Source organism: Pseudorca crassidens, chromosome 10 (genome assembly GCF_039906515.1).
Source record: "Pseudorca crassidens isolate mPseCra1 chromosome 10, mPseCra1.hap1, whole genome shotgun sequence".
Taxonomy (NCBI): domain Eukaryota; kingdom Metazoa; phylum Chordata; class Mammalia; order Artiodactyla; family Delphinidae; genus Pseudorca; species Pseudorca crassidens.
The window spans coordinates 27790849-27935027 of NC_090305.1; positions in this window are offsets into that span (position 1 = coordinate 27790849).

The following is a 144179-nucleotide window of genomic DNA, read 5'->3' on the forward strand; positions in this document are numbered from 1 at the left end:
CATGAGACTAGATATCAATTACAGGAAAAGATCTGTAAAAAATACAAACACATGGAGGCTAAACAATACACTACTTAATAACGAAGTGATCACTGAAGAAATCAAAGAGGAAATCAAAAAATACCTAGAAACAAATGACAATGGAGACACGACGACTCAAAATCTATGGGATGCAGCAAAAGCAGTTCTAAGGGGGAAGTTTATAGCAACACAATCCTACCTTAAGAAACAGGAAACATCTCGAATAAACAACCTAACCTTGCACCTCAAGCAATTGGAGAAAGAAGAACAAAAAACCCCCAAAGTTAGCAGAAGGAAAGAAATCATAAAAATCAGATCAGAAATAAATGAAAAAGAAATGAAGGAAACGATAGCAAAGATCAATAAAACTAAAAGCTGGTTCTTTGAGAAAATAAACAAAATTGATAAACCATTAGCCAGACTCATCAAGAAAAAAAGGGAGAAGACTCAAATCAATAGAATTAGAAATGAAAAAGGAGAGGTAACAACTGACACTGCAGAAATAAAAAAGATCATGAGAGATTACTACAAGCAACTCTATGCCAATAAAATGGACAACCTGGAAGAAATGGACAAATTCTTAGAAAGGCACAACCTGCCAAGACTGAATCAGGAAGAAATAGAAAATATGAACAGACCAATCACAAGCACTGAAATTGAAACTGTGATTAAAAATCTTCCAACAAGCGAAAGCCCAGGACCTGATGGCTTCACAGGTGAATTCTTTCAAACATTTAGAGAAGAGCTAACACCTATCCTTCTCAAACTCTTCCAAAATATAGCAGAGGGAGGAACACTCCCCAACTCATTCTACGAGGCCACCATCACCCTGATACCAAAACCAGACAAGGATGTCACAAAGAAAGAAAACTACAGGCCAATATCACTGATGAACATAGATGCAAAAATCCTCAACAAAATACTAGCAAACAGAATCCAACAGCACATTAAATGGATCATACACCATGATCAAGTGGGGTTTATTCCAGGAATGCAAGGATTCTTCAATATACACAAATCAATCAACGTGATATACCATATTAACAAATTGAAGGAGAAAAACCATATGATCATCTCAACAGATGCAGAGAAAGCTTTTGACAAAATTCAACACCCATTTATGATAAAAACCCTGCAGAAAGTAGGCATAGAGGGAACTTTCCTCAACATAATAAAGGCCATATGTGACAAGCCCACAGCAAACATCATCCTCAATGGTGAAAAACTGAAAGCATTTCCACTAAGATCAGGATATAGTTTATGTTCCTATTCCCATTTTCTTAATTGTTTTGGGTTCGTTATTGTAGGTCTTTTCCTTCTCTTGTGTTTCTTGCCTAGAGAAGTTCCTTTAGCAGTTGTTGTAGAGCTGGTTTGGTGGTGCTGAAGTCTCTCAGCTTTTGCTTGTCTGTAAAGGTTTTAATTTCTCCATCAAATCTGAATGAGAGAGATCCTTGCTGGGTAGAGTAATCTTGTTTGCAGGTTTTTCTCCTTCATCACTTAAAATATTTCCTGCCAGCCCCTTCTGGCTTGCAGAGTTTCTGCTGAAAGATCAGCTGTTAACCTTATGGGGATTCCCTTGTGTGTTATTTGTTGTTTTTCCCTTGCTGCTTTTAATATGCTTTCTTTGTATTTAATTTTTGACAGTTTGATTAATATGTGTCTTGGTGTATTTCTCCTTGGATTTATCCTGTATGGGACTCTCTGTGCTTCCTGGACTTGATTAACTATTTCCTTTCCCATATTAGGGAAGTTTTCAACTATAATCTCTTCAAATATTTTCTCAGTCCCTTTCTTTTTCTCTTCTTCTTCTGGAACCCCTACAATTCGAATGTTGGTGCATTTAATGTTATCCCAGAGGTCTCTGAGACTGTCCTCAGTTCTTTTCATTCTTTTTTCTTTATTCTGCTCTGCAGTAGTTATTTCCACTATTTTATCTTCCAGGTCACTTATCCGTTCTTCTGCCTCAGTTATTCTGCTATTGATCCCATCTAGGGTATTTTTAATTTCATCTATTGTGTTGTTCATCATTGTTTGTTTCATCTTTAGTTCTTCTAGGTCCTTGTTAAATGTTTCTGGCATTTTGTCTATTCTATTTCCAAGATTTTGGATCATCTTTACTATCATTATTCTGAATTCTTTTTCAGGTAGACTGCCTATTTCCTCTTCATTTGTTAGGTCTGGTGGGTTTTTATCTTGCTCCTTCATCTGCTGTGTGTTTTTCTGTCTTCTCATTTTGCTTATCTTACTGTGTTTGGGGTCTCCTTTTTGCAGGCTGCAGGTTCATAATTCCCGTTGTTTTTGATGTCTGTCCCCAGTGGCTGAGGTTGGTTCATTGGGTTGTGTAGGCTTCCTGGTGGAGGGGACTAGTGCCTGTGTTCTGGTGGATGAGGCTGGATCTTGTCTTTCTGGTGGGAAGGTCCACGTGTGGTGGTGTGTTTTGGGGTGTCTGTGGACTTATTATGATTTTAGGCAGCCTCTCTGGTAATGGGTGGGGTTGTGTTCCTGTCTTGCTAGTTGTTTGGCATAGGATGTCCAGCACTGTAGCTTGCTGGTCGTTGAGTGAAGCTGGGTGCTGGTGTTGAGATGGAGATCTCTGGGAGATTTTCGCCGTTTGATATTATGTGGAGCTGGGAGGTCTCTTGTGGACCAGTGTCCTGAAGTTGGCTCTCCCACCTCAGAGGCACAGCACTGACTCCTGGCTGTAGCACCAAGAGCCTTTCATCCACATGGCTCAGAATAAAAGGGAGAAAAAGCAGAAAGAGAGAATTAGTAGAAGAAGAAAGAAAGAAAGGAAGGAGGGAGGGAGGGAGGATGGAATGAAGGAGGGTAGGAAGGAAAAAAGAAAGAAGATAAAGTAAAATAAAATAAGATAAAATATAATAAAGTTATTAAAATAAAAAATAATTATTAAGAGGAAAAGAAAAAAAATTAAAAAAAAAACGGACGGATAGAACCCTAGGACAAATGGTGGAAGCAAAGCTATACAGACAAAATCTCACACAGAAGCATACACATACACACTAACAAAAAGAGGAAAAGGGGAAAAAATCATAAATCTTGCTCTCAAAGTCCACCTCCTTAATTTGGGATGGTTCATTGTCTGTTCAGGTATTCCACAGATGCAGGGTATATCAAGTTGATTGTGGTGCTTTAATCTGCTCCTTCTGCGGCAGCTGGGAGAGATTTCCCTTTCTCTTCTTTGTTCTCACAGCTCCCGGGGCTCAGCTTTGGATTTGGCCCCGCCTCTGCGTGTAGGTCGCTGGCTCAGGCCCGGGGGGGAGGGAGGGGCACTGCGTGCGGGGCGGGCCTGCGGCGGCAGACGCTGGCGTGACGTTGCACGAGCCTGAGGCGCGCCGTGCGTCCTCCCGGGGAAGTTGTCCCTGAATCCCGGGACCCTGGCAGTGGCGGGCTGCACAGGCTCCCCGGAAGGGGGTGTGGATAGTGACCTGTGCTCGCACACAGGCTTCTTGGTGGCGGCAGCAGCAGCCTTAGCGTCTCATGCCCCCGCGCTTTTAGCCGCGGCTCGCGCCCGTCTCTGGAGCTCCTTTAAGCAGTGCTCTTAATCCCCTCTCCTCGCGCACCAGGAAACAAGGAGGTAAGAAAAAGTCTCTTGCCTCTTTGGCAGGTCCAGACTTTTCCCTGACTCCCTCCCGGCTAGCTGTGGCGCACTAACGCCCTGCAGGCTGTGTTCACGCCGCCAACCCCAGTCCTCTCCCTGCGCTCCGACCGAAGCCCAAGCCTCAGCTCCCAGCCCCGCCCGCCCCGGTGGGGGAGCAGACAAGCCTCTCGGGCTGGTGAGTGCTGGTCGGCACCGATCCTCTGTGCGGGAATCTCTCTGCTTTTCTCTCCGCACCCCTGTTGCTGTGCTCTCCTCCGCGGCTCCGAAGCTTTCCCCCTCCGCCACCCGCAGTCTCCGCCCGCAAAGGGGCTTCCTAGTGTGTGGAAACTTTTTCTCCTTCACAGCTCCCTCCCACTGGTGCAGGTACCGTCCCTATCGTTTTGTCTCTGTTTATTCTTTTTTCTTTTGCCCTACCCAGGTACGTGGGGGGTTTCTTGCCTTTGGGAGGTCTGAGGTCTTCTGCCAGCGTTCAGCAGGTGTTCTGTAGGAGCTGTGCCACGTGTAGATGTATTTCTGGTGTATGTGTGGGGAGGAAGGTGATCTCCGCATCTTACTCTTCTACCATCTTCCCAACTAGCTCTCAGTCTTATTAACGTAAAACTAAGATAAATACAACAACTCAGTGACTGAATTTCAGGATTACTATATATGTGTGGGTATGCACGTGTATTGTCTTTAGGATAGACAAACTGTCTTTTAAAATCGATTGAAATAATTTTTATGTGTAGATTTACCTCCAACTTGAAATATAATTAGGTTCAGTTGTTTCAGCGTGTTTTTAATTCTTGGACTTTTTTTTCAGCTTGACTCTGTATTTAAAAGTATGTAAAATATTTGCATAATTTGAAAATGAAAACTATAAATCAAGATTCATTCGAAAAAACTCTTCAATTTTTGTTAGCCTTTGGTTACTTCTGTCATTACCTTTTGAAAATATAAGCAAATACGTATATGGATACCCTCCTTACAAAATGATAGCATACTACACATTCTCTTGCACCTTGCTTTTTTGATTTCATAATATATCTTGGACAGTGTGCTGTAGCCATATATAGCGATCTTCTTCGATATTTTTTTTTAACTTCATTATGTGGATACACCGTAGTTCATTTAACCAGTCTAGGACTTTTCTTTCTAATCCTTGAACCTCACAGTGAATATGATGCCTGCTCTGTGAATGTATGTTTCTTCTTTCAGTCAATGTCCCCACTCCCAGGGCCTAACATCTGCTAAAAAATCAGCACAATCATGCTAGAAGAAAAGAGCCCGATGTGGATAAGACAATGCCAAGCATTCCTGGCTTAGAAAACCATCAGATTATTGAATTTTAGGAGGCTGGTTTTAGAAGGTCCTTGGAGGTCAAATTCCACAGAATTTTTAATTTTTTTTTTTCATAGATGAGGACACAGAAGTCCCAAGCAAGAAAAATGTTACTCCCAGGGACATATTTTCTTACTAATAGAACCAGTAATAAAACTCAGGATGGCCAACTTCTAGCCCAAGGCTTCTCTACTATGCCCAGGTTTTATGTTTTGTTGTTTTGTTGTGTCGTTTTCCTCCTACCACCTACCTCATTGCCCCCAGCTGAGTTCCTTAAGTATTCAGAAGACTTTGTTTATCTTCTGCTTATAAAAAGCAAGAGCAGTACCTTTCCAGGTCAGGCCTTCTTTTCCTATCCTCATCTACTGTTTCCCAAGCCCTACTTGCCCAGGGTCCAGTTTACCCAGATGTGTCCACACCTTTCCTCTGCGTTCCGTGGCTGAACGTTCTAGCAAAACAGAGCATTCAGAAGGAGTAATGGGGCTCTTTCTAGTGAGGATTCCCAGTCTCATGTTTTTAAAGGAGGAAACCTTCTACTGAAAATAGGCCATAGGAAGCCTAAATTTTACAGTTCTAATTTTCAGTTCCTAAGGTGATACTTCTCTGGAACTTGGGAATGCTATCTGAGCTAGAAGTCAATTACTAATTTAGGACTCACCTCTGCGTTTAGATAACACTATGGACAAAATTATATTGATGGGAAAACTGCCAAGAGAGATGACTTTCAAGGCTTGAGAACGTCTTCTTCAGAAAATAGAAGGGGAGGGAGCAGAGAAAGAGGAAGAGGGAAAGGAGAAGAGACATCAATTAGGGTATCACAGTTCTGGTTCATGGCCATAACTAGGAGGAAAAACGGGAGAGACGCTGCCAGCAGAGGGAATATTGCTTGAACTAGTCCTATGAACCTGATTTTATCTGTCTGTGCAATCATCAAACCATGGTCTACACCTGGTTCTTTTCTACAGTGAAATAGTTGTATAAAGTCCATGCTTATCTGTGTGAGACTTGACTATGATTTCCTCTTAATATTACTTACCAAATACTTAATGGAAATAATATTTCTCTTCTGAATAGCTGATGAGCGTTTCCAACACTCAGTGGAAAACATTATTAAAAAGCTAAAAGTAAAAATTCCCATTTGTAGATACAACAACTTAAAATGCCATTATATATTTTGATGATTTTATAGCTCTGGGTAATATCATTATCACTTACAATGTATAAGATTTAATAAGGCAATTATAAGTATAACATATGTTGTAAAACACTACAACAGCAGCAAGTAAATGGAGTCTTTTTAATCTTAGCCTCAGAAAGGAGTTAATGTACCATTTCTCTAATTTATAATCAAAATACTAAATAAAATTCAGTTTAACAGTTATTGCATATCTAAGGTGTTGCATATCATAAATTTCATAAAGCTGAAGGCAACCTTGTCTTTTTAATTAAAAGAGATTAGAGACAAAATGCATTTTAATATGTATATACACTGCTACAAGATGTTAGTAAACTAGGGCTTTACATAATGCTAAACCTTGGTTGATATCAGGTCCTTTTCTTCTAGGTCTCCACACAAAATTACAAATAAAACTACTAAGAAATCTAAAGGAAAAGAAAGAAAGGTAGAACCAGATGAAAAATCATATGCAATTTTTAAAGAAATCAAAGAAGACACATTTTGTGTGTGTGTGTTTCTGAAAGGACAAGATCACTCACCATCTTACCTTTAATAACTAAAAGCTGTATGGCCTGAATCACAGATAGGGTGATCAACTTCTTTAGAAAATGTAAAGTGAGTACCTAAAAGTCATCAAGTTAAACCCACTGATACTTGCCCTAATCCCTCTATTTCCCAATTTTCATTGCACTGTCTCTTGGGGTTGGGGGTAGGAAATCACACAGTCTCACATATAAGCAGAGAACCAGTAGCTCCTTTAAACAGTGACAGAGGGAGGGAATACTAGAGACAGCTGAAGTTCATTTCCATCCCGAGCACTTTTGCTAAGTGCTGCCTGAAAGTAGCTCCCGGTGGGTTCAAGAAGAATGGGGCGGGGCATGCTGCTTCTCATCCCACCACCAGCCTTAATTTCCCAAGAGCACGAACAATAGTAACTGCCAGAGATGCCAGAAGCACACAGCAAGCCATGCCCATTGCAAAACATTAGTTAAGACTCCCATTACTCAGTCCCAAATAAAATTCGCTATTGTTTCATAGTACTATAAATGTAAAGTGCATAAAACCAATGAGTGCTAGCTTCTGAGGAGTTCATCTGCGTACCCAAGTAGTGTGTTTTATCCCAGGTCATTTTTATCTATGCTGTGCTTATGGAGTTAGAAATAGAAGACAAACCACTTAGAAGACCCTACAGCCCCGTTGTCTTGTGGGTAGGAAAAGGTCGTGTTGTCACAAGGAGGGCAGTCAGCACGCATCTGAGGAAACACACGACTACTAGGATCTGATTCAGACTTCCCAAAGGTGCAGGAACATTTCCTTTACTAGAAATAGTGAAGTCAACAATTCTGTAATCCCACCAAAAACAAACAAACAAGAAGCCCTCATTTATACTCATGTAATACACATGAAAGCTGGGTATTTCCTTAGGCAACATAAATTGGTCATTTCGATATAACTAATTTGACCTTCTTAGTGAGAAACAGAGCTACTTGGTCTTTTCACTTTTCCAAGAAAGAATGAACATCATTGTCACTTTACCTAAGAGGAAAAAATAAACTCTTATGTAAAATTTACCTCAGATTCCATCTATGGCCAAAGTAGGGAAACAATATGGAACAAAATATCATAACATACATCTTTTTAGGGACAGGCATGGGACCAAAATGAAATGTTCTTCTCCTGTTGGAGACTCTGCAGCTAGTCTTTAACTCTACGTAGTTGAACCATAGACAGGTAAGGGGAGAGTCTGAGAGTTTTGATGGGGAGTGGGGGGAAGCAGGGAAGAAAGACTCACTTAGACCAACTCTATTTCTATCCATTCTATTACTTAGGCTTCCATGTAAGACTTAATATTTTTTAATGGAAAATCATTTTTGCATTTTCACACACAGCTGCTCCAGCCCTTTGTTGGCGTCTTTGTTGGTAGAACTGTGGTCTAGTTTTACCCTCTTCCTTTTCTTTTTTTCCTTACTATCAACTTCAAAGTCAAGTTAATACTACTTGACTATTGATGATTAAGTATCACAAGTACTGGAGTTCAAAAAACAAAAATTATATATATGTATATATATATATATTCACATGATAACTGAATAATTCCTGCTGCATATCTCCCCAAATGCCAGAGTGTACTTTCTCCTGGATTTCCACAGGTATTCAGTCAATAAATTTTCCCTGAGCTTTTAAAACACTGAAATGACCAGGATGGGGAATTCCACTGGTGGCCCAGTGGTTAGGACTCTGCGCTTCCACTGCAGGGGCCTGGGTTGCATCCCTGGTTGGGGAACTAAGATCCCACAAGCCATGTGGCAAAAAAAAAAAGAGAAGAGAAGGGATGAAATGACCAGGATGTATAAGTCCCACTCCCTGCCTTCAGGATTTAGTGTAAATGCAAAACATAAATCAAAATTTTAACTATGATATAAAGTAGAATATGACCAAAAAAAATTAGCAAGTAGGTATGAATAAGATTTCATGGGAGTGCAATTAGCATACATACATTGCTTGAATGTAGAAGGAAAGAAATGAAGTGGCCAAGCCTTGAGAAGGCTTGGTAGTTACACAACTGTAGATCATTTCAAGAAAATAAAAAATATCAGAAATGGTTTTAAAGGAAGGTAAACTAGATGCAAATTCAGGATAATAGTATGATATAAATACAGAAATAAGGAAATTGTGCAATATAAAGGTGGTTGGTATCATATCATCTTGCTGTTTAAAAACCTTAAATGATTTTCCATTATTTTATACTCTGAAATCTAAACTTCTTGTGATGACGCAGAATTTCCTCTGTGTTTGGCCCCAATTTTTGTTTCTAATTTCACCTTTCACCCATTTGGCCTTCCATTCTAGTCACCTGGTGGCTTGTTCCCCATCATACCTGAGGATATGTCTGCATGTCAGTCTTGTTGGCCCCAAACCTTGCTTTTCCCTTGTCAAAATCTTACATTTTCATTAAGACCCCACCAGGGCAAGCTTCTCCGGGTCCCCATTCCTCCTTCACAGCTCTGTCCTCTATAACATAGTCATTTAGTTCACTAAACTGATACTCTCTCTAGATGTTACCTTTCATAATCCTGTGTTTACTTTGTTAGTGTGCTTCCACCTAGAATGTTTTAGCTCTTTGAGAGGAAAAGAAAAATCTATATTACTTTGTATCACCTAAGTATAGGATAGGGTTTCCCAACAGAGGAACTATTGACATTTTGAACTGGATTATTCTTTGCTCTGGTGGGGAGCTGCCTGTGCATTGTAGGATGTTTATTTAGCAGCATCTCTGGCCTCCGCCCAATAGAAGTCAGTAGCACCCCCTGCCCCGTGATGGGCAAAATGTCTCTAGTCATTGCCTGCATCTCCAGGGTTGAGAAACACCGTTATAGAACAGGGCTTTGCACATGTGAGTTGACAGTATATGTGATGGTGATGGTTTGATGGATTTAGTGGATTAACATATATAGACAAAAAGTTGGGTCTAAACTCCATATATCACTAGCATTTAGTAATATGTTTTACAACTGCCATATTATAATTTTTAATATGACTTTTTATAAGTAAGTTCATATTATAAATTGCACCATTACCTGAGATATGAGGTTGTATTCTCTCTCTCTTTTTACTACAGCTGGTATGAAAGATATATAGAGGTAGTACATTTGCAGTTGGATTCGTCCTTGCATAGCAACCATGATCAGTGACAGGGACATGGGGAAAGAAAAAAAATGGTAAAATAATAGTCCTACCATAGGACTATTCCAGCAGTGCCCACATCGATACAGATTTAAGCTGTTAAAGCTAATGATAATATTGCTTAACTTTATTAACTTATCTGCAGTCATAAAGTTATGTATGAGGAGCAAGATGCATCTATGGATATTTTAAATTTCATATGAACCTCTGTGTAGGCGAATTTGTTCTCCTTTTCTTGAAATAGCTTAAAATACATTCACTGTAGAATTGAACTGCTAATTTTCAGAGGGCCCAATTATTCCTAGACCCACACTCTCTGAGTGTCAGGGGCTGAGGAAGGATCTTAACTCTTTCAGTTAACTGAAGAACATTTTAATGAGTTACTACTATAAGAAGTTTTTATCTCAAAGCCTAAGGCAGAACTGTTACAGGGCATTCTGCGGTACCTTCGTGGCCAACAGATGACTATGTCTACATGAACAATTATCTCCTAACCAAGGAATGACAGGCACTCAGGGGATTCTAACTTGTTTACTTACAGTCTTATTCCACATAAAAAGAAATATACTGGAGCTTATGTGCCTAAATTGAATCATGTGCTTTCCTTTTTCATCTTTTTTTTCTTCATCACATGGGTTTATCGAACTTTCTCCCTGCCTCAGAAAAACGCTGCCCATTGTGCCAGCTTCCGTTACTGTACCCCAATTTCACATCTAAAATTACCTTGACGGTGTTTGGAGGGGAACACATAGTTACTCCGTGATATAACAGACTGCAATTTAAAAATTCTCAAAATTGGAGCACAAAATTAACAATTCTATCAGAATCTACATTACTTCTTCTTTTTTTTTTTTCCGTACGCGGGCTTCTCACTGTTGTGGCCTCTCGCTTTGCGGAGCACAGGCTCCGGACGCACAGGCTCAGCGGCCATGGCTCACGGTCCCAGCCGCTCCGCGGCATGTGGGATCTTCCCGGACCGGGGCACGAACCCGTGTCCCCTGCATTGGCAGGTGGACTCTCAACCACTGCGCCACCAGGGAAGCCCTACATTACTTCTTATTTGTAAGTTACTAGAAGTGTTTGTGAATGATACAATTCTGTCTGTCTTCAAGTCTCAGCCCAGTAATGTTTTTTTTAAAATATAACACATAAATTATTTAAAAATCAAGAAGTTATTCTATTGTAGGTTTGTCCTTATTTAAACACTTGCTACCTTTTCTTTGACAAGCAATTAGGGAGATGAGAGAAAGTGGCAAGAAAGTAAATAAGTAAAGCAAATAGTGAGACACCATCATTGCTGTCTTATGACTATAGAGTTTTTCTATGAATATGGTAGTAAATTGGTGCAGATTTTGACTTGCACTGGGATAGGCTGACTGCCCTCCCTCTACTCACTCAAACTTTCTCAGAGAAAAGTTGACTCATAGGCATTATTTTTCTTGGTGGTACATGGTTTAACTAAGGTTCCCAAACTATTCCTGGAAATATATGAATATGAGGTAGCTATTCTAGAGGGTGGCCTTAACTCTAAAGATAGAAGCTATCCTTATTGAATTCTCCTTCAAGTCCAAGGATGTCCACATCCCAAAGGATGATGGAGAAAGATAAAGGTGGACTAGAATTAGTGCGTAGGGTGAGATAGTCTTTCTTTGACTCTATGAGTACTTCTCTGACTAACACTAGACTTTCAGGATTACAAGACTAGAGGTTATAACAGAATCAAGAAACTCTACCTCACAAATGATATGACTCCCAGAATCCTTAAAAAAATTATTTAGGCTCTGAGTCACCTGACCCTGAACTTGGTGGCAACTCATCACTGCAGAGGAAACTGAAATCACCAAGGAAATACTCCCACTAAAGACATGGAAAACACAATGTTCTCTGCAGTTACTCCTAATGATTCTTTTCTGAAAGAAGTAAATCCAGGAAAACTTCCCATTTCACAAAGAAATGGGAAATACTGGAAACTATGATGCAATAACATAGGCAGTTCTGACTTCTACAAATAAAACAATTCAAGTTTACATTCACTCCAAATAGTTTTCCTATGTGTATTAACGACCTGAATGCATGCACACCAACAGATACGTACAAAAGCACCCACACATGTCTATAGGCTCTTGGGGAGCTGGTTTTGAATCTTTATCATTTTAGCCCCGAACTAGTATAATCCTGACTTTAGCATAATAAATTCTTGTTACAATGAAAGAATGGATAAAATGCCCATAGCCACTGCTATCATGCCAATCATTTATGAGGGTCAGCATTATTTCCTCTCCTCTTTTATCCCTGTGCCAGGACTCAGGCGTCTCTTGCTGCACAGACTCCCGGTGTATCCAGAGTGGACCACCCACAGAGGGTATGGTTCCTTCCTACCTCTTCTGAGCTCATACGTAGCAGGGTGCTGTGGGGCTACCTGGAGGAAAGCCAACCTATAAGTGGAGGAATTAATGCCCCACTGGTTTAATTCCAACCAGTGGGTCTGGAGGAGATGGGAAAGGTCAACAAGATAAATCCCTCTCTTTTCCTTTCTCTGATGGATTATTCTGAGACATAATGTTTCCACAGAGCTTGTCTGAAAGATCTCCCATATGACCAAACAACTGCCTGTTATATATACATATATTTTTTCTTTTTCTGAAGATGTGGGCAGATCGACACTGTACCATCTAGTCCTTGCTTTTGTTCTTTCACTGAATCACTTTTCTTTTCTTTTCTTTTCTTTTTATGCTCACTTCCCTTGGATTGCACCACCTAGTAAAGCTTTAGCAAGTCAGCTTTGCGCTGATCTCTGTTTTCTGGACAACCCAAGTTACGGCTGTTGAAAACTAAGGGTAAGAGAGTTTAAATAAGTGATCAGGGTCACAAAGTCTTTAATTCATAAAATTTAAGTTTCAAACCAAGAGTATCTGACTCCAGAACATGTATTTTTTCTTTACAAACAGTTGGTTTCTATCCACCATGAAGGAGAAAATTGTCCTACAACTGAATATTATTTAATTTTACTTTAATAGAAAATACACTATAGCATCATTTATGGTCTTTCTAATGACAGTATTTATCATCATACTGTACATGAAGAAAATGTCAAATGAGAATAAAAATTGTTGCCTAAATATCAGATAACTGAGAGTGTATTTTAATTCTGGCATGCCCAATAAAATTAGCAACATTGTTGTTGTTTTAATAATATTTATCATTATTATTATCATGAAGTCATGAAGAAGTATGGTGGCCATGAATCAAAAAGATATCTAATCTCTAAATTTCTGAATACAGCCAAATTTAGCATGGATATAGTTATCGAGTTTTCTACGTTGTTATTTTAAGTAGTGTAGAAAGAGCTTGATGAGAAAGAAGAAAAGAATAGTAAGCCCTCAGGAGAGCACAGCGATGGTCATCAAGGTTGAGAATAAAAGTTTATAGATTCTGGTTAGAATTATTGTGTCTCTGAATCTCCAAGAATAATTATATTTTTAAAATTGTTTTCTTTTGTCTGAGACATACGTAACATTATGTCAAATTTTCACCTAGAAACTCCAAACCTCTTGCTGCAATTCCCTTACAAACAAAACCTTGATGTCTAAATTCAAATTACAGCATCATGAATAGAATTGCACAAGTTGCCTTTGTATCTGAGATCCATAGGCTTTAACTCTTTGTTAACCAAAGAATGACTTATAGCAAAACAGTGTTTCCTTATAGGCTTTAACTCTAGACTAGTCATTAACCCAGGAAACCTTTACCTGGACCATAACATAGTGCTTAGCAAATACTTGGCACACAGTATTTGTTGAAACATATTTCTTCTTATCAGAAATGTGATAAGTACTGTGCTATAATCAGAAAATACCATATTGAACATGCAGGCATTATTTGTGTCTTCATCGAGATTAGAATCTACTGACAAGATCGATGTAAAATAAGTAAACACACGAAATTCCAAGCACAATTGTGAAAATTGCTATGAAAGAAAAGAATAGGATGTCTTTCTGTATGAGAGAATAAGAAGAAGAATTAATTTAAATTGCGGAAGGATAGGACAAAGCTTAGGACTTGGCCTTCAGACTTAGACCCAAACAATGAATAAGAGTTCATTAAGTATAGAGCGAACTAAATATTTCTAGGCAAGGAAACTACATGTGCCACACCTGCATCAGGAAGCCTCCCATCACTTTGAATGTCTTATATGAGTTTAATGTTGCTATAGTCTAGGGAGAGAGAGACTGGGTAAATGAGACAATATGAAGTTTGATTGATATACAGAGTCAGTATCGTGGCAAACTTTGCAGGCAAGATTAAGGAGTTTGGTTTTTATTGTAAGGTCAGTGGAAACTTTCTGAAGGTATCATTCATTCTTTCACTCATTTTTTTTTTTTTTTGGAGGGGAGTGACATGACCTGACTTACGATTAAATATGTTAACTGTGGCTGCCCCATGAGGAATAGATTGGAATGGAACCAGGAAAGGCAATTAAAGTAGAGTCAGAAGATGATTATGATTTGGACTTGGGTATTGGCAACAGAGGAGAAGGAGAGTCACCACATTTTAGATCCATAAGGCTGAATTGATAAGAGATTGGTTATGGGTCAGAAGAGGGCAATTCAAGGAGGGAAAAGTGTAAAAAATGTGTGAAATTCCTCAGGCTCAAAATTTCTGTGCTCAAAAATTTTGTTGTCTAAACAGGGACACTTTTGAGAGAGACAGAGGTAATATTAATATCTGTGTTAGGATAACAGGCATAAGTTGGGCCAATTCTGAGCAAACTGACAGGGTGGTCACTGTTCCCAGGCTAGACCTTTGGGTCCACTCCAGTTTGCCGTCTAAGGCTCCCACCGATCCAGCCATGATCACAAAACAGTGGGCTCTGTGCTGCCTGAGTCCATGGATGTTTGTTAACCTAACACTTTGTCTTTGTCAAAGATGTCTTTGCACTTGACATCTCTACGAAACTGCTGAGCACTTTGTCTGTTTGAAAAGCTTTCTTTCTTGACATTGCTCATTCCTGAGGGTTTCTCTTCCTCTCTGGCTACTCCTCAGTTTCCTTTTTGGTTCAGTTTCTTTTAGCCACCTAACAAATGCTGGTATTCCTAGCTCTTCCTCTATTCCTTGACATCAATGTTACCAATTTTGCTTGGCATCCACTACACCAATGCACAGAAATCCACACATATCTCCAGGCTAGATCCCTTCTCCCTGGACTGTGTCAACAGTTACTCAACACCTCCATACTTGATACCTGGCAAGTTAACATTTCAATGGCATCTCATAAAGCATGTCCAGAACCAAATTCAAGAACTGCTTCTTCCAGAATTGGCTTTCTTCCACTTCTCTGTCTTAGTCAATGGGGCCACCGTTCATTCATTTTGCAAGTCTGAAACCTAGAAATACCTTTGACATTGCAGTCTCCCTCTCTCACTATTGGTAACATCTGCCAGCTTATCTATCACACATCCTCAGCATTATCCATGTCTCTCCATCCAAATTCCTCGTCATCACCCAAGTTCAGCCTACCATTGTCTCTCCCTGGACTTCTGCAAAAGTCCCTTGGATAGCTTTGTGTCTTTCCTCTTGCACCCTTTCAATTTAGTCTCCCTACTGAGAAAGTGGCCCGTTACTAATGAAAATTGGGTGATACCACACCACCCTCCCTCCCCAAAGCCCACAGTTTTAAAGTTTTCAATGGCATAACACTTTTCAGTGCTTTGGGGATAAAGACCTCCTAGGCTCTTTGAGCTCTGAACCTGACCTCTGCAGGAGCACTTTGAAATACCTGCCTACTTGATATTTGTGCTTTTGTCACACATTGTTTCCTTAAAAGCATGACTGAGCTCCTGCCAGAGGGCCTCCATGTATATTCTAACATCCCCACCCCATCCATACACACATGGCTTCACCTAGTTAACTTCTACTAATCCTTTAGATCTCAGATCTGCCACCACTTCCTCAGGGAAGCCCAGTTTAGTTCTCCCAAATGCCTCATATCCTCCTGATATAGGGTCTCATTAAATTGTACCACTTCCTTTCAGCAGATAGAGTTTTGATTGCTTCACCAGTGCCTGTCTCCTCCGCTGAACTGGGAGTTCCATGAGAACGGATATAATGGCAATTTTTGCTTTCCATTTTTTACCTTGAGCCCAACACATGGGATAGTACATAGAAGGTGCAAAATAGGGGACTCAACAAATATTTCTTGAGTGAGTGAACGACTTCTAAGTGAAGCATTCCTGCTACACCAGGTTATTGGGCAAGTCAGTCAAAGGAAATGGAATGCAATGGTTTCCTCAGTATCTGATACTAAACTGTTATGTTATCTTGAGTTAATTGCCCTTCTTATTATGCTGTTAGGTTTCCCACCCACAAAATGGGGGCATGGCAAGTTTTCCCTGTCTTATCCCTCATAAATTATTCCTTACATATCCTGAGCACTTAGTAGGTCTGTTCTACAGAAACATTAATTTTTCACTACTAATTAGATGTCACCATTGACACCACAGCCTCCTACTACTACTGCTGAGCTGCATTTAATTTATCCTTGCTGTGAAAATAGCAGGTAATTAAGAATGGGCTGTTTTGTTATAAACACTCTCCCCATCCTGCAAATATACCTAAAACATGCACACTTCCCTACATGCACACGTGCACATACACAGAGATGCATAAACCCGCCATCTTTATCACCACCGCGGTTACCTTGTTAATTTCCGTTCTGTGGTCAACTCTCCCTCTTCAGAATGTAGAAAAAATATATATATATATACAATTCAGAGCATTCGTTAAAATATATAAGTAAGTGCTGATTTTCTCTTGTTACAAATATGTAGTTAATCGAATAGCATAATTTCCAAACTGTCTTGCAATGTGTATACAGTGAACATTGTATATTGTAGGTGATTATACAAAGCTTTGTATACAGACTTTCCCGAATGAAGCTCTCACGTAAATGAGTAATGTAAATGCATTTCCAGAATGGGTATGCTGATACTGAATGTGACTCTTCCTAACAGAATGGAAGCATGCCCCAGTGGCATTGGCTTAGTCCTCCTTTTTTGCCTCCCCCGCTCCCTTTAAACCCCCAGTTAAGTAGCACAGTGGCTTTTCACCTCTCTGCCTGCTTCATCTGGCCCAGTATGACTCCTTCTCCCAATTTGCCCACACTGAGCCATGAGCACTAAATGAAACGAATAATTTGGTGCATTGTTGGTGGGGGTGGTGGTGGCAGTGGGGCTGGGAAGGGGAGGGGACAGCTGACAGTGAATGGTGTCAGCTGCAGAGGCAGCAGAAAAAGCCCACATCTTAATAAAACAGCCTCAGGCAAAATCCCATTAAAGCCTTCAGAAGCTTGTTTCCCTGCAGTTGAGCAGGTAGGCGTTGAGCAGGGCGAGGCAGCCCTGAGTGCTCTCAGGGAGCCCAGTTCAAAAAAAAAAAAAAAATTGAGTGTTTTTTTTTCTTAATATAAATCATCCACCTGCCTAGCTCGTCAGAGTCATTTGCAAGGCAGAGAAAGAAAGAGGTAGCACGGGAGAGAGGAAAGGAGGGAGGAAGGAGAGAGTTGGGGAAAGAGAGAGATGTAAAGGGACCGAGTTCTTCCCCACAGCAGGAGCAGTGAGCAGGCTGCGTGCACCCATTAGCGGTGGAGTGCAGACCTCCGGCTGACCTTTGGAGAGAGGCAAGGGAACAGGCAGAGCTCCGGCAGAATCACAATGAGGATGGGGCATCTAAGAGGTGCATTGTCTGGCTGGCTCCTAGGCCAAAGTGGTAATGGCGCATCCCTTGCAAGTAGTACTGTTTTGTGACTAGGATGCCCTACTCACAACAGAACATTGATGAATAGCATCATGATTGTGTGTTGAAAAGCATGGCGAGGCATGCCACTGACCCTGCAGTGAAAGGGAAAACCGTACGTGTGCACGTACGTGTCCTGTCTGCTCACACATATGGTGCGTGCAAAAAAGCTGTCAGAATGAGCCACACTTAGAGCGTATTTGTGGATGGGAGTCTATTCAACTTTTTAAAGCTTCCGGGAAAGAGAGTGCAGTGTCCCAGAGACCACTCCTGGGTTTCAAGACCCCTTTTGTCAGGAAGTTCATTGTCACATCTAGCAAATATTCCTCTCACTACAGATCATTTCCAGTAAGAGTGAGTGCATTTTGTTGATGAGCACTAAAAATGAACAGTGAACAGAAGACTTTAATGTCATGCAATTGGACACCGTTTAGTTGATAAAAGCAATGTTCCTCCTAAGTAATGACCATTTGTGCAATATGCACAGACATGAAAGCATCAACTTCACAACATTTCTAGTTCTTCTGCTTTTTAATTAAGGGTAGGTTTTTTTCACCAAGTGCAAGTGACGTGAGGATGAAAAGTTGTGTGAATTTAAAGTTGCTATAAATTGAATCACATTTGAAGCATGTCGAGTCTTGACATTTAAATAGCACATACAGTGAGATGAATCCTTCGCACAGGCAATAATCTGTGGTGCTTTTTTGGTTATTTTCATGCAGATTTTGCTTACCAGGTTTTCTGATGCTTTGCTAAGTTAAACATTTTCATACTTCAGTGTCACAAATCTGGCCTTTCACATTGGGGAGCCACACACAAGTCTCAAATCACTTGCTAGGAAAAGTGGTCATAGCGGTAGAAGTTTTAAGAGAGAAGGCAAAATTTAAGTTAAATTTAAGTATTTTCTTATTAGTCAAGCTCTGTATTCCATCTTTGGGCAAACCATAAACAGACATAAAATAAAGGTTCAGATGTTTAGTTGAGATTGTTGGTTTCTAGGTGAGACTGTTGGTTTCTAGGTGAAATTGCAGGCTGCTTTCCAGCCCAGCCCTGCTTGAGGCCTCTCTTCCATCCCGCCCTTCCAACATGCCTTCAACTCGGAAAGGATGGATCAAGTCCAAGAGGATTTAAAGGGCAAGGAGTTAATGTTAACTCTGCATGGGAGCTACTTATTTGGCTTCTCTAACTCAGGAATTCTTTCTCTCTCTCTCTCTTTTTTAACACACCTTGGCATTTCTTTAGGCTTGATGCATGTCTCTCTTTCTAGTGCCCAACGAAGACCCCTGTCAAATAGGCTTGTGGTAGATGGATTAGGCCTGATGCTCTAGTCTGGCCTTAAGTAAAAATTTCCTTGGGTTTGTCTTCCACCCTGTCAGAATATAAAGCCTACAAGGCAGTGATCTGGGTGGGCCCAGTGAATGCACATCTCTGTGGGCTGCTCACGGCATTCCTCAAGGGGGTGCTATAATACCTAAGACATAAGGCATTAAGGTGTTCACTCAGTGTGCTGTTGTTACTCTAGATATATGGACCCGAGGTAAAAGTGGCTTTTGTTACCCACTGGATCCAGCCAGGCTCACTAGCTCTTTTTCAGTTGGGGGTGGTGTTAGGAGAGAGAAGCACTATATCAATTCAGTTTTTTGTTTTTGGGTTTTTTTTTGTCAGTTGTACTTTTTGCATCTCTATCATGGAATGTGGCATGGCTCTAGGAAGCAGATCAAGGATTTGAGGTTTCAAGATTCTATATCTTGGACATTTTCTAATCTTAGCACAATTAACATTTGGTATAGATACTGCAGACTAGGGTAAAAAGCACAGCAGGCTGGGTGTGAGGCCAAGCCCTGTCTGCAGGGACAAAGGCTCATGAGTAGGGAGAGACCTCTAGTGTTAATACCTTGAACTGCAAGTGTACCTGCAAACCAGCCGAGCAGGACCCCTGGTTTGGGCGGCGGGGGGCAGGTACAGGAAGATAGTACTGGGGGCTTTATGGATTCATATCTTGACTCTAGGAAGGCTTACGTCTCAGGTGATTTTCCAGTGTGGTTTTTGGTCCTGTGAGAAATATCTTTTGTGGAAGATATTGACCCTGGTCTTCATAAAGAATAAATCAAGTCAGATTCAGCTCAAAACCCCCAGAGCTTCCCGGGCTCTTGAATGGTAGTGGCTGGAATCGGTAGGTCTTCACCATCCTGAGCTACATTCTCCTCTTAAACAATTTCTCAGCCAGATTGAATGGTTATAGTTATGTCTTTCAAGGACCCAGAGTATGAGTTTAACTACTGTGAGATTACAGAGTTCATAATATCAGCTTTTTAACTGCTAGAGAGAAAGGAATCTTCCCTATATTTCCACAGCGGAAATTCCATGGCAACCTTGAATGGTTCAGCTGGTAGCACATGCCCACTCCAGACCAGGCTTGGTGGTTAAAGGCAGTTCCATTACTGGCCTCAGGGAAGTCACTTATAATGGTTCACAGCCCCTCTGGAAACCACACTGTTGGAATCAGAGAGTATCAGTTCCTAAAAAGAAGTGGCATGCTACTGAAGGTTGTCACAATAATAAATTTTCCCTGTAACCGCTTTCTTCCTACCAAATTTTTTCTAGCCTCATTTTTTCCTTTCATATGAACATTACATTTAATATGAGGTTGCCTATTTGTTCAATTATAATAGCCAACACTTTACATCGTCCTAAATGCCAAGAATCTTTATAATCTCTCTCTCTCTTTCAACTAACCCACAACAATCTTATGAGATAGCATGGTAGATGCTCTAATGTGCCACCCAGATCCCCTTTCAAGTAAGGACTTGTTGCCCAGGCTTAAGGCGTGCAGTAGGCAGAGTCTTCAGCTATCAGCTTCTAACAGGAATTGCCTCAGTTGCAGACAGCTGCCTCATCCATGGTCATGCCCCTTCCAAGGTCACTCACATCTAATGACTGATTCATGCCTGCATAAAAAGTACTGGTCATCTTAGCCCAACTCTGGACACTTCTAAAAGACCATACTGGCTCCAGAGCTCCTCATGAGGTTGTCCAAATCTGCCTTTGGGTCTGCATCACCTGACTTCTTTCTCTGTCTATTTCTGTTCCCTCCCCACTTTTACAGGTGTTGATTCCAACGGCACTGCTTAATAAATCTCCTTCATGGTACACTCCTTCTCTGTTTCCTTGGGAAACAATTCATAATATATAGGTGCTATTATTATTTCTAATTTGGAGATGAGGAAATAGTAGAGGTACAGAGAACGTAAGCTCTTTGCTCCAGATCACAAATCTGTAAGTTTTGTGGCAGGGCTGGTAGTGTGACTCTTGACCCTGTATACTCATAATCACCCTGCTCTACTGCAAGAAGATGCTTACACAGGTAGGCTCTGGTTTACCATGTGAATCCACACATGGCTGCTAGAGGTGTAACCAAAGACCTAAACACAGATAACTGATCCTAAGGGATGAAATACAAACTTTTGGGCTTTCCATGTAGGTGAAGAGCCACAGACACTATAAAGCCACAACAGTTCTTTTTCCTACATAAGCGTATAACAAGTTTGTTACTAAAAATTGTCAAAAATAAGAAAGTTTGGGAATGATTCCCCCACTTAAAGAGGATTTAAGGTAGTTCTTATAACGCATTGCTTTCATTACCGTGCATCTGAATATGTCTTTGTTAATGGAAAATGGCAAAATTATAATCACTAAACTAGAAACTGTATATGATCTGGAGCCTTTTTTCATATATGGCCACCTTCTATTTCCTACAAATGAACTTCATCCAAGTGAACATCATTTGTCACATGACTGTGTAGTATCATGAGAGTGCCCAGGATTGTAGGCAGATTGTCGAACTCTTGGTTCTCTCCAATGTGTATGTGTATGTGTGATTCACTATATTATCTATAGTACTAAGTCGACACCAGCACAGAGTAGGTGCCCAGTAAATATTGAATAGTTAAATGTATAAATGAATGAGATTTGGGAGACTTCTTTAACTACATCCCAACCATTAATTAGAATATTTAATCTGACTTCCTTAAGTTTCCATTGGCTTTTCCTTGTGTTCTGAAACAGCATTTTACAGGGTACACTGTTGTACCTTTATTAATGAAATGTGTTCCTAATCATCTTCTGGGATAATAATTGGAGTTTGTTTTAACATTGCAATTCGGATTATTTTTGTTTGCTTAGACTCAATTTTTCTGTTTTTTATTCCTGGTTTTTATTTGACATGTGACATTTTTTCTGAATGTCTGATGATTCTTGACCGTTTGCTCCATTGCTTACCTGTTTTTTTCTTTATTCAGGATCCCTGTTAATTTGGGTAGAACGTTCTTGGAATGGCAGAACAGACCAAGGCGAGAAATAAAGCCAGAATATTTCCACACATTTAGGAACTCAAAATAATTCTAAAAGCCACCACAAGAATAGGGTTGACCTTCTCCCTGTCCTGTAATTTCAGGAAACTACAGGACAGGGAGAAGATGAGTTTCAGGTAGAAGAGGTGAGGCAGCAGAGTTTCACTTAATGTACTTGTGCTGACTTTGATCACATTGAGAGCTGTATATCAAAGGAGTTAATCAAATGTGCAAGTGCATTGTGATGGTTGCTGTTGTTCTTGCTACTTGATTGCCCTCCTGACTTTTTAATTAAAATTTATTGAGGTAGGCATATACAAAAATGAAATGTACCATTTAAAATGTATATGTTTATCAGTTTAGACCAATGATAGGATATTTCCATCACCATCAAAGTTTCCTCATACTTTATTACCATTGGTCCCCCAGTTTCTGGCCCCAGATAACCAGAGTTCTGCTTTCTGTCACCACTAATTCATTTTTCCTGTTTTTTAAACCCATTCAGCTAGTGTGTTTTTTGATTGGAGAATTTAGTCCATTTACATTTAAAGTTATTATTGATATGTAGGTGTGTATTGCCATTTTGTTAAGTGTTTTCTGGCTGTTTTTATAGCTCCTCACTGCTCTTTTCTTCTCTTTCTCTCTTCCCTTATGGTTTGGTGGTTTTCTTTCATGTTGTGTTTAGGTTCCTTTCTCATTTTCTTTTATGTATTTACTATAAGTTTTTGCTTTGTGTGTACTTTGAGGTTCACATATGTCATCCTATGTATATAATGGTCTGTTTTAAGTTGATAGCAACTTAAATTTCAGAACTTTACATTTTTTCTCCCCCCTCACATTTTATATTTTTGATATCACCTTTTATATCTTTTTATTTTATGTATCTCTTAACTAATTACTTTAGTTTCAGTTAATCTTACTGTTTTTGTCTTTTAACCTTCATACATGTTTTATGAGTGGTTGATCCATTACCTTTACTATATATTTACCTTTTCCAGTGAGATTTTTACTTTGATTTTTTTGCCATTAACTAGTATCATTTCTTTTCAGTTTAAAGAAGTCCCTTTAATAGTTCTTGTAAGGCTGATTTAGTCGTGATGAACTCCTTTAGCTTTTTTGGTCTGGAAGACTCTTAATCTCCCCTTCAGTACTGAAGGACAACCTTCCTGGGCCGAGAATTCTTGGTCGGAAGTTTCTTCCTTTCAGCACTTTAAATATGTCATGCCACTCCCTTGTGGCCTGCAAAGTTTCTACTGAAAAATCTGCTGATAGCCTTCGGGGCTTCCCTTATATGTAACAAGTTGTTTTTCTCTTGCTGCTTATAAGATTTTCTCTTCATCTTTAACTTTTACCATTTTAATTATAATGTGTCTTAATGGATCTCTTTTGGTTTATCTTATTTGGAACTCTCTGGACTTCCTAGACCTGGATGTCTGTTTCCTTCTCCAGATTAGGGAAGTTTTCAGCCAGTATTTCTTCAAGTATGTTGTCTGGATCTTTCTCTCTCCTCTCCTTCTGGGACCCCTATAATGTGAATGCTTTTCTATATGATGTTGCCTCAAAGGTCCCTTAAGGAATCTTCACTTTTTTAAATTCTTTTTTTTTCCTTCCTGCTGCCCTGTTTGGGTGAGTTCCATTGCTTTATCTTCCAGCTTGCTGATTTGTTCTTCTGCTTCATCTAATATGCTGATGAGCCCCTTTAGTTTATTTTTCAGTTTAGGTACTGTATTCTTCAGCTCTATAACCTCTGTTTGGTACTTTTTAATACTTTCTATCTCTTTGTTGATGTTCTCACTGTGTACATTCATTCTTCTCCTGAGTTTGGTAAGCATTTTTATTGACCATAACTTTGAATCTTTATGAAGTAGATTGCTTATCTCCATATCTTTAAGATCTTTTTCTGAAGTTTTGTCTTACTCTTTTGTTTGGAACATATTCCTCTGTTTCCTCACTTTGCCTGACTCTGGGTGTTTGTGTTAGGCAAATCAGCTACCTCTCACAACCTTGAAGGAGTGGCCTTGTGTAGGACATGTAATGTGGGGTCAAGAGGTGCAGTCCCCCAACCACCAGAGCCAGGCACTCAAGAGGTGTCCCCCTTGTGGGCTGCATGAACCTGCCTGCTGTGGTGCAGGGGTGGGAGGGGCTCTCATGCAGCCCACTGCATGCCATGTGGCTTCCTCTTGCGTTGATCTTTATTATTAGTGTCTTTTAAGAAATAGTCTCATTTTGTTTAAGTTGGTGAATACAGGTTTATCGTTACTTATTTGTTTACTATATTTTCAATTGCAAAATAAACCATTTAGAAAAACACATCAAATAAAAATATAATCTAATAAATTGTTCTAAGATAAACATTCTGTAAACATCACCAGATAAAGTAATAGAACTTTGTAATCCACCCCAGAAGACCAATTCCTCTGCACCATTCCAGTCACAGCCCCCATCTTCCCTTGTAGGTACCATTATCCTACTTTTATAGTGTTTACTTTGCATTGTTTTGTTTTGTTTTGTTTTGTGGTACGCGGGCCTTTCACTGTTGTGGCCTCTCCCGATGCGGAGCACAGGCTCTGCACGCGCAGGCTCAGCGGCCATGGCTCACGGGCCCAGCCGCTCCGTGGCATGTGGGATCTTCCCAGCCCGGGGCACGAACCCGTGTCCCCTGCATCGGCAGGCGGACTCTCAACCACTGTGCCACCAGAGAAGCCCTACTTTGCATTTTTAAAGGAAGCCTGTCATCCAGCTGTGCCTCCTTGGGCATTGGAATCTTGTGCATTTCTTTTTAAATTCAGTGTCTTTTAATTCTAGTTTAATCTTAGGTTTCCTCTCCAGCCCTTTCTTTTACTTGTTGAAACACGCATGCTGTTTGTCCTGTAGCATTTCCCATAATCTGGATTTTGCTGATTATATACTCATAGTGCGGTTTAACGGGTTTTTTTGTCTCTGCGTTATTACAAAATTGGCTGTTGGATCCTGGAACTGGATCACCCTCAGGTTTATTGTTTTCGCACAACTATCAATGGCATTTGGCAAATATATAGGGGTGACCTAGGGTCTGTTTTTTTATCATTTTATGATGTCAGGAACTACTGATGCCTAATACCTATATCTATTCATTAGGGATTTAAAATGGTGATGTTCTAGTTATATCATTTATTTTTCCCTTATCAGTGGGAATACTTTTACAAAGACTTCTCAGTTACTATTTGGTCATCCCATATTATTGTTTAGAAAGGAAAGGCAAAATTTGAAACATGATTATTTCTCTTTATTTTCTAGATTTCAAGTGAATAAACTGGTTCCCTATGATTCTCCAACAGTGACCAATTTTTAAAATTATAGCATGTATTTAAACATTTTAATGGAGTCCAATCCATTGAAAATTTTATTATTGAAGCTCAAAATTTCCCATATTTGGTTAGTGGGAGACTTTTCAGGTTAACCCCTGAGTTCTCTAAGAGTTAGAAAATATCCTTACTATCTGGTAGAATAAAGTGGTTCAGGCTCAACTTGTACATTTCTTTCCCAGAGATCAAATTTTTCTCTAAGTCCTTTCATTTTATGTTGATACTTTCAATTCAAATTCAGGACCATGGATCTTTATTCTCAACCTCTTTCCTACTACATCTTTCTCTCTGTCTCCTTTTCTAATTTTTATCTTCTGTCTTCTACACTAAAAAATCTTGGTTTTCAAAGGTAAGGAGATGATAGGATTTGAATATTCCATAATTACTCACTTGTTCTACCTCATGTTATACAAGCAAATATCTCAGAATAACAAATATACTATCATAATATGGTTACTGAAAACATTATTTTTTTAGTGTATGTTCTCCTCCTCATTCTGCCCCATATTTTTCGGTTGTTCTATATGTGAACTCTCCAAGTATGTAGTCACTGCACACTATACTCTTACTCTCTTAGCCCTTATGTATTCCTCCTTCTGCAGGTAACTGCATACTTAATCCTCATGAGCAGTCCTATGCTGATGTCTCTCTAATCATTTTGGATGTGTGAAGTTCATGCTGTAGTATATTCATCAGGCCCCCATTTTACTTAAAAAAAAAAATCTGTTTTGCTGAATATAAAATCCTTTTCCACACGTATATGTTAATATGTTAATCTACTTTCTTCTGAGGTAAAACATTGTTTTTGAAAAGTCTGAGGATAATTTAGTTTTCACGTGCCTTTTTATCAAAATGAGCAAAAAATTTTTTTTAGTTTGCTAGAATATATCTAGGTATTTTTTTTCCGAGGGGTCAATATTATCAGGTATGCACTGTAATCTTTCAATATGTAGTTTTAAATATTTTATTATTTCAGAGAAGATACCTTGAATAATAGTTTTTGTACTTTTTGTTTTATTGTTTTGTTTTTCTTCTTCATATATGTTTTTTTTTTTTTGCCTATACTCTATATTGTCACTTTCTCTTAAATTCTGTTTATCATCTATGTTTTTTCATTTGTTTTTGAACTTAATTTTTTCCACCTTCTATTTCCTTTAATGTGTTATCTGTTGTATTTATTAGTTCAAATGCTCTTTATAGTTTGTTTTACATTTTTGAAAAGACTTTGTTTCTTTTTTCTTTCTTTAGTTCTATCTTCTCATTTTTAAATTTTTCTAATTTCAATTTATGTTACTCTTTAATGTTCATTATCATTTTCTTAAGCTCTTTTGTTTTAAAATGGTCTTAGTTCTCTTTTGCAAGCAAATCTTCCTTGTATACTTTTATTGTCTGTGGGAGTGTTGTTTTGCTTCTTCCTCTTATTTTTTAAAAAATTCACATGGAATTTGCTCTTAATCATTTTCTGTCTCTCATTTTTCTATGGAATTTGTTTGTTTGTTTGTTTTTAAATGAGGCATAGTTTAGGAAAACTTCCAACTTCACAGAACTCCATCTTCCTGACTTTGGTCCCCTCCACCATTTTGATTTTGACTTTCCCTTTCCACTTCAACCCCCTAAAAATCTTCCTCTGATATATTCTGGGGTGGAGCTAGTTGGACTGTGTGTCATTCATCCCTAACTATTCAATACGCTTTTGCGCATTACTTACCTTTTTATAAATCGTCAACATAAGGAATATTTGAATAAAGGAATGATCAGGAAGGTATTGGTGCAGTTGAGATTCAGGTAGATTTCCTACGTTTGCTAGAACTCCAACTAAGCTAGTCACCTCTTTCTTTTAGTGACAATGTAAACACTCTCTAATCTTGTAGGTTTCACCCAATGCCTTTTCTGACTTCACTGACCTAACACATATTAGACCAGCCAAATAAACATAATTATTTGTTTCTTTCATTTAATATTCTTTTCCTTCTAATCTATTTTATGGGGTGTTTTTAGAAGGTAGAGAGAATGAACATGACAGCCCAAATCACCATCTTGCCATCTTATGTTGAAAGCAGCTAATTTGTTTTTTGTATTGTGTAAAAATATTTGCAGCCATTTAGTAAAATATGAATAATAATATACTGGTATTTTACTTCACTAACAATTTGGAAGTTTTTTTTAAAGTGTAGTGAACAGCTTGAACATAGCATTTTACAGTTTTTCACAGAAGACTCGTTATTTAACTGAACTGACCAGATTGGCAGATCTGCAACCTGCTTATATTGCAATGTAACCAAAGATAGTCTCTGTGTTCCTTTCCTTTCTTCTTTCTGCTCTTGGCCTTAGATTTATGTTGGTGTTTTTGGTTTCCACTGTTGTTTATAGTGCACTGTGAGGTAAACTGAAGTGTAATCCATATATAATTATAAATTCTTAGAAAGTCAGAGTTGGACAGAGCACAAGAAATTATCTAAACCGTTATTTAAAAAAAAAAAAAAACTGAAGCTGATGAATGGGAAAATAAAATGACTAGTTCAGGTCCACCTGCCCTATTGATAGTCAGGTAGAGAGTAAGAGCAGTCTCATTCTTTATTTTAGCCCCACTATAGACCACAATCTCTGTTTCCCTATGTGAGGTGCATAATGTGGTCTGTGAAGTTTTGTCTCTTCAGATGAAAATTCCATGCACCAACGCTTATTAACACTGTTCTCACATAGTTAGTTTTATATTACTACACACATATACCACACTTTTTTTTCAGTTGAATTATTTGGCTTTTTATACTGTGTTTAACAGGGCAGATATTTCATTGGATCTACCTTTAAGTTTTATAAACATTACATATGACATATTGCTGTGTATCCATCTTAGTATATAAAAAGAAGTGCATCTTATAGATAGTGTACTTTTCACAGAAAGCATTGTGTTAAGGATACATTTTTTGAAATTAAAAAATGCATAGATGAGTATCTTATTAGAAACTATGGCAGATTAGGGAATTTGGGGATTATCAGGTAAGCAACAAATGAACTAGAACATGCTGTAAAATCTTTCTTCCACTTTACTTCTTTTCTATTGTTTTTTGCACTAATTCCTTTTTGATTTTCTGTTTCTCCATGACTTTGCCTTAGCATTCCCATTGCCTTTGTATTCTAAGCTGTAAAGACTGACAGAATGCACTGGCATCCCTGCTGTTGTGACTGACATAACCTTGAATCTCTGTCGACATACCTGGCAGTTTGGCAGTGTGAGGGTCACTGGTAGGATGTTTGTGTCTAAGTGAGACAACCATGTTTTAAGTTGCATGATATATGTGCTCCAATTAAGTGTACATATTGGACAGTTGTGTGTTACAGCACAAAAACTAGTATTGTATAAGCATCTGTTTCTCTTATTGTTTCCATGCCACAAAATACATTCATTTCTCCAAAGTGGATTAGCCAGTCTAGACACCCTATAAAATGTCAGTGCAAGTATGAATCTTCTGTACACTGGTCTCAGGAGATCAGAGCTTGTCTGCAGTGCTGCTCTTTCACAGTCAGATCACTACAGTCACACAATTTTGTGTTTTTTTGCACTTTGCCAACAGAAAATATCAGAACACAGAATTTCTTTTTGTTTCCTAAGCAGGAAGTAACATATGACCAGAGCTCAAGAGGGAAAAAGTTAGCTGATAAATAAATACCCAAGAACTTGAGAAGAAAGTTATTTTTTTTTCTTATTACCCACTAAGCCACGATAAGTGTTATTATCATGAGATAATCATTCCTCTGGAGCAATACAAGACAGGGGACACAGCTGAGTGCTATCATGCCCATGGGATGTGATTAGCTTATGATAACAGCATCCCCTGGACTCATTGCTATTATGAAATGTCTATTCCTCCCCCATTTTCTATATATAAATAAATGATTTTTGTGGACAGATTCAATTCCCACAAACTGCAAGTTTGCATTAAAATGCTTCAGCTGTGAGATTCGCAGATATTAATCTACCCTTTTGGAATGTTGAACAGTCAATCAGAATCCTTCTTCGTCTCAAGCTGTTTTATGATATTATTACAATGTATTTTGTGACGGAATAGCGGGTAAAGCAAGTTTCAGAAAAATAGGCTTGTTTGGGCTCAATTTAGTTGCTTGAGGGAAACTTCTACATAAAATGACTCTGTCTGCTCACTAAGGCATCCTAACTTTCTCATTATTTTTTTTCCTGCCTGACTCAATTTCTTTGCTGCATTTTAGAAGTCTGAATTTCATTCCTCTAGCTAGATTGATAAAAGCAGATTTCTCATTTCATATTTCAGAATTGACAAGGGAGAATACTGCCCTGGTAGTCAGAGTGAAGTCAGAAAATACTAGTTCAGAAGTTTGGATTTTAAAATTAACATGAAATGAGATTGATTTTGGATTTAGGAATAAATGGAAAGCTTTTGGTATAATGATAGACCGATGGGTATGCTTTATTATGAGTTCAAGTGAAGGTTGTGAAAATTACACTGTAAATTAATAAAAATTTAAAAGCCAATGTCATTTTATGAAGCTGAAAAATTTTGGATAATAATATTGCTAGGGTGGAGCCATCTCCAGGGTGGTACTTAGGAAAAGTAGAAACAAAATTGCCATAGAATCCTAAAACACAGTTTTCTCTCTATATTAAAAGAAGGTTTTGTTGTACAAATGCCAATAATATTAGGCTGAATTACTTGATAAAAATGGCATAACTATATAATTTAAAAAAAAAGAGAGAATGTAGCATCTTCTTTGTCCCCAAATATATGTTATTGTTTTGGGCAGGCAGTCTTGTTCTCTTTCTATATTTTCACTGCTCTGAATTGTTGAGAGCATACAAGCATTCATCATTTAATTAGATAGTATCTTTAATTAAGAAACGCAAAATTTGCCACTTATCCTCCTTCTTCCTCTCTACCCATGTTCATTTTGGGGTATTAATGGTGCAAGAAGCCTTACAATGCCTCGGACCAAAAGAGGGAGGGAGTCACACACTAGCTTATACAGATCATCTGATGATAAATAAAGTTAATAAAGATTGTTCTAAGAAAGCTAAAAAAAGTACTTCTGATGAAAATGCAAATTTAGTGATCAACTCTGGAATTATAAAGTGTATATAAGTAGTATTATCATGTGATTTTAAAGTAAGTATTACTAATGTATAATGAGTTATTATATTTATATTTGTCTTTTTGTTAAAAAGAATGAAATTCTGGCATTTTTAGGTATGAACTTGAGTAGGCTATAGTATCCAATTATTCAGTCAAACACTAATCTAGATGTTGCAATAAAAGTGTTTTGTAGATGTGATTAACATTTATAATCAGTTGACTTTATGTAAAGAAGATTATTCTTGACAGTCTGAAGTGGGCCTGATCCAATCAGTTGAAAAGCTTTGGGAGTAGAATGAGGAAGAAGAAATTCTGTGTGTGGACTATAGAGTCAGCTTAGGCCCCAAAGTTTCCAGCCCACACTTTCTGACAGCCTGCCCTATGAATTTTGAATTTGCCTAATTTGTTCCACAATTGGATGGGCCAATTCCTTGCAAAAAATTCCCTATATAGAGATATATATTACTGGTTCTGTTTGTCTGCTGGAACCCTGGCTGATACACCTATAAAAATAGACCTGATGGGTCTTATCTAATCCAATGTATTCTTTCATTTTGATTGATTAAGCAGCTTAGGGAAAGAATGAATGTGATTTGAGGTTAGAAAGAAAAGGTATAAGGTTACCTCAAATCTCAGTAAAACTGGGTAAAATTCCAAATGACCCTCATATAAAAATGACTTTTAAGGGAGTCTAATACCAGGATGCATTTTTGTTAGAAGAAATTAGAGGGAAAAAATCCCCTGTACATATAGAGGGAACTATTAAGACCCAAACGTTTTAAACCAAACAAGTTTTCTTTTCATACTTCATCTACATGGCACTGTGTTTCCTTTCTATGTGTCAGGTATTAAACTAGACTCTGTGGACATATCTTTTAACAGAGGATCCAAGAAAAAGCAAACATAAAACATATCATTTTTAAATGATGTGATAATCACTATAATAAATGTATTTATGAAGTTCAGTATTCGCACAAGGGGCAGATTATTTAACTTTCTCTGCATTACAAGAGACAGAATGAAATTGAAGATGTGATTGATGGCTTGGTAAAGAAGGGGAAAATTAAGCTGGGACATGAAATATAAAGAATGATCAGGGGGGGCTTCCCTGGTGGCGCAGTGGTTGAGAGTCCGCCTGCCGATGCAGGGGACACGGGTTCGTGCCCCGGTCCGGGAAGATCCCACATGCCGCGGAGCGGCTGGGCCAGTGAGCCATGGCCGCTGAGCCTGCGCGTCCGGAGCCTGTGCTCCGCAACGGGAGAGGCCACAACAGTGAGAGGCCCGCGTACCACACACACAAAAAAAGAATGATCAGGGGAAGTTGAGGTATTCTTTGACAAAAAAAATAATAATAATTACAGTGTTTAAATGAATGAACAGTATAGCATGTTGCAGAGATTATTAGTGGCATTGTTGCAACATGGTAGCAAAGAAATCTTGTAGCTAGAGTTGGATCATAAAAAGCCTGATTTGATGGGCTGCAGTTTGTGTTTTTACTTTGTACTTAATAAGGAGCCGCAAAAGTTTGGAGCTGGGAATCAGCTAAGAGTTTTAAACATATCCCTGAAGCAACAGGTTGTCCTGGAAGGAGCTAAAACAGAAGATTGGGGAAGTAATCTGGGTACCATTGTGAAATCCAGGGGAAAAATCATGAGGGGCTGCAGTAGCAATAGAAATGGAAAGGAGAGAAAGCAGTCTAGTTATATGTAGGTTGTAGGATGAGCCAGGCTTCCTGACAGATTGGATTTAGAAGATAAAGAGAAAACAATAGTTTCCTAAGTTTCTGGATCGAGTGGTTGGATATATCATGTAGTTATTAACCAGTATAAGGACCTTAAAAGAAGGAACAGGTTTTAAGGAGAAACTCATGAAAATAACAACAGCAACAAAAAGCTGTATTAAATGTAAGAATATGTCAGGCACAGCCTTCTAGATGCTTTACATGAACTTTCACATTTAATACTTCCAAGTAATCTATGGGAGAAGAAAAATTGTTTCTTCTACTTTACAGATGTGGAAACTGAGATTTCAAGAGATACTTTGTATAGTATCTTTTACATATATATTATATATAGAGTGTCATACTTTATAGAGTTCAAACAGCTGGTAAGCAGGGAGTTGGGATGGTAAATTTGAGGTGACTGAGTTGCACATACGAGTTTAGAAGAAAAGTTCTCCAGTGGGGACATAATTATAGCATCTTGCCGTTGAAGCTATTCTAGTTAAGAATTAAGAATTTGAATTATTGCCGTGACAAAGTCACTTTTAATTTGTGAATACTTTTAAAAATTGAAAATGTGAAATCCAGAAATCATTTATCTAGGTCTTTGATGAAAGCCCCAAAACACACTGTTGTTGTTATTTAAGGAAAACATTAAATCAGAAGTTTACATAATGCTATATATGAATCATTTCCAGAGCTATTTGGGTTCTGAGCACCCAGTGTCATGGTGGGGTGGAGGGAGGGTTCTCTCTACACTACCAAGCGATGCTCAGGACACCAACTGGATATCCTACTATTCAATTCAGTTTTGACACCAGAGATGGCATCAAATTCCACAGGTAAAGGGCTCAGTCCCACAAGACCGCCTTCCACTTCAGAGGCCAATTGCAATCCCCCATCGTTATCTGTCCTTCTGACCAAGTAAAAATCAGAGGTTCCAGGGACACTCTCCTTGGGTTCAATTAATTTGCTAGAGTGGCTCACAGAGCTCAGAAAACCCACTTAATCACTAGATTACTGGTTTGTTATAAAAGGATATAACTCAGGAACAGCCAGATGGAAGAGAGGCTTAGGGCAGTGTATGTGGGAAAGGCTGCAAAGCTTGTATGCCCTCACCAGGCTCTCCGATTTCCCAGCACCCCCACGTGTTCATCAACAGAAAAGCTCTCCAAACCCCATTTTTAGGGGGAGTTTTATGGAGGCTTAATTACATAAGCACGATAGATTAAATCATTGTCCAGTGGCGATTGAACTCAATCTCTAACCCCTGTTCCCTCCCCAGAGTTCAGGGGGTGGGACTGAAAGCCTCAATCTTCTAATCACATGCTTGGCTCCACTGGCAACCAACCCCCATACTTAGGTAGGGTCCAAAGGTCACCTCGTTGACATAAAAAAAGACACGTTTATTGCTTTCATTGCCCAGGAAATTCAAAGGGTTTTAGGAGCTCTGCACCAGAAATGGGGAAAAGACTAAATATACATCTATTATAAATCACAATATCGTAAGAGTTTTGACCCAGTGGTATTTTGTAGCATCAGGTGGAGTGTTACAGAGGATGTTAAAACAATATAGCTTTATTTTTCAATGACACAATTGATAAATTGGTGGATGTACTCAAGGATAACTTTGATTATTCAATTTTCTTTTCCACTTTTCATTTTTCTCTTCCAAATGTTGAGGAGGAAAAATTTTCCTCTACCCTTCTAGGTTCTTCTGGTTGGTCTAAGAATTAAATTGGCATGAGACAGATTAACAGGAGGAAATCAAATAAAAGTTTAATAACCTATAAATATAAATACAAACATAAATATAAATGTAAATGGGAGACACTCAGGAAAGTTGATTAACTTGACAAAATGGCTGAAGCCCTCACCTTTAATGTCATCTTTAAGCTAAAGACAAAAGAAGGTGCTTGGGGCAGTGGTTTGGGACTTCAGGAGGGAGGAAGACTTTCACATGGGGATGGAAAAGCAATGTTCAATAAATAAATGTTTGCTGGGCCAGGCAGAGACAATGGGAAACCGATTAGCAGACTTTGCTAGGTTCAGCCCTATCTACACACCCAGTTCATACTGTAGTTATCTGTGGTGCTAGCTCCCTTCCTGGAACAAATTCTCTATCTACATTGTTCTAGGCAGATAGCAGGAAGGTCAAAGTTTCTTCCTGAATCTTTTGGTCCTTAATTGTTTTCAAATTACTCCACATACCAAAGAGCTATTTTGAGGTGGCAAATTTTGTCGCCTTATTTTGTTGTACAAAATAATTTTTGTGCTCTGTGATTGAAAATATCTGAGTCCACATCAAAATAGTGAGATTGAAAGTGCTAGTTAAAATAGTTGGGCAATAAAAAAGTTGTTAAGTACCATCTCCTTACCCTATAAAATAGGAATTGTTTTTTTTTTTTTAAAAAGAAAAACTTGGATTTGGAGAGCTTTTAAGAGTGTGTGAAGGTTTGTGAAAGTAGAGAAATATACAGAAGGCTAGGTTAAATGTAAAAGTATTTGATTCTATATGTAACTAGGCAGTGAGACTGTAACTAGGGACTCTCAGCTCCTCAGCATTATTCTAACTCTATTTCTTAGTTATGATATGGCTGTGATGTTGTGCTTTCTATGCCTGACTTCTACCCTAGTTCACCATTAAGTTAGCTTAGCTTGCTGCAGATGGAGAAAGCTGTTGATGCATTTCAAGACTGACGATTAGTTTTTCTATAGGCTTCACCCTTGATCCTTATTCTCCAAGAATAGCTAACCAGAGATTTATGGCTCATATAATGTTCCAACCACAAGCTAATGGCTACATGGAGCCACATTATGGTGACAGTCATCTCTGAAAATAGAAGATTACCCCCTCCTCAGCATGTAGCCTGTTCCTCTTTTCCCTATAAAATCTCTGAGCAAAACCTGGGGAGTTGAGAGTTGGTTCTTTGGGACATGAGTCCACCTTCTCCCCAGGATTGCCGGCTTCCTCAATGATGCTATCTTTCCTTTTACCCAACACCTGTCTCTCAGTATTGGCTTCTTGAGCGACAGGCAGCTGAACCTGAGTTCAGTAACATATAGATCAGGTACCAAGAGCATCCTATAATCATAATTCCAAGATAAAGTCTAGAAATCATCTGGTCCAACTCTCTGACTTGAAGAATATTAAATATTAACAATTCAATAGTTAATGGGCACAGAGTCTGTTTTTAAAAATCTGTAAGGGAAATTATTGAAAACTCTACCATGTTGTTTTTGTGTGCACTTTATCCACAAGTTTTTACAGTTTACCTAAAATGTTCTGATGTTGTGTATGTCCAGGGTGGGGAAAAATGTGAACATGCACACATCAATATTTATGTCTACCTAGACAAATGTAACATGTGGTGATCAGAGCAGCCCTCTACTCAAGAGTGCAATTGTAGGTTTAGTCTTTGAAGGTCAATAATTTGTAAACAGAGCTGGTAAGTAGACAACATTCATTCAAAATGCAGCTGCAGAGCAGACATAGCTGAGAACTAGAAAAGGTAACACTTCATCAGCCAACGTCTTCTATATGTAGTTAAATTTTCTATGTTGTTGAATGTAGTCCTTCCTCTTATGGAGCTACTAGTGGCAGATAGAACTAGGCAGAGTAAATGTTGCATCTAACAGTCTATAAACACTGACTCACAATAAAAAGAGCAAGTACTTACTTTCATAATTCAACATAAATACATTTCTGCTCTTCCATCCCTACTGTCCTCTATAGTAGAGAGTTGAGTTTCAAAGGAAAATGACCCTGGAAAATCTAAGTAAATTCTGAATTAGACATTTTATTTTTTATGTGTAGATATAGCTGTTATCTTGAGAATAGGTTAATCCTAAAAAACAATAGGATGGATATACTTAGAATGCATCAGTGTGCTAAAAACAAATTTATCATACCCTCCTTTTACTTTTGGTATTATTTTCTCCTCATTTCAAAGACTCTGTCTCCACAAATTTTCATAGAACACCATCTCTATATTACAAAACATCCATATTAGTAAGATTGAGAAATAATGCACTTTGCTGCATAGTCTTGCCACTTTGGGAGATTCAAAATGCATATTAGCACATTAATATGCTAAGACACTCAACAATAAGAAAATAGGATAACTTTGTTTAATTTAGGGTTTTCTAAACTCATTGGACTACAGAATGATACACCCATTTCCTTCTCTTTCCAACACTATCATCATCATCACAATTAATATCAGTAAAATGATATCTCCAAGAATCTGTTTGGAAAATCTAGCATTAGCCTAGACTGTTGTGGGAGAAGAGCAGGGGTCAGCACACTTTTTCTGTAAAGGGCCAAATAGTAAATATTTTTGGATTTGTAGCCCACAAATGGTCTGTGTTGCATATTCTTTATTTCTTTTATAATTCTTTGAACATGTAAAAAACAGTTTTTTTAGCTTGAGGGTCATAAGGAAAACAGGACAGAGGTTGAATTTGGCCTGTTAGCCATAGTTTATTGAGTTTTGAATTAGAGGATACAATTTAAGGAAAAAAAGATAACTAAGAAGAGAAAAGTAGATTAATAAAGAATCAAAGCACACGTGAGTGGGTGTGGAATTTTGGCCAAATGGTCATAAATATTGACATGTGAAACAATAGGCATAAGCAACAAGTGTTTTTATTCTATAATTATGTAATTAGGGACGAGGTTTAGATATACACTGAACTAAAAATTCTGAAAAGATACGTTGGTTAGAAATATCTGAATATCAAACATCAACTTTTAGGAAGAGTTTATTAGGGTGTCCTACCGTCCTTAGATTTTGTAGTATTTCCTTAACCTCTCTGAGTGAAGAAAAGGCTATTCACAAGTTCTTCCCACTATTAAGGTTCATCTACAAGAAACATATGAGTTAGTGTACAATTTGGTATAAACTCCTTAGAGCAAATTTGGAACAAGGAAAAATTTTCTCTTTAAGTCGAAGTTAAAAATTCCCAGTTGTTAGTTGAACATCACCTAGGAAAACAAATATTTTAACTATGTTTAAAGGGAAAATTGGCTCTGAGGAAAGAAATATGTAGTAAAGGATGCTCATTTTCATGTGTGAGGAGGGGAGAATTTTCCTCTCCACTCCTCTTGAGTACTTGTTCCTGGACTAATAATAAAATTGACACAAGAAAGATTAGCAAGAGCAAAACAAAAAACAATTTAAAAAAGTTTATTTATTTATTTATTTATTTATTTTTGGCTGTGCTGGGTCTTCGTTGCTGCCCACAGGCTTTCTCTAGTTGCAGCGAGCGGGGGCTACTCTTCGTTGCGGTGTGCGGGCTTCTTATTGCAGTGGCTTCTCCTGTTGCGGAGCACGGGCTCTAGGTGCGCGGGCTTCAGTAGTTGTGGCACGCGGGCTCATTAGTCGTGGCTCATGGGCTCTAGAGCGCAAGCTCAGTAGTTGGGGTGCATGGGCTTAGTTGCTCCACAGCATGTGGGATCTTCCTGGACCAGGGCTCGAGCCCGTGTCCCTTGTATTGGCAGGCAGATTCTTAACCACTGTGCCATCAGGGAAGTCCCAAAAAACAAATTTAATTCATGCGTGGAGAAGTCTCATAGTCATGGAACCTAAGAAGTGACCAAAGCAGGAAGTTTTTCTACTGTGTAGACAAGAAACAACAAATTTGTGAGGAATTGACAGAACAAAGAAACCTAGGTTTTGTATGCCTAGTTAGTGAAGAATCTAAATGGAGTTTGGGCTTGAGGTAGTCAGTTAAAGGAGTAACAAGTTTTGTTTCTACTGGCTTCTCATCCCCAAATTTTCTGTCTCTGGTAATAAGGGTGCCCTGCTACCTCCAGAAGCAAGGAGGGCAACGTTCACATGGGAGACTTATTTCCTACTTTCAGGGAGACAGAGCGAAGCATCAAAGTGTCTCCCTTGCATCGGGATTTTCTTAAGTAACTTTAATTCAAAACAATCAGGGTTCAATTGAGGTGTATTTTGGGGTGGCCCAACCCAGACACATGCATTCACTAGTTCAGAAAGCAAGTAATTATATCTACTATATTTAAGATCTCTTGCACATTTTTACAATAATAAAGTTTGGGGAAAAATGTAAACTTTCAATTATTGAGAATCTTTTGCCTTAAAATAAAGGTGTAAATTAATTTTTTTTTACATGAAATATATTCACAATAGAAGGTAAGTGAGAAAAGAAAATTACAAAACAGAGCATATACCCCGTGTTCGTAAATATATATGTTTATACATAGTGTATGTATGCATATATATATTTATGTATCTATATGTTGAAATATTCCTGTGTAAACAACATAAAATATTTGGAAGGAAATGCAAAGTGGTTAACTTTAGCTGGTGGTATCTTTGTTGTTTGTAAATTTTTTTATTATTTACATATTTTATACGATATATGTATTTATTTCTTTAACAAGAGCAATACCTGTTAGTGTTATTAGATTGTCTGCTTGTTGTTAGGCTCTGTTTCCTGTCCTTAAAGAGATTACTTTCATTGCATTGCTTGCACCTAGAGAGTCCCCAAATAGACTGGATATAAAGTGGAAATTGCAGTCCATTATTTGGGAAATGCATTGCAAAATATTCAGGTGAAAATGAAGCATCTCTGGCAACACTGAACAGTGAGTTGCTCTTTCTTCAGATGATGGTGTGGTCCTGTGCGTTTCATATGTGTTGAGATCATGAAGTCTGCAGACTGAGGTGTTTCACGTGCCCTCATTTTATGACTACAGTAACTCACACCTCCCTGGGCTTGGCCAGATGGGGATGCCTCTATTAATTTAACCAAATCTCTCTATTACATTAACTTTTCCTCTTTTTGTGGCTCCACCAGATAGCTTCATTGAGCTGCCCATGATGCTGCCTCGATCCTCACCCTCCAGCACACTGAGAGATGTCAGCCAGTTAGGCGTGGATAAGCCTGTGGAAGATGCTCTATCATTCCTTCTGATGTGCTTACTTTAGGACTGGCACTGCCTGGCCTGCATCTCATCTGCCATCTGACTGCCTCATTGCCTTCAGCTTCTCCATCCCAGGTACAGTTCACTTCCTTATGAAGGTGTGTCAAGATCACTGTTGAACAAAAACCAGTTTTGTTTTGTTTTTAAACAAAGTTTATTTTTCTTCTAAGGGTTTACAACCCAGCAATCCAGTAGAGCAAAATGTGGCCCTCTGTGGGTAGCCCAGGTCTTTGTGCCTGAAGGACTCCCCCATTGTACACCTGTGTTGACAGATTGGTGCCCTAGAACAATATCACTTAGTCACATACTAACCAGCAGGGGGAAAGTCTGTGCCTTTTATTAAAGCCTACCTACTGGCTTAGTGTTTGGAATTCAGTTCTACCTATAAATCAACATCAGAGCATACAACCCAGCATGTTCAAGAGCTTTGTTTAAACATCAAAGGAAGAACACAGACAAGCACTATGATAGAAATATAACTAATCACTTGCAAATACATCTTTCCTGTCAGTAGGAGCTTAACCTTTCTGTTTAATGTGACTGGGAGAAAGTGTACTTATTTCCATCCTATCTGTTTTCTTTAAAGAGATATAGAATTTTGCTATGAAAAAGAGGTAATATTTTTTCTTAATGTAGCACATAGTGTAAGCATTTCAGAAGTGTTTAGTTCAAGGAAGCCACAAGAAATTGAATTCTGTGGAAATCTAAAAGCTGTTTATCATATAATGAAGGATGAATTAGCCCATGAATCTAAACTTACTAGAAAAAAAACAACTTGTGATCAAGCAGCACTAGGAAAAAAAGTGAAACATAATGAAAGCAAGATTTATTTTAAAAATGGGGAGGAACAGATCTTTATTTGTTTGTTGACTGGCAATGAATGCAATTTGATGCTTTGTGGTACATTGATTGGGATCAATTTAACTTCATCCTCTGCTCCTGGTTTTATGTGTTCATGAGGGGCCTAGGAAGGATTTATTTGAGGTACTCAGAAAATCCTAGAATCTATAAACCATTCCTTTAATTTTAATGCTACAGATTATGGATGAGAGTTTGGTCACCTGCATGGATCAGTAGGATTAGAGACATCAAAGCAAGTAAAAATAAGAAAGACGAGCAAAGAAACAACAAACAAAAAGAACTCCATCATTGAAACCAATGGTAGTGTCAAGGGGATTGGAAGTTTCAGCCAGCAATATAGAATTCCAAAAAGGATGAGCTTTGCTACAGCTCTGCCAGGGTTTCTAAATCTGGGATAAACCATAGAGGTATGAAGCCTCAAAGTCAGCATCTCTGAAAAGGGCATCTTCTATTACTTCTGACTTGCTATATCTGTACAGTATTGGTAATCTTGATTTGTAAATGCGTTTGTGTAATAAAACGCTTTTTAGGTAGGTTGTAGCAGTGAGAGCTTCATATACTTTATTGTCATTTTTATTTGTGAGGTTCTTACAGGTATGTATATACTTGTGGCTCTGTTCCTGTATATGAGAGACTGTCTATTCTAGTGACGTTAGGACTGGTGTTAATCTCAGAGGAAAGTGAAGGGAAGAGAAATGTTGCGTTTGACAAGCTAAGCAAGAATTTTGGACACGCTGGTAAACATTGTGAAATCCTGGGCAATGTTAATACTCTAAACTTTAGAGCTGTTGTGAGAATTAAATGGACTCTCCTATAGAAGATGCCAAATGCATTTTTAACAGCCCTATAGGTCCTGACCATTATTAGTAGTACTAGCATTATTATCATTATCAAAAAACAACATGGGGGTAATGCTTTTATGCTATACACCTGGATGATTTTGTAAAAATACCAGATAGTAACTAAGTCTCAGTAAGTCGAAAATTAAAGAACAGGACTATTTTCTTTTTTTCTGGTATTGAAAGGCAGAGGTTTTAGAAGAGTTGTTGCTGATCAGACATGTTTGTTCTTTCACCTGTGCCTGGGGTCTGGACCCACCTCTCTACTCTCCTCTGCTTTCAAACATTCTGACTATGGTAAATAGAGCATGGTCTCTCCTCCCTCCCTCCCTCCCCCCACCCCCTTGTTATACCTTAGAAAATGTACTCTGTACAGAGACTTGGCCACCATATGTGGATGTATTCACAAATATCAAGGTTAATAGCTACTTCCCACTGGCAAATGTTAATCCATATTGTCAGTGAGTCTTCATGAGAATAAATGTAGCTGTTGTGCCCATTTAAATAAAACATTTCCAACAGAATCACAGAATTATCACACTATTAAAATGCTAGTACACTGTGTTTTGAGAGAGACTGTAAGATCCTTGAGGGCAAGAATTTGTTCTATCCTTAGGTTATGTACTGCAAAGAGGAGAGTGGAACACTGAATGATTTTGTTCTTAACAGCAAGTTAATTCTTTTTGTCCCAAGAAAAATTTAAGAGTTTAAATAACTTCCTGAGGCATCTTTCTCAGAAAGAGAAAATGGATTGGCAATTTTCAGAAATCAGGTCTGTGGGACCTTACGACCGTTACCTTAAGAGTCCTGTGACATTCAGTTTAGAGTTTCTCAAGAAAACAGAAAATGGCCAACACTCAGAGAATTCTTTGTTGTACATGTGCTCTGGAGAGGAGGGGAGATAAGGCCCTTGCTAAGTACTCTGGTCCAGAGCAAACTTTCCTCTAGCTTCTGATTTCCAGAGAGCTTCCCTTCTCCTTCCGTATTGCCTTCCTTTAGGTAACGATCCACGGCTTCAGTATCAGACTTGTACCATGCTTAGCTGTAGCACAGAGAGAGTAAAGACACTACTCTGGATCTCACAAACTGGTCAGAAGAATAACAGTAGAGTGATTGAAATGGGGAGTGGTGGGTATAATCAAATCTGTGTTGACAGCAGCTATTCTACTCAAGTACTAAGTATTGGTGTCTTGCAAGTAAGGGCCAAAGTAGGGTGGGAGTTTGGAGGTTAGGAAAAAAGTTTGAGAAGAATGGGTGAGCATTATCAATGTCCTAAAAAGCAATAAATAAGGGTTCCCTTATCTCTACTCAACTTAAGATGAGAGAAAGAAGATTCACTCTGACTCTAAGAAGAAACCAAAACCAATTTTGTAATATTTATTATAGAAAAGTTAAATATTCATACAGACTTCATTAATATTTTTTAACATCTTTATTGGAGTATAATTGCTTTACATGGTGTGTTAGTTTCTGCTGTATAACAAAGTGAATCAGCTATATGTATACATATATCCTCATATCCCCTCCCTCTTGTGTCTCCCTCCCACCCTCCCTATCCCACCCCTCTGGGTGGTCAAAGAGCACCAAGCTGATCTCTCTGTGCTATGCGGCTGCTTCCCCCCAGCTATCTGTTTTACATTTGGTGGTGTATAAATGTCCATGCCACTCTCTGACTTCGTCCCAGCTTACCATTCCCCCTCCCCGTATCCTCAAGTCCATTCTCTACGTCTGCGACTTTATTCCTGTCCTGCCCCTAGGTTCTTCAGAACCATTTTTTTTTTCAGATTCCATTTATATCTGTTAGCATACGGTATTTGTTTTTTTTTCTGATTTACTTCACTCTGAATGACAGTCTCTAGGTCCATCCACCTCACTACAAAAAACTCAGTTTTGTTCCTTTTTATGGCTGAGTAATATTCCATTGTATACATGTGCCCCATCTTCTTTATCCATTCATCTGTCGATGGACACTTAGGTTGCTTCCATGTCCTGGAATAGAGCTGCAATGAACATATTGGTACATGACTCTTTGAATTATGGTTTTCTCAGGGTATATGCCCAGTAGTGGGATTGCTGGGTCGTATGGTAGTTCTATTTGTAGTTTTTTAAGAAACCTCCATACTGTTCTCCATAGTGGTTATATCAATTTACATTCCCACCAATAGTGCAGGAGGGTTCCCTTTTCTCCACACCCCCTCCAGCATTTATTGTTTGTAGATTTTTTGATGATGGCCATTATGACTGGTGTGAGGTGATATCTCATTGTAGTTTTGATTTGCATTTCTCTAATGATTAGTGATGTTGAGCATCCTTTCATGTGTTTGTTTGCAATGTGTATATCTTCTTTGGAGAAATGTCTATTTAGGTCTTCTGCCCATTTTTGGATTGGATTGTCTGTTTTTTTGATATTGAGCTGCATGAGTTGCTTGTATGTTTTGCAGATTAATCCTTTGTCAGTTGCTTCATTTACAAATATTTTCTCCCATTCTGAGGGTTGTCTTTTCGTCTTGTTTATGGTTTCCTTTGCTGTGCAAAAGCTTTTAAATTTCATTAGGTCCCATTTGTTTATTTTTGTTTTTATTTCCATTTCTCTAGGAGGTGGGTCAAAAAGGATCTTGCTGTGATTTATGTCATAGAGTGTTCTGCCTATGTTTTCTTCTAAGAGTTTGATAGTGTCTGGACTTACATTTAGGTCTTTAATCCATTTTGAATTTATTTTTGTGTATGGTGTTAGGGAGTGTTCTAATTTCATTCTTTTACATGTAGCTGTCCAGTTTTCCCAACACCACTTATTGAAGAGGCTGCCTTTTCTCCACTGTATATTCTTTCCTCCTTTATCAAAGATAAGTTGACCATATGTGCATGGATTTTTCTCTGGGCTTTCTATCCTGTTCCATTGATCAATATTTCTGTTTCTGTGCCAGTACCATACTGTCTTGATTACTGTGGCCTTGAAGTATAGTCTGAAGTCAGGGAGCCTGATTCCTCCAGCTCCTTTTTTCATTCTCAAGATTGCTTTGGCTATTTGGGGTCTTTTGTGTTTCCATACAAATTGTGAAATTTTTTGTTCTAGTTCTGTGAAAAAAGCCAGTGGTAGTTTGATAGGGATTGCATTGAATCTGTAGATTGCTTTGGGTAGTAGAGTCATTTTCCCAATGTTATTCTTCCAATCCAAGAACATGGTATACCTCTCCATCTATTTGTATCATCTTTAATTGCTTTCATCAGTGTCTTATAATTTTCTTCATACAGGTCTTTTGTCTCCTTAGATAGGTTTATTCCTAGATATTTTATTCTTTTTGTTGCAATGGTAAATGGGAGTGTTTTCTTAATTTCTCTTTCATATTTTTCATCATTAGTGTACAGGAATGCAAGAGATTTCTGTGCATTAATTTTGTACCTGCTACTTTACCAAATTCATTGATTAGCTCTAGTAGTTTTCTGGTAGCATCTTTAGGATTCTCTATGTATAGTATCATGTCATCTACAAACAGTGACAGCTTTACTTCTTCTTTTCCGATTTGGATTCCTTTTATTTCTTTTTCTTCTCTGATTGCTGTGGCTAAAACTTCCAAAACTATGTTGAATAATACTGGTGAGAGTGGGCAACCTTGTCTTGTTCCTGATCTTAGGGGAAATGCTTTCAGTTTTTCACCATTGAGGATGATGTTGGCTGTGGGTTTGTCCTATATGGCCTTTATTATGTTGAGGAAAGTTCCCTCTATGCCTACTTTCTGCAGGGTTTTTATCATAAATGGGTGTTGAATTTTGTCGAAAGCTTTCTCTGCATCTATTGAGATGATCATATGGTTTTTCTCCTTCAATTTGTTAATACGGTGTATCACATTGATTGACTTGCGTATATTGAAGAATCCTTGCATTCCTGGGATAAACCCCACTTGATCATGGTGTATGATCCTTTTAATGTGCCATTGGATTCTGTTTGCTAGTATTTTGTTGAGGATTTTTACATCTATGTTCATCAGTGATATTGGCCTGTAGTTTTCTTTCTTTGTGACATCCTTGTCTGGTTTTGGTATCAGGGTGATGGTGGCCTCGTAGAATGAGTTTGAGAGTGTTCCCCCCTCTGCTATATTTTGGAAGAGTTTGAGAAGGATAGGTGTTAGCTCTTTTCTAAATGTTTGTTAGAATTCGTTTATGAAACCATCTGGTCCTGGGCTGTTGTTTTTCAGAAGATTTTTAATCACAGTTTTGATTTTAGTGCTTGTGATTGGTTTGTTTATATTTTCTATTTCTTCCTGGTTCAGTATCAGAAGGTTGGGTTTTTCCAAGAATTTGTCCATTTCTTCCAGGTTGTCCATTTTATTGGCATATGGTTGCTTGTAGTAATCTCTCATGATCCTTTGTATTTCTTCATTGTCAGTTGTTACTTGTCCTTCTTCATTTCTAATTCTGTTGATTTGAGTCTTCTCCCTTTTTCTGTTGATCAGTCTGCCTAATGGTTTATCAGTTTTGTTTATCTTCTCAAAGAATCAGCTTTTAGTTTTGTTGATCTTTCCTATTGTTTCCTTCATTTCTTTTTCATTTATTTCTGATCTGACATTTATGATTTCTTTCTTTTGCTAACTTTGGGCTTTTTTGTTCTTCTTTCTCTAATTGCTTTAGGTGTAAGGTTAGATTGTTTATTTGAGATGTTTCTTGTTCCTTGAGGTAGGATTGTGTTGCTATAAACTTCCCTCTTAGAACTGCTTTTGCTGCATCCCATAGGTTTTGGGTCGTTGTGTTTTCATTGTCATTTGTTTCTAGATATTTTTTGCTTTCCTCTTTGATTTCTTCAGGATCTTTTGCTTATTTAGTAGTGTATTGTTTAGCCTCCATGTGTTTGTATTTTTTACAGATTTTTTCCTGTAATTGATATCCAGTCTCATAGCGTTGTGGTCAGAAAAGTTACTTAATATGATTTCAATTTTCTTAAATTTACCAAGGCTTGATTTGTGACCCATGATATGTTCTATCCTGGAGAATGCTCCATGAGCACCTGAGAAGAAACTGTATTCTGTTGTTTTTGGACGGAATGTCCGATAACTATCAATTAAGTCCATCTTGTTTAATGTGTATTTTAAAGCTTGTGTTTTGTTACTTATTTTCATTTTGGATGATCTTTCCATTGGTGAAAGTGGGTGTTAACGTCCCCTACTATGATTGTGTTACTGTCGATTTCCCCTTTTATGGCTGTTAGTATTTGCCTTATGTATTGAGGTGGTCCTATGTTGGGTGCATAAATATTTACAATTGTTATATCTTCTTCTTGGATTGATCCTTTGATCATTATGTAGTGTCCTTCTTTGTCTCTTGTAACAGTCTTTATTTTAAAATCTATTTTGTCTGATATGAGCATTGCTACTCCAGCTTTCTTTTGATTTCTGTTCACATGGAATACGTTTTTCCATTCACTCACTTTCAGTCTGTATGTGTCCCTAGGTCTGAAGTGGGTCTCTTGTAGACAGCATATATATGGGTCTTGTTTTTGTTTCCATTTTGCCAGTCTATGTCTTTTGGTTGGAGCATTTAATTCATTTACATTTAAGGTAGTTTACGATGTGTATGTTCCTATTACCATTTTCTTAGTTGTTTTGGGTTTGTGTTTGTAGGTCTTTTTCTTCCCTTGTGTTTCCTGCCTAGAGAAGTTCTTTTAGCATTTGTTGTAAAGCTGGTTTGGTGGTGCTGAATTCTCTCAGCTTTTGCTTGTTTGTAAATGTTTTAATTTCTCCATTGAATCTGAATGAGATCCTTGCTGGGAATAGTAATCTTGGTTGTACGTTTTTCCATTTCATCACTTTAAATATGTCCTGCCACACCCTTCTGGCTTGCAGAGTTTCTGCTGAAGGCTCAGCTGTTAACCTTTTGGGGATTCCCTTGTATGTTATCTGTTGCTTTCCCACTGCTGCTTTTAATATTTTTTCTTTGTATTTAATATGTGATAGTTTGATTAATGTGTGTCTTGGCATGTCTCTCCTTGGATTTATCATGTATGGGACTCTCTGTTCTGACTGGACTTGATTGACTATTTCCTTTCCCATATAAGGGAAGTTTTCAACTATAATCTCTACATATATTTTCTCAGTCCCTTTTTTTTTCTCTTCTTCTTCTGGGACCCCTATAATTCAAATGTTGGTGAGTTTTTTATTGTCCCAGAGGTCTCTGAGACTGTCCTCAATTCTTTTCATTCTTTTGTCTTTATTCTGCTCTGCAGTAGTTATTTCCACTATTTTATCTTCCAGGTTACTTATCCGTTCTTCTACCTCAGTTATTCTGCTGTTGATTCCTTCTGGAGAATTTTTAATTTCATTTATTGTGTTGTTCATCATTGTTTGTTTGCTCATTAGTTCTTCTAGGTCCTTGTTAAATGTTTCTTATATTTTCTCCATTCTATTTCCAAGATTTTGGATCATCGTTACTGTCATTACTCTGAATTCTTTTTTAGGTAGACTGCCTATTTCCTCTTCATTTGTTTGGTCTGGTGGGTTTTTACCTTGCTCCTTCATCTGCTGTATATTTCTCTGTCTTCTCATTTTTCTTAACTTACTGTGTTTGGGGTCTCCTTTTCACAGGCTGCAGGTTCGTAGTTCCCGTTGTTTTTGCTCTCTTCCCCCGGTGGGTAAGGTTAGTTCATTGGGTTGTGTAGGCTTCCTTGTGGAAGGGACTGGTGCCTTTGTTCTGGTGGATGAGGCTGGATCTTGTCTTTCTGGTGGGCAGGACAGCGTCTGGTGGTGTGTTTTGGGGTGTCTGTGAACTTATTATGATTTTAGGTAGCCTCTCTGCTAATGGGTGGTGTTGTGTTCCTGTTGTTTGGCATGGGGTGTCCCACAGTTTAGCTTGCTGGTCTTTGAGTGGAGATGGGTATAGTGTTGAGTTGGAGATCTCTGGAAGAGCTCTCGAAGAGAGCAGCCAAACCAATAAACAAATCCACGAATGATAGCAAGTGCTAAAACCTATACTAAAAAAAACCAGACAGACAGAATCCTAGGATAAATGGTAAAAGCAAACCTATCCAGACAATATCACACAAAGAAGCATACACATGCACACTCACAAAAAGAGAAAAAGGAAAAAAAATGTATATATATATATATATATATACACGAAGGAAGAGAGCAACCAAATCAATAAACAAATCTACCAATGATAATAAGCTCTAAATACTAAGCTAAGATAAACATGAAAGTAGAAACAAATTAGATGCCGAAAGCAAACCCCAAGTCTACAGTTGCTCCCAAAGTCCACCGCCTCAGTTTTGGGATGATTTGTTGTCTGTTCAGGTCTTCCACAGATGCAGGTACGTCAGGTTGAATGTGGAGATTCAGTGCTCTGCTCCTGGGTCTGCACGGAGAGATTTCCCTTTCTCTTCTTTGTTTGAACAGCTCCTGGGGTTCAGCTTTGGATTTGGCCCCGCCTCTTCATGTAGGTTGCCCTCTGGCATCTTTTCTTCACCCAGACAGACAGGAGGGAGTTAAAGGAGCAGCTGATTCAGGAGCTCTGGCTCACTCAGGCCAGGAGGAGGGAGGGGTATGGTAATTATAATGGAATGGGGGGCGAGCCTGCGGCGGCAGAGGCCAGCCTGATGCAACAGCCTGAGGCGCGCCATGTGTTCTTCTGGGGAAGTTGTCCCTGGATCACAGGACCCTGGCAGTGACGGGCTGCACAGGCTCTCGGGAGGGGAGGTGTGGATAGTGACCTGTGCTTTCACACAGGCTTCTTGGTCACTGCAGCAGCAGCGTTAGAGTTTCATGCCCATCTCTGGTGTCTGCGCTGATAGCCGTGGCTCACACCCGTCTCTGGAGCTTGTTTAAGCAGTTCATTAATATTTTTATAACATCCTCCTATGCATTTCCCTAGGTATTCTTCTTCTGCTCAGGGTCTGTGTTTTAGTTAAATGTTTGTATATTTTTAAGTATATATTAAAATATTTTGTTAAAAAGATGTCCTAGTAGATCTTTTAATGGTGTTTGATAGGCACAAAAACACCATTTTTTGTTCTTATTGTTCAAACATCAGTTTCCCCAGTTGGCATTTATTTCACCCTTGGTTGTAATTGCAATGATCGTTATTAAATCGCTTTACATAAAATAGAGACCATGTGTTAACTACTAGAGCACCAGCTCTTCCTGAGCATTACTGTGTCACAGGAATAAGTTGAAGCAATGTAGTAGTGAACCAAAATGCTCCAATCACACTTGCATGTCGAATCTAATCTTCCTCTTGAAAAGGTTGTTTCACTTGAGTAATAGATGTTTGGAAACCATGTTCTGCCTCCTCGTTTCTCAGCTCCACACATGTGTTCATCCAGACATGGGACAAGTTACTATTTCAGGTCCACGTTACTTTGGCGAAAGCTAAATTACTTGCGAGAGACAGGCAAAAAGACTGCCCTGATGTCTGCTTTGCCCAGGCAGAAGAATCTACAAATAAATACACTCAGGTATAGTAAAGGACCCTGTATATTGTTCCCAAGCTGGTGTCCATCACTGTCCTAAGAGGGAGAAAACTTACGGAAAACTGTCTTTAAGAACCTTGTGCTTGAGGAGTTGTCTGTCTGTTTATGTTCCTCTTAACTGAGTGGTTCACAGTGGGATTGTCAATATCTCCTCAGCCTGGTAATCAGGTGTGGGGACTCTCTGAGGTATTTCCCAACCTCTCAATAATGCACAGTGAACTCTGTTGGAGGTTGTAGCAGTTCTCATATAAGTGGATACTCCTTCACTTCCATTCTTCTCTTTGTTCAGTTCCCACATTCTACTTCCTTAGCCTATCTTAAAGTTACCAATATCTGATATCTCCAGTCCTCTCCCTAATGGAACTACAGACATCCCAGTATGAGAAAGTGGTCCTAACCCTTGGCCCGTCTTCTGGCGGTGTAAAACTTGATGCCTTGGAAAGCTTTTCTGCCTTACAATGCTGTTTGATAAAGAACTATTTTCTTTAGGTTTTTAAGTCTTCTTTATTAATTCTGCTTAACCTTTTAATCACCAGAAAAAGCCCAGCCCCCCTCCCATGAGCGTTAGGTGCTGCTTTTACCTCGTTACACTAAGGATGTTCAAGTTTGCAGACCGTCACATTTTTAAACATATTCTTTTCTTCTTCTTCCTCTTCTTTTCAAAAAAAAAGTATTAAACAAAATGCATCTCCTCCTAGTGGTAGCACAAGGGAAATCACAAGCTCACTGTATTATACCACTGTGACAGAATGTCATTTCAATTGCCTTATTAACCATATGAAAAAATATATCACAACAGTGAGAAAACTTCTCAGTTATCTATATCTTCCCCCTTAGGCTATTGTCATGAGCCACTGGCATACTAAGGAGAGTGTACTAATTCAGTTGTCAGCTGCCTCACCTATTAAAAAGGGGGAAAAATACCAGCAACAAAATTGAAACCCATAATAAGGGTGGTGAAGAGGTCTGAATAGCTCTGTCCACTTGTAGTCCTGAATTAAACACTGTCTCAGAAATGTGCCATTTGAACTGTCAGAGAGAATGCTGCTGTCACCCACATCTCATTTGGTAATGAAGCATTAACAGTGTTGTGAAAGCAGCTTTCCCCGGCTGCATTTGGGGAACATGAGACTGGACGCTCATGCTTGAAGTTTTCAAGTGGAGTGTAAGTATCATTTACCTCATGTTCTTTTTATAAGAAGGAGGAAGTCATGAGAAAGCTATGAAAGTATATGCAGGTCTGGAAGTCAGATCAGGGGTTTGGGGGAAGCCAGAAAACAGCAGATTTTATGAGACCTGAACCAGCATGCCAAGTGGAAAATTTTAACTTTGCTAGTTTTGGGCCAGATTTTGGAGACATACTGAATTTACAAACCTGATTTCTGAAAGCCCTTGCTGTGTCACCCTAGGAAAATACTAAGAGTTTATTAAATGATGTCCACTCTAAGTATGCATTGGATTTATAGATCACTGAATATGGGAGGAAGAGGTATAACTGATGACCTAAGTGTACATCGGACCTACTTTTCCATAAACTATTAAAGCCACACTCTGTAGAGTAAAAATGACTTTTAAGCTTTAGGTGATGTATATTGGAGCAATATTTTGTGTGATAAAACATGAGCCTATGGATAAAAGAACACTATACTGGCCATAGTACTCCTTTAACTCACACAAGGATAATGAGGTTGAGTATGAATTCATATAGCTTATCTTCTACAGAGAAGCGTAAATGTTTCTCATCTGCAGTCATATACCTAATGAGTATCAACGGATGATTTGAACCCAGGACTGACTCGAGAATCCTTGGGTTTTCCCTCTGTACCACATTGGAGAGGAAATCAGTATAATGGGTTTTGCCCTTGAATCCTTTTTCTTTCTCTTACTTTTCTTCCTTTTAGGAATTTTCCATCACTTAAGTGTAAATATTGTTAACTCCTTGGATTTGTTACCATTAAATTTTTTAAAAATTTAATACAGATTCCATTTAAAGGATTCTGGCTGAGAAAACATGCCAAAGCTGTTTAACCATTCTGATATGGTCTTTAAAACTCATTTTAAAAATAAATCCGGGGCTTCCCTGGTGGCGCAGTGGTTGAGAATCCGCCTGCCGATGCAGGGGACATGGGTTCGTGCCCCGGTCTGGGAAGATCCCACGTGCCGCGGAGCGGCTGGGCCCATGAGCCATGGCTGCTGAGCCTGCGCGTCCGGAGCCTGTGGTCCGCAACGGGAGAGGCCACAACAGTGAGAGGCCCACGTACTGCAAAAATAAATAAATAAATAAATAAATAAATAAATAAATCTGGGGAGAATATCACTGAGTGAAAGAATGCAGTGAAGAGCATAAAATGTGCAATATTTCATACCTCCAGTTTTTATGTCTTTCCTGTCAAGGGTTTTACCCTAGAGTTTGTCTCTAAGGTGCTGCCCTTGCTACCACTTCATAAGTTATTCTGTCTCTGTCCCATTGCTATTTTGCATCTTCCCTCTGTCCCTCAGTTTAAATTAAAAAAAAAAAAAAATGAATGTGATTGGCCCAGCATGTCTGGGAGACCCTAGAAAGCCTATGGATTGGTTGCCCTTGGGTCAGATAAACACCCTTAATTCAATTGGCTTAGCAAGGGGTGAGGCCTGTGGGTGGGCAGATTCAGAATGGGGCCTGGGCTGACCGGCATGTGAAAAACTATGAAGGGCCTTATAAGCTATGAAAAGTATCTTCATTTTAATTCCTTGGTAGAAAAAAGACATTGAACCCTTTAGTATGTCAACATATCACAATTATGTTTTGGGAATACTCACTACAGTGAGTAAGTCTTGGCATAAAATACATTCGTTGGTCCTCAAAGAGTAAGTTATTTTTGCTGGATCCTGACCTCTAGGGATATCAATAGATAAAAATCCTATATGAGAAGTTGAAGAGTGGAGTGGATAAAATCTTGGTCCCTGAAGTCATGATATAGATCTGGATTTGAATACTTTACCTACTGCTTAGATGGATGTCTTTCCTAAGTGCTTGATGCCTGTTTCCTCATTCTTAAAATCATAAAACACAACCTTTCATAAGATTTTTGTGAGGGCATGTACAAATATTTAATGCTTGTGAAGAACCTAATACTATCGAGAAAAGTAAGAGAAGATAAGGTTTCTGGGGCATTCTGATTCTTCTGCCTTGGAAAAATAAGAACAATAATAATAATTATACATTTCAATTACATTCTTGATTTCAATTTTAAATATTCATAATAATTCTCTGAGGAAACCAGATCTGATATGGTTTAATTCCAGCTTTGCCATTACTTGCTGACCAAGAGCAAGTCCCCTCTGATTCTTAGTTTCTTCATCTGTAAAATGGTGATAAAAGAAATTACCTTTAAAGAATACCATGAAAGTAAAGATAGAAAACATCTAATATTCTAATAAGCTCAGAGTACTTAACATGTCCCTCACAGCACATAGGCTAGCTAGTCTTGGGTATCTCTGGAATTTTCTTAATTCCATCTCCCAAATCCATTACCAACACTTTATTTTGCAGTCTTTTTTTGCTTTCCCAACAGGTTCATAATGGCTATCTCTAGAGCCCTGGATATAGAGAGAAGGGGGGTGTGTGTGTGTATGTGTATGTGTGTAGGAGATGGTCAGTCCTCACATATAATTCAGTCTCCTGAGTGAGCATCCTCAATATCACTCCCTGCTTGCAACCTTGGAGATTGTGACAAGAATCACTTCTTAGCTTCCCTTTCAAGCAGAGAGCAGGGGACGTGGCCTAGTCAAGAATGTGTCCTCCCTTCGGCGCCTGATTTAGAGTTTAATGTGGTGAGGTTTGAAAGGGTTAATAATCAAGGTATTGGGGGTGATGATAAGATAAAGTAGTAGAGTTCTGGGAAGTGCAAACTTGGAGCCTGATACTAAGGTGGAGGTCAAAAAAAAAAAAAACAAGAAAGGAGGTAGCAACTCCAGATATGGGGCTGTAGAGTAAGGTTGCTTCTCTTGGACTTACTCTGTGGTACTGGGGTGTGGGCATGTTGCCTTTTCATGTTCTGTTGTTTAATAGCTCAGGTCATAGCGTCGTGTACCGTTTGTGTTTCTGTTTACTCAATTTTTTTTGCTTTACGCAGTGTTGGAACAACTGTTCTATTTTCCACGCCTTACGTACATCTTTACTTCTGATCCCTGTTGTTCTCTGACTTGATGCTTTGCTCCTACCATCCATTTGAATTGGGAAATTTTATAGGTACCACGTCCACCAGCCACCTTCCCACTATTGTAGTCTTAAAGGTCTAATCTCAGAAAGGTCATACTTTCTTATATTTTATCGGTGGTGCACAGTTACCCATGAGTAATGCTAATATCATCTAAACGGTCACATAATCATTTGAATAGTGGCCAGTCTAAGCCCGAGTTTCTCCGTGTGACCCACTGACTGACCAGCAGCTTTAGCATCACATGAGAATATTGAATATGAAACCTGGAGTGGGACATAGCCATCTGTATTTTAATAAGCCCTCCAGGTGATTCTTGATACCCACTGACACTGGAGAGCTGTTGGCTTGGATTACGAATTGAGGAGGCCCATAGCATGGGTTGAAAGATGTATCTGTTGGCCTTGATTACCTTCCTTCCTAGAACTCAATCATTATAGTTCTCTTCTGTTTGTTAAAGGCTTGCTTTTGCCTAGTAAAATTTAGCTATCTTTGGAAAGGATAATAGATTAAGCTGACAGTAATTTATAGTTTTATATGAATTTGTTTATATTATCTTTTCCTCATAACAGCTTTGGTAGTAGCTAATTTGAAAAACATCATTTAAAAGAGTGGATAGCTGTACAGCAGAAATTAACACAACATTGTAAATCAACTATACTTCAATGAAAAAGAAAATAAGAGTAGATAATCCAAAACAACCACGTCTTTTATTTCAATGAAATTTATCCTATCTTTGACAAAAGCCCAGTATCTTAAAAATTAGAAACATAACTCATGGAATATTATAATAACTTTAAATTTATTTGTATTTATATAAATTTTTGTGTGAAGACACTATGTAATTGTACTTACTAAAATCTCCAGTTCAGAGAAGTACTAGTTATAATTTAGGAAAACTGAAACCACTGGTATTATTTCTGAGAGATTTTTTTCAGGGGGTACCCCTTTTCTCAAGGGGTACAACTAAGTTTAGCTAAAGTCTTACTGATATTTGAGGTCCTCAATTTAGGATGACTAACAGCCCATGTTATGGAAATGTTTTGGAGGAAAACATATAGAAAAATTAAGTATCAGGTAGGTTTTAACATAAATGTTTCAGAAATTGTACTGAGGGTTCTAATTGCTAAATTATTAGAAGGCAGAATGCTGGAGTAGAAAGCAGGATGTATGGTGACTAGGGAAACATAGGCTGTACCCCAAGCTCTGCTGATAATGCTATGTATGACCTTGGTAAAATCAGTTAAATCTCTGGACCTTAGACCTATCACGTGTAAAAGGAAGAGTTGGACTAGATGATCTCAAAATGTTTTTCTAGGTCAATAATTCTGTTAATAACTACCATTTAATCTTTAGAAGAAGTTGAAAACAACTTATATAGAGAAAAGCTAAGGCTCCAAGAAGGTATAAAGCTTTTCCAAGGTTATGCCGTTAGAAAGCAGCAGAACTGGGATTCAAACCAGGTGTTTGATCACATTGGCAGCCTGTTTAACCCATTTGTGACCCAGACTTGTGTTTTTCCTCTTACATTTGAAAGAAAGCGTCATTGACTTATACAAAAATCATATAATATTTATACCTCACAAGACAGTCATACATTGTGGACCTGACTTGAGAATATGAGAGAATTCCACATTCTATCAATTTATTTTAATATCTTTTATTGAGAATACTTAAATAAGTATACATGATTCATTTCAATTTCACAGAAATTTTGAGTTATTATTGTTTATATTTTATATTGCCTTTGCATTGATATATAATCAAAAATTGATTGTTTCACTGTCTTATAATTAAGTATTTCTATTGCTATATTTTAAAATGGCTTGTTGGGTAACTCTTTAGATAATTTATTAGGGCAAGAACTTACTACTGTTGGAGAATGATTCATTTAGCCAACCCTCTGCAAAGCCCAACTGGGTTTTCTCTCCAAGATGTAATAATATTATACGTTGGCCACTGAATTTTGTGTCAGAAATCTGGACTTTAAATAAAAGAATCAGTCCTTTAAACTAGGTCTATCTACAGGTAGCTGTTTGGGAGACAAAAAGAGTATTAGAAGATGATTTTTCCTTATCGAATCATCTTTGGTACTTTTATTTCCTCATTTTTCTGTATAACTTTCTCACATGGGTTGTTTGAAAACGACATCCCTTTTTTAGACTGTCAACTGGCCTCATCAAACTCAACGGTTTTGCATGGTTGGGAAATTTTTGCATAAGCAGCCTGTATCAACTCCTTCATTCCTGCTGACCTGGAAGCAGAAGGAAGCTACTTTGGGACACACCCACATTAGTTCACACACACACACGCACACACACACACACACACGCACGCACGCACGCGCGCGCACTGTCTCCCTTTGCTCCCTTTCATCTAGAGAAGTACATTATGGCCTCTTAAAGAGCATTATAAAGCACTAAAACGTAAAGGCAACATTTCCTTTTGACTGAATGACTGCTTTAAGCTGGGTCTGCATGTAATCCAAGAAGAACTTATTTTTCTGATAGATACAAACAAGACTAAAACTTCCTGTCACATTAATGAAAGTGGAGAGAACTCAGGAAATGCATGCAACCCTCTTAATTGGAAAACTTGGGCCTAAGAATAAAAGTCATTTATATTTTCTCTCTTCTAATGTCCCTGTTGCGTAACTCCATTTTGGGGAGGTAAGAACTTTCAAACGTTTTTTTTTTTTTTTTTTTTTTTTTTTTGCGGTATGCGGGCCTCTCACTGTTGTGACCTCTCCCGTTGCGGAGCACAGGCTCCGGACGCGCAGGCTCAGCGGCCATGGCTCACGGGCCCAGCCACTCTGCAGCATGTGGGATCCTCCTGGACCGGGGCATGAACCCGTGTCCCCTGCATCGGCAGGCGGACTCTCAACCACTGCGCCACCAGGGAAGTCCCTAGCATTACAATTTAAATAGCAAATTCTCCTGTGCCCATAATTTTTTCCCCTCAAAAAGTTTATTTATTTATTTTTAAACTTTTTATTTTATATTGGGGTATAGTTGATTAATAATGTTGTGTTAGTGTCAGGTGTACAACAAAGTGATTCAGTTATACATATACATGTATCTATTCTTTTTCAAATTCTTTGCCCATAATTTTTTAACCCCAATTTGTTTGATGCAAGCCAATTTACTTATTTAGCTAGTTATGATTTTCCTGTGCTCAGTCCATATACAAAAGAATTTGATCTACAGATCAATTAACCTCCCTCTATGGCATCTCACTCAAATCAAATAAAAAGCTATTTTCCATATGAGAAATAAAGAACAGGCCCTAGCAAGGAAGAAAATAATGCACTCTTTGAAAGTACATGGTCAAATTACAAAGAAAAAGAGTTTGGGGTGAGATGAAACGGGAGAGGCAGACACATTTTTAGACATGTCACAACATTTACAGTGATTTTAGGTGAAAAGAGCAGTAAATTCCAATAGACTGAGAAAATTTGCAGCACAGCCGGCCTAGGGAAAAGAAGAATCTGTCTTCCACCAAGATCTTGAAAACGACTGTTGTAAAAGGCCTCCTGAAATGTGAAGATGCTGTATATTTTCTTCAGAGTCCTGCATTTGGCCTATGGTTACTTTAGGATTTTCAAATAAGTATTTAATCTCCTGGGGGAACCCCAATAGTAGCGTAGGTTTATGAAGGTGTCTTCAGTAACCCCCGTGCCCTCACTAATTAATACTTGGGCTGAATCTGCCGTGGGTCAGTGTCAAGGCTGCTTACTGGAAGTCCAGTTAATGGTAGCAGCACCAAAGGGAGAAAGCTCCCTACCCTCTGCTGTCACCTTCCTTCTCCCAGCTTTCTCAATGCCTTTCTTTATAAGTTTCTACCTCTAGCCAGTTCTGCCACTTCATGCTTCTTCCATTTTATTTAACTTTCTATAAAATGGTCTATGCTTCACTCCTCTTCAAAACTTGCTCACGTTCATCTTCAGGAATGACTATCATGTCTTCTTGTGGTGCTGGAGAACCTTCGATGTAGTCATGCTAGAGGCAGGTTCAAAAAACAGGACTGACTGGGGCTTCCCTGGTGGCGCAGTGGTTGAGAGTCCACCTGCCGATGCAGGGGACACGGTTCGTGCCCCGGTCCGGGAAGATCCCACATGTCGCGGAGCAGCTGGGCCCGTGAGCCATGGCCGCTGAGCCTGCGCGTCCGGAGCCTGTGCTCCGCGATGGGAGAGGCCACAACAGTGAGAGGCCCGCGTACCACACACACACACACACAAAAAAAAACAGAACTGACTAAAGACACAAGGGGACAAAGGTTATACTTACTGAGATGTTTCTCCCCCATTTCATAACTCCAATGCACATGAACACACACACACACACACACACACACAGGAAATTGTAGCAGATGTATACACCCATACACACCAAAGGATAACTCACATACACAGACTATATACAGACTTTTTTAGCCATCATATATATCCAAGTACCATCATATATATCCTGTACCAGTGCCAACTAAGATGAAATCCATCTACCATTCTTCTTAATCTCAGGGCCTAAGGGGGGCAACAGAATTCTGATGACGGAAAGAAAGAATTAGTTTTCCATATTCTCCAGTTATTTACTTTGTTAGCTAACACTCCTGTCCTCCTAGTGGGTTTCAAGTTGGGCAAATACATGCCTGAATCTTTGGAGGAGTTGTGGGGACCTGGAGTGGCCAAAGTTCCCAGAGCAGTTGCGCTCTGAGCTCTTCTGTTCATAAAGCCCACGGTGCTTTACAAACAGTATTATTTTCTCTACGTGCTATTCCTTAAGGAAAGTTGGCAAGCTTTTCTTGGACTAACCCATTAGTCACCCTAATAATGATTTCAAAAGCATGGGGCTTGGTGAAGAAATCTGGGACTCTTGGAATCAAAAGCATTCAAGACTAGCTCTGGGTAGAAGGAATCTCCTCTAAGGTGTCATGGAATATTCCTTCCACTTCGAGGTACTCATGCACAGAGTGGATCTCCTGCACTTAAAACCATACCCACAAGTGACATGTGGGTTTAGACTTCTACCTATTAAAACAATAGCAATTCCTTATATTTATAGATTTTTATCCAGTTTATAAAGAAATATCCATGTCCCTTAACTCATTTAAGTACTTCCAGGAATCATCTCCAAAACCTGGTCGCGCACTATATTCTCTAATAAAACACAGACCTGCATTTAAAGCAAAGGCAGGGAAGGCAGCTTCTAAGAATGGCTTAAAAGGATACCCTGTTTCCACAGCTGTCAGATTATACCGGTGATGTTTTGAGCTTTTCCCAGTGCAAAGCCAACAGCTGGTCAACCTATGCTGTCACAGATGTGGCCCTTGACAAATAAATATTAACTGAATAAATTCACTTTGGGTAAGAAAGAGCAGAACTGTGACCTTTCTCTTCAACAAGTTTCTCATCCATGGAATAAAGAAAATTTGCTCAGTTGGACTTTGTACAAGATGTTCTCTGCTGCCTGGTGTAAACTAGAACAGGAAGAGAATTCAGGAGAAGAATAATACGGTCTCGACTCCGATTGAATTATTTTCACCTCTGCCCAGAGAGAACATCATCCTAGGAGAAAAAGGGATTAATCAGACCAAGTGCTTTGAACATACCAACAGCTTAATGAATGTGAACTAATAGATTCTTAGCTATGGGAGAGAGCATGAGGTCACCTGTCTTTATCCCTGCTTCCCTGCAGGACTGCACTGAAACCTCTTCCTAAAAGCCAGGGTAGATGCTGAATTCTAAGCCAAAATGTAGAATGAACAGTACAGAATTGCTGAACCCAGATTCGTATTAAACTCATTTTTTTTCTTTTGTTAAAACCCAAACTTAAAAAAAAAGATAAGACCACTTGAATACATTTAAATGTGGAGATTTTTATTTTCTTGAATATGAACAAAATAGGAATATGCTTTCTGAAAGATGCCTGAGTTGATCCAGTATTTATTTGTTTCGAGAAGAATTATAGTCTTTGAGATAAAAGAATTTCATAGCCTCCAACAGTAATATTTACTAGGGCTTCATGCACACAATAATTCTGTGTATTTAAATTAAATAGCCCTGATGCATTTTGAACACATTTTCTTTCCTTCAAAAGGAGTGATCCTTTTCTATGTCATTCTTTTCCATGTGAATTTCCACAAAGTATCCCCTTTTATGCTATAAAATTATAATTTCTTACACTTTATTTTCTGTCAAGTCACAGAATTATTGTCAATTACATTTGCAGTTTTTAACAATCTACTTAAAATTTAAAAAATTTTTGTGTGTGTAGCAGAAGAGTATCAGATAGGTCCATAATTCAGAATAAAGCTTCCCCTGATACCTTCACCCCAACTACTAATACCCTGATTCATCCTTGTCCTGTTGAAGATGAGGAAACACAGGTTTATGGAGGGAAAAGTCACACGTGACATTGACCATGGAGACAGAAACAGAAGATTTATTCCTGAGTTCTACCACTATTAATCTCATTAAGTAGTACTGCCTTTAAATGCTCCATGCATTGTTGTACTTTTAAAATTTTAATAATGTGACTTTATTATCTCATCAAAATTAAATTAAACAAAAACTTCATATTTAGTTATAAGATGTCAAAATCAAAATCAGTTTCAAAAGTCTGGGAAAAAACCACAACAATCAAACAACAGTGCACTTTGGATCTCTCTACGTTATAAGCGATTGTCATTCCGAACATTTCTTTCCTCTTAGTCACATAGGACATTTACATAATTTCTGCAGCGTTACAATAGAATTACTCCTCCAAGAAACCCCATACTATGAGAACGCATTCAAGTTAGCTGAGCTGGCAGATGACCTTAATATACGAAATATATTGCTACAACAACCACTTACTTTCCTGACCGATGAAGCTGATAAAAAAGTAGAACAGAGAATATATGAGGGGGAAACATCCAGGCAGCTTAGACCCATGCTGTGGGAGTTGGAGTCAAAATAATCTAACCTACCTCATTCACTTTGATTAATTTTTTCCTCTGATGGCATTGTTTTATTCTCATCGCATTGTTCAAGACTTTATTTCACTAGGTTTAGTTGTTTTCCATTCTTGTTGATGTGAAGTACCAAGACCCAAATATTCATTCTTACAGAGAAAAGACCACCTGTAAGCATCGTTTTCACAAGGTCACAAGTCTGTGGTTTCTCGCCCATCTGCAGTCTCCACCTGTCCGGAGCCTGTCTCACTTGCTTTATTTCCTGCAAGTCCCTCATATGATGCCTGGTGCATGGTAGTGTTTAATAAATATACGTTAAGCGAACCAATGCTGCTCATTAAGTAACCCCTCATTTACAAGCTTTGTGAACATGAGTTACTGTCTCACTTAAGCAGGTCAGCTAAATATCTTATTTCTCCCAGAAGTTGTCCTTTATTTACTAAATTAGCCAGACCATCCAAAGTTGGTATGCCAAATATATATAACCTTAGTTACCTTAAGTAATGGATCTCCTAAGGAGAAATCGTGACTTTCAGCGGGTACTTGTAGTGGTAAATGAAATGTTGAGCAAAGTGCAGATTTCGACATCAGAAATACCTTGATTTAAATTCCAGCTCCCAGATTACTTAGCCATCTGACTAACTTCTCTGAACCTGATTCCTCATTTGTAGTAATAACTGGCTTTCAGAATTTATTAAGCATTGCGTAAGTATCAGGAGGTCCAGCATAGTGCCTGAAGCATGGGAGGCCTTACTCATAGGCAACTATTACTGTCTCTAAATTTCACATTGCACACAATACTACAAACCTGCCTCTCGAGGGGAAAGTATAAAATTTTATAATAACTACTATTTATTTAAACTGAAAATGTACGAAAATAAATCCCTGCTAGACTGAAATACAGTCTACAACATTCAGTTTAAATATACAAATCAGAACAGCAGAAGTTAACAGCTGGTTGAAATATAAAATAGAATGTTTCCATCTCCCTGCTACCTCTCTTAATTCTTTTGGGACAATTTGGTATTATTTAGTAAATCCTGAAGTTCCATAGAGTAAGAAATTTGGGGACTTCTGGGGAATGGGGAAGCAGCACAAGTAGATATGAATCTGGCCAGCTTCTCCTTGGCCCATTTACACTCTCTGGATGTCAGCAGTTGAACGTCCCCAAGTCATAGTGATGCCAGGTAAGACTTGAAGAGAAATAGTTTCTACCACAAAAGACGGAAAGAAATTTTTAAAAATTGGTCCCTATGATTTGATTGACAGATAGTTGCTTTTGTGTGTTTTTCACTCACGCATTTGTTCATCCTTAACAAAGATTACTCAGTGCCTAATACATGAAGATGTTGAAATCAGTGCTGGAACAAGAAACTAATTTTCCCATTATGCAGTTTATAATATAATGAGGGGAGGGGAGATATATAATCAGGAATGTTTAAGGTAGTATGGATGCATTTGTTTAATAAATGCAGGTTAGGTTCTCTTTGGCATTCATGTTTTGTAAAAGAGGAGATTTCAGTTTGGTCAAAATACAGCCTTTGCTGCTGGTAAAGTGAGGTCAGCAAATTACAGTGACATTATGTCTTGGATTTGCAATTCACAATGTGCCTACATTGAAAATCTCTGGTTTTTATGGTCGTGCTGAGATGGCTATAATTTTTTCTAAATTCCTTTGATATTGGTAAATTGTTTTCTCCCCGGATGAGTGGAGAGGTCAGTATAGAAGTAAATTGTTTGGAATCTTTAAATGCTTTCCCAAGTAGAAGGAAATGAAAAGGTAGAAAAGCTTTCACAGATTGAGAAATCACAAGCGGGATCGTCTGTGGTGGTGGTAGTGACCATTGTTGTAACTAACATTTACTGAGCTCTTATTACGTTAATTACAGCAATCAGTATATACACGGGTGTCCTCGCATTACCCCTGTGAAGTGAGGCTTCCTAATTTTATTTCTGCTTTGCAGGTGGAGTAACTGAGGTTTAGAGAGATCATGTCATTTTCCCACAGCCCTGCCGTTGGTGGCCGGGGCTATCAGACTGTAGACCTAAAGTTCTTGAACCCCTGGCTCTGCCTCATAGTAACGAGCCCCAGGGCCTCTGGGTGGAGGGGAGCGGGGCACAGTGCGGCCCCCTCCAGCCCCAGTGTGCATCAGCCTGCTGCTGTCTGCAGGGAAAGGGGACCACCTCGGCAGCTCCGTGACTGTGTGAATAACAGCAAGATAACACTCCCACCCCAGCACCACTCCTCCAGCTAACGGCCTCACAGTGTGGCTGGCTTTATGCATTGCATGGATTTTCCAATCTGATTCTCAATTCCACTCCAAAGAATATCATTGCCCTCAATTTATGGATGAGAAAAAGTAGGTTTAGAGGTTTAATAAATCCTGCCTGTGTGCCAGGATTCAAATACAGGCACATTTGCTGTGTTCTTACCTCTGGAACTAAACTGCTGCCTTCCTTCCACAAAGTGTTAAAAACTATGGTCTCCTACAGCCATGAGTGGCCCCAGAGGTCAGTAAACTCACCCAAGTAATCTAAACTCAGGGTAAGCCAAGAGAAGCTCATCTTTACTGTGATATTTGGTAAACCTGCTGCAGTGTCCTTCTGGTCCTAGAAGAACTGTGTTCTATTTCCAATTCTCTTTCTTATAACTTTACCTGAAATTTTTGAATTCCTTTTAGAATCAAGTATTTTTCCTTACATTGATAGTTTGTTTTTCCCCTTTTCCATCTATCTCCATTTCCCCATGTACACTCAAAACAACACAAAAGTATGAACTGGTGTTTTTGAGATCCAACTCGTTACTCTTTTTTTATTTTCATTGCATATTAAACAATATTTCCTAGAATATTTTCTTCTATTCTTAAAAAGTTGATCTGTGATTTTTTTCAGGCATTCCATAGAACTTTGGGCAATATTTTCCAGAAAGGAATTTTTTAAAACCATTTTGATACAGTATTTCTACATTAATGCAATAGGGACTTTTGAACAAAGTAAATATAACATTTAATTATAATAGCTATTTCATCTTTATGCAAATATCCTTTAAATTCTAGAATTCAAAGAACACTCCCTTAAAAAGTTATCATGGTTCACACCTCTTAGTGAATAGCAGATGTTGACAATGAATTTTAATCTTTTTTATGTTTATTACAGATATATTTTAATCACACTAGAAAAGTGAAAATAATCCAGAGTGAGGCCTTAAATTTAATTTTAAGAATTTTAAAAGAAAATTCTAGATGGTGAAGAAAAGTGGGTGAATGCCAGTTTTTCATTGTGACAACAGTGCCACCTAATGTTTGATCGAGGACTCTGAAATAAACTAAAAACCAAATGTAAACTTTGGCTCTGAATCCTAAACCTCTATTTGTACTTAGGATAAAATTTGACAGTTCAAATGTGAGTTAAACTGAATAATTTACATTTTTTTAAAAAGTCAGAAGTATGTAATTCTAATTCTTCTAATAATTTCAGTATAGAAAAATATTAATTTTCCACTTAGCCTAATAAAGAACTCTTTGGATTATTTATTCCAAATAGAAGCACAAAACTGCACTCCTGTGATTATTATCTATTAAAGATAAGATTCTGGTCAAATTAACTTATTATAGTAAAATTATATCATTATTAATTGAAATTTAAGGGGATGCTACCTCTGTGAATTAGTAAAACATGAGTTGTAATTTTGTATTTTATTTTGAAAATATAGACTCTTATGTATGGTTATCGAGATCCATTTTCACAGAAGAGACCTTAATAAGTATCCAAAAATGACAGGTAATTATTCACAGTAACTCTTCTGGTTGTAGGTCCAGGCATTTAAGGTGACTAAGCATTGTTTCCTTAAGTGGCTTAAACTCACCAATGTTCTTCTTATTATTAATATGTCAAAGTAGTAGAGGTATAAACCTTAGTCTAGCCTTTATCCAAATCGTCAAAAGTCTAGAGTAATAGAATCGAAATAGATTCTGTTATTTGATTTCAGTAAACCCATGAATTTATCCTATGCTTTTCTGAGATTTCTAAAATAATTTTAAAAGAAACTTTTATAAAACATATTTAGCTAGCAAACATTTAAAGTCTGTGAATACAGTTGTTATATATGACCAAAGTGTAGCTACTTCTACTTCACCTTGGAAGGAATCTGAAGTTCGCATTCAAACGATTTAGCATTTTGGTTCCTAAACACCTCTAATGATTTGCGAAAGTAACTCAGTTCTCCTTTCCTATTATATATGGAGCCAGCGCTATACCTGCCCATGAGTAAGAGCAGGGGATTATTAGTCTACTCTTCTTTGGCGGTTTCCTCCTTCCTTGAGGGTAAAGTTCCCTGAGAGGGGAAGCAAAGAGCGTCGTAATGCACTCAAGGCTCCTTTTCCTTTTCTTTTCCCACAGTCCCGCTCAGCAAATGTTTGCTTACGTCCCCATTCCCTGCTGCACTGCGTGTAACCTTCCATTTCATTTATCAGAGATTTCATTCCCCATGATAAAAAGGATGTCATTTTATCTTGAGCTCAAACACTTCCCAACCTCAGCCTCCTCTGACATAATTTATTGTTAGTTTTATGCCTAGTTTATGACCAGAGAAACTGAGGTACACAGAGCATATTCATGCTGGCAGATTCTGTTAATTAATTAACCCCTCCAGTGTATCAGCGACCTCTCTTCCCCACTCCTCCAGGGGCTGATGAGAAGTGTGCAAAAACGTGCCAGGTGTAGGAGTGCTTCCTGGAAAGCTCTGGCTTCCTTTAAAAAGGGACTGAATTACTGGCTTCACCCTTCCTTTTTCTTTATCTTCTTCCCTTGAACAGGAATGTGATGCCATAGTTTCAGCAACCATCTTATATCTGTTGCAGAAAGACCAAGGCACTTTTCAAAATACTGGCCCTGGTATCACTGAGTTAGTGAATCAAATCCAGCAGCCACTTATTCCACACTTCTTATTAGGTGAAAGAAAAAAAAAACTATTTAGATCATTATTCACTGGGTTTTCCAATATTTGGAGCTGAAAACCATCCCAAATGGTCTAGAAGTAGAAATGCAGATTATAGTAATTGAGCCTTTAGGCACCGTGCCCTGCATAAGTGCCAGGAATGAAATCAGTGACCGTCCATGTTGTAATGAACTGGTGTCGTGGAAGACACAAGATCACCCAAAATTAGTCAGTTTTAAACAACAAACACTTGAGTGACGATCTAAGATATAGCCGTTGCACAAAAGACCTAAAAATCATTTGAAAAAAGAATTGGCTAATGTGACAAAACATCGGTGATGTGTCAAATAGATGGACAGACAAGAGTTATTTAAATTGAAGCCACGCTTATAGACTTTGGTCACTGTGTAGAAACTGGAGAGAGAGAAAGAGAAAAGGCATTCCAGGTAGAGGAACGGTATGAGAGAGAGTGCAGAAGCTGACCGTACAAGGTATGGTTTGTACCAGTTGTCAAGGGGTCATTAAGGATCTAGGTTCACATAAAAGCCGTAGACTCTGTCTCAGTTTTGTGCTTACTTGGTTCTGTGGGCAGGTGGTTGGACTCCTTTTATCTAGGGATGTGATGAGCAATAGAAAGAAGTGAGTATTTAGAGAAAAAGTTGCCAGTGGTAAATTGAGCAGAGACAAGTAAACTCATGGGGCAAAACACAAGAAATTCTTCAGGACTAGAGACTTCAGAAAATAAAACAAAACTCATGGGTAAAGGGAAGAGATTTGCAGTTGCCAAAGGTGGAGGGGCGGGGGATGAGCCCCTCCTCCTTTGGGTGAAGAGGGTCAAAAGGTAAAAACTTCCAGTTATAAAATAAATCATGGGGATGCAATGTACAGCATGGAGACGATAGTTAATAATACTGTAGTGCGTGTCTGAAAGTGGCTAAGAGAGTGGATGCTGTATTAAAAGTCAAGGGTCCCCAACCTCCGGGCCACAGACAGGTACCGGTCCATGGCCTATCAGGAACCAGGCTGTACAGCGGGAGGTAAGCGGCGAGTGAGCGAGCGAAGCTTCATCTGTATGTCCAGCCGCTCCCCATCGCTCACGTTACCGCCTGAGCTCGACCTCCTGTCAGATAAGCGGCGGCACTAGATTCTCATAGGAGGGCGAACCCTACTGTGAACTGCGCGTGTGAGGGATCTAGGTTGCGCGCTCCTTATGAGACTCTAATGCCCGATGATCTGACGTGGAGCTGAGGTGGAGATGCTAGCACTGGGGAGTGGCTGCAAATACAGATTATCATTAGCAGAGAGGTTTGACTGCACAGAGACCACAGTAAATCAATTGCTTGCAGACTCATAGCAAAACCCTATCAGTGAGTGGCAAGTGACAATGAAGCTGCATCTTACGAAGTAGACACGACATAAGCAACACACTTCAGGTGTCACTGTCTCCCATCACCCCAGATGGGACCATCTAGTTGCAGGAAAACAAGCTCAGGGCTCCCACTGATTCTGCATTATGGTGAGTTGTATAATTATTTCATTATATATTACAATGTAACAATAATAGAAATAAAGTGCACAATAAATGCAATGCTCTTGAATCATCCTGAAACCATCCCCGCCCCCATCCGTGGAAAAATTGTCTTCCATGAAACCGATCCCTGGTGCCAAAAAGGTTGGGGACCGCTGATAAAAGTCCTCATCACAAACAGAAACGATTGTAAATCTGTATGGTGATGGATGTTAACTAGACTTACTGTGGTGATCATTTTGCAATATACACAAATATTTGATCATTGTGTTGTACAACTGGAACTAACATAATGTCATATGTCAATTACACCTAATAAAAAAGCCTTCAGAAAATATAATCAATACTAGTTTGAAAGCATATAGAAAATCACGTGACTGATTCCATAAGCTGTAACTCACTTCCTGCCTATGACCAAACACGGGTCATTAGGACATGGGTGACTCAAAGCATCAAGTGGTGGCAAATGATGGATTACAGAGGGGCTCAGTGGTGTCCAGGTCCATCTGTGAGTGCTTTATTGGCCTTTCACTTAAATGATGAACATACAATTCAGGCTTGGCAGCATCTGGAATACACCTTGATATTTGGAGATTTTTGTCTGAACTGCTACATATTTGAATTTCTGTATTTATTCATTCTCTTATTCTTTCAACAAATATTTATCAAGTGATTATTCTGTACCAGGAACTGTAGAGACCATGCAGGTACCAGGAGTTTATACTCCTCTTTATCTTTACCATCTGATCACCCACTTACACAGAAGGACTGGATTATAAATAAAAGTTTAGGTATCTTATCCACATGCAATTTTATCTTAAAATATTTCACTTATGTAACCCTCAAATAGCCTTTGCTTATCTTTTCATTTTCTTTTCCCAGTTTCATTGCATGTGTACTTCAACATCTTTCTTTTATCCAGTCTTAGTCTGATTCGTATTTTAAATTATACTTTCCTCTAGGTCTATTTAAAAAAATGTTATAATTTCTTGCATCCTAAAAACGTATGTGTATGTTCATGTGTGTGCTGGGATAAGCCTGGTTATTTTCTGTCCAGGAGGACTGACGGAACAGAGTAGGATACCGGATACATAAGATATAAACAATAGTTACAAAAGAGAGAGAAAAGGATTTTGGAAAAGAGAAAATTAGGTTTAGGAGATCAAGGAAGACATATGAGGAAACAAGAGAATCTAGAGTTGGCTCTAGAGGTCTAGAAGTGCACTTAAGTTCTTTAACAGTAGCTTAAACATAAACCAGGTATCAGTGAGCCTGAATTTTTCCATATTTGTGTCAGCTTGACTTCCTCTTCTTGGACAGCAGAACAATGGTCCTTGTGTGGAGATGTAGAGGAAAGAAACTCCTCTTGTTGTACATACGCCAAATTATCTTCCCATTTCATTCATTTTGTGCTTGATTTCTGCACAGAAACACTGGACCATAATGAGCAGCCTCATTTAGTTTCTTAATGAAATACTTTTCTGGTTGAAATAAATAGTGAAGACATTTCAAGGTGAGTTCTCAGTCCCATAGGAGGCCTCCACACCCCTAGCTCTATCCAACCATCCACAGTGAGAATATAAAAGTAAATGTTAGTGCATCATATGCGGTGGGACTGAAGAGTGGGCTGAAGTTGTTGGAGCATTTATAATCCTTTTCCCTTCCTTTTCCATAAATATGCCCTCATTTACATAAATCTTTGATGGTTTAAATCTTTAAGAGCATATATTGAAGAGAAGAGGTGATGTCAAAAGTTAGAAGTATGGAAAATAATTAGATTAGGGAGCATTTTTTAATTGGCTTTACTTTTCCTGCCTTCTCTTTTAAATAAGTATGTTTACAGTATGAATGTGATACAACGATGATTCCCATAACCATCATTTTATAGCGTGCCTTTTAAATGATTATAAAACAAGAGGAGGTTGCAGCATGTGTTTTTTTAATTCTTTTTTTTTGAAGTATAGTTTATTTACAATGTTGTGTTAGTTTCATATGTAAAGCAAAGTGATTCAGTTATACATACACATATATCTATTTTTTCATATTCTTTTCCCTTATAGGTATTACAAAATAGTGAGTATAGTTCCCTGTACTATAGAGTAGGTCCTTGTTGGTTATCTATTTTATATATAGTAGTGAGTATATGTTAATTCCTAACTCCTAATTTATCCCTCTCCCCCTTTCCCATTTGGTAATCATAAGTTCATCTTCTTTGTCCGAAGGTATATTTCTGTTTTGTATATAAGTTCATTTGTGTCATTTATTTTAGATTCCACATATAAGCGATACCATACTGGTCTTTCTCTGTCTGACTTGCTTCACTTAGCATGATAATCTCTAGGTCCACCCATGCTGCTGCAAATGGCATTATTTCATTCATTTTATGGCTGAGTAATATTCCATTGTATAAATATACCACATATTTATCCATTCATCTGTTGATGGACATTTAGGTTGCTTCCATATCTTGGCTATTGTAAATAGTGCTGCCGTGAACATGGGGGTGCATGTATCTTTTCGCATAATGGTTTTCTTAGGATATATGCCCAGGAGTGGGATTGCAGGATCATATGATTCTTTCAATAGATATTTTTGAGTACCTTCTGTGAACCAGTCATTGTTGGAACTACTGCACATAAAAACAAACATAACAAACAGAAACGCTGCCCTAAAGGACCTAATCTTTTTGGAGTAAGAGAGATGATAAATGAAATAAATAACTAAATAGGTGGTATTTTGTATAGTGATAAACACTAAGAAGAAAAAGAAATCATGAGGAGGGTAGGGAGTGTGTAGGGGATTGCAGTTTTAAGGAGAATTTGAGTAAATACCTGGAGAAGATGAGGGTTTGAGCCTCTGGATTTTAGGGGAAACAGACACCCAAGAAGATACAAAATTTGATGTCAGAATCTTGTAGGGCTTTGGAGAGCATGGGGCAGAGGAGAAACTTGATAAAACTGATACGCTGGCTGCTGATTTGAGAATAGACTGACGTGAGGCAAGGGAAGAAGCAGGGAACCAATAAGGAGGTTCCCGCACTATTGCTAGTGAGAGATGATGGGGTCATGGAGCAGGGTCACAGGAGTGGAGGTGGTGATGTGTGGTAGGGTTCTAGATGCGCTGAGAGTACAGAGCCAGGAGGATGTACTGATGGATTGGATGATGTAGGTGTGAAAGAAATGATTCTAAGTATTTGTTCTGAGCAACTGGGAGAATGGAGTTGGCAACGCCGTTAACAGAGATGGGGGAGACTTTGCAAAGAATGCTAAGGAAAGGGATCTGGAGCTCATTTAGAGCATCTTAAGTCTAAGTCTGGGCATATTAAGTTATCAGTCTAAGTGAAGACGGTGAGTACCAGATATAAATAGGAGTCACAGTGCAGGGAAAGTTCAGAGGTATTTATATAAATTGCGGAATATAAAGGAAGTATTTAAAGTTCCTTAGGCTGCAAGAAATCACCAAGGCAGTAAGTGAGGATAGAGAAAAGGGCCAAGAACCAAGCCCATAGTTAAGAGGTCAGGGAGATGAGGAAGAAAAGTCATACATGTCTGCCAGAATGGGCTGAGCCCATTCCATACCACCAGTCTGCCTGGAGTGGGACAACCATGGTGCTCATTTGATGAATCACATTTTAGGACAATAAGTAAAATTCTGTCCCATGGTAAGTTTCCAGTCTGATAATGGTTTTTTTTTTTTTTTTTTGTCCAGTCAAGTGAAAGAAATAATAGAACATTTGTTGCAACTTGGCCAAAACACTAATTTTATTTATTTATTTAGTCATTCATTCATTCATTTATTTATTGAAATATAATAGTTGATTGACAATATTGTGTTAGTTTCAGGTGTACAGCAAAGTGATTCAGTTATAGAATTTTTTTTTTCCCAAAAAAACACTAATTTTAAATTGTGGTGTCCTGAAATCCTTAAAATCTTCAATTGACAGGATATTGGCTTTCAGAACAGGGAATTAAATTTGACGCATATTGAAAAGATTCTCTTGAAACATTTAATTATTTTAAGAGAGGCAAATCCATTAGGATTTGGCTTTCAGTGAGTTTTCTTTTTTTTCGTATTCTAGCAGTATAACAACCATGCATATGGAATCTTACTGATTAGGTATATTGAAAATTAACACAGCATACCATTTTATGATTTCCCAAGAACATGAGCTATATACCACAGTTTGTCCCTCACCATATAAACATTCAGAAAAATAGCTATTTCTACTCATGAGCCTTGTTGCTTATGAACAAGCAAAATATTGTTTTGTGCTCTGGCTGTCATTAAATGTTTGACAGATTTGGGAATGGGATATAACAAGATGTCCAGAGTTATCCTAGGCAAGTTCTTTCTCTCGTACAAAATATAAATCAGTCATCCTGTGGATACTTATCAAACTGTGTACCTGGTAAAACAAACTGGTGAGTAAATGGCTCCTACTTCTATAATTGACCAGATTTGCTACATGCATTTTAAAAAGTCAGGTCATTTTATAAAACATGGCACCATTTTTTCCCACACATAGGAAAAAAAGAAAAAAGTATATATACTTGAAAACTATTTCTTCTAAGCTCTGGAAAGCTCACCCTGATGCAAGCAGGTAACCTACTAAAGTGTTGAGAGCAACTTATTACTTTCTCCATCAGATGTCATTTTAAGTAGGAGCTGAACATGACACAATGAGATTCCATCTGGAGAAAGAGCTAACTTGCACATTTGGCGTGTAGACAGTCAAGAAGAAGAAAATGCAGAAAGTGATATTGTCAAAGAACTTTGTAACAGGAAGGTGGACAGTCTATGAGATGACACTGCAATCAGCTAGACATGTGATATTGAGTCTGAAAAGGCCAATGTTATTTGGAGATGCAGATATAGAGCCATCGGGCTGGGGAGCAGGAAGATGCTGGCTCCCCCTCTAATGATGGAGAAATTACACTTTCAGAATCCCGTTTGCATAGAGACATCTCATTTCAAAAACAATGTAGACAAATTGGGCAGCAGTCAGAAGAAATGCGACGCCATGATTAAGAGACTGATGAACAAGGATCCCAGAGTAGTCAAGCAATTAAGCCTGCATGTGAAAATCTGACAAAGCACCAGCACTGTATGCATGTAATTGCTGTAAAAGCTGAAGAACAAGTGTTACTGAAAGTGGGACAAGTGAGACAATTAGAAAAGCAATTTCTTTTTCTTCTAAATGAAAATGCTGTTATGCTATTGTCTTTCCCGAGACATGGCACAACATGTAGAGTTGGATTCAGTTGAGGACGCTCCTGACCAGAAAACACACTCTGGCCCCAACAGGAGTAAAGAAGAAGACCGTTAACCGTTCTGAGATCTGTCAGAATTCCTGGGAAGTGGATGGTAGTGCCCAGCAAAATCTGGCAACCAAGAGAGTGAAAATAATAACAATAATAATAATGCCCTACGTATGTACCAGGTACCATTTTAAACACATTGCATATATTTAACCCTCACACAATTTTATGTACTACACATAAATATTATCCTTATCTTAGAGACGAGGGAACTGAGACCCAGAGAGCTAGGAAGTGTTAGAGCCAGGATTCAGGCCCATGGGCTACTTCTGCAGCCAGAGTGCCTCACCTTTAAGCTATGATGCTGCTTCATAAACTCACAATTTCTTCACTTGAAATGGATCCCCTCCTCTACTCCACACAAACAGTTAAGCCCTGAAGTTCTTGGAGGGCTGTTCGGTTCCCTTTCCATGGCATTAATCCCACCTAAGACAGAACTGGCAGGTGCGACATCAGGACCTGACAGATTCACAGGAAGTCTCCCCAGTGGAGCTGCAACTGACTTAAGTCAGGTGGGCATGAACCGGTTTTGAATAGTTAAGAGCTATTACACTTAAACATAGAATGATTATTTTAGTTTACCCCAGCACCATTAGGGTAAGTATTTCAGAGTTCTTTCTCCAGCTCTCCGTGGTCTCTCTTTCTCTACTTCTTTCAAAGCTCCAGGGTAGAGAGTGTGTTTATGCACTCCTAATGGAGGGAAGAGAGATCTAGGTTCTTCTGCTATCTCTGAAGTTTGCTCAGGTCTCCAAAAAAATATGGCTGGTCTGGCCTGATCCCCAAGTATTTAGGGGTCTGGCTCAACCTAGCTTGTTGTTGCCTACTCAATCATACAGATCAAGTCATTTCCTCTCTTTTTCCTGAAAATTGTGAATTTTCTCTTTACTTCATAAGTCCCATCAGTAATTTCTCCTTTCTTAAACAAACACATGACTCTTTTGATCTCATATCTTCACCTGGCTACCACCCCATTTTTCTTCTCCCCTTTACAACAAAACATCTGCCAAAATTTATCTCTAATTTTTCTCTTCAACTCCCTCCCACTAGACTTTGTTCCCCAAAATTCCACTAGCATTGCTCTTATCAAGGTCACCAGTGACCTCTGTGTAGTTAAATCAAATGGCCAGTCTTAAGGCTTATCTTACTGGACCCCTCAACGTTATTTGACAAAAGGGATCACCCCTCATCCCTGAAATACTCTTTTCAGTGGGCTTCCAGAGCACCTCAGCCTCCTGATTTTTCTCCGTCTTCATGGAACACTCTTCTCATCTTGGTTCCTCTTCATCATCCCACCTTTCAAGTATCAGATTACATTTGGCTTACTCATCGGCCCTCTTCTTTATTCTGTCTGTTCTAATCCGTTGGTTATTTCATCCAGCTTTATGGCTTTAAATACTGCCTATATATTGGTGACTCACAAATGTATAACTTCAACCCAGACCTCATCCCTGAAGAAGAGTCTCATAGGTTTAACTGTCTCCTTGACAGCTCTTCCTCGGGGTCTAAGTAGCACCTCCAGCTTAACAGGTTTGAAATGAATGACGGTTCTCCTCTCCATCCCCAACCATTTCTCTGGCAGTTTTCTCCTCAACAAATGGCAATTCTGTTTTTCTAGTTGTTGAAGCCATGCCTAGGCAGGGTATAAATATTTTAAATCCAGTAAAGAAGAAAAACTGCTCCCTTGCAATGAACATAAAACACTTGAGACTAACCTAGGGTAGGAAAAGATGTTCTTTTAATGTCACTGTGGGTACATTTGGTTTTCCCTCATCTTTTCTTACGGATGTGTGAAGCTTTGGGGTAAAGCCTCACAGCCTGCTTGGTGCATTTACATGTTGGTTTTCTCTCAGGTCCATTTTGCTGTTTTCTATGGGAATAGGATTGCAGTCCACATTCATCCAATATGGAATAGAACCAGCATACCTTAATCTACTGGCTACCCTCCCTTTCTCACCTGAGATAATGCACAGGGAATGCTAATTACAACAGCCTAGGATTACTGGATGCTATGACTTTCCTGCTTTCAGTAGGGGTCTAAAGGGAAGACATTTCTGAAAAGGACATTGAAGTATCAGCCACGTTGAGAGAAGTCTCTTTTATAGCAACTCACACTGGATGCCCTGCTTACTATTAAAAAAGTCATTAACATCAGCACAGTTTTCAAAACAAGCTATTGACTTAATGTCATGTTGTCTAAAACTGTCAGCTTGACTTCTGTCAGCAGAGTCCACACAAAGGATATTTCTTAGTTCAAGCTTTGAATTATGATTCCTTTAAGGTTCTTGAGATTTGAATCACTTAGTATCTGGGGAAAAAAACTGGTCTCCCAAGCCTTTCCTCAAATTATAATATAGTCGCAAACATCTGTTTTTGTTTGGTTGCTATTTTTGCGGTACGTGGCCCTCTCACTGTTGTGGCCTCTCCTGTTGCGGAGCACAGGCTCTGCACGCGCAGACTCAGCGGCCATGGCTCACGGGCCCAGCCGCTCCGCGGCATGTGGGATCTTCCCGGACTGGGGCACGAACCCGTGTCCCCTGCATCGGCAGGCGGACTCTCAACCACTGCGTCACCAGGGAAGCCCCTGAAGAAAGCATTCTTTAGATCTCAGGAGTAGCTGTCCTTTTAGAGAAAGAGACAGAAAATTTGACACTTTGTGGATTAAGGTTGGAAACTCTGTAAAATAGTTTAAAAAGAGAGTTCATTTTTCTCTGAGAAGCACCTATATGTCAACAGAATTCTTCTTTCAGCTTTTGTGTGTGGTAGCTGAAGTTCTGAGCTACACCCATTCAAAACTACCTAAAATAGTTTTAACTAAATTCCGAAGATCATTACCAACTAGTGAATGAATGACAACTCTAATCTCTACACAGACATATCCTCCTATTTATTATAGTATTTCATTCAATAAATATTTACTTAACACCTACTATGTGCCACACATAGACGGCATGCATACATACGTACATAGATGTAAAAAGGAATAAATACTACCCCAATGTACAGGATTTCACATCTAGTAGAGGAGACCAACAAATAACAGGGCAATCTCAGGCTGCCTGAGGATTGACACCTAATCTGGTGAAGAATGGCAGGGTGATGAGGGTAAGAGAGGGATCAAAGGACAACTTTGCTAAGTAGATGAGGTCAATCTAAGTTTTAAATGATGAAGGAGGTAGACAGGCTTTAAAGGTTGAAAGGACCTTCCAAATAAAGATAATATCAAATTTAAAAGCATAACTTAAGGTTAAAAGGATGGTCTCTGAAACTATATTACCTCTATTTGAATTTTGGTCTGTTACTTACCAACTGTGTGACTTTGCCCAAGTTACATACCATTCTGTGACCCCATTTTTCTCATGCATCAAATAGGGGTAATAATAATACCTAATGCAAAGTATGATTGTGAGCATATGTCAAGCACATAGAGCAATGCTAGAAAGTCCTAAGCACCATATAATCATATGCTTGTATTATGTAGATGTGTGTGATCAATTAGGTGCATTCAGGTTACTGCAAAAAGTTGTGTATGGTGTGGAGAAGTGAGTACTATGAGGCTGAAAAGGGTAAGCAGGAGTCAATCTAATCTAGAAAGATAAATGAAAAACCAGAGGTTTGCATTTGTTTATTCATTTAGTGTTGTCTTTTTTTTCTTTTAAAAAGTCTTCATAAAATTGATCATATGAAATAATATTGCAGACTAGAGCATATACTTATCCCCCCTAGCGAGCTCCATGACTTTATTTCCTACAGAGACACTGCTATTTAGAGCCAGCTGTGGTTCACTGTCATCTCTGTTGTTATTCTACATTCCTAGGGCCACACACATCATTTGGGGTGCAAAGCAATGCCTTTCTAGTTAAAAATGGTTTTACCCAGGAATGCAGAGTCCAGGCCATGCTTTTGCTGTTTCCATAAGGCATAATAATTCTTGCCTCAAGCGTGGCTTCCCAAAGTGAGCTGAGATTCTGGGTAATTCATGGGAAGCATTGCATTTGAGGAAGTATCACTGTTTCTTCCTATTCCTTTTTAACCCAATCCAAAATGACAGGCATTCTCTCCAACCCTCTAACATTAGAACAACTTTATCAAACTGTTCTCAAATGGCACTGCTGCATTCACTGCCCTGACAGTCCATCCGTGATTCCTTCCAGCCCATGTGCTTTTCTAGAGCAGAGCGTCCCTCTGGAGGGGCAGATGAGGATTCTGGTACCCAATAGAACTAGCAACAATAAGCTAACATTTTCAATATGCCTCACTCCCCTTTTATGGTTGAGGATCCAAGTTCAAATTTCACGTTGGGAATGAAAACCAGGATAATGTATGAAGCAATTTATTGAACTTAAAATTGAACACAACCCAAAATAGACAACATAAACTCCTATAATGAAAGTAGAAAAAACATTTACCTTCTTACCATATAAAATCAAGAAGGAAATTTAAGATTTTCTTAAATCTCTAGGTAAAGGCTTACTTTTCTCTCAGGCTACTTCATGTCTATGTGTACTTCCTACAGACATAAGAGTCTAATATATGGTTTGTATAGATTATCTTTTTGAAGCCATGTTGTGGCATAATATAAAGATGATTACAGTGCAAGGGACCTTTAAGATGATGGAGGAGTAAGACATGGCAATCACCTTCCTCCCCAGAAATACATCTACATGTGAAACAACTCCTACAGAACACCTACTGAATACTGGCAGAAGACCTCAGACTTCCCAAAAGGCAAGAAACTCCCCCACATACCTGGGTAGGGCAAAAGAAAAAAGAAAAAACAGAGACAAAAGAATAGGGACGGGACTTGCACCTCTGGGAGGGAACTGTGAAGGAAGAAAAGTTTCCACACGCTAGGAAGCACCTTCACTGGTGGAGACGGCGGGTGGGCAGGGGGAAGCTTCAGAGCCACAGAGGAGAGCACAGCAACAGGGGTGCAGAGGGCAAAGTGGAGAGATGCCCTCACAGAGGATCAGTGCCAACCAGCACGCACCAGCCTGAGAGGCTCGTCTACTTACCCACTGGGGCGGGTGGGAGCTGCTGAGACTCAGCCTTCAGAGGTCAGATCCCAGGGAGAAGACTGGGGTTGGCTGCATGAACACAGCGTGAAGGGGGCTAGTGCGCCACAGCTAAATGGGAGGGATTCTGGGGAAAACTCTGGAACTACCTAAAAGTCAAGAGACCATTGTTTCAGGGTGCGCGAGGAGAGGGGATTCAGAGCACCACCTAAATGAGCTCCAGAGATGGGCGTGAGCCCCGGCTATCAGCGCGGACACCAGAGATGAGCATGAAATGCCAAGGCTGCTGCTGCAGCCACCAAGAAGCCTGTGTGTGAGCACAGGTCACCATCCACACCTCCCCTCCCGGGAGCCTGTGCAGCCCGCCACTGCCAGGGTCCTGTGATCCAGGGACAACTTCCCCGGGAGAACACACAGTACGCCTCAGGCTGTTGCAACGTCATGCTGGCCTCTGCCACTGCAGGCTTGTCCCACATTCCATACCCCGCCCTCCCCAACGCCTGAGTGAGCCAGAACCCCCTAATCAGCTGCTACTTTAACCCCGTCCTGTCTGAGCAAAGAATAGTTGCCCTCAGGTGACCTACACACAAAGGCAGGGCCAAAGCTGAACCCCAGGAGCTGTGCGAACAAAGAAGAGAAAAGGAAATTTCTCCCAGCAGCCTCAGGAGCAGCAGATTAAATCTCCACAATCAACTGGATGTACCATGCATCTGTGGAATACCTGAATAGACAAGAAAACATGCCAAAATTGAGGAGGTGGAGCAACTGTAGACTTGGGGTTTGCTTTCTGCATCTAATTTGTTTCTGGTTTTATGTTTATATTAGTTTACTATTTAGAGCTTATTATCATTGGTAGATTTGTTTATTGATTTGGTTGCTGTCTTCCTTTTTTTTTAAATCTATATATATATTATTTTATTTTTTCTCTTTTTGTGAGTGTGTATGCGTGTGCTTCTTTGTCTGATTTTGTCTGTATAGCTTTACTTTTACCATTTGTCTTAGAGTTCTGTCTGTTATTTTTGTTTGTTTTTTAGTATAGCTTTTAGCGCTTGTTATCATTGGTGGATTTGTTCTTTGCTTTGGTTGCTCTCTTCTTTCTTTCTTTCTTTTTTTAATTACTTTTTCATTTTTTATTTTTCATAATATTTATTTTTTAATTTTAATAACTTTATTTTATTTTATTTATTTTTTTATTTTTTTCCTCCCTTTTCTTCTGAGCTGTGTGGCTGACATGGTGCTTTAGCTGGGTGTCAGGCTGAGCCACTGAGGTGGGAGAGCTGAGTTCAGGATATTGGTCCACCAGAGACCTCCCAGCCCCATATAATATCAGACAGCAAAAGCTCTCCCAGAGATCTCCATCTCACCACTAAGACCCAGCTCCAATCAGCGACCAGCAAGCTACAGTGCTGGACACCCTATGCCAAACAACTAGCAAGACAGGAACACAACCCCACCCATTACCAGAGAGGCTGCCTAAAATCATAATGAATTCACAGACACCCCAAAACACACCACCGGAAGTGGTCCTGCCCACCAGAAAGACAAGATCCAGCCTCATCCACCAGAACACAGGCACCAGTCCCCTCCACCAGGAGTCCTACACAACCCACTTTACCAACATTAGCCACTGGGGGCAGATACCAAAAACAATGGGAACTGCGAACATGCAGCCTGCAAAAAGGAGACCCCAAACACTGTAAGTTAAGCAAAATGGGAAGACAGAGAAATACACAGCAGATGAAAGAGCAAGGTAAAAATATACCAGACCAAACAAATGAAGTGGAAATAGGCAGTCTACCTGAAAAACAATTCAGAGTAATGTTAGTAAAGATGATCCAAAATCTCGTAAATAGAATGGAGAAAATACAATAAATATTTAACAAGGACGTAGAAGAACTAAAGAGCAAACAAACAACGATGAACAGCACAGTAAATGAAATTAAAAATCCTCTGGAAGGAATCAACAGCAGAATAACTGAGGCAGAAGAACAGATAAGTGACCTGGAAGATAAAATATTTGAAATAACTACCTCACAGCAGAATAAAGAAAAGTGAATGAAAAGGATCGAGGACATCTCAGAGACCTCTGGGACAACATTAAACGCACCAACATTTGAATTATCGGGGTCCCAGAAGAAGAGAAAAAAAGGGATTGAGAAAATATTTGAAGAGATTATAGTTGAAAACTTACCTAATATGGGAAAGGAAATACTCAGTTAAGTCCAGGAAGCACAGAGTCCCATACAGGATAAATCCAAGAAGAAACACATCAAGACACATAATAATCAAACTATCAAAAACTAAATACAAAGAAAAAATATTAAAAGTGGCAAGGGAAAAGCAACAAATAATATACAAGGGACTCCCCATAGGTTAACAGCTGATTATTCAGCAGAAACTCTGCAAGGCAGAAGGGAGTGGCAGGACATTTTCAAAGTGATGAAAGGGAAAAACCTACAACCAAGATTACACTTCCCAGCAAGGATCTCATTCAGATTTGACAGAGAAATTGAAACCTTACAGACAAACAAAAGCTAAGAGAATTCAGCACCACCAAACCAGCTTTACAGCAAATGCTAAAGGAACTTCTCTAGGCAGGAAAGACAAGAGAAGGAAAAGACAGACAAAGACAAACCCAAAACAATTAAGAAAATGGTAATAGGAAGATACACAACAATAACTACCTAAAATGTAAATGGATTAAACGCTCCCACTAAAAGACATAGACTGGCAGAATGGAAACAAAAACAAGACCCATACATATGCTGTCTACAAGAGACCCACTTCAGACCTAGGGAGACATACAGACTGAAAGTGACAGGATCGAAAAAGATATTCCCTGCAAATGGAAATCAAAAGAAAGCTGGAGTAGCAATTCTCATATCAGAAAAAATAGACTTTAAAAAAAAGACTATTACATGGGACAAAGAAGGACACTACATAGTGATCAAGGAATCAATCCAAGAAGAAGATATAACAATTGTAAATATTTATGCACCCAACAGAGGAGCACCTCAATACATAAGGCAAATGCTAACAGCCATAAAAGGGGAAATCGACAGTAACACAATAATAGTAGGGGACTTGAACACCCCACTTTCACCAACAGAGAGATCATCCAAAATAAAGATAAATAAGGAAACACAAGCTTTAAATGACACATTAAACAAGATGGACTTAATTGATATGTATAGGACATTCCATCCAAAAACAACAGAATACATTTTCTTCTCAAATGCTCATGGAACATTCTCTAGGATAGATCATATCTTGGGTCACAAATCAAGCCTTGGTAAATTTAAGACAATTGAAATTACATCAAGTATCTTTTCCAACCACAGTGCTATAAGACTAGATATGAGTTACAGGAAAAAAATCTGTAAAAAATACAAACACATGGAGGCTAAACAATACACTACTAAATAACCAAGAGATCACTGAAGAAATCAAATAGGAAATCAAAAAATACCTAGAAATAAATGACAATGAAAACACGATGACCCAAAACCTGTGGGATGCAGCAAAAGCAGTTCTAAGAGGGAAGTTTATAGCAATACAATCCTACCTAAAGAAACAAAAAAAAATCTCAAATAAACAACCTAAACTTATACCTAAAGCAATTCGAGAAAGAAGAAGAAAAAACCCGAAAGTTAGCAGAAGGAAAGAAATCATAAAGACCTGATCAGAAATAAATGAAAAAGAAATGAAGGAAACAATAAGAAAGATCAATAAAACTGAAAGCTGATTCTTTGAGAAGATAAACAAAATGGATAAACCATTAGCCAGATTCATCAAGAGAAAAAGGGAGAAGACTCAAATCAACAGAATTAGAAATGAAAAAGAACTAACAAATGACACTGCAGAAATACAAAGAATCATGAGAGATTACTACAAGCAACCATATGCCAATAACATGGACAACCTGGTAGATATGGACAGATTCTTAGAAAAACCCAACCTTCCGAGACTGAACCAGGAAGAAATAGAAAATATAAACAGACCCAATCACAAGCACTGAAATTGAAACTGTGATTAAACATCTTCCAACAAACAAAAGCCCAGGACAAGATGGCTTCACAGGCGAATTCTGTCAAACATTTAGAGAAGAGCTAACACCTATCCTTCTCAAACTCTTCCAAAATAGGGCCAAGGGCAGAACACTCCCAAACTCATTCTACAAGGCCACCATCACCCTGATACCAAAACCAGACAAAGATGTCACGAAGAATGAAAATTACAGGCCAATATCACTGATGAACATAGATGCAAAAATCCTCAACAGAGGGCTTCCCTGGTGGCACAGTGGTTGAGAGTCCGCCTGCTGATGCAGGGGACATGGGTTCGTGCCCTGGTCCAGGAAGATCCCACATGCTGCGGAGTGGCTGGGCCCGTGAGCCATGGCCGCGGAGCCTGCACGTCCAGAGCCTGTGCTCCACAACTGGAGAGGCCACAACAGTGAGAGGCCCGCGTACCGCAAAAAAAACAAAAAAATCCTCAACAGAATACTAGCAAACAGAATTCAACAGCACATTAAAAGGATCAGACACCATGATCAAGTGGGGTTTATCCCAGGAATGCAAGAATTCTTCAGCATACACAAATCAATCAATATGATAAACCATATTAACAAATTGAAGGAGAAAAACCATACGATCATCTCAATAGATAAAGAAAAAGCTTTCGACAAAATTCAAAACCCATTTATGATAAAAACCCTCTAGAATGTAGGCATAGAGGGAAGCTACTTCAACATAATAAAGGCCATATATGACAAACCCACAGCCAACATCATTCTCAATAGTGAAAACTGAAACCATTTCCACTAAGATCAGGAACAAGACAAGGTTGCCCACTCTCACCACTATTATTCAACATAGTTTTGGAAGTTTTAGCCACAGCAATCAGAGAAGTAAAAGAAATAAAAGAATCCAAATCAGAAAAGAAGAAGTAAAACTGTCACTGTTTGCAGATGACATGATACTATACATAGAGAATCCTAAAGGTGCCACCAGAAAACTACTAGAGCTAATCAATGAATTTGGTAAAGTAGCAGGATACAAAATTAATGCACAGATATCTCTTGCATTCCTATACACTAATGATGAAAAATCTGAAAGAGAAATTAAGGAAACACTCCCATTTACCATTGCAACAAAAAGAATAAAATACCTAGGAAAAAACCTACCTAAGGGGAAAAAAGACCTGTATGCAGAAAACTATGACACTGATGAAAGAAATTAAAGATGATATAAACAATTGGAGAGATATACCATGTTCTTGGATTGGACGAATCAACATTGTGAAAATGACTGTACTAGCCAAAGCAATCTACAAATTCAATGCAGTCCCTATCAAACTACCAATGCCTTTTTTCAAAGAAGTAGAGCAAAAAATTTCACAATTTGTATGGAAACACAAAAGACCCTGAATTGCCAAAGCAATCTTGAGAAAGGAAAATGGAGCTGGAAGAATCAGGCTCCCTGACTTCAGACAATACCACAAAGCTACAGTAATCAAGACAGTATGGTACTGGCACAAAAACAGAAATATAGATCAATGGAACAGGATACAAAGCCCAGAGATAAATCCATGAACATATGGTCACCTTATCTTTGATAAAGGAGGAAAGAATAAACAATGCAGAAAAGGCAGCTTCTTCAATAAGTGGTGCTGGGAAAACTGGACAGCTACATGTAAAAGAATGAAATTAGAACACTCCCTAACACCATACACAAAAATAAACTCAAAATGGATTAAAGACCTAAATGGAAGACCAGACACTATAAAACTCTTAGAGGATAACATAGGCAGAACACTCTATGACATAAATCACAGCAAGATCCTTTATGACCCACCTCCTAGAGAAAGGGAAATAAAAACAATAAACAAATGGAACCTAATGAAACTTAAAAGCTTTTGCACAGCAAAGGAAAACATAAACAAGACGAAAAGACAACCCTCAGAATGGGAGAAAATATTTGCAAACAAGGCAACTGACAAAGGATTAATCTCCAAAATATACAAGGAGCTCATGCAGCTTAATATCAAAAAAATAAAATCCCAATCTAAAAACAGGCAGAAGACCTAAATAGACATTTCTCCAAAGAAGATATACAGATTGCCAACAAACACATGAAAGGATGCTCAACATCACTAATCATTAGAGAAATGCAAACCAAAACTACAATGAGGGGGCTTCCCTGGTGGCGCAGTGGTTGAGAGTCCGCCTGCCGATGCAGGGGACACGGGTTCATGCCCCAGTCTGGAAAGATCCCACATGCCGCGGAGAGGCTGGGCCCGTGAGCCATGGCCACTGAGCCTGCGCGTCCGGAGCCTGTGCTCCGCAACGGGAGAGGCCACAGCAGTGAGAGGCCAGCGTACCGCAAAAAAAAAAAAAAAAAAAACAACAATGAGGTATCACTTCACACCAGTCAGAGTGGCCATCATCAAAAAATCTACAAACAATAAATGCTGGAGAGGGTACGGAGAAAAGGGAGCCCTCTTGCACTGTTGGTGGGAATGTAAATTGATACAGCCACTGTGGAGAACAGTGTGGAGGTTCCTTAAAAAACTAAAAATAGAACTACCTTATGACCCAGCAATCCCACTACTGGGCATATGCCCTGAGAAAACCATAATTCAAAATGAGCCATGTACCACAATGTTCATTGTAGTACTATTTACAATAGCCAAGACAATGAAGCAACCTAAGTGTCCATCGACAGATGAATGGATAAAGAAGATGTGGCACATATATGCAATGGAATATTACTCAGCCATGAAAAGAAACGAAATTGAATTATTTGTAATGAGGTGGATGGACCTAGAGTCTGTCATACAGAGTGAAGTAAGTCAGAAAAAGAAAAACAAATACCATTTGCTAACACATATATATGGAATCCAAAAAAAATGGTTTTGATGAATCTAGGGGCAGTACAGGAATAAAGATACAGACATAAAGAATGAACTTGAGGACACAGGGAGTAGGAAAGGTAAGCTGGGACAAAGTGAGAGGTTGGCATGGACATTTATACACTACCAAATGTAAATAGATAGCTAGTGGGAAGCAGCCGCATAGCACAGGGAGATCAGCTCTGTGCTTTGCGACCACCTAGAGGGGTGGGATAGGGAGAGTGGGAGGGAGACGCAAGAGGGAGGGGATATGGGGATATACGTATACATATAGGTGATTCACTTTGTTATAAAGCAGAAACTAACACACCATTGTAAAGCAATTACACTCCAATAAAGATGTAAATAAATAAATATTATCACATTGAGTCAGGTAGATTTGAATCCAAAATCTGGCTCCGTACTTACTTGCTGTGTCACTGGGTAAATTATGTAATTTCTCCAGTGTTGCTTCTTCACCTGTGAAAATGGGTTAAAAGTACTTGCCTTTTAGGGTTGTTAGATTTATGTGTAAAGTCATATGAAACCAACTAGGGTATTTTCTGATACCTAACAAATGTTCGAGTGATGTTATTTAGTCTGCAGCTAAATGTTGCATTGATGAGATTGAAGCACATAAATATAGCCTTTTTTGGTCCAAGTCTTTCCTTCACATAGGAATATCTCATTCTAGTAAGTAGATCATAATAAGTATCTTGAAGAATTAATTTAGCATGATGCTACCCCCACCACCACTACTATTGCTACTATAATAAAATAATGATAGGTATTAATATTTTTCCCCAGTTACAGAGTTTCTCCTTCTAGGCACATAAAAAGTTTGCATCTCCTACTACCCTTGTTATTTAATGGGACCAAGTGTCTTGTTTGTGGCCAATGAGTTTTGAGAAAGGTGACGTGTGTTTCTTCTGGGTTGGGATATTTGAATGTTGACTCCAGACCCTTCAAAGTTCTCTTCCCTCTGCTACATCAACCATCGATATCCAGGATGGTAGCTGTTCCATTAGTTAGGGTCCATGAATAACTGATGAGGAACTCTTCTCTGCCAATTGAAGTATAGTATGAGTGAGAAATAAACTTTCCTTGTTTTAATGCTTCAGATATTGGGGATGGTTATTACATAGATTAATAGAGGCTATCCCAAGTGATAAGATTAAAATAACAACAATAATAATATTTATGGAATGTTTCTTATATCAGACACTTTGTATTGATGCTTCTAATCCTCTACAATACCATGATGTCTGCAGATTATTACCATCATTCCATTGTTACAGATGAGTCAGTAGATACAGAGAGAAGCTAAGTAGCTTGTCCAGGGTGAAAAAAACTTATGAGTGGCAGAGCCAGGATTGGAATTCAGACACTTGAGGTCTGCAACTGTGCCCTTAACCACTGAGTTTTACTTCCTCTTGTGCAACTTCCAAAGATGATTTCCTTAGTATCATGGACTGATTTGGTAAAGAGTTTGATAAATGTCTATGTTCCCATCTCTGGTAAGGTTTGACTACAAGGCCAATGCACTTTGTACTTTATTAAGAGGAGAAGAGTCAAGAGCTTCCAAGGAACTGAGTTGTTTTTTCAGACCCAAGAATTATAGATGTAAATCTTTTAATTTCCATAGTTTTATAAATTCCATAAGTAAAACATAAATGGATGTTCTGCTTGGAGATTTTATTGGCTTGGTTAACATGTATGACTCTCCAACCTTTTTAAAAGATGTAGTTACCCCATTTGGTACCATCTGCATCACTAATTGTGTGTCATTCCTGAATTTCATTATATTCTCTGAAGAACCAGTTTAGACTGATGTTCACCTGTCATGTTTTTACTTGGTATCTGCTTTTTGCTATTGGTGGTGGGTAACTTTTTGTTTTCTGTTGTTGAGGGAGGGGAGGGGGAGTCCTCTCACCTGAACCATGTCCTTAGGAGGCCATCCGGAGCTTCCTCTTTCCCCACAGCCTCAAGATTGCACTCACATGATAATAGTGCTGGTAGCCGCCACAAGACAGGCGAAAGCATTTCAATTCTCTTGTCTACTGTGTCTGAATTTATTTTTTAAAACAAATCTCTGACAGATCTCACCATGGACCTCTGATTAGCCAGATGACACGCAGATAAGATTTCGGGACCTACTACAGGGAATGAAATTGTGGGGTCTGTCACCAATCTTCTTTTAGTGCTGTAACTTTTTCATTTGGATGTGTCAAGAGGGCAAATCTCTGACAAAGAAACTGCAGCCAGAGCAGTTGCAGAGCCCACCGCCAGGCAGAAGAGACAGAATCAGAAATGGATGCAATGATGACAACAGCAGAGGTGAAGCTGCAGTCCGCAAGCCCACCAGAACCCACCAAGACATCACAGAGTCAGAGCTCCCTATGGTGGAAGCCTCTCTCCACTCCCAGCCCCCAGCGGCTCCCTGGTCCAGATTCTTATTGCCACATTGGCAAAAACATCTTCTGATTTTACACAGAGAGCCAAGGAAGGAAATCCACAGTCTCTTTCCACATGCCTTTTAAAAGTATTCGTCAAGAAGCTTATTACTTATATATTACTTAAATCTCTCTAGCTTTAGATATTCACACTTATTATACCTGAGAGATGAGATATTCACACTTACTATACCTGAGAGGTGAGAAAAATAAAACATTATTATTTTTCTTCTATTACTTGCTGAGGTTATTTCGGAGGAGATGAAGCTGCAGAATTTCTTACTAGGTGTTAATTCAAGAGCTTCCTTCATTCCTCCCTACTTGCTTTTGCTTCTGTCATCATAACATAAAACTATTGTGCAAGATTGTGACAAACTAGCTGTTTTACACCTCTGCAAAGGACAGATTGAGAGGAGATGGATTTTAATTATTACTAAATTTAGATGAGGCACAAGGAAATCGAGATGGATTTCCCAAGTTATATGACATGGGAATGAGATAACAAGGGAGATTATAATGTTTGCTTACTTGGCCTCATAGAATCCCAGACTTTGGGGGTTGCAAGATCCTCTAGTCAGACATCGTATTTGCCCAGATAAGGAAACTGAGGCCAGACAGTTTACTTTGCTACTGATTTGTAGCAGGAGCATAATATCCTTGAGCTTGTTTTCTCACCTAAAAAAATGTGCACGACAGTGTTTCCCTTCCAGGACTTTTGTGAGAATTGAATACGATTGGGTATGAAAAACCTCTAAAATTAGTGACTTCAATAGGTACTTTTTAAATAGAGTCCCTCTATCAAAGTCTGACATGTTTGTATGATGTGATATTATTGCCTCTTTTTCTTGTAGAAAGAAATGCCTGACTTCTGGGCAGACTTCTTTTAACTCAAGGGTGGCATTCTTTCTAATCAAAGAATCGATTTTTCATTGCAAAAATGAGCCCAGTATTGGCCTGGGCATGAACATACTCTGCCTGTAAAATGTTGGTGAGAGATAAGAAATCCATTCACATAGTTCATTCCAAAATTAAGGCTCTTCTTTATCCTTTTAATCTCTGTCCATTAACAATGGAGGATGAAGTAAGAAAAAGAAATTAATATGCCTTCCATTCACCTACTACTCTCTAGTGAGAAGAGAGGCAGATGCAGGTTTTGTAAGACCTGAATCTTTAGCAACTTTGGAGTCTGTTTTAAGAGAAAGAATATAAAATTGGAATACAGTTTAGGAATGAAAGCATCTATTTAGAATGAGGAAAAGAAATTGCAACAAATTATATATTTTTTTAAAAAAACTGATTCATATCGCAAACATAAATACTGGGATTTTGACAAATTCAGTTTGTATCATTCTCATCAAAAAAGGAAAAGTGTGCATGCTTTGTATTGCTGAGACTATTCCTTTTGTTTTGGCTAGGTTCCACTGGGAACCAAAGTCTCTACATAGCGTGTGTACCTTCTTCAGAACCTGTATATACTTCCAGTACCTGTTGCCATCAGACATCTTCACATAGTGATCTGACTTTGGATCCTACCCCTTCATATCAGCATGATAACTCAGCACAGTAGAGTATTCTTGGAAGCCATTCCTCCACTAGGACAGGAAGCAATAACTTATGTAGAAATTGAAGAGAGTACAAACCAACAAATATCCCCCTAAACCAACCTGCTATATTCTCAACTTAGTTTCACTGTAGCTTCCCCAAAATGTTGCAGTCACACAGCAACACCAGATATATGAGAAGATATTTGACCAACAGGAAAAAGACAAATCTTGACTACTTGTGGTCAAGATCTCTTACTTTGATTCTTTTGTAGACAGATGTCTAGGGACCCTACTAGAGCCTTGGGAAGTGCTTGTGCAAGCGAATCCCTTAAAGCTTAAATTTCATTAGCTTCCTGGTACTTTGCAAGAGTAGAAAGAAGAGGTGAGTGAGAGAAAGGTAAGAGAGGAAGGAGGAAAGAAAAAAATCAAATACCATTTTGAGATAATATTCATGTAGTTCTGCCCTGAGAAAAGGAGATGGGTAAGTGATATTTCATAATCCCCTCTAGCCCCATATTTCCACAATAATTAATGAATGCAATTTTAAGTACAATGATTTTTAAAATACACTGGAAATTATTTAAATATTTTCCCTTAAAATTAGTTACTAAGGCATATTATAATTTTAGTTGAACAGTGGTGCTATTATTCATACTTTGCAAATATTTGCAAAGCTCCTTTGAAATGGTTGCTAATTATATAGTGAAATAGACCAAAATATCAGGGTCATTAGTTTTTTAATGGGTCACTACTTTTTAATCTCAAAATATTTAACACACCTTTATTTAAGCCCTCTATAACACATAACACATTTTAAAAGTCTTTGTATTATGAAGTAAATATAGATATGGAAAACCACAATGAGCAAATCTATGGCTAATAATTATGTATTATAAATATAATATATATTATATTATAAAAATAAATATATGTAATCGATTTAAAGATGAATACTCTTGCAACCAACACTTGGATTGAGAACTAAAAATTTTCCAACCACCTCATAAGACCCTCTCTGCCCCAATCATAATTACAATCTACCCCTTCTTTCCATAATTACTTTTCTGACTTTTATGATTATTTCCTGTGTCTCCTTATATATTTATTATTCAGTAAATAATACTGTTGTTACTATCCCTAGGCACTACGGTTTATTCATGCCCATTTTTAAAATGTGATGTGTCTTTTAGTCTTCTTGAAGCTACATGTTGTCCCTCCATCCTTTATTTTGCTTACAGTTTATTTGTCGTAGAATCCAGGACATTTGATCCGTAGAATTTCCCATAATTGGCATTTTACTGATTGCCAATGCTTATGGTGCATATCAGCATATCCTCTGTCCTTCATATTTTCTGTCAATTGGAATCAAGAGTTTTGATCAGATTCAGCTTCCATCCCTTTGGCAAGACCATACATGTAGTTTATTCTTTTATCAGGAAGGATATATTGCCTGATTTTATCTTTTTGCGATGCTTGAAGCTATTGATGTTCATTACCTACATCTATTAATCACTGGCGCTCCAAAATGGTATTATTTTGATTCTGTCATTTCCTTTCTTTATCATTTATTAGGTTAGCCTTTTAAATAAATGCTTCCATTCATTTATTATTTGGTTATCCAATAGTACAATTGCTATTGGAAAGACAGCATAAAATGCTTGATTCCTTAACTTGATTTACCAGTTCTCAAGAAAATGAATGTTTTCATAACAATTTCTGAGGGTGACCATTTTAGAAATATAATTATTAATTCATAAACCTATACCTATCTTATAGGTTGCAATCTATTGCAGTGATTATTCTTATGAAGTTTCAAATTACTCCATATTTGACCAGTGGAAGCCTCTTCAGATTGGCTCCTGAGTTCTTTTGATGTGAACTTACAGTCTTTGAAGGTTCCTTATTATCTGTATGGCAGGTTTTCCAGGCACATCTTATACATTTCCCACATCGAATCTGGAATCAGCCATTTAATTATGGAGCCCTTGTTTCTTTTAGTGGAAATGGTATTTCAAGACCCCCATCTAGCTGCTAGTAATGCTCAATGCCCTCTGCTCTTGGGTTGACCATTATTTCTAGACCTTTTCAGTAGAAGGAACTAGGACCTGTTTAAAGATGAAATGTCTTATGTTCATACTAACGTTTTCAATTCAAAGTCAGAATCTGTGTTATATGTCTTCTATTTCATACCAAGAATAATGGTTTTTAAGGGCAAGGGAGATGATTCAGTATTGCATAATTATTAATTTTCTTTATTTGATGTTATGTATGCTACAACATAAGAATAGCAACAGTAATATTATCATCCCAATACAGTTACTGAAAAGTGTGTGTGATTTTTGCACATGGCCTCTCACTCTCTCTTACGTTTATGGTTGTACCATTTTTTATTATCAGAGAATATGGCCATTATGTAATAGTCTCTATCATTTTTAAACTCTCATTTGGTCTTAGTTTTATATGATACATATTGAATTTTCACTCCCAGTCCTTATATCAGTGTCTCTGCATATGTTGGTTGTCTAACGTCTGTTCTCTAGTACAGCCTAGGAACGTGGGTACAATTCTCTGAGTCCTTACCTAGTAATAGTTTGTCAATCTATCTGTTAATATGCCCTTAAAGGTTCAAAGTCAGATTTACTGGATATAAAATTCTTGGTGCATTTTCTTTCCTTTAGTAATTCACATATATTGCTCCAGTTTCTTCTGGCATAAAGCACTGCTGTCCAAAAATCTGATCATCTAAGTTGTACTTCTCCATTAATCCCTTGGTGACTTGGTGTTGATCATCCTGGCATGACAGTTTGAGGAATGCAGTGTTGTCTTTCAGTGTGTAGTTTCTTTGAAGTTTCTTTTCTTTTCTTCAGTAAACGGTTCTTAGATTGTATGTTCTAGTATTGATCCTGTTCTGTGCTTCAGTTTTCTTCTTGAGAACTCATTACCTGTTACGTTTGATGTTATTTGCCTGTGTTCAATATGCATCTCTCTTTTTTTTTTAAAATTGTCTCTTTATTCATTTCTTTATGATTTAGAATTTTTCTTCCTTTTTATTATCTGTTATGTTTAATCATTCTTATGATCCTTCTAGTTGAGTCTTTATTAAATTATTTTTCTTTTATTTCTAGTTTTCTAAGTTCAGTCAACTCATTACTGAATGTTTCTAACTCTGATTTATTTTGTCCTATGTAATTATGAGAATGTATTTCTTATGTACTCTTCTTGTTTATAGAAATGCTATCCTGCTCTTTATTAGTATTTTTAATGTCTTGAAACAACTAAGAAACTTGATCTCAGGACTTTTTTGTTGCTCACTTTTTTTTGAAATTAGAAGAAGATGGTTTTCAGGGAAGCTTTTCTAACCTCAGAGCTCTCATTTCTGTTGTTTTAATACAATGTTCAAAAATATGACTAAATGTTTTTTGTGGGTTTTTTTTTTTTTTTTGAGATGTTCTGGCTCTATTTCCCTCCCTCACTCTTATCTGGACATTCTTAATCTTTATGTATCAAGTCAATTTTGATGACACTCAGGAGTTCCTCTTCCACGCTGTCGGGGGTTGGGCTTTGTTCTGGATGCTTTATTTCTAGAGCTCACAAGGGGGCACTCTGCTCCATTTACCTTCAGATCTTCCTATCACAGGCTCCATGCGTTCACCCCCTATTGGAGAAGGCAAAACCTCTTCCAGGTTCACACGCTATTCTTACAATACTCTCCAGAAAATACCTATTGTCCATTTTGAGGTTCTCCTTGCTTAGCATCATCAGTTACCTGATGCTTCCCTCTGCTTCTTCCAGCACAGCTGTTGATATCATACAGGTCTCGTGGCTATTGGTGGTTTCTCTCCATGTCCTTGTATTTGGGGCTTCCTGAAGATACTTCATCACCTTTGTTTTGTTGCAAAGGTCATCTTGTGTTTTTGACTTTGCTACCTAGTTTTTCTGTTTTGATGTGGTGATCTGTTGAGTTAAAAAAATTTACACTCCTGCTACCATTTTCTAGAATTTCCAACACTTAAAATTTTATTTTAAATAACTTTTGCTTGTTTTCAAACTTAAAATGTCCTCTTTGGAAAATATTGGCAATTTGGGGATATACAAAAATAACCAGCAATTATAAACTGTCTATGTCAGTAATCTGTCCCTATTGATATGTATGTTTTCCCCTGGACTTCTAAACACATCACCTCTGCTTCAATAAGGAAGGAACAATAAAAAGACCGTAGCATTTTTTAAGCAGGTGGTTTCCTAATATTCTGTTCATGTGATCAAACCTGATTCTCAGTAATACTGCTTTGAGTTTTATATATATATATATATATTTTTTTTTTTTCTGTATTACCTTCTGTATGACCAAGAAATCGTGTGTGTGTATGTGTGCATGAGTAATTTTCTAAGCTTTTTCTCTAATTGCTTTATTCATGTCTGGTGTGTCAGAGGGTAAGACACCTATCCTTGGTTTTCTATAAATACATCTAACCATAACAGCCTAACTCTTAGGGGCTCTGGCCCTTTGCAGATACCCTGGGCATTTGAGAGGCAATAATCTCTTACTTTGAAGTCTAGCCCGAGACAATGCTGTGATCATCAAGCTTGTGGTAATTGTATGAGCAAGTTACTTTGGCCGATTGAAAGATGACGTTTTATTGGGTTATGAGTCTAAAATCAAGCACCAGTCTCTACTTTCACAAATATACAGACACGATTATCCACCTATCTTCCGGCTATGTACCTGAGTTCATATTTAACTTAAGATTTGCCTATGAAACTGTTTCCCTGACAAGGAGTCACTTATTGCCGTGGCATCTTTTCACTGGATTATTAAGATTCTTCCTCGCCGTTCTCCCTGGAGATTTAATTACAGCATTGCAGCTTGTTCAAAACACGCTGCCAGATTTCTCCCTTGTACAGGAGACAGAACACGTATTTCACATCCCCTGCACATCCTTTATTCCTCTTATTGATTTCCTAGGCAATTCTGTATCGATTTTATCTTCATATTTCAATGCCTCCTTGGTCTTTTCCTTTCTTATTTTTCTGAGCTCTTAGAACCCTGGATTTCTCCTTGTTCACTCAGGTCATCCAATTAGGATTTGTGTGTGATCCTCCTTTGTCACTCTGAGGACTCTCTGTGATCCAGGTTGGAGCCCAAATATTCTTATCAGCATGGCTTTTATCTCAAACCCACACCGTCTAACTAAACTCTGGTACCCTCACCACTGTTTGTCTAAAAGTGTGAAAAGAAATTGTAGCAAGAGCCTTCCTGCCCAGAAGTATCATTCGCTGGCCTCCCGCATTCAGACCATTCCCTGCCATCAGTGTTACTCCTCTGCTCGCTGTTGGTGCCGTAGCTTTGTCTTTGGGGATTAGTTTCAACAAAGCACCTGCTGTGGTGCTAGCAACTAGGAAGGAATACAGGGCCTTGTAACTGTGAGTCCTCTTCTCATAGCACGTTACTGTGGTTTGGAAGTTGTGAGGAGCCCTACTCCTCACGGTGGAATGAAAACACCAGGCTACCATTGGGGCATTAGACACCATGACAGCTTCTATCAGTTTCTATCTAATTTGAGTCCCTTAGTGAGTAAAACACTTTGAAACAAGGGAGAATAGCCAATACTACCTGTTTTGTAATTTAAACCAGGGTGTGACCTTCTGAGGGAATTTTACAAGACAGAGGTGAATCACCAAATGCTATAATTCAAGGCTTATAGGAACTCAAAATTGGGGAAGAAAAATAAATATGCTCTTGCCTTCCATGCCAAAATGTGTGGCATCATACACTCTGAAATATCTAGCTCCTTTCATTTCCTACAGATTTTTTTATTATGCTCTGAAATCCATAAAGGGAAATAAATGAATCTTAGCTTGATCCTGCCTTTAATTAAATATTTTTTCAGATCTTATTTAAATCTACCATGCTCCTTCTCTGCCTACCTGCATAGAGATATTCATTTCTGAATAAGCCCCGTTTGCAGACATGTCAAGTTCATTAGCATGACTACAGAAGCATTGAGATTGACAAGAGGAAGTGATTTTATTCAGTGAAATGCTGTGTTCATCTATTTACTTATTCCACAGATACCAATAAAATATCATCTCTGTCCTTCCCTAGTCCTAGCTGCTGAAGACAGAAAGATTGTTATGTAACTCCCCAATTTTGTTCCAGGCAATGTTCTTTGTTTTAAAGGATAGAAACCTAAAACATTAGCTCCATTAGCTTAATTAAGAAGGATGAGTTACTATAACTGACATGGTTATTACAAAAATGGTACTAGTTGATGTAGTTAGGATACAGCTTTACCTTTTTCCTTATTCAAATCCATTCTGAGAGATAAATTCTGCCCCCATCCCTATCCCTCTTTAGTGGGTTCTATCAGTGCCCTACCCAGATCTCCTAAACTGTGCCTTGCTGTGGCAGCAGAGCAAATGAATGAAGGCAAAACTGACACTGTGAGGCAGTTTGGGCCCCAGAGCATCCCTGTAGTACTGAAATTACTCTCCAGCTGAGATCACTCTCTTGTTTAACTTTCTTCCCCCCTGTCCTGCTTCCCCCAGTTAATTTCTCCTGAGAGCACTCATCCCAAAAAATCACTTAGACAAGAATCCCATCTTAGGTTCTGCTTCTAGGGAACCTGACCAAGGACATACTACATAAAATTCTTGCAGAATCCATAGCTTATTTGCTCACTTGTAGAAAAAATAATCTGTGTTAACTTTTCTTTCCAAGAATAGTTTCACTTCAGTAACTAAAAAGTCCAGTCCTAACCAAAAGCCAGAATGTTAAACTCCTTTCATCCAACTTAGGGGTAGATGAGTCGTCTGCCTTTGTTCTTTAATTTGTGTGTCTGTGCCTCTGGCTCCTCCCCGGAAACTGTTGGTCCCAGTTAGGTCTTCTGATTCCTCCAGGGTTGAAAGTGGGAAGAGAGTCGAGATTACGTGGTAGGAAAAATCGTACTCAGCTGACTCAGGTGGCATTTCTTATGGCGTCTCTTACTATCATAGGTGTTTAGAGTTGATTATTTGTCCCTTGGATGCTTTTTGTTAACTCCTCAGAGGTTCATCCATAAGAACTTTCGGAGAACTGGTAAGAGCTCTCTCACGACCTGCTTACCATCCCTCCTTTAGTCCCTGGGAAGTCACTCCATTCAGCCTCTTTCTTTGGGGGCTTCAACACCACCTCAGGCAGGATCTCTCTTCAAGTGAACCTACACTTACACCTGAGGGTTACATCTCATCCCAGTTTCCACACTGGGCCCTTGAAGACATGTGCCTTGGACCAGCCTTGGGTAGAAGAAGAACAGCTACTCGCCACTTGAGCCCTCTTTATTCCTCAGCTGGAAGGCCGCTCCACTTACCACGTTCCATCTGTAGAATTTTCAGATATGATTCCAGTCAGCTGTGTTTATCAGACTCCAGGAGGACACAGATCAAGCTTTTCTGGTAAAGTCCTTAAAAATCATTTTTTTCTTTATTCCTTTGAAGTGAGGGGGAGGCACATCCTATCTGCACTCCATGGAGAGAGACCTTCCAGTACATTGTGATTGTCTCAAAACAATTCTTCAACTTCTACACACTCGATGTGTGTGAGGTGCTAAGTACTGAAAAAACAGTCGTTGAATCCCTCTCTGAAAATCCAGTGTCTTTGCCCAGCTTTGGATTGTGGAGCTGGTTTGCGCCTATTGTCTTTGGGTCCAATAAAAACTGTGACAAAAGAAGTTCCACTGATGTGACATTTGCAAAGGATAACTGATAGTCGAACTATTATCCATGGTCAAGAAGAAAAAGTCAGCTGGAACTAAAGAGACTAGATATGAGAAATTAGAAATTGAGAATTGATGTTTCTCTCTTACTTTTTCTCTCTCTGCTTTTTTCTTGTCTCCTTTTGACTGCTTCCTATTCCCATAATTGTCTCGTAAGTTATGCCCTCTGTGATTTCAGCTTGTATGTGGCATTGGCTTAACATCACCTCCACTCAAACCTTTCCACGAAATGACTTTTCACCTCTCGGTAGGTCTTGTAGCTTGAATTACTGAGTGTGAAAATCTGATTGGTCAATGAAAATCCAATAAAATAGTTTCCTAGTGTCATTTGTCCCCTGATTCAGTCAGCTCTTTCTAGCTAATTCTGGGGACAGGAAGGCTATATGGTAATTTTAAAATATTTCCTGAAAAATGCCCCTTTTGCAGGGGCTATAGATTTGGACAATCACTAACGAGGGGAACAAATCCATACATATATCCTAAAGCATATCTACAAGTGTCTTCCAACTTTCCCTACCTTCCAATGTTGTGACTTGCCACTCTATAGTTTCCTCAGGCTGTATCATGAATCTGTTCCTTTGCTCGTGATATTCACTCTGACTTTAAACCTCATCTTACTTTAGTCCTTTGACTAAATGAGCCATTCTTTCTGATCCAGAGCCATTTCTTTCTTATCTTTCTTAGAAAATCTGTTTTAAACCTTCGCAAAGTGTTCTTGCTGTGAGTTCTTAAAATATTGTGAAGATGCCTCTATCTTACCAATATGGAGTATTGACACTCTGCTGACTTTACACAGTTAAGAAATTGTTTTTCCCCAGTAGACACTTTGAGAATGTTGTTGTTGTTGTTGTTGTTGTTATCTCAGTAGCTTCAACCTCTGAGTGACTAAAGAGGACAAGCAATAGAGGCAGTGTTGTTTTACACAGTGAATTCAGGGAAGACAGCTCTGAGAAGCTGATAAGTGAGAACACAACATTGTAGGAGGTGAGCTACGTGGATATTTGGAGGAAAAGCATTCCGGGCCAAGGGAAGAGCTAGTGCAAAGACCTCAAAGCAAGAACAGCAAGGAGGCCTGTATGGTCAGAATGGGGATTTGCCATATCTAGCAAAGCATTAGGGGCCCCCGTTAACACTTTTATAAGCTGCATCACAACATTAATTCAAAGGGAGCTCACCTTGTGCTGGAGGCGGCAGTGCCCTAGTGCTCATTTAGAAGATGAATTCTTATTGTCCTGTCTTAAGACATTGACAGAATAGATTTAGGAAACACAACTGAACTCATATTTCCTCTGGGCGTCCTAATACTGACTAATAGCAGAATTACAAAGATCTGGGGAAAATCACAGTTTTTGCATTTAGCATTTTAATCCATAAATTAAAATCTTGGTTACGTTTCTGGTTTGGTTATTTATCAAATTATTGTCTCATCTCATAAGCGTTTTGAAGAATAGGAACATTAAAAAGATTACATTATATAACTCTCTTCTTGCAGCTGGCCCACCAAACCTACTTCAGCATTTTTCAAATAAGAGTGAATACCTCTCTAAAGTTTGATTGATGTGTCTTAGCAGTTACAAGTAATTTATATAAGTTTTTATATTTTGTGAGTTTTTTGAATGATAATCTCAAAACTGTTTGTATATGTAGGATCATTTCAGTGGCCCCTTCATAATTTTCTCCATTTCATTGTCTATATAGGCATTTGTGTTTATGATCACAAGGAGGGGGAGAAGAGTACTTTTTCAATGACCTTGGGCTAATAAGTAAAGGACAGGATTAAACGTGCTTAATAAGCAAACAATACATTTATGACAAGTTGAAAGTGAAATACATTATGACAAGTCAAGGTACAAAATAAGAACTCTTTTTTTAAGTAATTGAGCTAGAAAGAGTGGTGGGAGAACTGCGCTATCACATGGAGTTCAGTGTATAATCTTGTGTGATAGTGTATTCAGGTAGCTGGCAGCGTCTATTTACAGGAAAATTACTTCTTCAGTCACGTAAAATATTTCATTTTTTTATTTCTAAATTCATTTGTGTGTAACATATGAATTGTTTGGCTTTTAGAGTCGTACTATAAGGTCTTGACCACAAAGAATTCATTTTTGTCTTATTTTATACATATTTAATTAATAAAATGCTTTGGGTTACAATTGGGCATTTGTGAGAATGTTATTTTTGAAAAAATGGGTAAAGATTTTATTCAGGTTGGATAAAGGCTGCAGCATTATAATGTACTCATTATATGGAAAATAAAGAGATTCATTTTTTACAAAAAGATATTTTAGCCATCCTGAACAGAAATGACTCTGTGCAGGAATCATGAAAAAAAGTTCAATGTCTCTTATGTTAACACAGGCAGTCAACATTGCAGAGTCACCCGAAAGTGATTTCAAACAACACTAAAAATGTTGAGTGGACTAATGACTCTGAGACATCATATAGTGGAAGCAATTGCTCATACTTTCAAATTAAAGAATTGCAGAAAAAGAACGAACTATTCCATGCTCCTTTTGTAGTCCATGCTTTTTATATGTGGCTTATTCATTTGAAAAATTAAGATTATCTAACAATTTCACTTTGATTTAAAGGTACAGTATCATATTATGCCTCTTATGCAGTAGATTCTGTCTACTCTGACCCAGGACTCTGGGAGCGAAAAGGAACTAAAGCATATATCTGGGGATGTGCGGATCTAGGGAGGGAATGTCAAGGTATTTTGAAAAGAATCCTCCAAGGTTAATACGTATTTCCATGGAATGTGATCTTTTCTAGTAATTGCTGATAGTAAGTTATTGAACGTTGAGGCCATCTGCTAGTGACAGTTGGGAAAAAAAAAAAAAAAGGTCCAGAAACCAGCTAGAATGTGAAGCGAAAACAAAATCAAATTATATGATAAAAATATAGAATAAAAACACAAGGTCAGAAACACACTCAAAAATATGGAGGAAAACCAAGAAATATGAATTCATAGGCACAATCCAAGAGAAATAAAGTCAAATGGGTCAGATATCTAGGATATATGAGTTTAAATCACTGTTTTCTTTTACTGTCAAGAAGTCAAGACAAGCATGTATTTACGACCAAAACTTCTTCAAATTAGCCATCAAATAAATGATTATTAAATACTTATGTTTTCAAATATTAAGAAAAACTTTAAATTTTTTAGGTAAGTTACACTATCATTATGTCCCTAATGAGCTCCAAAATTGCAGTCTAAGTTCCAGTGTTTATAACTAGAATTTTGGTCCATCATCTATTTTCTTTGTAATCACTGGACCATTAACTGACATTTATAATTTATTTTTTGGTTCATACGTAGATTTTTCTTTAGTGCAATTTTCTATAAGAGGATTAGTTTATATATTCAGGCAGACTTAGTAGACATTCCCAGCTTTTAAGAATTTCTGTTTCAGCATATCTGCAAGAAAAATAGAGATGGGGTATGACTCCCCCAAACCCTTCCCTCCCGTCAAAGTTTATTATAATGTTTTGGCATTTCAAGGAGAAAAACACAATATAGCAGGTGCTTGAGTAAGCAAATCTTTATTTCTAATATCCTCCTTCTCTTCTTTCCTGGAATGTGCTCTTTATTTTATACTCCAATTTGAATAATAGTCACGTTTTAATTCCTCATCTTCCATAGAACAGCCCAGGTGCCCTAACCTCAGTCGTGCTGACTGGCTTTCACCCTGCATTGATTAAGAGTTCCCAGAGATAACAGTGTGTGTGGGTGCATGAATAATCTTCTAGCTTCTCAAGTCACTTCTTCTGCATCTCCGCAGTCTGGCAATAACACCCACAGTTTGAGTAGTGAGTGCCTAGCTGTGAACTCTGAAACAGCATATGTATGACCTTCTGTTGAAAAAATAAAAATAGAAAAATTAACATGAATATAATAAATTTTTTCCCAAAGAGAAAAAAATTACTAAACGTTTTCCTCTTAGGCTCTGACTCTTCCCTGGTGAAAGAGAACTACGCTTAACAATCAAATTGGGCAATTACCAACAGATTTAGAGCCAAAATCTAAGAAAAGTAAAGCCATTAGCACTGTTAGAAAACTAGAGGAAATTGCACAAAAATGAGGTGTTTTTGATACACTACAAACCAGGGCTGGCTGTAACTAAACCTTTATCACTGTAATCCACTGTCACAGTCTTAGCTCAGTTATTCATCATCCCTGTCACTGAAGCAGTCCCCATACTGGTCTCTCTGTTACCAAACTCTTTACTTTTCAGCACTGATCCATTTTGCTGTTAGAGTTATCATCCTAATTCACCAGTTCAATCACATCATAGTGATACTCATACATGACTTGCCATTACCTATAGAAGAAAGTGTAAGCTTCTGAGCCTGGCAAAGAAGTGTCTCCTTTATTTTGTCCCAGCCTGAGTTTCCAAGATTATTTCCCAACATACTCATCCCTGCACAAGCTTCCCACACAATCTCGCCCTTCCAGGATTCACGCTATGCTCTAGATACATGTGATAATTTGGTACCCTCATTCTTACAGATCCCGGTTCCTGCTGTTGCTCTTACCTTAAATGCTCTCTGCTATCTCAGTCAGTGTAGTTGTATAATCACTTGACAAGACCTAACATAAATGAAGACTTCTCTTAGTATCTCAGGGCGATCACTGAATCATTTCTTCAGGACAGTACACTGTGCGTAGCAACTGTTGTAATAGAGTTATTTGTGTCTTTTTCCAATAGATTTTGAGGTCCAAGAGGACAAATAATATATTATGTTCCCTACTGTTTCTCCTTCTGTCTCCTTAAATTTATCTTATAGACAGGATTAGTATCCATGTTTTTTTCCTAACTAACTTGAGCCTCTACAGATAAGAAACATTCTGTTGTGCATTGATGACATGAGAATTAACACAGTTAAAATAAATAATGTCGGTGTCCTTTTACTAAGGAACACAACACTACTAATGCTTTATATATTTTTCTTTCTCCAGAAATGCTTTCATTAAAATTAGTACCTGTTGTTATGCTAATATTTATTTATTCATTAGAAACTCAGGCACTGAAGAGAGGCTTTGAAATCAGATACATCTCAGTTCAAATTTTATTTTACCACATGGATATTACATCTAGGGAGAGCTACTTAACTTCCTGGATGTCACATATGCAAAATGAGGATGAAAATATTTACCTTTTAGGGTGTTTTGAATGATTGAATAGGAAAAATTGGGTTGAATGATAAGAAATTGCCAATATTCTAGCATCTTTACCCACAGACACAGAATAGTTTTGCTATGGAAGGCAGTCACTACAGAACAGATAAACAGTCAATGGCCGGTCTTAGGCAGATGATGGATTATGATGATAGTTATTACCATTACTATGATGATCATGATGTGATGAGAAGGAAGAGGACATGCATGGCTCTGGCCATCATTTCTCATCCAGTCTTCTCATAGCCAAAGCACATATAAAAACTTGACTCAGTTGTGTTTGGAAAATATAAAACTGCGTGGCCTGGTCACAACTTGGGCACAAGGAAGTAGCCAGTGGAACACTGAACCTGTGATAGGTAAAAGAACGAATGACTACAAAGCCAGGCACACAGCGGCATTAAATTCAATCACTGTTAATTGAACCTGTACCGCGAGCCTGTATTGTTGGAGCAGGAATAAAAAGACAAGTGAGATGCAGCTCCCGTCTTTAAAGAGCTTGCAGTTTGCTGTTACACAACAGAGATGTGCTTGCAAAGACATTTAAGAGAAAGACTATCAGAATGCAGGGAGAGAGAGGAAGGTTTGTTTTACTGTTGGGATCTACGTACTCCTCTAGTCTTTAGGAAGGCTCTGGTTTTACTATATGTGTCTCAGTGTTGGTGGACTTTCTTACATAATTCAAGCCATTCATTTTAACGGGATTCTGAACAATTTATGAGCAAGGTATAACAAAGACTTGTTGCTGATTTGCTTTTCTCTCAGTATCTCTGCCCCTTCAGTGCCCTCTCTCTTTTTATTCTCTCTCTCTCAATTATATATATATATATATATATATATATATATAAAACCAGACTCTATTCCAAATCAGGGAAGATGAACAGATTTTGAGTAATATCTTCGCTTCTGGAAAGTATTCCAAACCAGATTAGTAAAGTGTTGTCACCCCGTGATGGTTCACGGGGCCATTGGATGTTTAGGGAGTTAGAAAAGTATATGAGGTGCTGAGAATCCGTTCAACATAAATAACATTGTTCCTTAATGACAGTGTTTAAAAGATGTTCAAGGTCAATTGTTATTGTACTTCTAGAAATTGTTTATACATATTGAACAACAAAAAATCCGGTTTCGTATAGGATTATAAAGATCTATTCTAAAGAGATCAATGAAGCTCTATTTCTATAAATCATCTGGAAGAAGAAAACAGGAAATAACTTTCACATTCACATGTTAAATGGATTTTGCCTAAGTTTTTCTTTCCTTTACTTTTCTGCTACGGTAAAATGCACTGAAAAGAAAATTGGTTATTTTCAAAATGTGTCCCAAATCACTATTTGCATATAGGGAGAGGCAGAGAGGCAGAGCTACAATAGTTATATGCTATCAAAATATTCTACTTTAAATCTGACAGAGCACTTCTATAGCCAAATATTCAATTAGTAATACAGATACACTGAAGAAAGACAGTTTTTTTAAAAACTTGTCTATATTCTTCTCTTCGCTGTTTATGTTCAGGTTCCAGCCACATAAATTGCAAATGAGTTTAATATGAACACGATGACAGCAATAAGCTCCACTGAGCCTTAGTACATTTTCCAGGCACAACTACACAGATCTTGTGGTGAGGTGTCTTTTTGTTTTGATGATACCACACTTCATTTTTTATCTAGAAATATATCTCTTTACCCTACAGTGACACAAAGGTCTCCTTTAAAACTAGTATTTTCGGAACTCATTTCAATTTAATAAGCACCATTCTTCAGATTTTCCCTTAAACAGAAATTTTCTCTTACTATGTAGTTTAGGGAAAGAAAGAAGTTTTACATAATATGTGTAGCTGTTATTTCAAAATCTGTCCATTATATACTATTACTCACATTTCAATTCTAATTATTTTTTAAAAGATGTATAACTTCCCCCAGAGCTTGAGAAAATATAATGCATTGACATTGTGCCATAAGGAAGAGAATACAAAAGTGAAAGAAATTTTAACAAAAAGTATGAGTGGCTGGTGCAAGCTGAGGACATGGGAAAAAAAGACCCAGCCAGACTTTGCGCAGGAATATCCATCCAAATAAGTAAATGCCTCAAAGCTTTTCACTTTTCTTATTTGAAGAATTACTTTATCGGGGCACAGAATTTCTCTCTTTAAAATGGCAAATTCAGAGGAAACTAAAATGTTGAATAGTGAAAGTATATTTTTCTTATCTAAGGGCTTCAACTACTGAAATGAAACACAGTTCTTAAAAAATTATAAAAACTCTCTAGAAGATTTTTATTTCCAATGGTATTGTACTATGTCAGTAGGAAAAAAATGTTTCTAATGAAAAACCAAAACGTGCATTTATTCCTCTCTAATTTGGGAGGCAGTTTATTGAACTGTCATTAGTCCCCTGAACTTCTGTTTAAACTCTCCAAGTATGTACAGGTAGAACAGTTTTTAGAACGATTATAGGTATAATAAGGTCATTTTATTCCAACAACATGATATAAAGCAAAAGCAAAGAAGACAAATACCAATATGGTTGAAAAAGAAAATAAAGGGAGGGTGTTTAATACATATGGTAAGACATTCTCAGCATGCTTTGTGTGTACTGTGGATTTTGACATCAAATGTACATTCACTGATAAACGTGGACCTTTGAAATCTGCATTGTTTTATTTTAAGCTACTGAAAGCATTCAGACCCACTATTGGTTTAACATTCATTCTCAGTTTGAAGATCCATTACCCGCAGAAATAAAATACACTTTACGATTTTGGCTTGGGTTAATGTCCCTGACTAAAACCTCAATTTATATTGAAATAATTGCCTTCCCTTAGTATTTCAAAATCCAAAACAAGTCAGAGGTATCATCATAATTTGAAAGAAAATTCTCTCGTTTCAAATTACAGATGGAGATACGGCGCTCTAATAACAAATGGTTGGCTTCTCAAAAAGAGTGTCTTTGTGTGTGAGTGTGTGTGTCTGTGTATGTATATAGACAACATACACATACACAGCAGGCAGTACACAGGAAACATTGGGTAAGGTTCCAAATTGGACAGTATTATGAAGAGTTAACTCCTATTGGCTAGAAGCTATAGAATATCACGACCAAACTGGAAGCTTGAGTCTAACAGTTTATTTTTTTTAACATCAAAATTAGTCGAAGTAGCAGACGTGCTAGCATATATTAGACCTTGTACAGGGATAATAAGCAAATATATGTGTGTAGAATCTAAAGATGGAAAGGAAGTTTAGGGTTTATGCTTCTAGTTGCTTAGAACCAAACAATATACATTTCAAAGTTCCAAAGGCACATTTGCACAGACATTCTAATTATTAGTTCACTTAATCTCTGCTGGCGCAACGTGGTTCTCAGCTTTTTAATCACTTCTCTACTGGCACAGCTAATGTGCCTACAAGTTGTCTGGAATTTTAATACTGCTAAATTTAGTGACACAAGTTGTGATTAAATTGTGAAAACTTGTTTAATGCAAACCTGATTGAAAAGAATACATGCTTATTTAAGGAAAATGTACAACTTTGCAAAAATTATATAGCGCTATATATAGCCCCACACTTAACAGCTTTACTAACCTGCAAAAAAGTTGATTTTTGTAGAAAACTGCCAGGCTATGTAGTCTGAAATCTGGAGTCGTAATACCAGAGAGCTGTCAGTCAGCCATCCATCCATCTAATTGGCTTCTTACCATCTTTCCATCATGTTTTTTTTATAACTGGTCGCCTCTGGCTAAAATGCAAATCATGAGGAAGAGCCGTCTAGAAAAAGCTGCTGCTTTCTTAATTATCTGTCAGAGTATGGACCAGTGGACCTAGGGCCGCGCTGTAGAGTTATGCTAAGCAGCAAGGCATCATGGGAATTGGAGTGACAGCTCATTTTCCTCCTGTGTTTGCTGTGTTCGAATGACAATGCAGAAATGTGGGTTTTCCCACACTTTCTCTGAACACTTGGGCTATTGCTCAGGGGAGCACAAAGCCAAAACTGTCACATTTCCAGACATGGTCTTATTGCTGTCACTATGACAGGATTGTTGACAAATGCCAGCAGTCATCTCGGCATCTTGGGAAATGTCTGCCATGATTGTGTCAACAGCCTGACAGAAATTGTTAATGTTTAAACTTCTTCCACTGACAGAATCCTGTCTTGCTGACAATATTTGTCATATGAAACTCAATCTTTGTCAAACTTGCTTAAAAATTAACACTTTCTCAATTTCTTTTTTTTTTTTTCTAGTTTACTGCCTAGCAGTGCAAAATTTTAGCAATAAGATTTCAGCAAGGTAATGTAACACAGTAATTTAGGTCCACATTCCATCTGAATCCTCTAACCTATTATTAATTTATGTGACCACCTTGTCCTTTTGACCTTTGCTACCAGAATAATTAGCCATATATATATGTATATATATTTACATATATATATGATACACACATAATATATACTTATGCCTCTAGATTTGCGTGTGTGTGTGTGTGTGTGTGTATACTCCTTAGGATTCAGACTTGTGAATTATTCAGAAGGTACAAAACACTATTCCTCAGTATACAATGTGGAAAATCAATTAGATCTTGGAGATTTTTAACTTATATGAAAATCAGTTGCAAATTTGGAGTATCCATTAACTAATTTCTTAACTTTAAGTTCTGAATTTTTTATTTTATTTCTTTTAACTTTGATTTAAAAAAATCAATCTGACAGGTTAAACAGTATCTATTTCAGGAACTCAACAAGAAGTTGTTTTGGAGTTTTGGGTTTTTTTTAAACGTGGTTTTGTCAAATTTGCAATATAGGGATAGCCTGCATTTCCTAATTCTGATAATCTATTGGGAAGTATTTATGTGAGCAGTATAAAAGATATTCGTTTTTTTAAAAGGAGCATCCTGTTTAAAATGCACAGTGGTTGATTTTTTAAAATATTTTTGGTGAGACACAATGCTCTGATTACTAGAAGGCAGTTAAATCATCTCTGGCTGTACTAGAAATACACAGTCATCCACAGGATGCTACATTTCTTAGACACGGTGTAGAAAAGAGCAATTGGTTAGCAGAATATAGTGTCCATCTGTCCCTGACAAAACAATCTTTGTCAAACTAAGAGTGACAACTTGTTAATAATGACATAACTATTATTAGTTGTATTGTTATTAGATAGCATGTTATAACACACAAATATGGTATATTCATATCAGTAGGGACATATTAAAATAATTATTAGAATAGCAATCTCTTAGAAAAATAGAATGTGGCTAGAAGTACTCTTTACCTGAATTGTTGCCAAATAAGATTTCTAGTTACTCCATAGACAGAGAATGGACAAGGTACTACCTCACTTGCTGAAATAAGGAGACTGCTTAATATGCTTTTTAGTTTCAATTTTTCTTTGTTATATGTATATATATATGTTTATAAACTAATAATGCAAATAATATAAATAAATAATACAATAATTTGAATAAATAATATTAGTTAATTGACTAATTAATAAATTTTATTTTTTATGGCAGTTTTAGGTTCATAACAAAATTGAGCAGAAAGTACAGGGAATTCTCATATGCCCTGTGTCCCCACCCAGGCACAACCTCCCCACTATCAATATCCCACACCAGAATGGTACATTTGTTACAACTGATCAACGCACATTGATACAACATTATTATATTATTTTTCCTATCTTTTAAATTCAAACATTATCATAAATACCTCCAATGGTATAATGCGACGTCTTGGACCAGAAGTTGTCAAACTTGTTATGCAGTGAAACAAATAGTAAATATTTTAAGTTTTTGTCTGTATCATAACTCTTCAACTCTGCCTGCAAAAGCATAATACATTTTACAATATGGGCGTAGCTCTGTTCCAATAAAACTTTATTTCTAAAAGCAGACAGCGGGCTGGATTTGACTGAAAGTCTATAGTTTGTTGAGCCCTGTTTTAGACCAGGGGCTAAGTAGTTAGATAAACCCTGATTTCAAATTTCAGCTCTACTGCACACTAGCTGTGTGACGCTGAGCATATTTTCAGCATATCACTTTATTATCTCAGTTATTCCTCAAAATAACCCTCTAGGGATGTATTAATTTCCTGATATTATGAGTGAGAGTTAGAGCTCATAGAGGTCAAGCCATGCTGCCAGAGCTCCCAGGTAATGAGAAACAAATCTGGGATTCTAATATGAGTCTGTCTGAATTCTTAGCTTTCTGCTTTTCTAAATCATGATATGTTGTCTGTAATTCTCATTTACTTCTGAAATAAAATTATCAGTCAAGTTTGAAGACTTAGAGGACAGTGAGAGAGAAAAAAGAATATGGGTGGGGGCAGTATTGATGATTTAGGGGAGACTGTGCTGCTTCACCACCAGAATTGCTTCCTGTGTTGATAACACAGGAAGCAGGGTTTTGCCTTCATCTCCTCTAACACTCATGACTTCCTATAGTTGGCCTAGGAGATCAGGTATAGGATACAAAAAAGGAAGAGGAAGTATGCCTCCTAAGTAACTGATAAATATTTAGGGATGATTCTCTCAAAAATTCAAGAACAGTACCTATGATTGTTAATTTTATGTGTCAATTTGACTAGGCCCTGAGGTGCCCAGATACTTGGTTAAACATTATTCCTCAGTGTGTCTCTCAGGGTGTTTCTGGATGAGATTAATATTTGAATCAGTAGATTGGGTAAAGTAGATTGCCCCCCCCCCAAATATGGGTGGGTCTCATCTAATCTGTTGAGGGCCTGAATAAAACAAAAAGGAGGAAGGGAGAATTTGTTCTCTTTCTGCCTGAGAGTTTCTGAGCTGGGACATAGGTCATCTGCACTTGGACTAGAGCTTCTACCATTGGCTTTCCTGGTGCTCGGGCCTTTGACCTTGGACTGGAACTATGCCATCAGCCTTCCTGGATCTCCAACTTACTGCCAGCAGATTGGGGTACTTTTCAGCCTCCATAATCATGTAAGACACTTCCTTATAATCAATTTATATATAGGAATAAATAACAATAATATATATATATAAAATCCCCTATTGGTTCTCTGGAGAAACCTAATACAGCATTATCTTAGCCTCCTTTCTAAGTAAATCATACTAAAGATTCCTCCAGGCTGGGCCATGTGGACTGTCTTAATTTTAATGGGACTGTATACTCAGCATCCTTTTCTGGCTCAGTGTGGAAAGTGCAGCATCACTTCCTGTTGAACATGACTCAGCCAGACTCTGTAAGAAGTGTTGAATCAAGAACCTACAGCCAAGGGACTCATCTGCAGAAGTGGAAGGGTCCCTAGATAATGCTCTGCTGCTCTACCTTGTTCCTCTTTGACAATTCTATATAATGCAGTTCAATTCAACTTCATAAGTATGAACAGAGCATCTATTTTGTTTTAGGTTATGTTGCATAGAGGAGTCAAAGAAATATAAATCCTGATCACTTACTACTTGGAGAGCATGATACTTTAGAAACAACCCAGGAATAATATGATAGAGCGCTTAAAAATCAAGCAAAGATGCCGGGGAGCGGCTGGGCCCATGAACCATGGCCGCTGGACCTGCGCGTCCGAAGCCTGTGCTCCGCAACGGGAGAGGCCACAACAGTGAGAGGCCTGCGTACCACAAAAAAGAAAAAAAAAACAAATCAAGCAAAGAAATGTTTTGTTTAGCATCAGGCAGGCATGTGTTTAGTACTTACAAAATATTACAAATCCTCCAGATATAGTCATAAGCTAGACGAAGTTGAGTGAAATATATCTTTGAGTCTCTTTCTTTCTCAAACTCAAACTCCCTGGAGGCAAGAAGAGCTTTTGGCAGACTCAGATTAGTTTTGAAGATGTTGCATTAGTATGTGGGAGGAGTATAGGTTTCATTGTGTCCTCAAAAAAGATAATGTTGAAGTCCTAACCCCTAGTACCTCAAAATTGTGACTTACTTGGACATAACGTCATCGCAGATAGAATTAATTAAGTTGAGGTCATCTTGGAGTAAAGTGAACCCTTAATCCAATATGACCAGTGTCCTTGTAAGAAGAGACACAAGGGAAGGACACAGAGATTTGAGTGATGCATCTGTAAGCCAAGGAAGTGTAAGGATTGCTGATAAAAACCAAAAGCTAGAGGACGCAAGGAAGGATTCTCCCCTCCAGGTGTTCAGAGAAAGCATGACCCAGCCAATACCTTGATTCCAGATTTTAGCTTCCAGAATTGTAAGACAATATTTTTGGTGTCATTGTTTTAAGATACACGGTTTTTAGTACTTTGTCAAGCAGCCCTAGGAAACTAATACAGGTACATTAAGGTATAGGAGTAATAGGCTTTATTTTAGAACCCCATAAATCTGGATTAAAATCTCAACTCCGTCGTGTCCTCTCATAATGTGTATTTCCTCATCTGCATAATGAGAATTCCTCCCAAATGGAATCTTCCTCGGACATCCACCAGAGGATGGTACCAACACACAGCCAATGCTACCATGCTCACTACATGCCCTGGTGTCTTGACTAGACCTAGATTGGCAGCCAAAGCTACAGCGGGGTTTTAACAGAGTTCCAGCCTCTTTTAAGGTGTGTCCACGGGTATCCAAAAAACAGTAGCCAAAGTGAAGGTGGAGATGCTTGTGCTTTTCCATTTGCTTGTGGTTTTCCAAGACAGTGAGATATGATATATTTCTGCCTAGGAATCTCATTCTTTAAAGATGGTGAGTTTGGAGTCACTTACCTTGTGACTATATTATCTTTCAACTCCAAACCAAAATACCTGTTTGTGAAGTATAAGTGAACCTTTGGAGACATTGGGGCTGAATCAGGACTGCTACGTAATTTTGAAGTGCATGGCACTGCATACATAGATGGACATGTGACCTGGACATCTGCAGACCACCCAGAAGCTCAAGAAAGACATCTCTTCTCTATATAGACTTTAAATGTTGAAATGCCAAAGAGTCCACTTTATGTAGGCTAGGCGGGCTTTTATTCCAGGATATCAATGAGATGATATTCCCATAGGTTGGCTGCAGACAGGGGAGAATAACTATAACTATATTCACATTTTCTTTTGTCAATGAGTTTTGTGTCTTCTTGAGGCACAGACCTACAATAGGTCTGTAAGGAGAATTAAACACTTTATTTAATAGACTTTGAAAAGAAGATATTTTAGGAACACAGAATACTGTTTTATATAGACAAAGCCAAACTGTAAGGGAAATAGCAGAAATAAGGTCAGGAGGGTTCTACGCAAAGTAAGACCCTGACCTGTGTACCAAAACTCAGAAAAACCACCTGCTTCCATAAAATAATCTATTATTAGTGCAAAGCAGAGAGGAGAAAAATATCTACTCCCCCTAGAGGCCAAAAAGAGGACAGAAAACAAAGTTACATTTAAAGGATCTGCAGAAGACAAAATTGGATTCAGATTTTACTTCAGGAACGGGCACTGATAGATACTTTCACGGTCTATAATTATTTTATAATTAAAAGTATTGCTGAATGTGAGATAACTATGCAATGCACAGTTTGCAAAGGAAATGGAAGAACTGAGCTGAGTTACTAAGCTGACAAGTGAAGGTTAATAAATTATTATTCAGGATTTTAGATAATTGGCATCATTTGGGAGGAGGAAAAAAGAGAATGAAGCTGAAGAGAGATGAACTAGTGTAGTAGAACACTTTAACAAATGATCCATTTAAAACCAATTTGATGCTATTTTACCATCACGCCTAGCTTTTATTAAGTGTCTTGATATCCTTTGGGAAAATGTGTCATACAAATGACAAAATGAGATTAATTATAATAAATTCAAAACAAAACATTTTTGAAACCAAACCTCCATTTCCAGAGCTTATTTTAAATGGCCCTAGAGATTTATGGTTAGTGGTTAGACAAACTTTGGCAAAGCATCACATTTCTGTAAAAGCCCTGCTTCCTCTTTGCTCTTTTAATGTATACTTAACCAACAATTAGACATTTACTTATTTTTAACATGCAACCCTCCTTATTCCAAAAAAGATTTGATTTGGCTTCGTTAGAATGCTACTGGCGGTGATCCCTTTAACCATGAATACTGATAACATAAATTTTGTTCCAATATTTTGCTCATAGCTACATACACATTTAAATACATAGTGAAAATCCTAGCTCTTGAGTTATTCCCTTCACCAAAAGACTGCAGAATTTAAAATATACGGCACCATTATTGAATCTTTCCTTTTTTTTTTAACATCTTTATTGGAGTATAATTGTTTTACAATGGTATGTTAGTTTCTGCTGTATAACAAAGTGAATCAGCTATACGTACACATATATCCCCATATACACTCCATCTTGCGTCTCCCTCCCACCCTCCCTATCCCACCCCTCTAGGTGGTCACAAAGCACCGAGCTGATCTCTCTGTGCTATGCAGCTGCTTCCCACTAGCTATCTGTTTTACGTTTTGTAGTATATATATGTCCATGCCAATCTCTCACTTCGTCCCAGCTTACCCTTCCCCCTCCCCGTGTCCTCAAGTCCATTCTCTACATCTGCTTCTTTATTCCTGTCCTGCCCCTAGGTTCTTCAGAACTTTTTTTTTTTTTAGATTCCATATCTATGTGTTAGCATACGGTATTTGTTTTTCTCTTTCTGACTCACTTCACTCTGTATGACAGACTCTAGGTCCATCCACCTCACTACAAATAACTCAATTTCATTTCTTTTTATGGCTGAGTAATATTCCATTGTATATATGTGCCACATCTTCTTTATCCATTCCTCTGTCGATGGACACTTAGGTTGCTTCCATGTCCTGGCTATTGTAAATAGAGCTGCAGTGAACATTGTGGTACATGACTCTTTTAATGGTACATAACTCTTTTTGAATTATGGTTTTCTCAGGGTGTATACCCAGTAGTGGGATTGCCGGGTCATATGGTAGTTCTATTTGTAGTTTTGTAAGGAATCTCCATACTGTTCTCCACAGTGGCTGTATCAATTTACATTCCCACCAGCAGTGCAAGAGGGTTCCCTTTTCTCCACACCCTCTCCAGCACTTATTGTTTGTAGATTTTTTTGATGATGGCCATTCTGACCGGTGTGAGGTGATATCTCATTGTAGTTTTGATTTGCATTTCTCTAATGATTAGTGATGTTGAGCATCCTTTCATGTGTTTGTTGGCAGTCTGTATATCTTCTTTGGAGAAATGTCTATTTAGGTCTTCTGCCCATTTTTGGATTGGGTTGTTTGTTTTTTGGACATTGAGCTGCATGAGCTGCTTGTATATTTTGGAGATTAATAATCCTTTGTCAGTTGCTTTGTTTGCAAATATTTTCTCGCATCCTGAGGGTTGTCTTTTCATCTTGTTTATGGTTTCCTTTGCTGTGCAAAAGCTTTTAGATTTCATTAGGTCACATTTGTTTATTTTTGTTTTTATTTCCCTTTCTCTAGGAGGTGGGTCAAAAAGGATCTTGCTGTGATTTATGTCACAGAGTGTACTGCCTGTGTTTTCCTCCAAGAACTTTATAGTGTCTGGCCTTACATTTAGGTCTTTAATCCATTTTGAGTTTATTTTTGTCTATGGTGTTAGGAAGTGTTCTAATTTCATTCTTTTACAAGTAGCTGTCCAGTTTTCCCAGCACCACTTAATGAAGAGGCTGTCTTTTCTCCATTGTATATTCTTGCCTCCTTTACTGAAGATAAGGTGACCATATGTGCATGGGTTTATCTCTGGGCTTTCTATCCTGTTCCATTGATTGAATCTTTCCTTTTACTATCAACTAAATTAAGCTAAATTTTCCTCTTACTTTCAACTGAATTAACCGACATTTTTTCGGTGAATTGGACCTCTGCTTTCCATCCTGGTAGAGAAGAACAACTGGAAAGTTTGTGACACAATCTTATCAGCAGGCACAAGGCCACAGGGTTTGGGCACAGGCCAACTATCTGTTTCTCCACATCAAGTAACAGTTGAGCCAGCAAATCAACATTATTGTTTTTCAGCAACAACAAAAGTTCTAAATTGTCAGTTTATCCCTTGAACACACAACTCCTGCTTTTAAGACTTGAAGAGACATCAGGAAAGGAAATTGGAAATCCTGTCAACAGAAGAGGTTTGTAAAAATTGCATTCTATCCCTGCCCTCACTAAATTCAAGGCTTACAGGATGGGAGTATCTCCTGAAATTAAGGAGGAAGTTATTATTTGAGGTAAACTGTTCTTGGAGCTTTGGAATTCATGGACAATGAGAGTCCTTGACAGCCCCTATTGGCCACTTCTCCTCCCCACTCATTGTATAAATATCACCTGGAGTGGCCTCTTCATTACAGAGTGTGAATTATGTTAATTTTCACTTCATTAGATGAATTCAGCCTGCCCAAGGCTCTGAGTGACTCCATACCCAATAGAGTGTTGGTCAGAGGTGGGAAGGGCTAGAACTCTGCACAGTCTGGCATATAATAGATATCAACTCAGTATATATGAATTATGAAGAGAATGAAAGACCCAAGAAGAAAAATCTTCAAAGTCCATTACAATGAGTTGCTAGAGAAGGTTCCCTGTTCCATAAAGATGTTTTCTGTTTGAATATTCATTAGGCAGCTTTGGTTGTTGTTGGTATTGATTTGTTTGATCTGATTCCTTCCTTTAGACTAGAATTAGGAATTCATTAAGGACAGAGATTATTGTATACACGTCTATATGATCCCCTGTACTTATAACAATACTCCATAAATATCAGTATCTAAATAAAACTTAGAGGATGATTGCTATGGCTGAATGTTTATGTCCCCCAGAATTCATACATTGATATCCTACTGTCCCATGTGATGTTATTAGGAAGTGGGATTTTGGGGAGGTCGTAGGTCATGAGGATGGAGCCCTCATGAATGGGATTAGTGGTCTGATGGAAGAGACCTCACAGAGCTCCCTCGTCCCTTCTGCCAAGTGAAGTACAAGAGAAGACTGTGACCCAGAAGAGGGCCCTCCCCTGACCAAGCAGCACCTTGATCTTGGATTTTCAGCCTCTACATCTGTGAGAAACAGACTTCTGTTGTTTGTAAGCTAGCCGGTCTGTGGTATTTTGTAAGAGCAGACCAAACAGGCTAAGACAGCGATCACAAGAGCTAAGGTCTGCCTGCTTTATGTTTACCCCAGGCTGATGCTGATGGGGATGGTGATGACCAAGATGATAAAGACTGGGACAAACTGCATAAATAACTGTGATAACAATTCATTATTTCACCATAGATGTATTAACCCTTCAAGCTATGAGAAGTGTTTAAGATGAGAATAATTGGGATGGAAAAATGGATCTCCTCCACCTGACCCAGTGCAATATGAACTAACTACCAATTAAATGACTGTGGGCTTCTTTTTGTTTTTAGGAAGATATAGGTACATCCAGAAAGTCTCAATATTTTCTTCAAACGTCCAGATTCCCCCCCTTTCAAGCTATATTGCCATAATGTTTCAGCAGCTTCCCAGGGGTAACAGAGCACCATGTATTCTGTCTCTGTAGATCTTCTTTCTCTCTAGAAATTTTATTTAGAGAAAAAAACAAAACAAAAACATGATTGACTTAAGAGTTTTGAGAAGGAATAAAAACTAATTAGATGAACAAAGAGAGAAACTAATTAAAATGATGTATGTATGTAGCCAAGGGTAATGTCCCTTTAAAAGAATGCCTCTCAATTAAGTTTATCCAAACTAGCTTCTCCACTTTGACATGAAGGTTTGGGTATAACACATGTCACTGGAGTCTGGCCACTCCGTTACAGGAATGACTTTCAAATGTGCAGCAGATGGTAATCAAAATTGACTGGAGGCTCTTCAAGATATATGTTATGATTAACCAGACGTGGACTGCACAACTCAGAAATGAAAGAATGTTGGGGACTCTTGAAGAGGAATCTGATGATAAGTTGGAATGTTAAGATCAGGTGGCAACATAAGTCACTCCCAGAACAGGATAGAAAGTGACAAGACGTGTGGTTGGGGTGATAGAAGTTGTTACCAAAGTCAGGAATGAATGACACTTGCTGAATTCTTACGTTAACCCTGTGACATATTAACATAAATCTAAAATACTGTAGCATCTGAGTGTGGACTTATGACAACTCCCAAACATTCACATACACAAAGGGCCTTTGCAGCTTTGAGTGTGTGTGTGGGGAAAGGATACATTGAACTCCACCCACATTCCATATGGCTGCCAAGACGTCCTCACAGGGATCAGAATGTGAACTCATGACAGGCATCAATCACTCAGTTCTTACAGAGCTTGGTAACAATGGTTCCTTGGTAGTTTCCTATGTAATTATTCTCCCTACACTGAATGTCCTGCAGTATTCAGAGGAGTAAACAGGGTGGACACTGGAGAAAGGAAAATAAGGGAAACATCTTCACTAGCATTAGTCATGCCTCCAACTCCTGAAATTTCTACTAGAAACTTATGAAACAAAAATATATTTGGTGGTATTATTATTTATTTTTAATTATACACACTCTCCCTGAAAATCAAGGAGAAAATGTTTGGCAATTTGCTTCCATGCTGTTATTAGAGATGTCAGAACTTTCTCAATTCTAATCCCTCCATCAGTTCATTCATTTCTTTTCTCCCAGAAAACGTGGCTGGGGTCCAACCTTAGGCTTCACGAATAAACTTTAGACTAGTAATCAATGACATTTACAGGAGTACTAAGTATTATGCGCTGTTCTAAATGCTTTGCAGTTTTTATCTCATTTAGTCCTCACGCCAGTCCTACGAGTTCAGTATGGATGTTTTTATCCCCGTTTCACAGATTATTAAGCCAAAGCACAAAGAGGCTTGAGAACATGTAGGACTAAGCTGCAGAGCTGGATTTAACCAGGTCAAAATGTCTCCTAGACTGAAGTCGTTCAACTACTATGCTTTCCTGCAGCTCCTGTATCAGCCTGCTCTTGCCCCAAGAGAAGCACTACAAAGTCCCTGAAATCAATGTCCTTTACTGTTGTGGCTGGATTTATTGACCTCACAAGTGGGTGACAAAGGCTTTTGCAGAATTGTGTTTGAGAACAAAGGGAAACAGGGCACAGTGGTGCAAAGGCACATACTGAACTAGGCCAGGTCCCAAGTCATTCCCAACTACTGAGGAAATTATTTGAGCACATGAATATAAATTTAATTGAGCAAATTATTTCTCCTGTCTAGGTACCAAATGCTTTTCATCTATAAATTGTTGATTAGATCATTTCTATAAACATCTATAATTCTAATATTCAAATGAACATAGTATTTTAAAGTGGAATTAATTATAATATTCTTAATCCTATCTAAGCCTTGGCTACCATGTGACTTCCCCAAAGATGGCATCTGGAATACTACATATAAAGCAGGTATCATCCCTTTCCTTTCGTTTTCGACACCAAAACCACATTGTTTTCATCATACCATTCTTCACGGATGTAGATACGTGTTTCTTTCTTGAATTTATCATCTGTCTCACCCACTAGACTCTATGCTTCATGAGGATGGAGGCTTGGAATGGTATATTAACCATTTTAGACTTGACATCAAGCACAGAATATCGCATATGCTAGACACACACAAAATATTCCTCACTTATTTAGTATTGCCATGGACGGAATTGTGCCACTTTACTGGAGTTTTTTAGATGATAATAATACCAGCTTATTGTCAGTGAATACTGTATCACTTAGTAAGAATTGTTATAGGGCTTCCCTGGTGGCGCAGTGGTTGGGAGTCCGCCTGCTGATGCAGGGGACGCGGGTTCATGCCCCGGTCCGGGAGGATCCCACATGCTGCGGAGCGGCTGGGCCCGTGAGCCATGGCCACTGAGCCTGCGCGTCCGGAGCCTGCGCTCCGCAACGGGAGAGGCCACAACAGTGAGAGGCCCGCGTACCGCAAAAAAAAAAAAAAAAAAAAAGAATTGTTATACACATCAGCTTCATAAGAGCCATAGTAATAACTAAGCTATCCTTTAAGCTTCAAAATTATCTGCTATTATACATGTTTTAAAATTTTGTACATAGCTTAATAAACGACATTTTTTCCCCTTTTCCTTTTGATTCTGGATACCATTTCAGGCATCTGTGGTTTTACTCTTCTCTGGGTGGTAGATTGCAAAGAAATGGCTTTCACAGCACTTTATAGCTCTTCCAAAAAGAGGCAGAATCTGCTTCCTCACCCCTTGAATCTAGGGGAGCCTTAAGATTTGTTTTAAAAAACAGAAACTGGCAATAGTGAGATTGTGCTGGTTCTAAACTCAGACCATAAGAGGCTTTGCAGCTTCCTTTCCTTGCTGCTCTCAGAAAAAATGCCACCACGTGAATAAGTCCATGTTAGCCGACCACACAATGAAAGACATGTGGCCCGATCACCCTTGCTGCCCCAGGTGATGGCCAGCCATCTACCACACCTGTGCGTGAAGCCTGAGACTCACCAGGTACCTACAGTTGCACAAACTAACCCAGTCAATTTCAGGAAAGTTTGGCCAGACCAGAAGAACCACCCAGTAGAACTGCAAGCTCAATAAGCGATTAGGTGGTTGTTTTAAACGACTGTGTTTTGGGGTGCTTTTTTATTTATTTATTTATTTATTTTGCGGTACGCGGGCCTCTCACTGCTGTGGCCTCTCCCGTTGCGGAGCACAGGCTCCGGACGCACAGGCTCAGCAGCCATGGCTCACGGGCCCAGCCACTCTGCGGCATGTGGGATCTTCCTGGACCAGGGCACGAACCCGCGTCCCCTGCATCGGCAGGCGGACTCTCTACCACTGCACCACCAGGGAAGCCCTGGAGTGCTTTTTTAATGCAACAAAAGCTAATAGATAAACTTGAATACAATGATATTCTGAAAGCTTATGATGATATTTTAGTCATTTATATCAACTGAAAAGAGGCAAGAACTCTATTTTTAATTCTTGGAACTGTGTTCTGTAAGTTGTCTTTTCTTTGTCTTTGTCAGAGCTGATGTGAGGACAGAGGACTTTCTCCAGAAGCTAGATCTTTCCCACACTTCTAAATTATATTTTTAATGTGTATCATAATTCAGCTTTGTGGTAACTATATATTTTATAAAATAAAAATATCTCTTAAGAATCTTCAAAAAACCCCTTAAGTTTCAGTTTACCCGGATAGCTTTTGTGGCATCCCTTTTGTGTGACTGCAGTTGTTTATTTGTTTGCTTGTATTTGCTTTCTTCCAGGCCCTTGTTTTGATTCAGAATACTTGAGGTTACATGAAAATGACACCCAGGTAAATAAGTTATTACCTTAATTGGTGTCAGATTCTCTGAGCCCAGATTTCAGCAGATTGTTTCTTTTATATCATTCACTTCAACCTCCCATGCATAGAAGGGTGGCATAAATTTAATTTTGTTCATCCTTTGGACAGAGAGCCTTACTGAATGATTTTCCTCCAGCTTGGGAGAAATACTTTACAAAGCATTAACTCTAAGACTTGTAGATAAAAGAAAAAGATTAGAAGACCTAGAGCAACAATAACCAAAATAAATAAGTTAAAAATGAATGAGTAAATGAATGAATGAATGAATAGTTCTTCAAGAATAAATACTCTTAACTCTGAAGCCTTTCTTTTCTAGTCCCTGGTACTTCTCCTGAAGTGGGCATTTTGTCCACATTAGAGCCTGACTCGGGTGCTAAGGTGCACCTGCACCCATAATGTCATCTGCATTACATAACATTTTAAATGCAGCTCTCAGCAGGCTCACAGCTTTTCACATTCTCTGACAGATACTCAGGTTGACACTAGACTGCCTGATAAACCCAAGAAAGTGACAGGAATTCTATTAATACCTGGATACAGAATTCATAAGGGTACACAGTAGGTCGGGAAGAGATTCCTAAAGTAAGAAACTTTGCCTAAGAATAGACTCAATCAGTTTGATTTGGCCAAAACAGAGGGAAGAGTTTGAAAGAAGAAGCGAAAAGGTTGGATAAGAAAGACTAGCACAGGCATTTTTGGGAAGTTGGCTGAAGAAGGAATAAACTAAAATAAAGAAGTAAATAGTGGTTCTATTTGGAAGTCTTAAGAGAGGAACATCATTAAAGAAGGAGGAAGGGGGAGATAGATGAAGCCCAGAGACAGTGAGAGAAGGGGTGAGCAGCAGTTGAGAGAGAAGTAAATAACTGTTGGCTGAATATGATTTGGCCAGAACTGTGTTTAGAACCTGAAAGTTTTTCACTTCCTGCTAATGATATACAACATTTATTTATTTTTCTCTCAATTTGGACGTGTTTGTTCGCAGTCAATGTAGTGGATAGCTCCCTTATATCATAAGGCTGTCATGGCATAAGGTAATAAATGTAACTGAATATGGAAAATATAAACTGCTAAAGGAATATTGTGATAAACACGGCGAAAACATGTGGGTATATGGATACTTCGACTCTAAAAACCAAGAGCCAGAGCAGATAGCTTTCGTATAAATGAAAGGGAAAACAAACAAACAACTAATGCAGCAAGACACCGTCACAGTGACCACCCTGTCCAAGTGACCCGTGGCCAAATTTCTGAGCAATATTCTCTGCTCTCACTGAGGAAGGCCCTGCTAAGGCAATGTGCTTGTGTACTGAATGTCACATCATTATACTGTTGGATTTTGTGAGGTCTTTTCTTAAACCATCCATCACAGACACTGGAGAGATGGATGCTAGTTTAAGAATTAAAATCTGCTTATTGCTCTAGCCATCTTTTACTTTGCTGTTTTGCCTCTCTCATTTTGGTGGTTCATATTCAGTGGTTTCTCAGTTAAGGCTATGACTAAAAATAATGAGGAACCTGGAAAAAGGAAAAACTATACTGCTATGACTGTAGTTTATGTTTTTGATGCTATACTTGATAACAACTTATTTTTCTTACTGTAAACTCCTGGGAGTGCAGAAACATATCATGGAGCTTGGTGATAACTGTAGCATTCCTTAGTGTCTTTGACATTGCTTTGAAGTTTGTTGTAAGTGTCATTCTGATTTTAAAGAAAAACATATTAGACATAGGCAAACTTCGTGAAGGCCACACGATAGGTGAGTTGAGATGCATGACCTACTCTAATTTCAACACTGTGTCTGGTCCAGGTTGTGAGATGGGAAATTTACACCCTCTTAAGAGTTCTTTAGTATGAAGTCATTAAGTGGTAACAAGGCCAGATTTTAGGTTGTGGTACCCTTACTTTCTTAAGGATTGCTCCCTGAGTCCAGAAATTTTCCACAGTGTAAGATAATTCATTGTTGACCTTGAAGTTTACTGGTGAGCTTTATGGAAGAACCAGTAATGATCTAAAAATTGAATACAGATGCCATTATATCTAGATGCATAAGCAGTTCAAATATACATATATTTGATATCATTTATATAAAATTTAAAAACTCTCATTGTGTTCTTCGTCTTCATATGGTACAGAACCAGGTACACTACTTTAGGTAACCTTTATTCCTTTGAGCATTACTGTGTCTGTTTTTCTTCATGTTGTACATATGCTTCAAATCACTATCCTTCCCAACATTCTCCGCCACTCCCATAGCACATGCTTCCAATCAACCTATGCCATTATAGATATTTTTTCCCTTCAAAATAGATACAGACTTTTTTGGATTCTACATATAAGTGAGATCATACACTATTTGTTTTTTTGTGCATGACTTCATAGAACTAGAGAATAGGACGGTGGTTGCCAGGGGCTAGGGGCTGGGGGAAGGGGTGATATTGGTCAGAGCCTACAAACTGTCAGTTATAAGATGATTCTTGTAAGTTCTGGGGCTCTACAGTACAGCACGGTGATTATAGTTACTAATACTGTATGGGTACTTGAAATTTGCTAAGGGAATAAATCTTAAGTGTTCTTACCACAGGGAAAACAAATGGTAACTACTGAGGTGATGGATGTGTTAATTAGCTTGACTGTGGTAATCATTTCACAAGGTATACATGTATTAAATCACCATGTACTTCTTAAAACTCCAGATTGTACAACATAAATATGTCTAATTTGTGTCAATCATGCCTCAGTAAAGCTGGAAAAAATTTAAAAAACCAAGTCCCCCCAAATAGATACAGAATTTCATTTCTTAAAAGAAAACTTCCATATGTTCCACCTATCTTTAGTCTTCTTACATATCCCCTTAGTGCTCTGTGCATATACGATTTCTACACACATTGTTCTTATTTCATGCATGGTAGACCAGCAAGTTTGTATAGTAAGAAAACTGTGCCTTCTAAGCACTTACCCTTTTCTCTGCCCCTTTCCAATACCTCCCTTCCTTTCCTATGTCCCCCTCATTCCTTCTAGGTTTCTTAAAATAGTAGGAAAACTATTCAATTCAGCAAATATTATTTAAAGCCCATCATATTTTCAAATAAATCGCAAACACTTCAAGGTCAGTTAATCTAATTCATTGCTTCCAGTAGGATGTAAACTTTAAAGAGGGTGAAATGACTCTATAATCCAGAATTTCACATTAAAACAAACAAAAACCCACTTTTATTCAGTCTTCTTAACCTCACAAGACTAGTTATCATTCTTAAACATCTCATGTGCCATTCTCAAATCTTCTAGTGTTTTCTCATGTTATTTTCTCTTCCTAGAATAACCTTACCTTTCATTCTTACTTGTTGAAAGCCCAATAAAACTTTACAAAAATAGTTGGTCAGCCCATGGACCATAGTTTGCCAACTTGATTTTTAAAATTATTTTGTTAAAGCATTATTTGTCTTGATTACTGAATTATTTGGCATCACCTTAAATTTTGTGTTCAAGGAAAATGCCTCAATCATTTCACCCTAGTTCTGGCCTTCCTATTTATCTTTCAGAATCTCCTATATTAAATTTTTTCCTCCTAAAATCACATACTGTTGGCCATACTTTTATAAAATGTTTATCACATTACAGAATGATTATTTGATGGTTTATCTACATTCCCTGCTATACAGAAAGAAAAAAAATTTTTGGATATTTCTGTGTCCCCAAATATATTGCATCCTTTAGACCATAGTTTGAACTTAATATATTTGCTGAATGAATGAATGATTACATCAAAATGGGAGAAACTCTATAAGGTGAGGCATTTTTCCTGGCGCCCATAACACACAGTTGTAGTAACTCCTTAATTTACTTTTCAGTAAGGCTTTTCTCATAGGCTTTCATCCACAAATTAAAGATATTTTAAGCAATTTTAGGGCAGGAATCATGTCTTTTATTATTTGTTTTGTTTTTACACAATATATACCAAAGAACTTCGGGGTTTGGATTAGACGTAAAGCTGTGAAACAGTGACACCTAATGGGACAGAGATCAACCATTTTGAATCACAATTATTTCAGGAAATTTGGTGGTGAGAGTAAAAGAGTCCTTACATATTCACCTTCATCTCTCTTGTACCAAAAATATGGTATACGGGCAACCAAGTTTTGATAAATAAATAAATGTATGATGGATACGTGAATGAACTACAAACAAGAAGTTAAACCTTCTGAATAACAGGAGTTTCTTATAAATATCGCTCATCCAGGAAGTTACTTTTTCTTGTTTTTATGTTTGTTTCACATACCAATGTAGAGATAGTCTAAATTCCCTTGCCGCCATATTTGTAAAACACACATTTTAATAAAGATAATTTTTTTCTTTTAAGTCTAAGGAGATTTAAATCCTCCTGTTGCTAAATTTTAAAAATAGTCAAAGGACAATATGCAGGTATATTACTGAGTATTTTTACAGGCACTTTCACATTTGAAAGGAAAGCATAGAATACCATAATTCCAGTATTTCATCTCCCCATCTGATGTGTGCAGGCTCCACAGGAAGCAGCAGAGCTGGTGCAAGGCATGAATCCATATCACAAAGATGTTCAGAGGTTACCATCCAGCCTTTTCTTATAACGGTATTATTGAGAACTTACGAAACATGAGACTCCAAAGATTGCTTGTATAACCCAGTACCTTATTGTGATCGTCGATACCTTTCTGAATAGGCTCAAACATATTTTAAGAATCCTTTTATATATATTAATGCTTAATATCAGATGCCTTGCATAAAAATATCACTAAATGTGAATATTATCATCGTTTGCAACTGAAAATTCAACAAATGCATTAAAGTCCTGAATTAAAAGACTGCCTTTTAAGTGTTAGTAAGAAGTTTTTGAAACTAGGGAACCCAGCCATTATTTTAGTTTATATTGTCATTGCCAAATTGAGTAGACCAGTCTAACTGTAGCCCTCACAGACGGTACCCGGCTTACTGCTAAGTGTTCACCATTTAATTTGCATAGACTCTCAATGTATGCGGAATGAGCTGATGGGTGGTACAGATCCACTATGAAATGATCCTGTAGATGTAAGTTTATATTTATTTATGTAGTTCTGAAGATGTAGGAGTGAGATAGTGAGGTTAGCGAACCAGTTAGGGATGGAAAGTGACAGAAAATAGAGACATGATAGAGTATGGTGACAGGAAGGGCATTACACATGAACTTTATCTAATTCACAATGTTTCCTAGGTCCAATAGTATCATTAATCTGCTGTTTTGAAGTGAAAGCAAGGTATAGAGTGGTTTAAACAGATGGTGTTTTTTTCTTTTACCATCTTCGTACCATCTCAAGAACAAGCCTGCTTAGTATTTTCTGAAGACCGTTCTCTGCTATGTCATCTTTGCTGATAAAAATCAGATATAAATGAAATGGAGAAAAAACTCCGTTGGCTTACTTAAATCATTTTTAAAGAAGGAAATATAAATACACAAAAGAAGAAAAATTGCAAGTTATAGTTAACTTCTAATGATGATACCTACTTTATGCCAAATACATTATTTTTTCCTTACACACACACGTTAGGTACTATTTGCTTGCTTTTCAACTTTTTTTAAATATATGTGCTGCAGAAGTGAGTACAATTCTTTCTTTTCAAATAAAGAAACTGAGGTCAAAGAGGTGAATACAGTATCATAAGTTACTACAAAATTTCCCAGGAACCCAAATTCAACTCCAATTCTAAAGTCTTTACATTCCAACATCTTCATCCATAATAATTATATACTCTTATTTCCGTTCTGCACAAGAGGAAACTTAGAGATAAAGAAAGTAACTGATTTTCTGAAAATCGTTTTGCAAGAAAGAAGCAGAGTCTGGATTTGAGACCAGGAAGTCTCACTCTGTTGTCCACACAGAGAACCACAATCCATTTTGCCCCAGTTGTGCCTCAGCTCATTACCTGTTTATATTTTTAAATCTGTTTCCACCTTACACATATTAGCTCTTTTAATCTCCCGTTGAATTGTGTGATGAACGGAGTACTGGGAGGCAGACCTTGGCTTCATTCATGTGTTTTTATAAAAACCTGCTCCACCTGTAGCTGTCCAAGCCAAAAACACTGGGCTCTCCTTGACGCCAAGACCTCTCACGTTCCACATTCAATCTGACAGTAAATCCTGTTGACGCTATCTTCAAAATATATATTAGAATTCAACTACTCCTCCTCTGGCCTGAATCAAAATCATGTCTCACCCAGATTATTTTAGTAGGCTTCTAACTGGTCTCTCAGTTTCCACCCTTATCCTCCTGCAGGCTAGTATCAATGCAGCAGCTGAAGGAATCTTTTTTTTTTTAAGAAGATGTTGGGGGTAGGAGTTTATTAATTAATTAATTTTTGCTGTGTTGCGTCTTCGTTTCTGTGCGAGGGCTTTCTCTAGTTGTGGCAAGCGGGGGCCTCTCACCGTCGCGGCCTCTCTTGTTGCGGAGCACGGGCTCCAGACGCGCATGCTCAGTAGTTGTGGCTCACGGGCCTAGTTGCTCCGCGGCACTGGGATCTTCCCAGACCAGGGCTCGAACCCGTGTCCCCTGCATCGGCAGGCAGACTCTCAACCACTGCGCCACCAGGGAAGCCCAGAAATCTTTTTAAAAGACAAATCAGATTATGTTACTCCTTTGCTCAGAACTCTCTCACGGCGCCCCGTTTTACTCGGTAATTCCTCACAATGATCTATCAGATTTTTCATCATCTGTCTCCCTTTTCCCCTGTGATTTAATCTCCTTCCGCTCCTCCTCCCCTGGCTCACATCCCTCCTTCACACCCGCTTCCTTGCTGTTTCGCAGACACTCCAGCAGGTATCCTGCTTCCTTAGGGCCCTTGCACTGGCTGCTCCTTCCACCTGCGTGGTTCTTCCTTAGATTCTGCTGGACTAACAATTTCATCTGCTTTATTTGTTGCAATTTCCCCTTCTCAGTGAGAACTATCCTGACCATCCGATTTTATGTTCTACCTCTGCCCCCACCCTCCTGCATCCCTGATCCTCCTTCCTCTAATCTCTCTTTTTTTCCAGATGGGTCATTGGAATCTAACATCCTATTTGTTTTACTCATGTATTATCTCTGCTGTGCATGTTCTGTCTTCCTAAATAGAATGAAATTTCAATGATACGAGGCATTGTTCTCTGTTTTGTCTACTGACATACCCTAAGTGCCTCTAATCGTGTCTGACACACAGAATGTGCTTATAATAGGTGGTCTGACTCTGTTTTTGGATGTTGGACTCCTGGCACCTTGCAAACCTCACCCTCCTCCCTTTACCGTGTGCCCCATATATGGGCAAACTAAGAAAACGCCAGGGTGTTCCCTCTTGGACACTGGTTAATGATTCAGGTACAAAGTGTGGGTTTATGAACAGTGTCTTGAATTTCCCAGCCAAACAGAGGTGTAAGAACAATCAGTATTTTCTTAAGTTTGTGGAAATTATTTTTTATATTTAAGTACCTAACAAAATTCACATATGTTGACCAAAAATGACATACACAATTTTCATAGCAGCCCTACACTGGAAATAAGTCAATGTTTTTAACAATAAAATGGATAAATAAATGGTGGTCTAGTCATACATATAAGAGGGGGATGAATGACCTATTACTATTCACACCAACATGGTTGAATCTCACACACACAGGATGAAAGATACTGGACTCCAAAAGTTATAGATTGATTTTTCTGATATAAAATACAAAACCACAAAGAGAATCTATGGAAATTGAAGTCAACTAGTGGTTACCTTTTTTTTTAGGGGATGGAAGGGAATGGCTGGGTTGCTGGCGATCTTCTGTTTTTGATCTGGGTATTAGTTATATGGGTGCATTTATCATGGTGTACACTTAGGATTTTTGAAGTCATTCTATATTTAATACTTAAGGATTAACAACAACAACAACAAAACCTGGAAATTCAATTCTGATATATTAACTGTGAAATAAAATAGCGCTTTCAAATACCTCCCACATACATACCTTCCTTTGACCCCTCTACCTTTTATATATTTTGTTGTATTTAGATAGGCACAAGCTCACGTTATATTTCTCAAAGGAGACAATCGTGTCTCACAGCAAATATGTGCTACTATTATAAATAGATGGGTCTGAATGGCTAACCACCAATAATTCTGTCTCCCTCCACTCTCTCTCTTACAAACAAATGCACAAACTGAATATAACATTGTAACATTCTTAGATATTTGAATTTAGAAGAAGAAAATTTTCTTAATCCCCCTTACCATTTTTAGCCATTACATTTATTCTGTACATCAGCATGAACTACTCGATACATCATTTCTGAATAATTAAAATTTGTAACCAATTTCAGAATAATATTTTTTGCTGATGCTATGAAGTGATCATAATGTCAATCCAATATATCCTTTCTTAACTCCCAGGTAAAGCCAGAAAGGGGCAAAGGCAAGTACTGTGTTAAAAATGTGGTAGCAGGAGGGGAAGCAGGGAAAGGGTGGAAGGAGGGTCTAGTATTGACAGAACATTTTGTGCCTCCAAAATTATTCTAATGCCATTCAATTTTAATTCAGGGTGAAGATTTGGGTCAGTTGCTCATTAATCCAATCTGGCTTTTGCTTCTAGGCTACTATTATTAACTCCCTTATTCAGATGTTATTCAAATGAGTCTCTCTACGAGAGACTGCGAACTGATGCAGGCAAAACATATTGTTAGTAAATCTTCCCCAGTTTGGCAACACATTAATGATGGATCTGGCATTCTCAGTGTCAAAAACTCTATCGGCATCTGTTACAACAAAATCAAGATAAAATGAATGAGAAGAAAACAAATGGAGACAGGGAGGGGGAAAGTGCTATCAAATATTTGAAATGCTTTACAGATTCTTTGTCCCCAAAGACTCTCTCACTTTTCAACCATTGGATCAGGAATTTGGTACCACATCATGCATATAACGTTCCTGGGGAAATATACAAATGGGTAAACACATAATTATGTGGAAAAACTGGGGGTAGACAGGTGCTTTCAATATAAAGTATCTGAATGCGTCTTTGATGGATTCCTCCTTCTTTGTGACTCTCTTGTCCCTATTTATACCCCTTCCACTAGGCATGTCCTCCTCTACACCCAAATGTCCAGAAGGTCGAGCACCGTGCCTGGCCCAGCATTCAACAAGACAGCATCTTTACTTCTCCCCACTAAAGTTCATCAGGCCTGAATCTCATTCTGCCAAAACCTTATTCTATAAGTTAATCACACTTACCAGGCATTCTGACCTGACCAACGTAATTCTTCATTAACAATTTATCCTACTAAAGAAATTAACAGTAGTATAGATTAGTCATCAAGAGCACAGATTCTGGAGCTAGACTGTGTGGGTTCAGATCCTACCACCATCTGTGAGACCTGGGGCAAGTTTCTTGACTTTTCTTTCCCCAGTTTTTTCATCTGAAAAATGGGTAATAAAAATAGTACCTACCGGGGCTTCCCTGGTGGCGCAGTGGTTGAGAGTCTGCCTGCCGATGCAGGGAACACGGGTTTGTGCCCCGGTCCGGGAAGATCCCACGTGCCACGGAGCGGCTGGGCCCGTGAGCCATGGCCGCTGAGCCTGCGCGTCCGGAGCCTGTGCTCCACAATGGGAGAGGCCACAACAGTGAGAGGCCCGCGTACTGCAAAATAAATAAATAAATAAATAAAAAGATGTTAAGAGCCATTGTCATTTCCTATAAAAAAATTACTAATATTAATATAAGGTCATATTTTAAAAAAAATAGTACCTACCTACAGGGCTTTTAAGAGATTGGATGACTTAAAATATGCACGTTATTTAGGGCTGTGTCTGGCACACAATAAACATAATTTAATAGCTGTTATCCTTATTTATTAATTACATGTCAAGGAAATTTTATTTTAAATAGGAATTCTTGGAGATGCCAAAAATCTAGATCCAAAGAAAGACTTTCTAACTGGGAAAATACTAGAACAGCTTATGAGGCAGTTATGAAAAAAAAATATAGACAAATATTTTAAGAACTCTCAAAATATGTCCTCCCCCTAATGTATGATAACTGCTAGGTTACAGATTATTGAGGCCCAGTGAAATGAAATAGCCTGACTAAGGACATAGAGTTAGTAAAGGACGGTGATAGAGTTTGCCGTGGTAGAGATAAGAGGTGCAGCGCCAGGGATCTGGGTCACAGGACTTCTAATGAGAGTATACGGCCCAAAGAGCTTCAACTAGCCAAACATCTCTCTCCCCAGATTCTCAAATCTATATCTCTTTCTAGGTCTGTCTTCAGCTTCTGGGTAATATATTCAGGTGCGTCCAAGATACTTCTCTTTCTGTATCCCACTGGAAAAGCATGCAACCTATGACCAAAATGACCCTTTCTCCTGAACCCCCTGCTCCAGCCCTCTCCTTAGCTCTGTGACTGGCACTGCCACCCACTCCGTTACCCAAGCCAAAATCCTAGCAGTACCAGGACACCCCTCTTTCCACTTGTGTTTTTCTCTAGTGGTGGACCTACGACCTTAATTCAGAGCATCATTTTCTCTCACTGAAATGACAGCAGTCACATAACTGATCTTCCACTCAGTGTCACCCCCATGACCTTTTCTCACAATGTAGTCATAATTATCTCTAGAAAGTACAAACGATCATGCTAATCCACACTTGGGATTCGATGGCTCCCAGTTACCTATCAGTTCAAGTTCAAATTTCAAAACTTAGCTCCCAGGCTTCTTCCTGATTTTGCAAAGGGCCTAACTCTTCAGTATGCACTCCCCGTAATCTCTCAGCGGCAATCTCTGAGCTCCTTAAATTCACATATGCTGTTCCTTCTGTCCAGGCTACGTCTTTCCTCTGGTGGTGTTCCTGTATATTTGAGGCCTGGGTCAGGTAATTCAGGAAAATATTTCACATTTTATACATAATTTCATATATATGCATATATATATATATATACACACACGTATATATGCATATAAATATGTATAAAACACCTTAGAGTTTGCACCGTTTTACTGTTCTCAATCTTAAATTCAAATTAAAACTTCAAATGGTCTCACAGAATTACAGTAACTCAAGTTCTGTTTCTTCGTCTTTACAATTACTGTGCTAACATTGCTTTTTCAAATCTGCTGTTTATGCACAGGAATAGTTTGCACCACTGGGGTTGGACACAATGACTGGGTTTGAAATCAGAGGGGTTTTGCTTGGGGTGGCAAATGAATGAAGAAGTAACAACGTTTGTTTATACAGCTTTGTAAGGATGCCTTCGCATAGGAGTTTTTTTCCTGATTTCAGGGGAACAAAAGTGGGTCAGAGTGTTCTTGTACAGACTGTTTCTCAAGTAACTTTAATTCAAAATAGTCAACATGGTACCTTGGCACATTTGGGGGCTGCCTGCCCGAGCCCTGTCACTACTATAGCTAACTCCTACCAATTCTGCTATCACTACCACTTCTTCTAGAATTTCTCACTAGACTAGAGTCCTTGAATTATTCTGAATTAGATGCCTGATGTTACAAACTCCTGGAATTTCTGGGCATGTGTTACGTTTACGTTACAGATGACCCTGCCCCTTTTTAATGGTCAGTTTGCTAGTGTATCTTTTTCATTACACTGTAAACTCTACAGAAGCAGGGGCTACACACTGTTTCAGGAGTAGTCAATCACTACAAACAAATATCCTCTTTACTGCTCTGTCAAAACGTAGCCCAAATCCTAACAAGTGTGGACTGACTTGATAGTCTCACTCTGACACAGTATCAGGATCTACCTTTTAAACTGTGTTCCACAAAGTCTAGTGAGGTCACCTTATGCTCACCTTTTGTGACCCGGCCGTTCAACATGGGGGTGGACCATGGTGAGTAAATACTAATCACATCCACGTGTCTGTGCCTGAGACCCAGCGCAGCACGCTGCAGAGAGAGAAGCTTGAGGGGACAAAGTGAGGCTGGAGTGTGGGTGTGGCGGCGGGAACGAGGGGGTGGAGGGCCCGGGAGCAGGCTAACAAAAAACATTTGCTCGTGTTCGTTTTCCCTACTTGGTCGGTAGGTAACATGTTGCCTCCTTTCTTCAACTGATGAAAAATTGTTCTCACTAGACCTTCAGGTAAACTGTCTCCTTCAGAAAATATTTTCAGACTTCCTGTCAACACTCCCTTCCCTCTTAGGTATTCTCAAAGTATTATTCGCCCACATTCTGTGAAAGTACTTATCAGATTTTATTAAAATCTTCAGATTTTTTTTGTCAGTTTCTTCCACCAAACCGTAATCTTTTTGAGAACATGGATCTATTTTTAATTTATGTTTGAATTCCAATCACCTAATTTAGCAACTGTCCATAACATATATTGAATGTATGTTTGTTGAATTTTATAAAGCAGAACTGAAGACCTTCCACCTATAATGTTAATTGAGGTGAACCACAGAGGTGAACACTGGACTATTAAGTAGGTGGTCCTCAAACCATCCCTTTCTCTCTCTCTCTCTCTCACCTTTCTCAATAACTCTTCTTTCGTTTGTATAACCTTCTTTTTCCATGCATCCCTATTCCATAACAGGTAACTATGTGGAACTTGGTCTTTGAGAACTTGAGTCCTTCCAAGTGAGAGACAGACAACATCCCAGAATGGATAAGCCATTTTCTAGATAATATTCCCATTTATTATGCCCCTTCCCTGAATCTAGGATCGATGTTCTTGACTCAGGGAAGACAATGTATTTTCTAATTCTCTAACTTCTGTCTTGTAGAATGGCATCTTTCCTAAATTATAGCATCTCTTGTTTTCTTTCTAACAAAACTGTCTCACATAGAGAATTCACTCAAGTTTTGACCTCAGAACTTACCCCTTAAATAAACAGATCACTAGGAAAAAGTCCACCTTTCTTCAGATTTTATAAAAAATAATCCTCCTTCCTCTCGAACCATAAAATACTTCTTCTCAGCAAATTTAACATACCTGAGAGTTCAACTGTGTATGTGATCCTTTCTGTTCTGAGTGTGAGAAGACCCGGAAAGTTGAGATTATCATTGAGAAGTGGAAAAATTGGGGGTCTCCTGTACATTTTGGAGGTTATAAGTTATTTGAATCTAGATTTTCCCACCCCCAGCAAGTGAAAATCATAATTCCTCACTCGCTGACTATCATGGATAGGATTCTTTGTCTGCCATGGAAACATTCTAATGAGGTGGGCTTCTTAGACGTTTCATTACCCAGTTTGCAAACACTAAAAAAGTGTGGGTAGGCAACATTTATCTATTTTAGGTGAGCACTAGAATCCAAGATAGTGTGAAAAACAATGGTTAAAACAGCATTGTTTAACATCTACTGAGCATTTGGAATGTTCCAGTTACTATACCACATACTTTATGGACGTTCCTCTGCATGATGTAGATAAGGAAATTGAGGCACAGAAACGTCCAGAGGCTTTCCAAAGTTTACACAGCAAGTGAATTGAAATCCAGTTCCTGCCAGAGCTCACCTTCTATGCCTCCAACTCTAAAGTGCCCGCACGGTATGTCATATTTCTCCCAGGTGAGTGTAAATTTCTGAATAGTAAAGACCACGTCTTTACTGTGTTCAGTGCTAAGCCCAGGGCCTGAATGATTCTTAATTACATCTCTATATCATAAGTGAAAGAATTATAAGTGTGTTGAAGGTAAGAGCTGACATATATTCTATTCCTTACATAGTAAAAGAAACATTCGCCTGTTTTTCAATTTTAGATTTCTTTAAGCTTGTTTAAATAAAATATTCAAAGAAAAACACATGAAAGAGGATACTCTTCATGAATGACAATTTTGGAAAGAATATTATGCTCAGAATGGAATACCAGAAAGAACAACATAATGAAAGAACATTTTTCTTATACTTAATAGAAGCTAAGGTTTTCACGGATTATCCCCTATAATCATTATGATAACCTTCAGATGTAATTGCTACCATTAGCCTCAATTTTATAGATGGGAAATTGGGTCTCAGAGTTACTAGGTATCTTGCCAATGTACTAAGCTAGCAAGCAGTAGAGTCAGGATTGACCCTACGGAGTCTGTCATCAGAGCCTGTGTTCTTCATCACTTGCGTTAATACAGCACAGAGAAATACCTTCCCTCTTTCGTATCGAGTATTTTAGATTTTTAAGGACTTATGATTTGTTTTATATGCTCTATAAATTATAAAAAGTAAATTCCCATGGACCTGTCTCATAAAAACAAATTCTGGCCTTTCCATGGTGCATCGTGTGCACATTCTCTGTTGATCACTAGAGGGCAGTCGTCACGTTTTTAGGGTGGATTAATTCTGACTAGAAGCACTGACTCCATGCAAAATAAAGTCAGGCAACCACTGAAAGGAGAGTGTAAAACCAATTTAATTCTCCATGAATTCAACAAATAACTTTATGTGACACATTGGAGACAAAAACAGGCTGCTCCGTGAGTTTACAATATATTTGGGGGAGAGCTATGCACATGTAATAAATCTAAACAAGCAGTATGGACAATGACACCTGGCAGTTGAGAAGAAGGAACGATTCTCAGCCAAAGAAATAATATTGCATACTTATAAACTGCTTTTACAATTTTAAAGTCTTTGTTTCTACTGGATTCTCACACCTTTATACAAGTGTAATTCTCTCTGCCTCACATATAAGGGATCTGATCCTTGGAGATAAAGTGACTTGCCCCAATCGTTGGTTTGCTATTAGCATTGGTGAGATTTTCATTTGCATCTTCAAACCTCCTTTCAAACCATTGTTCTTCTTAACCTCACAGGAACTTAACATGTAATTGATAGAAACTGACCATTTCTACACCTTGGTGTTTTAGGTAATTGTTCTTTTCTCTAATTCTGTCTAGATATAGTTGGTGTATTTTTGTTGTTACTTTCAGACTTAATGCCTAAAATGGCTGAATAGATCAAATGTGTATTCTTTTTTTTTTTAAATTTCATTTAGAAAACTGAGTTCTATGTCTCAGACCTTGTTTGCCAAGTTTCAAGAGGGAATTTTTATGGTCAAATTATAAAACCCTGAAAATAGGACTTTATAATGGAAATGCTGATACAACCATAACTATAGCATTGCAACTGCATCACTATAAGATAATTGGTTTAGATAATATACCCTTCTGGAATGAATGCCATTCTAAATGATTGTGCATATCCATAAATCTAAGCTAACTCAGTAATTCAAAATTACAAAGATTTAAGTTTAGTACCAATAAGCAATAAACTTACGGCTACTGCTATAATAACTGTTGGTCGCTACACCCTTATTTCACAGCAGGTGGTCTGCTCCATGCTGGTTGCAGACTGAATGAAAGCAGGCAACACTTGGAAACTAATTTCTGAAGTTGATGGAAAACTCCAGAGCCATTTCAACTGGTGAAATAGTGTTGTGTTTTGTGCACTTTTTTTTTCTTTTTAAATTAAATGCTCTGAGACACTTGACCTTTCTGACAAACGAAGGGCAAACACAGCTTTGCTCTCATTTCACGTCACAAATACGTCTCTAGATATTTAAAACTGTCTTCAGCAGATTGATTTTTGTTCAAGTCATTATTAACACAATACCCCTGGTTAAAAAGGGAGAATAACTTACTTGTCATTGAGTGGATTTCTTTGAGTCAAAAAACTGAAAGAGGGCTTTGTTTAGTCCATCCATGTTTGACTCTAGACAAGCAGTCCAAGAAATCTTGCTCCCTATTCCTAATCTCTTCGTTAAGAGCATCATATACTTTGTTTAAAATGTATGTTCAGGTTTCACAACTTAAAATGTTCATTTTTAAATGATGAGGTAGACATTTGGAAAAGCCTTCCTTCCCAGGAAGAAATAGTTTCACGCAGCTATTGATGGGATTCAGTCCTCCTGGTTTTAGAATCTGACGCTTTTCTTGAATATTGCTGAAGTGTTTTTCTGAATTATTATAAAGTATATTAAAAATCTTTATTAATATCAGCGGTTTAGGTTACTTAAGAGTTTGGTCTAGGTTTGTATGAATGCTACCTTTTTTTTCTTTCTTTTTTTTTTAATACTTCCTTATCTAGAACCGAACCTTACACAGAATAGTCACCAAATCAATTCTTTTCTCTTTTTCTTACTTTGAAGAAAATGGGGTACATTTAAAGGGAAAGTGGTATTCAAGATAAAAGAAATAGAGAGATGATTGTTGAAGACAAAATCTGATGACAATGATTGAAAATAGTAAAGAACATAGGTAAAAACACTAAATGAACAATAATATTGAATTTGAAATAAAAATAAATGATTTAAGCATCATGGATTCCTATGAAACAATATGTATAGTGTGAAATGGTTTCACAGAAACTTCAGTTGAAAAAGGTTTTTTCTTTAGCTAGGGTTTTTCACTTCAAAAATAAACTTATGTATTTTAATCAATTTGAATATAAAAAAGTATCAAATAAATTATATAATACCTATATTCTTGGATAGGGAAGCATATTTTATTTCATTTTTTAATTTATTGAAGTATAGTTGACTTATTTTCTTTCTTTTTATTCGCTGAAATATGGCTGACATGGCATTTTTTAAAATTTGTTACCAGTGCTCTGAATACAATAAGCACAGTAAAATCTAACAAATGGAACCTTACAGACTTTTGTGCAACATATGTTTAAAAAACACTCTTCAGGAGGTTTCCAAACTGCTGAGCTTTGACAGTTCATTGATTTTCTTGTTGTTGTCTTATGAAGTCACACATTTACTCACATTACACTGAGATGTACAAAAAGAATATATTTTCTTTCTATTTCACATAATAAATCTCATGATAGCCATTCCCCTGGATAATGCGGAACTCCGTTCCCTGTCAATCCCTTGGGGCACTGGGCCTCAGACAGTAATTTAGAATGCCCCTCTAAGTAAACGTGTAGTGTTTCAGAGTGGCACTCATTTCCCCACCTCAACTCCAAGATCACATCTGAATGTATGGAGGGAGGGGCCTCATGTGACCATAGTTTGCATTTTAATTTTACTACTGGTGAACTTGCGGTTTATTCTTTCTCAGCTCATTTGGGGGCCAAGTCCTCCCACTTATGAGGACCACCCTCAAGTCTCACTGGCATTGCAGACCCTCTGAGATATAACTGCAACTTCCATTTAATTAGGCTCTGGCAAGTCACTGAATTCAAAACCAATTTGCTCCTACGAGTACCATCTTTTCTGCCAACATCAGTCAAGACGCTCAGCTAACTTGTGTGTGTCCCTTCCCACATTTCCAAGTGCAAATGGAAAGTTCTGAGTCTCATGCCAGCTGAGATTAACATGGAAGCTGAGATGCTTGGGGAGGTCTGTGTCAAGTTTCTCCTTTGCCTAGCTAAGTGTATATGCCATTATTTTTCTCTGATTATGGTTGACCCCAGGTTGGTACAAGACCAGCCTTAGTGGACTCTCTTCGTTAAGTGTGTAAGTGGGGCTAAAGCTTCTATGCTACTGATCATCTCATCAGTCCATCTTTCCCATGTTCTCTCTGCTCATGTTGGGAGCTCTGAAGAGAAGCCTGTGCTACAGGCACTTCTCCCCTAACTTCCCTTCTCTTGTCCAACTTCTTTCCACATTTTTCTGAGGCTGGAGGGAATTGGCTTGTCTCTTTCTCCTTTTTCCTGGAAGTGATACTTCTGTATATTACATTCTTCTCCTTCCTTATGTGGAAGACACTGTACCCATTCCCAGGGGCTATAATGGTAAATTGATTGCATAGGGCTTACTGTTAAGGAAAGAGAATAAAAGTTTGTTTGTTTTTAACTTCTTTACTTTCAGCCTCTCACCTGTAATTTCTTGTAATATCAGAGCACCTAGTGCTTATTCACTAGTACACTTGGGTATGATCATAATAATTATTCAAATATTGAAATGCTTGTTTACTTGGTAAATAGCCACAGAAGGTGTCTAGTATAATACTCAGCATAGTGATGCACAATATTTTTTTTAATTTTTAGAGGTTTTTGAGCATGGAAGAGGCATTAGACTTCTTTCTAGCTAATTCCTTCACTTTCAAGGGGAACACTGAGATGTATAGAGGACTAATATTTTTTTTTAACATTTTGTGTTCTGGGGATCCCATATTTCAATAGGACTGTGAACGTAAAATTATGCTATAACTAAAAAGAAAATATAATTTTCACCAAGGCTTTTCGTTCTTCCCCTGAAAGCACTAAAGATTAAGTGAAAAAATAAAAGGTTTTGATGAGCATCCTCCTTGTACAAACATGGAGAAGCGATTTCCTTAACCCCAAGTGACATAGTTAAGGGAAAGAAAAACGAAGGTGATCATGTCCTGGTTCTTCTTCTACCTTGAACATTCTGGGACCTTACATTGGTGAACAGCTCCACTCCACATGCTTTTGTGACCATGACCAAGAGGAGTTACATCAGTGACTGAAGGAACGGGAGGATTCTCAGATAAGCATTAGCTGCACACAAAAATGTTCCAACACTGCCGTATTCTATAGCCAATTTTTTTCACTCCTGGCATAAATATTAATGGATTTTGTAAGTCAGGAAATGTTTAATGACCAAGAGTTTCAAGCCAAGTCATATTTTCTATCTTCCTCCATGTTTTTGTGACCTCATTGCTTTGATTTTCTTTCCCCCCCTTTTGTCTCACACAAAGACATAACTTTCATTATTCTCACTATGTAATAAAATTTTATCACTAATCTAATGACTGTCACTACTTAGAATATCAGTGGAGCATAGATTTGGATCAAAGGGCATGTGGCATTCTAGTGAACAATTTATTCTGAAATAGCCTTGCGGTTGGGTTGAAATGTTAAGTTGTTCAGTAAGAACTATGCCTCTTTAATTAGTTTTGTTATCTGTGCTTAATATTACAGAGTGTTCTTGTGGGTAGAGCCTTGGAGATTTCACTTTATACTTGGCATGAGCATAGTTTCCAATTTGGAGATCACAGAAAAGCATTGTCACTTCAAAGTCACCTAAATTACACTTCTTTCTGCTGTATCAATTCTATGCAATTTCTTTCACCTTGAGTTTATTTCTCATTTGGTTACTTTCCTCTGACTTATCTTACTATTGCAAAATCTCCCTTTCTTTTCTCCAGATGACACTATTATCTGTTCAAGCATTTATCCAAATAGAGTTCTTTCTTCCCCATTTGCACATTCCATGAAGTTTTATAGAAGTCATGAGTATCTTCTCATCATTTGAAATTTGTTCTCGCCATCACTTAACACACACATTGTATTCTTTATTGTCTGTTTCCTTGAAAACACTCTCATCTCCATCCAAATCTCAAAATCTGGGTCATACTTATTTTTCTACTTTTTTTTCTGCCATCAACCTAAGAGGCTAGCAAAACTTGGCTATCATCTATTCCTTGAGAAGGTCCTTGAGAAAGACATTCTTGGATTGTAAAACTAGGAAGAGACTGAGAGAATATTTACATCTCAAAAACAAACCCAATTTATATTGCAAGTTTTCTCAAGCAAATGCTTTAAGAAAAAGGAGGTCAAGGGCCTGCTGACAGGGAATAAAACCTATCCACAGTTTAGCCAAGGTGAGAAGAACAGTAAGATTATCTTGATCAAGAGTCTTTGTGCAGGAATAACATGACCTCTTTGTTTGCTATGCCAAAAGTAAATCTGGTATCATATGCTTTTTGTCTCTTGGGGGAGGAGGTGTCTAAATAATGTCCTCAGATAAGGAGTGTTTACAGTGTCTGAACAGTATGGTGAGTTACTGGAAGGGAAAGGACCCTTACCCCATCGTTTTCTCTCAGCAGCCTAATAGTGTTCATATATGAAATCGTTCACTATGAAATCCTTTACTAAATTCATCAATATCTTTGGTAAAAATAGGAATGTAAGAGATTTCTGTGTATTAATTTTGTATCCTGCAACGTTACCAAATTCATTGATGAGTAGTTTTCTGGTAACATATTTCTACCTGTAGTGTCATGTCATCTGCAAACAGTGACAGTTTTACTTCTTCTTTTCCAATTTGGATTCCTTTTATTTCCTTTTCTTCTCTGATTGCCATGGCCAGGACTTCCAAAACTATGTTGAATAAAAGTGGCGAGAGTGGACATCCTTGTCTTGTTCCTGATCTTAGAGGAAGTGCTTTCAGTTTTTCACCATTGAGAATGTGTTTCCTGTGGGCTTGTTGTATATGGCCTTTATTGTGTTGAGGTAGGTTCCTCTATGCCCACTTTCTGGAGAGTTTTTATCATAAATGAGTGTTGAATTTTGTCAAAACCTTTTTCTGCATCTATTGAGATGATTATATGGTTTTTATTCTTCAGTTTGTTCATGTGATTTGTGGAAGGAATTTGGATGGTCCCCCAAAGTCCTGTAGTCTAGTAATTTTCAAAATAGGTTTTCTATAGGAGCCAAGATTACTGCAAAACTGTTTCCAGACAACCACAGGGAAAGGAAGATTTAGAGACCTATTTTTTCTTCTCCTCCTGAAGCTTGATTTTTATAAATCAAGGTTATATACACAATTTCATTTCAAAGAAATTCAATTTCATTTCAAAAAAATTTACAAAGTTTGAAAATTGCCCCAAATTTTTCAACTCCATACCTTATAGCTGAGAAAAGAGAAATCCAAAAAAATGATATGACTTGACCAAAGTCTAGGGGTTATGACTATATATTTGGGGTTAAACATACCAGGGTAAAAATTCTAGTCCTTTGACTTACTATTTGATTTTGGGCAGTTATTTACCCTCTCTTAATCTATAAAATGTAAAAAATAATATCTACCTTATAAGGTTGTTGTAGATACCAAATTGTAACTCTCAAAGCACAGTCCCTGATTCACAGTAAGCTTTCAAGAAATGGTAGTGATTATGAGGATTTGGACAATAATTACCTTTTATGTCACAGAACCTAAATTATGGATTGTGCTTGCCATCTTGAGCAGGGAAAAAAGACTGAGTGTTACAGCGTTTAAAATAATAAGCTCAAATTTACTTCTGGGGTCAACCTTAAATGCACAATCAGGTTAAAAGGAAATTTCCATGTTTTTCATGGAGTAAGACCTAGGTCATAAAGCCTTCTACTGAATCAGAACTAACATTTCCTTTTTGCCATTGTTCCCTTTCCAATTTGGAAAATGTGGGCTCAAAAACAGTCATTCTAATTGGCTTCAGTCCTTGAATAAAGGAATAATCTCATATTTGTTATTTCTTTGTAATGGAACAGGAGGATAAAAATCAATGAAATGTTCTCTGTTCTTAGTATCAGGAGTTCTGGTAACAAAAGGATGTTTTAACTGATTTGCTTATGGGTTTGGTGACCCACATTAATAATCATTGCCATTCATAGCAAAATTAAATTATTTATATTGTTTACTGTATGATTTGAGCAAGACCAGATACATGACTTTTACTTAGCGACAGGCTGAAATATTACCCTCATGTCAACTGATAGGGAAATTCTTGATTCTTTCTTGCCCAGCAAGAGCATGAGTGAGTCCCTGGGACAGGCCTCCAAGGGAGGGTTCTTGGCAGGAAATTTTTTCATAGATGGTATCTCGGTTTTGGACAAAAGTAGTGGAATAGTTTGGGCCCCACAGTTCAATAAGAAGCAATTTGTTAAAATTTGAAATTTTCCATGTCTCTTTTTATTGGTATCCTTTTACAGTTGATTTCTTAGTTTGGATTTACTATTCTCCTCTTACTTCTTTCCCATAAACTTTTTGGAAAATTTGAAAATTCATTTTTATGGTGATTAAAAATAATAAAGTAATTTAGGAATAAGGGCAAACTTAATTGGGGAAATTTTGCTCCTGAAGAGGATATTCTCAGGACCCAAAGGCAAGTAATTCCCCATGTTTCTCAACTAGTAGAGAGCAAATACATTTTGTGCATTTTTATATCCAAGGTGGTATGGTTTTCGATAAACGGAAATATTGTGGATCCCAAATCACTAACTGTAATAATTTACTTCTCTATAATTTAATAAGGAGAATTAGAAAGTTTAGAGAAAATGAAGCATAATAAAATAACCTTATTAATGTACTCAATATACTAGTCTTTGCCTTAATTTCCACCATCTGGGCTTTTCTTATTAGAGCCACAAAATCCCTAGTCCAGAAATGTTGTGTTATAAAATCTTCAATGTTGAACTTTGTGCTACAGGGAAAATATATTCAGAAGACATATAAGAACTATTTTCATATAACTGTAATGGCATTTATCCTACTGATTGTCATATATTTCTTTTCATGTATTTTAAAAAATAATTTTTCTCAAGGCAGTAATAAGGTCTTCTTATCTATTTTCCTAAATATCTGGAATTTCTACAAGATGATCATAGATTTGGGGTCAATGGATCCAAACATTCCTAAATTATCCACTTGTCTATGATTTAAAATTCTTTATATTTGTAAAACAAAAGCAATTTATGTATTATCATGTACAAACAATAAGTGTTGAAAGGAATCATCTATTTCTGCTTTGTGACATAGATTCTGTAGAATGTGTTTAACATGCTGGACTTTCAGAGTGAAAGATTGAAATGATGCTTTATGGAGTCTTGGTTGATGTCAACTGGAGATAGTGACTGAGTTGCCAAGAGAGAGGTTTGTGATGGTCCCAGGAGTAAATCATAAAGAAAGGACCTGTGATCTTACTAAAAATAAGGTTCCTGATGAGTTATATCATTACGGGAGACAGTTTAAGGACTTGGTAAAATTCTTTGTTCTCAGTCTAGGCTGGCTATCCAGAAAGACAAGGTAGATAGGATAGTAAAGTATAATCATCTGGATCCTTGAGAAACAATGAGGTGCTGTGTGTGTTGTGCAGTAACAGTGGATTTTCCACTAACTTACACTGAATGATAGATTTGGCTATAATATGTTTCATGATTTACTTTGAGAATTCTCATTTTAAAAATAAATTGACGTTTTCAACTGATTTAGAGGCAAGAAGCATTTTAACAGTTCTATTACTGCAGGCCCAATTACATAGCAATTATTAATCAGATAATGAAATGAATATGGCCTTTGGAGTTACTGATACCTGGGTTCAGATTTGGTTTCTGCCACCTATTGGCTATATAAATGGATCAGGTTATTTACGTTCCTTCAGCATCAATTTCTGCATCTGTGAATTAAGTGTAGTAAGTCTATTTCATAATATTATGAGGATTACCGATATGTAAATATGCAAAATGCCTAATATAGACTACAATATATATTATGCCCTTCTTAAATATTGTAATTACTTTTACATTGTACTGGAACATCTTAAAAAGAAAGTAACTTCTGGTGTCTCATTTTGGAGGAAGAAACTCTTCTTTGACAACTACTGTAGGAGACAATGGATGCAATATTTACCCTGTTGGATTTCATGTGCTGGGGTTGTGTACCCTCCTTTGTAACCCATTGTACTTATCACTCTTAGGTTGGATTAGCAGCCAAGGGATGTGTCTTGATGGAGATCATTCGATGTGCTCTTTTGACATACTTCAGGCTACTTGAGATAGAAAAAGTATTTTCCTTGAATATGCAAGAACACTGTAGAAACACACACCCAAGAAAATAATTCCAATCACCTTAGAAACAAATAAGACAAACAAGCAAACAAATAAAACTCTAGGGACTTTTGATTTAGCAGTAGTTTAGGTCTTCAATAGTTTACTAATTGAACTCAAACTCCATTCCTTAATAGCATAGGTGAAACCAAGTGCTCTAACAGTTAAGTCTGTCTTTGAGTAAAACAACCACATTTGCGAATATACTATTACCTTCATATTATCATGTTATCATGATTTATATGTGTCCCTCATGTCACCTGCTTTTGAAAAACATATGTGAAAACCTTCATAATATTTTCAGTATCTTCAGAAACCTAACAGACTTGTATATGTTCATGGTTTCATCTAAAAGTTGAAAAATTTGCAATTCCTTCTTGCACATAAATATGAATTTTTATATGATGCAATAGCTGTTATCTAGAGAAAATGTTGTTTTTGTTACTAGTGGAAATATGCTAATTTAGAATTGACACTTCAATAATGCTATTCTTTTCCTCATACTGGTGTTTGACAGCTGTCATCTTCTGTTATTTGTAAATTCCAATTAAGTCGACATACGTGCTTCACACCCCTCATGTAGGACGATGTAATTTGAGGGTGCATTTTTAAGTTGGTGAGATAATGTCTTTTCCCTCCGGCATCAAAAGCAATAAATAACATCTCTCTAAATATTACAAATAAAGAGACATCATTAATTTATACAGTGGAACAGTGATATCACATGGCCTAAAATACATGGCAAAAAAATCAATGTAACATGGGTTTGACTTTTTTCCTATAAGGCCTAGTTATCCAGAGTAACAGATTTTATGCTAACATAAGTTTACTGAAATCAGAGGGCATCAGTATATACTGGGTTACAAGTACCATCAACTCCATCCCAGTTGGGTCCTATATAGTAAGATTCTAGGGGAAGAGGGAAGAACACTGTTCACATACCTTCTTTTTTTTTTTTTTAACATCTTTATTGGTGTATAATTGCTTTACAATGGTGTGTTAGTTTCTGCTTTATAAAAAAGTGAATCAGTCATACATAAACATATGTTCCCATATGTCTTCCCTCTTGCGTCTCCCTCCCTCCCACCCTCCCTATCCCACCCCGCCAGGCTGTCACAAAAAACCGAGCCAATATCCCTGTGCCATGCGGCTGCTTCCCACTAGCTATCTACCCTACTACGTTTGTTAGTGTGTATATGTCCATGACTCTCCCTCGCCCTGGCACAGCTCACCCTTCCCCCTCCCCATAACCTCAAGTCCCTTCTCTAGGAGGTCTGCGTCTTTATTCCTGCCTTACCCCTAGGTTCTTCATGACATTTTTTTTTCTTAAATTCCATATATATGTGTTAGCATACGGTATTTGTCTTTTTCTTTCTGACTTACTTCACTCTGTATGACAGACTCTAGGTCTATCTACCTCATTACAAATAGCTCAATTTCGTTTCTTTTTATGGCTGAGTAATATTCCATTGTATATATGTGCCACATTTTCTTTATCCATTCATCCGAGGATGGACACTTAGGTTGTTTCCATCTCCGGGCTATTGTAAATAGAGCTGCAATGAACATTTTGGTACATGACTCTTTTTGAATTTTGGTTTTCTCAGGGTATATGCCCAGTAGTGGGATTGCTGGGTCATATGGTAGTTCTATTTGTAGTTTTTTAAGGAACCTCCATACTGTTCTCCATAGTGGCTGAACCAATTCACATTCCCACCAGCAGTGCAAGAGTGTTCCCTTTTCTCCACAGCCTCTCCAGCATTTATTGTTTCTAGATTTTTTGATGATGGCCATTCTGACTGGTGTGAGATGATATCTCATTGTAGTTTTGATTTGCATTTCTCTAATGATTAATGATGTTGAGCATTCTTTCATGTGTTTGTTGGCTGTCTGTATATCTTCTTTGGAGAAATGTCTATTTAGGTCTTCTGCCCATTTTTGGATTGGGTTGTTTGTTTTTTTGTTATTGAGCTGCATGAGCTGCTTGTAAATTTTGGAGATTAATCCTTTGTCATTTGCTTCATTTGCAAATATTTTCTACCATTCTGAGGGTTGTCTTTTCGTCTTGTTTATGGTTTCCTTTGCTGTGCAAAAGCTTTGAAGTTTCATTAGGTCCCATTTGTTTATTTTTGTTTTTATTTCCATTTCTCTGGGAGGTGGGTCAGAAAGGATCTTGCTGTGATTTATGTCATAGAGTGTTCTGCCTATGTTTTCCTCTAAGAGTTTGATAGTTCCTGGCCTTACATTTAGGTCTTTAATCCATTTTGAGCTTATTTTTGTGTATGGTGTTAGGGAGTGATCTAATCTCATACTTTTACAGGTAGCTGTCCAGTTTTCCCAGCACCACTTATTGAAGAGGCTGTCCTTTCTCCACTGTACATTCCTGCCACCTTTATCAAAGGTAAGGTGTCCATATG